Source organism: Macaca fascicularis, chromosome 20, assembly GCF_037993035.2.
Source record: "Macaca fascicularis isolate 582-1 chromosome 20, T2T-MFA8v1.1".
NCBI lineage: Eukaryota > Metazoa > Chordata > Mammalia > Primates > Cercopithecidae > Macaca > Macaca fascicularis.
In genome coordinates this window covers 84,788,456-84,926,611 of record NC_088394.1, presented here as the reverse complement: position 1 = coordinate 84,926,611, position 138,156 = coordinate 84,788,456, and the positions used below count along the sequence as shown (strand labels likewise).

The following is a 138,156-nucleotide window of genomic DNA, read 5'->3' as shown; positions in this document are numbered from 1 at the left end:
GGGAGGAGAGGGCGAAGGAGGGAGGGGAGGGAGGAGGAGATGGAAGGGAGTGGGGAGGAGATAGAGGGGGAGGGAAGAGGGGATGGAGGGGAAGGGAGGGGCGAGGGAGGAGACGGAAGGGGAGGGGGAAGTGGGGAGGAGAGGGAGGGGAGTGGGGAAGAGATGGAGGGGGAGGGAGGGGAAGTGGGGAGGAGATGGAGGGAGAGGGAGGGGAGGGGGAGGAGATGGAGGGGGAAGGAAGGGAGGGGGGAGGAGATGGAGGGGAGGGAGGGGAGTGGGGAAGAGATGGAGGGGTAGGGAGGGGAGTGAGGGAGGAGATGGAGGGGGAGGGAGAAGAGGGGAAGAGATGGAGGGGAAGGGAGGAGAGGGGGAGGAAATGGAGGGGTAGGGCCGGGAGAGGGAGGGAGGGGAGGGGGAGGAGACAGAGGGGAGGGAGGGGAAGGGGAAGGAGATGGAGAGTGGAGAGGGGAAGTGGGGAGGAGATGGAGGCAGAGGGAGGGGAGTGGGGAAGAGGTGGAGGAGGAGGGAGGGGAATGAGGAGATGGAGGGGGAGTGAGGAGAGGGGGAGGAGATGGAGGGAGAGGGAGGAGAGGGGGAGGAGATTGAAGGGGAGGGAGGGGAGGGGGAGGAGATGGAGGAGTCGGGGGGAGGAGACGGAGGGGAAGGAAGGGAGGGGGAGGAGATGGAGGCAGGGGAGGAGGTAGAGGCAGGGGACGAGATGGAGGAGGTTGGGAGGGGAGGGTGAGGAGATGGAGGGGAGGGAGGAGAGTGGGAGGAGATTGAAGGGGAGGGAGGGGAGGGGGTGTCCACCGGCCAGGCCCCACCTCTGTTTGGCTGCTGCAGCCCCAAGTCAGGGAGCATCTGTCTGATGGCTGGAGGGATCTGGCATGCACATGGCTCACTCCCAGCCCTGGGGCAGCTCTGAGCTGTGCTCCACGGTTCCCCAGAGACCCCCACCTGGAGGAGGTGCCACTCCCCTCGGCAGTGACTGGCAAGTGGCACCTGCTTCCTCGGGAATCTTGCCCTTCCATCTCACTCCCCTGCCCTGGGGGGCTTCCTGGGGTTGCCCCCAAAATGGTCCGCTTGCAGTCACTTCCTCATCTCCAGGTCGGCTTCTGCAGGAGCCCGGGCCAATGTGGCTGAGCCTGGGCTGATTCTGGGGAGTGGAGTTTGGGGTGCCATCAGCACCTCAAGGCGTGGCCCGTCCGGGAGGAGGTGGACACGCTCTGGGGTTGCTCCTGGAGCGGAGCTTCGAGGCCCCTGGTTGGCACTGGTGCTGCACTCCTGCTCTTCTTCCTCGCCCTCTCCTCAGCCACCCACGTTGGCCTTCTGCTCCTCACCCACCTAAAACCTCCACCTCAGAGCCTTTGCTCAAGCCAGCTTCTCTGCCTGGAGGTCCCTCCCCTGCACTCACCTCTGACTGGCCCAGCCCCCCATTGCCTCAGCATCCCACCTCCCAGCCCACCCCAGTGTCTAATTCCATTGCTCCTGACAGCTCTGGAGGGATGCCTGCCACGTTCCACTTGCTGTTCTCAGCCTGAGGAAGGAGTGGGGGAGGAAGTGGACGCAAATGCCTGTGTCCGTGGCTCCTGTGGCACCCGTGGCTCCTGTGGCACCCGCTCCCAAGGCATTCACTCTCCTGGCACCTGCTCCTGTGGCACCTGCTCCCATGTGTGGGCAAGGAGGCATGCAGTAAAGGGAGGGGCTGGTCACAGAGGCCTCTCTGGGGAGGTGGCAGTTGAGCAAGGCCTTGAAGGAGGTGGACAGGCTGCAAGGACATCTGGAGGACACAGGCTGCTGGGGGACTACAGCTCATGTGAGGCCCTGCGCAGAGCAAGCCCAGACCAGAAAGGAGGCCAGACCCGGTGGCCTGGGCTTCTCACGGAGGGCATTGCAGCCATGGAGGATGCAAGCAGAGCAGGATGCAAGCCTCAGCAGGAACGGCCTCCTCCTCACAGGGCCCTGAGGTGACTCCGGTACCATCTCACCTCCTTCCCCACAGGAACAAGGTTGTTTATGTGGTTGTGTGTTCAGCACTTGTCTCTGCCAGCTGGGTCGACACCTCAATGAGAGAAAACATGGAACTCGGCCGAGGCAGGAGGATCACTTGAGGTCAGGAGTTCAAAAGTAGCCTGACCAACAATGACAAAACCCCATCTCTACTAAAATACAAAAATTAGCTGGGTGTGGTGGCGTGCACCTGTAATCCTAGCTTGAACCCAGGAGGTGGAGGTTGCAGTGAGCCGAGATTGCAACACTGCACTCCAGCCTGGGTGACAGAGCAAAACTCTGTCTCAATAAAAATAAAAATAGGCCGGGCGCGGTGGCTCATGCCTGTAATTCCAGCACTTTGGGAGGCCGAGGCGGGTGGATCACGAGGTCAGGAGATCGAGACCATCCTGGCTAACACGGTGAAACCCCGTCTCTACTAAAAATACAAAAAATTAGCCGGGCGTAGTGGCGGGCGCCTGTAGTCCCACCTACTCGCGAGGCTGGGGTAGGAGAATGGCGTGAACCCGGGAGGCGGAGCTTGCAGTGAGCCCAGATCACACCACTGCACTCCAGCCTGGGCAACAGAGCGAAACTCCATCTCAAAAAAAATAAATAAATAAAAATAAAAATCAATCAATCAATAAACTCTCTGTCTGCTCCCAGCTGGGGTCTGAGACGGGGTCAGTTGCCAGAAGGTGGAGACCAGTGGGCTCTAGTCCTATCTGTGCTGTGATGAGGCGGGATCTCCCCAGGGTCTGACCCTCCTCTGCTCTGCCTGCCTCTATGCTCAGGACTGGGAGACCCCCCCACGGCAAAAGTGCAGGAGACCAAAAGAAAAAATAAAAATCAAACTCAAACCGGAAACTCAGCGCATCCAGGACTTGAAAAGGGTGAGATCTCGCCAGGCTGCGCACATGTGGTAGACTCTGCCACTGCTCGGCCTGCCTGCCTGGACCTCCAGGACTGCTCCCCGGGGCGGGTGTGACCCCATGGGTTTCCCTGCCCACCAGGTGCTTGGAGGCCCCGCCTCCTGACCCCTCCACCTGCACCCGGAAACTTCCCTTCCAACTGAAACTTGGGGCCCGGAGATGATGGCCAAGGAGAGAGGCTGAGAGGGAAGAATGTGATGAAGTACCAAGTCCCTGTCAGCTGTGCTGGTAAACTCCGTATTTCCCACGGCATTTAAATGCCTGCAGGCGGATTAATAAGGTCTGGGTAAGAGCGCGGCTGTGCGTGCTTGTTCTATCTGGAATGCCAGTTGCTCAGGCTGTCTGCATGTTGATGGCGGCCGGGATTGAGGACAGGCGCGTGCTGGCTTTATCTCGCCTGCGCAGGCTGAGGAGCCTTATCAGGCCCGCCCGGCTGTGCAGCTGCGTCCTCAAGGGCTCCCGCTGCCTCCCGCTGCCTGCTTTGTAATCAGAAGAGAAGTTGCTGCCTTGATATTTCCATTTTTATCTCTTTTATTTACTTCATTTTAATGTGTCTTTCAGGGAATATTTTCTTTGCAACAAGGCAAGGCTGTCGGTAGCTTACATCTTTCTGCGGCCCCTGCCCCTCGGCCAGGCTGAGGAAAAGGGGGTGAGGGGTGGCGGTCTGGGCTTCCCTTCTCCCCAGCACCTCCCTTGCCCACCTCAGCCTCTCCCCCTTGGTCCCGGCCTCGTCTGCTCTCTTCTCCTCTCTTCCATCTCCTGCTTTCGTTCCCATCTGCTTCCAGCCCTTCCTGGCTGCCATTGAGGGGGTGCTCCCCAGTGATTCTCCCCTCCGGATCCAGATCCAAGCCCCACAGCCTCTCTGGGAAGCTCCTGCTGCTCCCCATGCAGGTTCTCCTCACTGGTCCCCCAGGATCCCAGCCCCAGCACAGCCCCCTCTGAGGCCTCCACTCCAAATGCCAGCTGGGTGCCCCGATAGTGGGGCCCAGGCACTTGGGACCTGGGTGTGGGGCTGAGCCGGGCTCAGTCAACACAGCCCGCCCCAGTCGAGGAACGGGATGGTTTTGAGTGCGTCCACCATCTATTCTGCTGCCGCCTGATCCTGAGAAAGACGCGGTTATATTCCTCTCAGAGGAGGAAACTGAGGTTCCAAGGGGGTTCTCTGTCACAGCCACCTTGCTCCTGCCACAACTTGTGACGGAAAGCAGAAGGCAGGATGGACGTGGCGCGTGACCTGCTCAGCCTCGCTGACCTAGTGCCTGGTCCATCTGCCGCCTTGCCATGCCGCCCCTCCTGTGAGGCAAGGGTCAGAACACGCTCATGCAACAATTCCGCGAGACTGCGGCCGGCAAAGCAGGTGGGATGGGCAGGGGGCAGGAGCCCACACCCTGACCCCTGCTGAGCCCGGCTCTCTCTGTCCCCCGGCTCCTCTGTCCCCCGGTTCCTGTCCCCCCGGCTCCTCTGTCCCCCCGGCTCCTCTGTGCCCCCGGCTCCCTGTGTCCCCCGGTTCCTCTGTCCCCCTGGCTCCCTCTATCCCCCCGGCTCCCTCTGTCTCTCCGGCTCCCTCTATCCCCCCGGCTCCCTCTATCCCCCCGGCTCCCCTGTCCCCCCAGCTCCCTCTGTCCCCCGGCTCCCCTGTCCCCCCGGCTCCTCTGTCCCCCCGGCTCCCTCTATCCCCCTGGCTCCCCTGTCCCCCCGGTTCCTCTGTCCCCCCGGCTCCCTCTGTCCCCCCAGCTCCTCTGTCCCCCTGGCTCCCTCTGTCCCCCCAGCTCCTCTGTCCCCCCAGCTCCTCTGTCCCCCCAGCTCCCCAGTTTCATTTTGTTACTGGACACATCCTAAAACCCAGAGCTTGGAAATGTGACCTTATTCAGAAAAAGGGTCTTTATGGGAAACTTAAGTGAGGGATCTTGAGAGGAGGTCGTCCTGGGTAGGGTGGGCCCTAAATCCAACGGCCAGTACCCTTAGAAGAGACGAGGATGGAGCCAGACGCACAGGGAAGGCATCTGTGTGCGGACAGAGGCAGAGATGGGGGTTAGGGCCACGAGCCAGGGAGCCCCAGGGGCTGGACGAGGCAGGAAGGGCCCTGTCCCAGCACCTTCAGAGGAAGCCAGCGCTGCCCGCACCTTGATTTCAGGCTCCCATCTGCAGGCTGTGAGAGCCCCAACGTCCACTGTCACAGCCCCCAGAGTGTTGGTGCTTTGATCCTCAGCCAGAGAACACACACGGACCCCTGCCTGGCTGCGGCCCCTCTTGGGCAGATGGCAGGACCCAATCCACTCTGAGTCTGCAGCCGTGAGCCTGGAATTTCCCCCAGCGCAGGAATGAGGTGGAGCGCCAGCAGCTCAGGGGTGCCGGGAGCCGAGCACAGGAGCCTCCCGGGGTGCTGAGCCCAGGAAACCCGCAGCAGCTGGGCAGCGTGGTGCTCCGCAAGCCCACTCGGCCCCCGCATCTCCGGGCCGTGCTGTCAGCACTCCTCCTCCTCCCGGAGGTGAGAGGCTGTGGCTTCAGATCTCAGCAGCCTGGATCCCCGAGTCACCCCGGGGAGGACTTGCCCGACTCACACGGAAGCCGTGGCTGTGTCGAGTGGGGGGTCTTGCCCCCCAACAGCAATCCCAGCCCGCCTGACCCACGCATCCTCTCCCCAGTGATCCAGGCAAATGGCGTATGGAGCCCACCCCTGGGGGATGGGGAGGCCCAGTTCTCCATCTTCACAAACAGTGAGTGCTGACCAGAGGCCACACCAGGGCGGAAGGTGGACGGAGGCAGCTGAGGTGACTTTAAAAACTGGACTCTGAGTATCTGTGGGGGCTGCATTTGGTCAGGATTTGTTATTTTCCAGAATTCTCTCTGAAGAACAGGAGGTGCTGGAAGCTGGCAGGGCACCCATGTGGCTCCTGTCGTTAGAAGGAGAAAGGTCCAGGCTGGAAAGGGCCCCTCCCCACTCCCTGTAGGTGCTGAGGGTCTTGGTTGGTCCTCTGTTCCCCACAAGGAAGCAGTGGGCGTGGGGTCACCTCCGACATTGCACTGGGGCTGCGGCACCACTGGGCCACGCAGGAGGCACAGCGTGGGGCACTCAAGGCCGCTAGAGTGAGTCGGGTCTGGAGGAGGAGGGGGCACAGACAGAGGTGGGGGCAGCGGAGGAAGCCGCGGGCGTGGGAGAGGCCCCAGCCCAGGGACCGAGGTGCGTGTGAGTGCAGGGGACGTTTGCAGACTGGGCCATCTGGAGGGACGGCGGACACGTGGCAGCGAGAGAGAAGACAGCGCGGTCTGCCTGGCATCTGCTTTCTAGGTTGGTGCTGGGTGAGGTGTGCTGCTCAGATTGTTCCTAGAAGCACAGAACACCCAGATGTTCCTTCAGGGTCTGTCTCACCCTCAGAGTCACCTTTCCCACAGCCCTGTCCTTCCCGGAAAGATGGAGTCTAGTGACCGAGGAAGGCCGGACCGTGCAGGCCTCCCCACAGTGCCAGCCGAACGGGCCCCTTGCGTGCCAGATCTTCCCGCGGGTCACACGGCCCCGTGGGGCCTGCACCACACGTCAGCCCTACCCGCTTCCCTTCACACGCGCTGGTCCTAAACACCTTCACACCCGTATGCATCCGGTCCCAACTCTGCTTCCAGAGACATCTGAAGATGTGGCACCGTTTGACGAGAAACCCAAACCTCTCGCAACAGTGGGATTCCTTCCCCATCCCCACGCCTCACGCTCCTGTCCTCACGTGTTCTATGACTGAGACCCCACGAAGCTCATGGTGCTGGACACACACGCGTGCAGATTTGCCGTTTAAGAGATGACGAGGAGAGGACGGGCGCCTTGCTCACCTGCACGGTCACACGTGGGCTGTTGCCACCCTGCCCTTCCACGAGTTCCTTACCTTATGCAGATCACGCAGCTTTAGCACGTTTTGTCATGCGGCTCTTAGGACGGCAGATTTTCTCAGTTTCATTTACTTCAAAGCACTTTTATTTCACCTTCACCTTCACTCCGAGGATTTCTTGCTGGATTTGGAGTGGTGGGGCGGCTCCTTGCTTTCATTCCTCTGCCCTCCGCCCTCCGCCCTCCGCCCTCCGCCCTCTGCCCTCCGCCCTCTGCCCGCTGGTGTTTGATGAGGAGGCACCAGCATTCGGCACCTCTGGCCGCCCTTTTCTCCGGCTTCTTCCAAATTTTCTTCGGTTTTCAGCAGTTTGACTGTGCTGTGCCTACATGTGAGTTTCTGTTTATCCCGTTTGAAGTTAGCTGAACTTCTTGTGTCTATAAATTGATGCTTTTCACTACGTCCAGGGATGTTTAGGCCATTATTTCTCTAAATAATGTGTTTGTGCTCCAATCTCTCTCCTCCCATTCGGAGACTCCAGTTACACATGGAGTTGGCAATTTTACATTGTTCTGTAAATGGCTTGGCTCTGTCTCTCTCTTTTAGTGTTTTTAACATTTCTGTTATTTAGATGATTACCACTGCTCTGTCTTCAAGTTCATTAATCTTTTATTCTATAATTGCAATATGTTGTTAAGCCTATCCAGTATAATTAGTTTTATTTTGTTTTGAGACAGGGTCTCACTCTGTTGCCCAGGCTGGAGTGCGGTGGCATGGTCACGGTTTGCTAAAGCCTCATCCTCCCGGGCTCAAGTGATCCTCCCACCTCAGCCTCCAGAGTAGCTGGGACTACAGGCACCTGCTACCACACCCAGCTAATTTTAAAATTTTTGGTAGATATAAGATCTCGTTATATTGCCCAGGCTGGTCTCAAACTCCTAGGTTCAAATGATCCTCCTGCCTGGGCCTCCCAAAGTGCTGGGATTACAGGTGTGAGCCACCATGCCTGGCCCAGTGAATTTTTTATTTCGGGTATTATACTTTTTAGTTCTAGGATTTCTATTTGTTTCTTTTATTCTGTGAAGCCCTGTCTGTTCACCCATTGTGATCACATTTTTTGCTAAGCAGTTGATCACATTTCTTTTGGGGTGAGGACTGGGATTTATTTATTTATTTATTTTGATATAGGATCTTGTTCTGCTACTCAGGTTGGAGTATAATCCCATGATCACAGCTCACTGTGGCCTCGACCTTTCAGGCTCAGTCGATACTCCCACCTTCACCTTGGCCTCTCAAGTAGCTGGGACCATAGGCACATGTGCCACCACCACCACCATTGCCACCAGGCCACCACCACCACCGCCGCCACCACCACCACCATCGCCAACATCGTCACCGTCACCACCACCACCACCATCGCCAACATCGTCACCATCACCATCACCACCACCATCGCCACCACCACCACCGTCGCCACCATCGCCACCATTGCCACCATCACCACCATGTCACCATCACCACCATGCCTGGCAGTTGAGCACATTTCTTTTTTTCTTTTTTTTTTTTTTTTGGAGACAGAGTCTCGCTCTGTCACCCAGGCTGGAGTGCAGTGGTGCGATCTCAGCTCACTGCAAGCTCCGCCTCCTGGGTTCAAGCCATCCTCCTGCCTCAGCCTCCAGAGTAGCTGGGATTCCAGGTGCCCACCACCACCATGCCTGGCTAATTTTTGTGTTTTTAGTAGAGACGGGATTTCACCATGTTGGCCAGGCTGGTCTTGAACTCCTGACCTCGAGTGATCCACCCACCTCGGCCTCCCGAAGTGCTGGGATCACAGACATGAGCCACCCGCCCGGCCAGCTGAGACCATTTCTAACAGCTGCTTTAAAGTTCTTGTTTGCTAACATTGGCATCTGAGTGTCTACTACTAGTAACTGTTTTTTCTGTTGACTGTGGGCTCTGCGTTCCTGTTTTCCTGTGTGCCCAGCAGTGTGTATGTTGATTATGGGGATGATGCACTGTGGACATTTCGGATTCTTCTTCTCCCTTTGAAGAGTCTTGCTTTTTCCATCTTTTCCTGCCTTCTCTGGTGTTAACGATATAAAATGCTCAGTCCTCCTCCCCACATCAACTTCTTTTCATAATTTTCTCTTTGTCTTTGGTTCTCTGGAGTTTGAACATGATGTGCCTGGGTGTGGGTTTTCGTGGTTGCCCATACTGTTGCTGTGTTATCCTGTGTGGCATTCCCAAGCTTCCCAGATCTGTGGCTTGGTAGCTGCCCCAGGCCCAGCCTCCCACCAGCCCCTGCAGCCCTGGCCAGGCTGGGATCCAATGCCCTGGAGGGTGGTGTGTGTGGCAGCCCAGATCAGTCACCTGCAGGCACCAGCGTGGGTGGCTGAGAAGTGCTGCCTTGACTCAATCCCAAAACCCATATTATTGGCCCAATCTGGTGTGACCGGCTTCTCATCCAAGCCACCTGAGTGAGACTAATATGAATGGCTCCAGGCCAGGAGCCCAGAAGACAGGCGAAGGGGGGCAGGAGGCTTACCCACCATGGCTGGACTCACGTAGGAGGGCAGCACCTGCCAAGATCTAGAGCCCCGTCTCGAGGGTCAAATTCCTACTCCACCCTCAGTCCCCACAGGCACTGGCTCCGGGAAGCCCAGGGGATATGTCCCCACCCAAGGCTGTGGGGCCCAAGAGGTTTCCCTTACGAGTTGGATGGAGCCACCCACCAATTTACAAGTTGAAGTTCTAGCCCTCTAACAACACAGACGATGGCCTTCCTGGGAAACAGGGTCTTTGCCGATGATCAAGGTGAGATCACCAGGGTGGGCCCTCACCCCACAGGACTAGTTTCCTTCTAGAAAGGGCGGGTGTGGACACTGAGATGTGCACGCAGGGAGAACGCTGTGTGAAGATGGAGGCAGAGATCGTGGTGATGCGCCCACAAGCCTGGGCACACCAGAGACTGCCCCCATTCCCCAGAACCTGGAGAGGGGCCTGGAGCAGATGCTCCCCACCCCCACCAACAGCACCCCAGAAGGAACCGGCCCTGCAGATAGCTGGTCTCAGAGCCGTGGGAGAACAAATCCTTGCTGTTGAAGCTCCTGGTCTGTGGTGATTTCTCATGGCAGCCCCAGGAGACTCCCACACCAGCCATCAGAGCAGACTCCAGCCGTCACCAGGGGGTGGCACAGGGTCCCAGAGCCCTCCCCACCAGACCAGGGGCTGCTCCTTTTGTTGGTGGCTAAAAGAGGTGAGGGGCTGGGTGAGCAGGATGGGGCTGGGGTCCCCAGGGACCTCCAAGGCTGCAGTGTCACCCTGTGCCCGAGGGCCACCCCTCAGCCCTCCCAGTACCCGTAGGCCAGCCTTTGTCAGGCTGCGGGAGGTGGCTGGTCCCTGAGGGGGACACAAATCCATTTAGCGGATCGTGACCAGCATTTTTTTAGTGAGAGAATAAAATGGAAAGTGTAGGTGCTAAGAGGCACAGGCCCCAGGACGAGATGCCCCCTGTACCCCAGAGAGACTGTGTGTGCCTGGATGCCGGGCACTGGGTCTGGGAAGAGGGAAACAAAGTCCCTTCTCAGACAGCTGCTCACTCCGGAGCCCTGGACGTGGGGCTTTCTACACCGAGCCAGTCTCCAGCTGTCTGTGGATGACCACGGGGAGCCCTACGATTTAGCCCTGACTAAATTGAGTCACTGCAGACCCCGGGAGCCCAGGACGGTCCCGCAGCTGCCCCCACTTCAGCGCCAGTCTCGGGGTCAGGCTGCCCGTGCTTCTTACTGAGCGCTATAAACCCGGGCTCCTGAGAGCCCCGCCCCCCAGTCTGGTGTGTGCTAGGCCAGCTCACAGGACTCAGAAGCACTTACACATACGGGTTTATTATAGAGGATGTTACGAAGGACTCACAGGAAGGGGTCCGTAGGGCGGGGTCCGGAAGCTTCCGGAGCACAGGAGCCCTGTCCCCACGGAGCGGGGGTGGCCGCCCTCACGGCACTGATGCGTTTCCACCCTGGATGCTCCCAGATCCCGTCTTCTGTCTTTTAGGGATTTATTCCGAGACTTCATCACATAAGCATGACCCCGATGACCTCAACCTCCCACCCCTCTTCTTCCCAGGGGCTGGGGCTACAGTTCCAGGCTTCTAATCCTAAGGGGGGCTCATCTGGTGTGCAGCCCCCACCCAGGAGCCCTCACAGGTGCCTCAGTAGAACTAAAGGTGCTCCTGGCATCCCGGAAAGGCTGAGGGTTAGGAGCTCCATGCCAGGAACTGAGGCAGAGGCCAAATGTATGTTTCCTATGACACCGAGTTTGTGACTGTGAACATCGTACAGCGACCCGGCAGAACAGACAAACGAAGCGAGGAGACGTCTCCTCAAGCAGCGCCGTGCAGCGCGAACACAGGAGCACGAGCCTCACCCCGGCACGAAACAGAACTCAGAGGCAAGGAGGTGAAAGAGGCATCTGGTCCCGGCCACAGGCAGGCAACGCTGTGCTGAGGAAGGGACACGCGCTGAGGCCTAAAACGACGGAGAAAGCAGAGATGTGATCGCAGCGCGCGCCGGGACTGAAGCTGCCTCCTGGGGCAGCCGTGGAGGACACAGGGGCTCAGGGCATCCCACCTGCTCTGTTTCCTGCTGCCCCAAGGGTGTGTGCACTTCACAGTTAAAAGGTAAAAGAAATGCTACAAGAAATAAAATAGAAGCCACGGCACTTCTCCAAGGGGAAGGGGAAGGGTTGCTCTCCGCCACGTGTGAGTGAGAACGGATGCCACATTCATGCATGCAGAAATCACATAGACTCGGCCAGGCGCGGTGACTCACACCTGTAATCCCAGCACTTCGGGGGGCCGAGGCGGGCAGATCACAAGGTCAGGAGATGGAGACTATCCTGGCTAACACGGTGAAACCCCGTCTCTACTAAAAATACAAAAAAAATTAGCCGGGCGAGGTGGCGGGTGCCTGTAGTCGCAGCTACTCGGGAGGCTGAGGCAGGAGAATGGCGTGAACCCGGGAGGCGGAGCTTGCAGTGAGCTGAGATCCGGCCACCGCACTCCAGCCTGGGCGACAGAGTGAGACTCTGTCTCAAAAAAAAAAAAAAAGAAAAGAAAAGAAATCGCATAGAGTCTCGTGCGTCTAAGTGGCACAGGTGGGTCATTTGCAGAACAAACAGGAGGCCGGCCGCGGTGGCTCAAGCCTGTAATCCCAGCACTTTGGGAGGCCGAGACGGGCGGATCACGAGGTCGGGAGATCGAGACCATCCTGGTTAACACGGTGAAACCCCGTCTCTACTAAAAAATACAAAAAACTAGCCGGACGAGGTGGCGGGCGCCTGTAGTCCCAGCTACTCGGGAGGCTGAGGCAGGAGAATGGCGTGAACCCAGGAGGCGGAGCTTGCAGTGAGCTGAGATCCGGCCACTGCACTCCAGCCTGGGTGACAGAGCGAGACTCCGTCTCAAAAAAAAAAAAAAAAAGAAAAAAGAACAAACAGGAGCACATGAATGTTGTGAGGGAGAGAAAATGCCTTCCTCACTGTAGACTGTGCTCAGAGAGGCCGCAGACCTGGGCAGATTTCAATGCAAACACTAGGAGAACTGGTTTCTTCTGATCCCCATTTGAGGGATGGGCACACTGAGGCTTGCCAGGGGTGGGGGACAGCCAGGGATCCCCAGCCAGGCCTCAAACCTGGGTTTCTGTTGGGGGAGCCCTGGCCCCAAGCCCCTCGAAAAACCTGACTGTGGCCTTAGGGCCGCCCAGCTCGAGGCCCCGATTGCCTCAGGGAGGCCTCGTCTGGGTCCCACAGCTCAGCCCCTTGGGGGCCGGGGTCATGGGTGCCTGGCACACAGAGGGGCCCTGGGTTCCAATTCTGCTGCTGCCTTTTCCTGCCTGGGAGACCCTGGCCCTCAGTGACTTCATCCGTCCCATGGGAGAGGGGAGTGGCGCCTATGCCACCGCCCAGCCCTGGTGCCAAGGCAAAACCCCCAGGACAGGAGTTGAGGGAGGTGGGCGGTAGACAGGCCCCCTGGGCTTTGCCGGCCTGGAAGCAGGTTTCCCACCTGTCCAGCAAGGGCTGAACCTGCCTCAGTGTCAGTGCTCTCCACCCCCAGGACTCTGGACAGGCGCGGTTCCTCCTCAGCCATCAAGACTCCTGGTCCCGGGACCCTCTGGGCCGTCCCTGGAGCTGAACAGGTGCGGACCGCAGAGAAGCCTCGTGCACAGGTGCCTGGGGGGCACCCTAAGGGTCAGGGGCAGGGCCGACTGACTCCAGGGAACGTCAGTTTTCTCATCCACCAGACGGTCCTGTTGCTTCTTCCCTGGCTACAGCCAGATTCCGGCTCCTCCCAGCCACCAGCCACACCCTGTCCCCTGTCCAGCCCCAACCTCAGACTCCAAAACCACAGCCTCCTCACTGGGCCCCTGGTTCTGGCTCTCACAGAAGGGAAGGAGGAGAAAGAAAGGGAGGGAGGAGGGAGGAGAAAGAGAGGGGAAGAAGGGAGAAGGGAGGAGGGGAGAGGGAGGGTGAGAAGAAGGGGGAGGGAGGAGGGAGGGAGGAAGGAGGGAAGAGGGAAGGAGGAGGGAGGAGAAAGAGGAGAGAGGGGAGGAGGGAGGAAGGAGGGGAGGAGGTGGGGAGGAGGAAAGAAGGAGAGAGGAGGAGGGAGGGAGGATGGAGGAAGAAGGAGGAGGGAAAAGGGAGGAAGAAAGAGGAGAGAGGGAGGAGGGAGGAAGAGAGAGGGAGGAGGGAGGGGCGTCTGCTTTGTTTCCTCTCCACCCCCTCTGGAAATAAGAGCAGTAAGGACGTCTGTTACATGAAGCAGACGGAACAGGCCCTCATGTGAACCCCAAAGCAAGCTGCAAACATATCGTTTAGTCCCAGCCATGTGTTGGGAAGGAGTCCTGGGGCCCCTGCGGAGGGTGCTCCCAGCAGGGGGAAGCAGGTGCTGCGGCTGTGAGGCAGCCACCGTGATGCCAGTGTCTCCACCCAGAGTGGACCGGCTCCTGCCCAACTGCAGCCCCAGGCTGGCCTCTGAGCAGAGGCTCACGGCAAAGGGTTCCAGCTGGTGGGCCTGGCTCTTGTGGGGGCCCCAGGACACTCCTCCCGCTGGGTGGGGCAGGAGCCAGCCAGTTCCAGAGGATCTTGGGACTGGGAGGGGCTGAGGAATGAGAGGGGGACAGCGAGGCAGGCAGCAGGTGCCGCTCCTAACAGCCCTGACCGGCTGCCGGCCTCCTCTGAAACCCGGGGCGCATCTGTGCTCATCAGTTGGCCGACAGATGGGCCCCGGCTTAATATTTTTGGATTCGGTTAGATTCGGGGGCTGATGTGAACCCAGAGGGCAGGTGTGAGAGCAAAACAGCCCCGGGCGGTGGGGGTGGGGAAGCCGCAGGCAGCAGAGGGAACAAGGCTCGCACTTGAGGCCGGGAGCCCACCCAGGCAGCTGATGGGACACACTCCGGGTGCCCCTGGGGAAGGAGCACCTCGGGGTGGCTGGGGATTTGGGTAGAATCCTCTGGAAGGGGCGCCTGACACTGTGACCCCTGCCCCCGGTTCACCACGGCTGTGATAAGGAGGTAGCCTGGCTGGGCCATGGGAGATAAACTCAGAGGAAGGCCAAGCAGGCCGGGCAACTGCCTCTGTGACAGCAGGAACGCTCCCAGCCCCCTGCCCAGTATCTCTCGGGCCACCTTGGGCAGCCTGGGGAAGTTCCCAGGCACGGAGATGGGCTGCCGGATGTGGATTTGTATGCAGAACTCAGAGCCCCAACCCCACCCTGCAGAGAGGTAATGACCCCGCGGGTGGGATGCGGAGGTGGCCCAGGAAGACGGCCCCAAGGCCGCCCAGCCGTCAGCAGCAGTCCCAGCCCATCCCCTGCCCTCCCGGCCCGGGGTGCTTTCTACAGAGAACAACTGACTTTCTCTCACGATACCCCTATTATCCCTGTAGGATGGTGGGGAGACTGAGGCACAGGCGGCCAGGGAGCCCCACATCACAGACACAGTGGGCCCAGGGAGAAGCCACGCCCCCCGGGATCCATGAGGCCACCATGTGCCTCGGGACCCAGTTGTTTGGGCAGCCTGGGGGATCCCAGTCGCCAGGCTCCTGGCCGCATCGCCAGCTGTATGTTTAGCTTTGGTCACAGCCTGGAGTCTGGAGTCTTGGAAAAGCAAATTCCTGCCCTTGGGCTCCAGTCTGTCTGGAAAGAAAAGACTCACATTTACAAACAAGCAAACACATAACACGCCCCCCAACGCCCACGTGTGATCAGGCAAGTGCTGTGTGGGTCACGTCGGGCTTCCTGGGCCCATCACAGGGGGCACTGTTCACTCAGACCTTCTACAAACACGTACAAAGCACCTACCGTGTGCCTGGTACAGTTCTAGGCACTGGGGACACAAAAGAAACACAGCCCCGGCCGGGCGCGGTGGCTCACGCCTGCAATCCCAGCACTTTGGGAGGCCGAGATGGGCGGATCACGAAGTCAGGAGATCGAGACCATCCTGGCTAACACGGTGAAACCCCGTCTCTACTAAAAAATACAAAAATTAGCCAGGGGTGGTGGCAGGCACCTGTAGTCCCAGCTACTTGGGAGGCTGAGGCAGGAGAATGGCGTGAACCCGGAAGGTGGAGCTTGCAGTGAGCTGAGATCCGGCCACTGCACTCCAGCCTGGGCGACAGAGCGAACCTCCGTCTCAAAAAAAAAAAGAAACACAGACCCCAGCCCTGTGTTCAGATAAACGAGTATTTGTGGAGGAAGGAGCTGCTACAGGGACCAGGAATGCTACGTTGTATTCATTTATTTTTTGAGACAGAGTCTTACTCTGTTGCCCAGGCTAGAGTGCAGTGGCAGGATCTCAGCTCACTGCAACCTCTGCCTCCCAGGTTCAAGTGATTCTCGCACCTCAGCCTCCTGAGTAGTTGGGATTACAGGTGCGAGCCACCACGCCCAGCTAATTTTTGTATCTTTAGTAGAAACAGGGTTTTGCCACGTTGGCCAGGCTGGTCTCGAACGCCTGAACTCAGATGATCTGTCCACCTCGGCCTCCCAAAGTGCTGGGATTACAAGCGTGAGCCACCTCGCCCGGCCGCTGCTGCGTTTTAGAGCAAAAATGGAGATTTTCAGGGCAAATGTAGAAGAGAGCCTCTTCTGGACTCCTCAGAACAGCCAGGCAAGGAGCACCATGAGTTGGCCGCAGCCCCTAGGCGGGTACAGCTGAGGGTCCCCATCGTAGTGAGGGGACACAGGGCTCCCAGCCAGCTGCCGTCCCCATCCCTTGAAGCTAGGCAGGGGAGAGGGGCAGCCCCAGGTGGAGGGAAAGTGGGAAGGATCCATGCAGCTCCCCAAGGAGGCTCCTCAGAGAAGAGGTGCACCTGCGGCTCCACCCAGGAAGAGGAGGCTCCTCCGCTCTGCAGCTGGGAACTTGCCCCAGGCCTCGGTTGCAAGCTCTCCTACTTTACTGGGTCTAGCGGAGCTGCCTGAGGCCCTCCCCAGGACAAGCCCCCTCATCACCATTCTAAGCCTGCTGTCCACGCCTGGGGGGCTGGCTGTCCTGTCACCCCATCCTGAGCACCCAGAGCACAGGTACTGTCACCAAGGCACACACTCAGGGGCCCCGTCTGCCCCGCAGCCTCCCGCCGACTAGAGCTGGGCCCAGCAGCGTTCCGGCCTCACTCAGCCTAGGGGAAGCTCTGCCCTTCCTTCCATGGCCACAGCTACCTTTGTTCCCTCTGGGCCCTCGTCTTTGTCCCCCCGAAAGGGAGGGACCCCCACAGAACCTTCCCAGCTCCCTGGCAGCCAGGCACGGCCGTGAGACCCGACCTAGCCAGTCAGCTGAAAGGGGAGAACTGCATGGGGTTTCTGGAAAAGATTTTCCTCCCTGGCTCTTTCTCTTCCTTCCCTGAACACTGTGGTCGGAAGCTGTGACTCTTGGAGCTGCAGCGCCCATCTAGGAACCAGGAGGCAACAGGTCAGGCGACAGCAGGCCCGGCAGAGGCCACAACAGGGCATGAGAGGGAGCGGGCCGGGGTCGCTGATGACGTCGCTGACTCACGCACCCCGTCCAGAACCTTAGGATGGGCCCCAGGCAGTCCTGTGTTTTTCCATTTGAAGCTGGAGAGGGTTCCCCACAGTGCCCCTGTCTGCCGCTGCTGCACTGGGCCACCTCCCAGGGCGTCACAGCCCAAATCACCCACTACCATGATTGAGGAGGGGTGACTGCAGCTGGGAGTGGTGGGGTTGTGAGGGAGGGGCTTCCGTACAGAACCATCAGGAAGGCCCAGCTGTGGAGAGGGCATAGGAGGGCAGTTCGCTCAGGGCTGTGGAGAGGGCATAGGAGGGCAGCTCACTCAGGGCGGTGGAGAGGGCACAGGAGGGCAGTTCGCTCAGGGCTGTGAGGGCTGAACCTGACTTAGCCTTCAGTTGATGGGACATGGGGAGCCAGTGCTTGTTCTAGCGGGAGGAATCCCATGAGTCCAGGGCAGATCCCCAGGGCCCGAGGGGTCTCTCAGGGTCTCCGGAAGGAGCTGCCATGGGCTGGGAGAGAAGAGCCAGGAATTCTGAGGCTTCTGTGTGGCCAGGAGAGTCCCCTGCCAAGATGACCCGGTGAGCCGCTGTCTGGTTTACCATGCAGGGCCACAGGTGAGCGCCTGGCTCTGCCCCAACCAGGGATAGGGCTAACCGGGAAGAGGGTAGTTACCCGACGCTGCCAAGGCTGCAGATGCACACACCCATCGGGCTGGCACCAGGCCCAAGCCCCTCAGGTGCCCCCATGGCCTCCTTAAGGCCAGGGCAGCTGGCACGGTCTCGCCCCACCTGACAGATGGCAGGATGGGCAGCAGCCAGTGAGGGGCTGGCAGGACTCAAGTCTGACCCCCGCAGACACCCCTGGGGGCCCCACCAGGCAGCGCCCCCACTTGAAGGCAGCTCAGCCAGGAGAGGGGCCATATGGCCCCGGCTCCCAGCTCCCACGGAGGCCGCATCTCCCAGCTGCTCTGTGCTGAAAACATTTACATCCAAATACGTCCCAGCGCGCCATGTTTTTGCCTCAAGCCAGCCTGGGAGTCTGTCGTTGCCACCTGGGAGGTCCTGGTGCCCAGATAGGGAGGGCCTTGACGTCCAGGACCCTGCAACTGAATCCACAGTGGCTCCGAGACGCTGGCCGTGGCTTCGAGACGCTGGCCGGGACTCTGAGATGCTGGCCGTAGCTTCAAGTGCTGACTGGGGCCCCGGGGCAGGAGGAGCTTTGCGCCTGCGGCTGAGCCTTCGGGGAGTGCCCCTCCCAGAACTTGACGCAAGCCTGGGCAGTGAGGGCTGCCCCGTGTTGCCTCTCCCCTTGAGGCCCTCCCAACCCTGCAGTCGCGCCTCACCCCTCCTACCTGCACGGCTTCGCCCCCCCCATCTCATGGTCTGTTTTGCTGTCTGTCCCTGGTGGTGGGGTCAGACCCCCAGCCTTGTACAGGGACCAGCAGCCAGCTCCCAGCAGGCCCACAGGACACGCATGTGCCATGCATGAGACACTGAGTGGGTGGGGAGGGGATTGTGGGGAGCCAGGAGCTCCCGTTGCCCTGTGTGGAGCCGAGTGGGTGGGAAGGGGCCTCTGGGAGCTCCCGTCGCCCTGTGTGGAGCCGAGTGGGTGGGAAGGGGCCTCTGGGAGCTCCCGTCGTGGAGTGGGACCGTCACCCAGTGCTGACCCCTGGTTTCCCCTCCACAGTATGGGACCAGAGGATAAGAGCAGGCTTGTGCCCCTGTTGCCCTGCAAAGGCCTGTAGCCCAGGGCTGGCAACCACAGAAACATGTTGTCGCAGCTCCGGAGTCCATGGTCTGAATCGAGATGTCGGCAGGGCCACCCCCACTGAAGGCTCCAGGCAGGAACCTTGTGATGGGATCAATTCTGCCTCACAGATTCCTGTGGGGAGGTCCCGATGGGACCTCAGAATGTGACTGTATTTGGAATCAGGGTCTTTCAATAGAGAATTAAGTTAAACAGAGGCCGGCAGAGGGGCCTAACCCAGTCCAACAGGCGTCCCTATAAGAGGAGGAAGCTTGGACTTACAGCGGGGCACGGTGACTCACACCTGCGATCCCAGCACTGTGGGAGGCAGAGGCAGGCGGATCACCTGAGGTCAGGAGTTTGAGACCAGCCTGGCCAACATAGTGAAGCCTCGTCTCTATTGAAAGTACAAAAATTAGCTGGGCGTGGTGGCAGGCACCTATGATCCCAGCTACTCGGGAGGCTGAGGCAGGAGAATTGCTTGAACCCAGGAGGCAGAGCTTGCAGTGAGCCGAGATCATGCCACTGCACTCCAGCCTGAGTGACAGAGCGAGACTCCATCAAACACAAAAAAAAAAAAAAAAAAGAAAGAAAGAAAAAGAAAAGAGAAAATAAAATAAAAGTTGGACTTAAAGAGCCACCAAGGGCGCGTGCACATGGGCAAGGCCACCCACGGAGGCGGCTGTCGGCAAAGACAAGGACACGGACCTGGAAGAAACCAAGCTCACTAACACCTTGGTCTCGACCTCCAGCCTCCAGAACGGCGTAGAAGCCGGTTTCTGCCGCCGACGCCCCTGTGCGTGGTGTGCTGTTCCGGCCGCCCTGACTCTTACGCCCCTGGTGGCTGCTGGCAATCTTGGCATTCCTCGGCTTGGGGCAGCATCGCTCCAGCCTCTGCCTCTGTCCTCAGAAAACTTTGGCATCCATGTACCCAGGGTGTCTTGGTGGCCCCAGCCCCAGCCCAAACCCCAGACCCGCTGCCCGCCGTCCGCAGGCACCTGGGTGGGCGGGGCGGTGCCACGGGCCACCATGCTCCAGGAAAGCTTGTTACTCGCTCTCATGGCACCTGCCGACCGATACAGCTGAACCCAGGGGAAGACGAGCTGGATGCTGAGCCCCGGGCCACAGCCACGCTCCCGCCGCCCTCCCTGCTCTGTCCACACAGGCTGGGTGGCCTGGGGACGTTCCAGATACTTGCTGGGCCTCTGTTTCCTCATTTCTTAAATGAAATGTGGGATCATTTCCAAGCTCCCTTCTCTGGTGCTTTAAGAAAAATGACCATGGCCAGCTGTGGTGGCTCACACCTGTAATCCCAGCACTTTGGGAGGCCAAAGCGGTGGATCACAAGGTCAGGACTTTGAAACCAGCCTGGCCAACATGGTGAAACCCCGCCTCTACTAAAAATACAAAACTTAGCCAGGCGTGGTGGTGGGTGCCTGTAATCCCAGCTACTCGGGAGGCTGAGGCAGGGAAACTGGTTGAACCCAGGAGGCGGAGGTTGCAGTGAGCTGAGATCAGCCACTGCACTCCAGCCTGGGCAACAGAGTGAGACTCTGTCTCAAAAAAAAAAAAAAGAAAGAAAGAAAAGATAAAAAAGAAAAGAAAAAAGAAAAGAAAAGAAAAACGAATGGCCGCAAGTTCCATGTCACTCTGTCCCTGCAGTGCTGGGGCCCTGGTCCTGTCCAGACCACCACTGGTCCCTGACTATGCCTGCCTTGTCTGCCTCACTGCTTAAACACCAGCACTTGCCACTCTGAGCCATGTGGCGCGCTGGCCACCCCGAGGCTACTGTGCTGTGAGGAAGGATGGCCACAGCAGGAGGCCACAGGAGGTACTGCCTGCTGGTCTTGCCCCAGCTGTGAGTCTCCAGACACTGGAGCAGAAACAAGACACCCCAGGTTCCCTGCCAGACTCGCAACCCCCAAGTGCATGACCCTCACACACACTGGCTGCTTCACAGTTTGGGGTTTGTGATCCATTGACAGGAGACAGAACACCTGTGAACTCAGCCTTCTGTGGCTCCCTTGGGCGTGGAGAACGGGGCAGCCACCCTGGAGACCACGGAGGAAGCAAAACAGGAACTTTAAAGGAAGTTGGGCCAAGGAGAGTGATGTGGCACATTACTGGGGAGAGCTGCGTTCTCCAGGTCCACCTGCTTTCTTCGTGTATTAATTCAGGATTTGCTGAGTGTCTATTTGCTGTGTGCTGTTTGGGCTCTGGGGCTGCAGCAGGAAATACGACAGACAGAAATGCAGCTGAGCTGACAGCGTCTTACATGACAGCACCCCTTGGTATTTACCCAGACAAATTGGAAACTTGTGTTCACACAAAAACCTGCACCCTGGTGTTAAAGCAGCTTGTTCACAATTGCCGATGCCGAAACACGGAAGCAACCAAGATGCCCTTCAGTGAGTGAAAAGAAGTGAGCTGCCAGGCCCTGAAAAGACGCAAAGGGGCCAGGCACGGTGGCTCATGCCTGTAATCCCTGCACTTTGGGAGGCTGAGGCGGGTGGATCACTTGAGGTCGTGAGTTCGAGACCAGCCTGGCCAACATGGAGAAACTCCGTCTCTACTAAAGAATACAAAAATTAACTGGGCGTGGTGGCAGGCACCTGTAATCCCAGCTACTAGGGAAGCTGAGGCAGGAGAATTGCTTGAACCCAGGAGGCAGAGGTTGCAGTGAGCCGAGATCATGCCATTGCACTCCAGGGTGGGCGATAATGTGAGACACCATCTAAAAAGAAAGAAAGAAAGAAAGAAAGAAAGAAAGAAAGAAAGAAAGAAAGAAAGAAAGAAAGAAAGAAAGAAAGAAAGAAAGAAAGAAAGAAAGAAAGAAAGAAAGAAAGAAAGAAAGAAAGAAAGAAAGAAAGAAAGAAAGAAAGAAAGAAAGAAAGAAAGAAAGAAAGAAAGAAAGAAAGAAAGAAAGAAAGAAAGAAAGAAAGAAAGAAAGAAAGAGAGAGAAAAGCACGAAAAGAAAAGAAAGAAAAGACATGGGCCGGGCGCGGTGGCTCACGCCTGTAATCCCAGCACTTTGGGAGGCCGAGATGGGCGGATCACGAGGTCAGGAGATCGAGACCATCCTGGCTAACACAGTGAAACCCCATCTCTACTAAAAAAATACAAAAAAACTAGCTGGGCGAGGTGGCAAGAGCCTGTAGTCCCAGGTACTCGGGAGGCTGAGGCAGGAGAATGGCGTAAACCCGGGAAGCGGAGCTTGCAGTGAGCTGAGATCCGGCCACTGTACTCCAGCCTGGGTGACAGAGCGAGACTCCATCTCAAAAAAAAAAAAAAAAAAAAGAAAAGAAAAGACATGGAGGGACCGTAAATGCACACTGCTGAGTGAAAGCAGCCTGTCTCTAAGGACTACACGCTGTAGGGGTCCGACTCTGACATCCAGGAAAGGGCAGAACTGTGCAGACAGCACAGAGATCAGCAATGCCAGGGGCTGGGGAGAGGGAGGGACGGAGGGACGTGGAGCAGCAGCACAGGGGACCTGGGGCAGTGAAACTGCTCTGTATGATACCACAGCGGTGGGCCTACGTCAGGATACATTCCTCCAACCACAGACTGCACAGCACCAGGTGGACCCCGAGGCCGTGTGGCCTGTGGGTGATGACGCTGCGTCCAGGGGGTCGCGGCTGTAACAAACGGCCGCTCTCGTGGGGATGCTGAGCCCCGGGGTGCAGGGGAACCCTCTGTACTTTCTGCTCAATTTTGCTGTGAACCTAAAGCTGCTTTAAAAAGTAAAATCTGTTTACACTTTGGAAGGCCGAGGTGGGCGGATCACGAGGTCAGGAGACCAAGACCATCCTGGCTAACACGGTGAAACCCCGTCTCTACTAAAAAATAAAAAAAAAATTAGCCGGGCATGGTGACGGGCACCTGTAGTCCCAGCTACTCGGGAGGCTGAGGCAGGAGAATGGCGTGAACCCGGGAGGCGGAGCTTGCAGTGAGCCGAGATCGCGCCACTGCACTCCAGCCTGGGCGACAGAGCGAGACTCCGTCTCAAAAAAAAAAAATAAAATAAAAATAAAAAATAAAATAAAATAAAATCTGTTTAAAAGAAAGAAGGGAAGGAAGGAAGGAAGGAAGGAAGGAAGGAAGGAAGGAGAGAGAGAGAGAGAGAGAGAGAGAGAGAGAGAGAAAGCTCATTGCCCTGGGGCTGACCTAGTGGGAGAGACAGGCAGTAAACAACATTTAGCACATCAGAGAGTGCCACCTGCCATTCAAGAAAATCAAAGCAGGGAGGGGGCTGAAAAGCAGGGAGGGGCTGTGGGGCTCGGGGGGCAGGCAGATCTCCACAAGGGGGTCCCAGAGGCAAGGGTCTGAGAGGCCCAGGGTGAGCCGTGGGCAGAGGGTGGGAGTGGAGTGGGCTGTTCCGGGCTGTGGCTGGGGCAGAGTGGCAGGAGGACCAGGAGCAGACAAGGGCTGAGACCCTCACTCAGAGCAGACCCCACGTCATACCCCTCCTGCAGCACATGCCTGAGAGACCCCCGGGCTTGTGGGTTTTGCTGAGTCATCCACAGCCTTCCTGGGGTTTCTGGGTGCCCCGGGAGCCTCAGATGCCTTGCTATGGACCCCAAGACCCCTTCCCCAGGGCCCAGCATCCAAACCCCCTGGGGCTGGAGAGAAGGGGCTTCCGGGAGGAGCTGAGTGAGCAGAGGGAAGACAGGAAGCAGGGCTGGAGGGCTGGAGCAGGTCCCTGGACACGGCGGGGCGGCCGGAAGGTGGGTGGAGGCAGGAGCCCTGCCTGCAGGGCCAGCTTCCCTGGGTGCTGGATGATAAACCTCATACCCACCTGCTGTGACAGCAGGAGGCGGCGCAGGGGCCCGGCATGGAACCCTCTGCCTTGAGCTGCCTGATGAGGGGTTTCAGCCCGATGGTCTCCTGCCCCCACCTCTGACTGCCCGATGGGGGGTTGCAGCCTGATGGTCTTCCCTGTCCCCACTTCTCCTCCACGACCTTCGGCTTCCTCCCAAGAAGACCCTACCCTCCCGGGCCGGCCAGGTTGGACCCCCTTAGATGGGTCAAGCCTGCAGGTGACAGCCAGGAAGGGGCTGGACCCTGGACCCACCCCCACGGCAAGCACCACAGACATGTGCTCCGAGCTCAGGTGACTGGAACGGCCAGGGAGGTCCCAGAGCCTCAGGGAAGTTCCTCCACCCACCCACAGGGACAGAACCGTTGCAATGACAGGCACAGTGCCGCCTCACCCTGGCTCCAACAGACCCGAGGATGACCTGGTCCCTCCAGATCCCCTCGGGGACAGTCGGAGCAGACCCAGGACAGCCCCAGGTGCCGCACGCACAGGTCCTGGGTAGGCGAGGGTTTCTGACAAGCTCCCAGGGTTGGGGATCGCGCTCTGAGAACCCGGACTCCCCGCCCCGAGCCCTCTCACTTTCCTCGGTGTCTGGAGTCGGAACTGAACACAAGCAGAGTGGGAGGGCGTTTTAGGCCAGGGCACCCAAAGGTGCCTTAAAAGAATCTGATGTTTAAAATGCTTCCAGTTCAGTGAAGCAGATTCTGCGTGATCCTCACGCCTGTGTTATATCCTCTAAGCTTGTCTGTTTCTGAAAACAGTGTCAATAGAAACCTAACTATTAAAAAGCAATGAGGCTGGGTACAGTGGCTCATGCCTGTCATCCCAGCACTTTGGGAGGCAGAATCGCTTCAGCCATGAGTTTGAGACCAGCCTGGGCAACATAATGAGGCCCAGTCTCTACAAAACATAAAAAATTAGCCAGGCATGGTGGCGGGCGCCTCCGGTCCCAGCTATTCCAGAGGCTGAGGCAGGAGATTTGCTTGAGCTCAGCGGGTGGAGGCTGCAGTGAGCCGAGGTCGCACCACTGCACTCCAGCCTGGGTGACCGAGCAAGACCCTGCCTCAGAATAAGTCAATAAATGATGGAAACAAACACACAGTTTCTTTGTTTTGGATACAGGCCAGTTCGTCTTCCAGTTCACCTCTGAGGTACAGCGGTAGCAGGACGAGCTGCAGACAAAACTCCTTAGACACGAGTTAAAGAAGGAAGGGGTTTATTCGGCCAGAGGCATCGGCAGGACGCCCGTCTCAAGAGCCGAGTTCCCCGGTGAGCAATTCCTGTCCCTTTTAAGTGCTCACAACTCTAAGGGGGTCTGCGTGAGAGGGTCATGATCAATTGAGCAAGCAGGGGGTACGTGCCTGGGGGCTGCATGATCGGAACAGAACAGGACGGGATTTTCACAGTGCTTTTCCATACAATGTCTGTAATCTACAGGCAACATAACCGATTAGGTCGGGGTCGACCTTTAACTACTAGGCCCAGCATGTGGCGCCGGGCTGTCTGCCTGTGGATTTCATTTCTGAAATGGATTCATTTCTGCCTTTTAGTTTTTACTTTTTCTTTCTTTGGAGGCAGAAATTGGGCATAGGATGATACGAGGGTGGTCTCCTCCCTGACAGTAACAGCTCTGTGATCGTCCATCACACTCGCGTTTGCACGGGAGGCACCACGGTTAGGGTCGTGCAGCCTCTTCAGGGACGAAGTCCACGTTTGGAGCAGGTCAGGCTGCATGACTCTTAACCCAAGACTCCCAGATCCTTCCGGTTCCTTCCAGGTGCCTGGAATATCCTTGGGCCTCTTGGCCAGACCTAGCTGGGTCTTCCGTGGCCCCAGGCCCCACTGCAGCCTGGAGTAGCCACTGGTGGGAGGCAGGGGCTGGGCCCTGCTTGCGGGAGGTGTCTATGATGCAGGAGGCGGCACCCCGGCTCTGGAGGGCAGGCAGCTGCCGCTCCCTATGCACCACGCGTCACACACGGAGAACCACACACCAGCCTCTTGGTATTTTCCTCATGTTGGATGCTGCTCGATGGCCCAGGTTTACCCAGTTCCCAGGCTTCGGGCTGAGAGCAGAATATTCCAGAATGTTCTAGAACATTGGTGGGTAGGCCAGGGCCATGCTCCCTCTTAAGCTGCCGCCAACACCCAGGCAGGACTGAGGGGAGGAGAGGAAGAGCAAGAGCAAGAAAAAGCCACACCTGGGCCCAGGGCAGGGGTTCCCTCATTCATTCCTTCTGCTGCACACACACCAACCCCCACCGGCAGAGCCGTGGCCTTGCGGACTCACCGGAGATGAGATGGGGGCCGGTCACCGGAGTGGGACCCGAGGACTAGACGCGGCCCCCACACAGGGGCAGCCACCTCCGCCTGAGTCAGAGGGAAACCGGGGCGGCACCGGCACACGGCAGCCCTCACCCCGCCTGGTCTCCTTACAGGGAAAGTGGCCTCTGGGCGGGGCTTCCCCCTTTGCAGCTGGGGTGCAGCAGCCCAGGACCCCGGGACCCCCAGGGAGGTTGGGACTTTCCCCTCTGGGAGCCTCGGTTTCCTGTTCTGCAGAATGGGCAGCCCTGATAGGTCTTGGTGCCTCCCGGCGCTGGGGAGGATCAGAGACCACGGTGGGCAGAGGGCTCTGTGCCCTGGAAGCTGGGTGGGTGGAGTCACAGCAGGCTCTCCGCCTCAGGGAGAGGACTGGCTTGGACCCAGCCTGAGTCCCAAATCCCACCCCAGGGCACCGCTGGTGACCTGGGAAATTGCTCAACCTCTCCAGTCCTGTCAGATGCTGAGTAGAGGCCACCAGGTCACCAGTGGCCCCGGCAAGTCCAGGGTGCTCAGGAAGCAGGGGCTAGGCTGTCCACTGCCCTGATGCTCAAATGCCGGTCTCCGTTCAGACTCCACCCTGCTGGGCCCAGCCCCATGCACTTCAGGACGGGAGGAGGATGCCAGTCAAGGGCACAGCGGGTCCTGCGGGACTGTGGCCTCCGACTGCCGTCAGTTCTGTCCCACACCCACTGCCCTCCTGGGGTGGCTGATGAGCTGGGGAAGGCCCTCCTGTCCAGGCAAAGGCCACCAAGCCTCCCAGGCCTTGGGGGCTGCCTCAGGGTCCCAAGCCTGCCCTGGGCGGCCGGGCCTGGAGACTCAGCCCGTCCTGCTCAGCCCGGGGAGACCGGCCGTGTCCTCTCTGTTCCCTGGGATGTGTGTGGGGCAGAGTCCCAGGGGAGTCCTGAGGGCGGGAGAGGCGGAATTCAGCCCAGAGAAGTTCCTGGTGTCATGTGGGGGACCCAGAGATGGGTGTGCCAAACTCCACCAGCCAGCCATCACCCACGACGCCCTGCGCCTTGTGCTGGAAACACAGCCCTTGGAGACAGGCAAGGTCCCCGCCGGGGGCTGCTTTCCTGTGGGTCCGAGGAAACCAACCCACAGCAACTGCAACCCAAGGTGCTTATGCTGTGATGGAGGCGTGCGGGGGTGTGGAGCCCAGGACAGGACAGGGCACTTCGTGAGGGCTCTGAGGGCTGGGTAGGAGCCCACCAGGTGAGGCAAGTTTCGATGAGAGGGCTGGGGAGGCCCAGAGATGAGGAAGCACCCCGGGGAGAAGTGGCTCTGATGTGGGATTGGGGCAGAGTCTGGAGGGGCCCCCAGTCACCTTCAGGGTCTGGCCTTGATCTTGAGGGAGGTGGGCAGCCACTGAAGGTTTAAGAGGGGGGCGGGGCGGCCACATCGAAACTGAAGCGGGTCTCTTGCCATGGGGGCGGGAGGAGGCTGTGGCTGACTCCAGGAGACGGCGGTGGGGCTGGGAGAGCCCTTCTCCCTTCCAAAGCACTTTTCCGGAGAGGGGCCGCATCTGCAGGGACGCCGACCTGAGCTCAGTTTAGGAAGAACTTTCTAGCAGCAACATGCCTGCCCCGGAGGCGGGCACGGCCAGATGGCGGTGTGGGGATTCCACTCTCCCCTGGGCTGGCCCCTTCACGGCCCAGGGACCTCACTGGGGTCACAGCTGCTCTTCTGTGCTTGCCCACCTTTGCGGGCACCAAGGAGAGTCCAAACGTGGACTGTTTTATTAAATTCTCTCCACACCCCCGTTCAGCCGACTCTGTTACCTTCTTACTTTACAGTTGAGGAAATGGGTCAAGACATTTGCCCAAGTGTACCCAGCACAGACAGGAAACGCTGAGTGTGAACCAGCCTGTGACTTCGGGACCCTCATGCGGCCCCGGCTGTCCCACCGGAGACTCCCGGAAGCTGAGGTGGTGAGCCGGGACGGGGGGACACCTTCGAGATAAGCTGGAACCGAAGTTCTTTCCTCAGAATTCAGGGGATCTGTGGACTTGGATCAGTTTCATCTGGCGTTGTGTCGAGTCTCTAACCAAAATTTAGCCTTTCCTTTAACCATGACCGTGGGCACCTCCCGGGGCGTCAGCCGTGCCTGTGCCGTTGACACCGACAGAACTGCCCCAGGGCCACTTCTGTGGGCTCCAAGCAGCCATGCCTTGGGAGGGTTCGGGCACCACGAAACACCCTCCTCCCCTTCCACTCACCGCCACGTCTCAGAATGCAGTTCCCACACCTCACCACTTTAAATCACGGCTGAATGAAAAGCACAGCGCTCACTACACCAGAATGTTCTAAGAGGGTGGTAACTGTATTTTGGTAAAATGGGTTTCCTTCATAATTCTGTGAACTTATTTATTTACTAGATGCCCAAGGAGTCCACACACCAGGAAGGTGAAGACCGATTCCAGTTCCATGCTCTCACTGGGGTGTCTCCGGCCCGCGCCTCGGCTCGGACTCCCCAGGCAGACCTGCTCTCTCTGGGGGTGGCAGGTGCACCCAGTAACTGCAGTCTCAGAGCCCTGGAATCCTGCATCACTTCGTACCAGGTTTCCCCAAATCACCCCAGCCCTCCGGCCGTGGCACCTTCTCCGTGGTTCTGGGTTTGCTCAGCCGTGCCCTGAGCCGGGGAGTGGCTGGGCGTCCAGCTCCGGGCCTCTTCGCCCGCACTGTCTTGAACACCCGGGGCAGGATTTTTCCTGCCTCCGCCCCCAGCCCCCACTCCCTCTGTGGCTCACCCCAACTGTCCACACCTTATTCAGGACCAGAAAGCCGGGGCAAGGCGTGGCCAGTCAGGTTCACCCACACATGTCACTGCTCAGCCTCCTCTGGGGCCGCCTTGCGACTTCCATTCCTCTCTCCAGGCTTTGTGAGTAGGGACGGCACCCTTGTGGGCCTCCTCCTCCTCTGTAAAGTGGGCTGGCACGAGACTTCCATAAAACCATATACCACTTATTCATTGATCCACCCATCCACCCACCCACCCCTCCACCCATCCATCCACCTGTCTATCCACCCTCCCATCCCCATCCACCCACCCACCCCTCCACCCATCCATCCACCCCTCCACCCTCCCATCCCCATCCACCCACCCACCCCTCCACCCATCCATCCACCCCTCCACCCTCCCATCCCCATCCACCCACCCACTCCTCCACCCATCCCCATCCACCCACCCTCCCATCCCCATCCACCCACCCATCCACCCACTCCTCCACCCATCCATCCACCTGTCTATCCACCCATCCACCCACTCATCCATCCACCCACCCACTCCTCCACCCATCCATCCACCCCTCCACCCTCCCATCCCCATCCACCCACCCACCCCTCCACCCATCCATCCACCCCTCCACCCTCCCATCCCCATCCACCCACCCACCCCTCCACCCATCCATCCACCCCTCCACCCTCCCATCCCCATCCACCCACCCACCCCTCCACCCATCCATCCACCCCTCCACCCTCCCATCCCCATCCACCCACCCACTCCTCCACCCATCCCCATCCACCCACCCTCCCATCCCCATCCACCCACCCATCCACCCATTCCTCCACCCATCCATCCACCTGTCTATCCACCCTCCCATCCCCATCCACCCACCCACCCCTCCACCCATCCATCCACCCCTCCACCCTCCCATCCCCATCCACCCACCCACCCCTCCACCCATCCATCCACCCCTCCACCCTCCCATCCCCATCCATCCACCCATCCCCATCCACCCACTCACCTATTCACCATGTATCCACCCATCCACCTACCCACCCATTCACCCATCCATTCACCTACCTACCCATTCACCAATCCACCCATCTATCCACCCATCCACCCACCCATCCATCCACCCATCCATTCACCTACCTACCCATTCACCAATCCACCCATCCACCCACCCATCCACCCACTCATCCATCCACCCATCCATCCACCCATTCACCCATCCACCTGTCTATCCACCCATCCATCCACTCATCCATCCACCCATCCATCCACTCATCCATCCACCCATCCATCCACTCATCCATCCACCCATCCACCTACCCACCCATTCACCAATCCACCCATCTATCCACCCATCCACCCACCCATCCATCCACCCATTCACCCATCCACCTGTCTATCCACCCATCCATCCACTCATCCATCCACCCATCCATCCACTCATCCATCCACCCATCCATTCATCCATCCACCCACCCACCCATTCACCCATCTATCCATCCATCCACCCACTCACCCATCTATCCACCCACCCACTCACCCATCTATCCACCCATCCACCCACACACCCATCCAACATTCATTCACCCAGTCATCCATCCACCTACCCACCCATTCACCCACCCCACCCGTTTACCCATTTATCCACTCATCCATCCACCCATTCACCCATCTATCCATCCACCCACCCATCCACACATCTGTCCATCCACCCACACATCCACCCACTCACCCATCTATCCATCCATCCATCCACTCATTCACTCATCCACCCACCCACCCATCCACCCATCCACCTACCCATCTACCCACCCATTCACTCATCCACCCATCCATTCATTCATTGATTAATCTATTCATTCATCAATCTATTCATTCATCTATTTATCCAGCAGTGAAGGGTGTGTGTGTTGGAGGGGGGTGGCGGGTTCCTACATGCTAGAAGAGAAGGCAAACATAAGACACCCTGACTGAAGAAAGACCTCCTCACCCACCCCCACATGGCATCATCTCCCCCAATGCCCCCACACCCTCCTCCAGTTCTCTGGCCATCCTGCAGATTCACCAAAGCCTGCCTTAGGGCCCCTCTGCCTACCCAGGGGCAGTTTCCCCAACTGCCCTCCAGGCCGCACATGCCAGGCCATGTTAATGGACCGTGTCTCCTGTAGTCCCAGAGAGCAGGACCAGGGGCTGTCTTGGACACCGACAGAACCCCAGTGGGCCCTAATAGGTCTTTTAGGAAGGAAGGAAAGGCCCCTTCTGCCCCGCGAGGCTGGGTGCTGGCTGCAGACAGCAGGAGTCTCTGGGAGAAGCCGAGCCCGCTCCTGCTGCCTCCACCTCTGCAGCCACTTCCTCCCCAGCCCCTTATCTCCCAGCCGCCCAGCTCTGAAAGCCACAGCCAACGTCTGCTTCCCCACAAGCACCAACTGCCCGGCCTGGGGGAGAGGAGGCGGGTAGTGGGGAGGTGGGGAGTGGTGCCCACACCCCAGGTGGCCGCCAAAGTGGGAGGCAGCTCCTGCCCCCAACTTGTGGACAACTTTCTTCTCTTCTCTTTCCAACCCCACCTCCATCAGACCCCCTGATTAGACACCAGGCAGGACAGGGCCAGGCGGGGAGCTCAGGGCCTCATTGCGAAAGTGGAAGTGTCCCATCTGCGGGGGGCGCAGGTGCAGGCCTCGAACATCTGCCTCAGGGCTGGGGGCGGGGCAGCCTGTCTCCTACCCCCGTGAGGGGAGTTACCACCCCCACCCAGGGTGCCATCCTGCTGCCTCATGGAGTGGGGGCTGCGCCCCCTGAGACCCTCAGTTCCCCGACTCTGAGACTCCCACTGCACATAGGTGGGGAACAGGCACTGACACAGACAAACACCAGCCATGTGACCACCGTGGCCCTGGCCCATGTGGCCGCCCAGCGCCTCTGCTGTCTCCACTCCCGGAAACGCTCTAGGAGCTGAGGCCGTTAGGATCATGCACCCTGCACAGATGAGGAAACCAAGGGGGTCAGGGCCCCCAGGACCCCGACTGCTAATCTCACCCTGAGCCAGAGTGCGGGGAACAGCAGGGGACGTGGGGACCCGATGATGGCACCAGGGGACTGGCCCCGGGCTTGCAGGGAGGTCCCTTCCAGCCTGAGTCCTGGGAGCAGAGCGGCCCACCACCCAGTGCAGGGGAGGCCCCGGGCGGGCCTTGCCTCTAGGAAGTTCCCCAGCAGTAACAAACACGCTCTGACCGTAAGCTGGACACACGCGCTGGCACGCAGCTTGTTGTCACCAACTCGAGAAGGACACCCGATTACCAGGACAGGGAGACCCGGGACACCTGGGGACCCTGCGGGAAAGGAGTCGGCTTTTACCCCTGCACGGCTTGAATTATTAACCGTGTGCGGGCGTGACCTAAAAATCAAATCAAATCAAATCAAAATAGCACAGATGCCCGTGAACCGGCCTTGGGTCTGCGGGTTCCACACCTCTGGCCTGTCTGAGGCCACGAAGCCTCCAGCCACGGTATCCAAAAAGTCGCCCACCAGGGCTGCAGGGCCGAAGGGCTACTGTCACCTCCCGGGAAGCTCGTCTTTCCTCTGACAGTTGTCAGGGCACTTTAGAAAGTGACTTTTTTTCCAGCATCTGGGATGTGACTCACTCTCAGCCCAATGGCTGCTAGAAAGGGGTCCTGGGACTCTCCCTGGGGTCTGAGTGGTCCCAAGAGGGCTCTGAGGTGGCTTCTGGAATTTCTCAGACTGGAGAAGCCACCCACCCCGACCCCCGCAAACTCCGGAGGCGGCCGCTGGGGCGCGGGGTGAGGGTCCTTCCAAGGCAGCCCCGGAGAGGCCGGGAGCCCCGCTGTCTCCACAGAGGGTCAGGAGCCCTGCGCACGAGGCCAGGCAGAGAGAGACAGTTTCCCCCCCAGCGAGCGGGAGGTACTTTAAGGACAGATCAGGGGCCCAAGAACCCCCAGCAGCTGGGGGAGCCAGGGCTGAGGGGAGGCCGGTCAGAGGCCCCATCTGGCTCGAGGGCACAGTCGACAGCCACAGGAACACGAGCAGGGTGGCCCCTGGAGTGGGGGCAAACTAAAAGGGGTGTTGGGGAAAGTCCCGCTGACTGAGGGCAAGCGGAGAGGGAGGAGACCCCCAAATACCCCAGACTGAAGAAAGCGCCAAGCCCTGGTGGGAAGGTGGGTGGGCGGAGTAGGCCGAGGGCTCTGGGCCAGGATGGAGCTGCCCTTAGGCCTGCAGACCTGCCCCGGAGCAAGGAACACACGCTGTAGGGCTCAGGGTGGGTGGGACATCACCAGAGCTGCCTGGGGAGGAGGAAGTTGTTGGAAGGTCAAACCGGAATGGCCCGAGGAAAGGCCGTGAAGGGCAGGGCCCCAGATGGTTCCTGTCGGGGAAGTGGGGGGCACAGCTGCAGGCCTCCGGCCCATTATCACAGGGACACAGCTGGCTGCCTCACCCGCAGGCTGCAGGGAGACCTTCCCCAGCCTGCAGCCCCAGGCCCGCCCCGCATCACATGAGCCTCACGGCTCCCACCCCCTCCCCAGGGCTGAGGACACCCGGTTGGCAGCCAGGAGGGCCTGGGCTTTCCAGCGGCAGAGGCCCAACTCCAGGACGCCCCAGCTGGCCCAGCCCCTCCTGTTTCCCTCAAGGCTGCAGGAGGTCGGGAAAGGCATTCCCGGAAGAGGCCTGTCCTGGGCCCCAGGTTGGCCCCTGACGGTGGCCCTCCTCATGCCGGCTTCGAGACTGAGGGACAGGGCAGCCGGTTCAGCCTCGGGATCCACCCGTGGCTCCATGTCCCAGCCGCACCCTGTGCTGGAGAGCGGCTTCCCGGCATCTGCTGCCTGCTCAGCACCCCGGGGTCCCAGGAAGGGCGGCCCAGGTAAGAGGCTCGGGGGGAAGGTGGTGGGGTGGGGGCAGAGGGCGGCAGCAGGTGCCGAGGCTGTGACTCCTTCGAGCTTCGCGGGGCTTTGTTGACAGCGCCGGCATGGGCGGCCGTGTTGACTCACCTCAGATATCAACAGGGCCACCCCTCAGGCAGGTCCTGCACAGCTGGGGCAGGTGGGCTGGTGAGGGCTTGGCAGGTGCCAGCCGGGTGCCCTGGCCCCACCCAGAGGCAGATGCTGGAGGCCGGGCTGCTCAGCCCTGTCTAGGAGGGTGGGCTGTGTTCTCCTGGGGGTGGGAGAGCTGCAGTCAGGAAGTGATTGGGGGGTCCTACAAAGAGAGCCCTCCTCCTCCTGGGATGCCCTCCAGGTGCGACGCCTCACAGCAGGTTGGATGAGGAAACTGAGGCCAGAGGGGAGGGCACCGGCCCAAGACCCCAGTGAGGAGGAAATGGACCCGACCCCAGGCCCCTGTCCAAGGAACGATTCCAGGCAGGGCAGTGGGGGTTTGCGGGGAACCTGGGCCTGCCTTCCTGGGGGCTTCGGGCTCTGGGGAGCGGTCCAGCAGGACGCCAGCTATTGCTGACACCCCCCGCCCAAGCCTGCAAAGTCCCAGGACAAGGTCTCCCAGACACTGGGGGCTGCAGCTGCAGGCTGGTGTCCCCGTCTCCCGGTGGCCCTCGTGCCCACACTCCCAGCAGCTGTCAGAACCTTCCGGAACCAGCAGTCTCCTGTCTCGCAGGGCTCTCACTGCGGCCGTCAGGTCCAGGGTCTGCCTGCACCCCTGACACTAACACACAGAACCCGGGACCCGGGGTGTCCCCGTCTCTGGAGACCACATTCCCTGAGCAGGTCCTGGTGGCGGCTGCCTGAGGCTGTTCCCACCTGTAGGTGCCCGTGGGACCCCAGAGCCGCCCCCTACGAGGGCCCCAGCCGTGAGCAGGAACATCCCAGACCCAGGTGCCTGGCATGCAAAAGCCGGACCTCACCACAGCTAGTGACACTGTGGGTTTCTCCCGACGGGGTGACTCAGAGCTGCCTTCAAGGCAGCACCAGCTCACTGGCCCTGGCATCTGCCATCCCATCCTCTCCCGGGCGGCCCTGTCTGTCCCCTGGCACGGAGTGGCCTTGGGCCAGGTGCTCCCTCCTTCTGGGCCTCAGTTTCCTCATGGATCAGACCCGTCCCACCAGCTCCCTGCGTGAGTTTCTCACCTGTGGGGAGAGAGACGGGCTCTGAGGTGCATGGAGAACAGCTGCTTTGTTAGGATGGGCGTGTCTACTGTGGAAGGATGGGGGCATCTACCGTGGAAGGAGGTTAGGGCCAGGAGGTGGCCTTGTGCCTGATTCGTGCGAGGGGCTGGTGGCTAGAGGCATGAAACAGAGGGCCAGGGTGGGCCTCTGACATGGTTGGAGGTGAGGAGCAGATGGCCAGGGTGGCCTCTGACATGGCTGGAGGTGAGGAGCGGACGGCCAGGGTGGCCTCTAACACAGAGTACACAGCCACTGTGCCCATCCCCAGGGAGCCCCTGCTTAGGGGCTTCAATGTGAGGAGGGAGCAGGGTCTCACTTGGGTGCGGGGTCCTGCACCTGGCTTCTAGGGCCTTCTGTCCCTGCAACCACCCAACCCTATTCCAGGGTGCCCATGGGACAGCCTTGGCCACATCAGGCAGCAGAGATACACGTGAATACCAGGGCTTGGAGCTTCTCATCCTGCACCCCAGGGGCCCCCAGGGGACAGATGTGGGGCCCTGTGATGCCGGAAAGCCTCAGCATCAAGCATCGCCCAGCTGGAGGAGCAGGGGTCATGGGGGCTGTGGGAACTGGGGGGATCCTGGACAGACCTGAGGGCCCCTCAGCCCCACTGTGTGGATCTCAGGCACACAGGCTTCCCAAGAGTCCCTAAAACCTTTGAGGCCTGAAAACAGGCTGATTGGCTTTAAACTCTGGGGAGAACAGTAATATTTTTAAGAGCTGAAGTAGAAGAACCTTCCTGTCTTTAGAGCAAAGGCTGACTGAACAGGGCTGTGTTGCCGCGTGTTTGGTGGCAGGCGGGGAGGCATCCGTGTGCTGCGCAGCAGATGGGAGGAACTCAACCTCTCGTCTCCTCTGACAGTGTCCAGGGGGCTGAGGTGTAAGCAATCAGAAGACGGCCACAGAGCACACGCCGCCATCTGGGGGCCAGGACCCCCTTCCCTGGGCTCTTTCACCAGCCCCCGCAGGCGGAGGGTCCAGATTCTCACTGACCCCTTGGCCCAGTGGTGCAGAAGGAACCCCTTAAGACAAGCGCTTGTGGTCCTGGGTTTATGACGCGCCCGCTGTGTGTGCTCAGAGCTGTGCAGGCTCTCACCGCCTTGTCTCCACAAACCCACTTTGTGAAAAAAGAGGCTGAGGTCACAGTGGTGACCTGACTGCCCCAGGAGAGAGGGATGGGAACCAGGTCACCTAAGGAGGGTGCCGGAGACAGAGACTTTGAAATCCACCTGGCGAGTATAGGCTGAGGCAGAGAAGGCTCAGTGCCATGTGCTGGGACCTCCATGGGGGAGAAACTGAGTCAGGCGGCCTGGTGTCACCATAGAGGGATGATATGGGATCTCGGGGAGGTGGTGAGCACCATCAGTGGAGGGGTCCAGGCAAAGGCGGGCGGGTGTTATGGGGACCGGGCAAGGTGGGCAGATGCTGTGGAGGCACCATCCGTGCAGGAAGCTTAAGCCCTGGCCGGAGCCCACCTGGCACAGGGGTCATGTCCAGAGCCTATGGTCAGCCTGAGCTCCCTCCACTGACCTTGCCCTTGGGGCTGGGCTGCGCCGCCATTCACTCTCCATCCTCCATCTCCTCAAATGGCCATCTGGGCCCAGCTGCCCTCTGGATGTTGTGGGTCTGGAACGTCCTAGGTCCGGAATGTTCTGGGTCTGGAATGTTCTGGTCTGGAATGTTCTGCATCTGGAATGTTCTGGGTCCGGAATATTCTGGGTTCGGAATGTTCTGGGTCCGGAATGTTCTGGGTTTAGAATGTTCTGGGTCCGGAATGTTCTGGGTTTGGAATGTTCTGGGTCTGGAATGCCTTCCCCCAGTGTTTCTATCTCCTGGGGCTGCAGTAAGGACAGGCTGCAAGCTGGGTGGGGACCCAGAATGACAGAGGCTTCTCTCACAGCGCCGTAGGCTGGAAGTTCAAAACTAAGGCGCCAGATGGCCGTGCTCCTCCGGGTCCTGCCTCCTCCAGGTCCTGCTGGCCCCAGGTGTTCCTGGTCTCTGCCCGCCACACCACAGCCTCTACCTCTGTCTTCCCAAGGCCTTCTTCCTCCCAAATCTTCCTCTGCCTCCTTCTTCTAAGGCCCAGCCCACCCCAGGCCACAGCTCCGGCCACTCACTCTGCACTCCAGGCAGTGGGACACAGGGAGGCGCCGGAGAGGCTGCAGGCAGCCCCCATTATGGGAGGTGCCCATTGAGGGGGTGCGGTGGGAGGGGGAGTGGACATGAGCAGCCAGGTGGTCTCAGCCCAATTCTTCCTTCAGCCGCAGGCCCCGTGTTTGCCGGGCTATGGAGCTGGCGGATCATGCAGAGCTTGGCCAGGGTGTCCGTGGGCTCCAGCCAGAGGCAGGGAGGTCAGTGTGCGCGTGACAAGACGTCTGAGGCCACAGACAGACAGACAGACGGGCAGCCCCAAGGGTGCCTGCAAAGGGGCCAGATAGTGGCCGTCGGACCTGCGTCTGTGAGCAACGTGCTGTCACCGCCGTTCTCCCACCTCCTGTTCTCCCTTTTGTTGACCACATAGTGTCGGGGGGCTCCATGTTGGGGAGCCAGCCCGGGGGTGCTGCTGTTACTGCCGTCACAGAAGAAGATACTGAGGTTCTGAGAGGCACACAGCAGGCTTCACTGACCCTGTGGGGCAGAGGCAGATGGGCTGGAGATGTGAGGATCTCGCTGCTGTGAAATCACACTGACCGTGGAGTCCAGCCCCAGGCTCGGAGGGAAGCTCGCCCTGGAACCACTGCTGGGTCAGTCATGGCAGGAAGCCAGCAGCACCGCGAGGGGACGGGGTGGCCAGTGCGTGGACAGCTCCATGAGGGAGGGTTTGCGAAGGCCGGACAGAGGCGGGAGACTGCAGAGCTCTGGGGACGGAGGGTGAAGAGGAATGGATGAGCCAGGAATAGAGAGAGAGGCGCCCACAGAGGTAGGAAGTCCTCAGGAGAGTGGATGGTGGGACAAAGCCCGACCTCCCCCAACTACCTCCCCACTGGACACTCCACTGGGGCAGAGCAGGGAGCAGGGGCTCTGGGTATGTCCTCATTGCCAGGTGCAGCCAGTTCTCCGGGCCCGGTCAGTGCACCTCCCTCTCTCCCCAGTAAGCATGGCACTGCTTCCCTAAGGCCTCAGTGGTTGCCGGAATGCTCCGCTCCTTCCCCATACCAGCCCATCCCCACACACAAGCACAGCAACCAGCCACGTCCTCCTGTCCAGCAGGAAGACCTCGAATCAGCACCTAGGAAGACAGGGACGGTGCCTAGGGTCAGGGTGCAATCTAGGCCAGCTTCCTGGAGGAAGTGGCCCCATGGGGGCGGCTCTGGGAGGCCATTCTTTAGGCAAAGATGACTTTCACTTCTCACCACATGTGGACTGAGAAGCAGTGCGTCCCGTTAACCTGCCTGGGCGCTGTGCAGGGGTTTTCCGGCACTTTCACTTCCGTGACTGCAGTTGACCAGGGAGGCGTGGGCAGGAAGAGCGGCCCCAGGGAGAGGCCGATTGGTCACAGCTGAGCCAGGACTCGCCGGCCAGTGCTCCTCCGAGGAGACGTCAGCCAGGGGCAGCTGGGGAGAAACAGGGAAAAGAGAGGCTTGTCTGAGCGCCGCCCACCCACCCTTTGAAGGAACTCCAGCCAGGAGCTGTGGACGGGATCACTCAGATTGACTGTGACAAAGCCAGAGGCCGACCTGTAGCAGGAGCCAATGAAGTTCTCAGCACTAAACCCCCAAGTCCACCCCCAGGACGGCTGCTCAGAGGCCTGTCGGGCAGTTGCCAGGACACAGGTCTGCAGCGGGGACCCCACCGAGGGGCTTCCTCTCCCAGCTCTGCCCACCCCAGGCCCCAGGCAGCGCTCTCAGGTGGGCGGAGAGTGGTTGTGTCACCATGTCATTTGAAAAATCAAGGCCAGGTGCAGTGACTCACGCCTGTCATCCCAGCATTTTGGGAGGCCGAGGCGGGGGGATCACTTGAGGTCAGGAGTTTGAGACCAGCCTGGCCAACATGGCAAAACCCTGTCTACTAAATATACAAAAATTAGCTGGGTGTGGTGGTGGGTGCCTGTAATCCCAGCTACTCAGGAGGCTGAGGTAGGAGAACCGCGTGAACCCGGGAGGCAGAGGTTGCAGTGAGCCAAGATTGCGACCCTGCACTCCAGCCTGGGCGACAGAGGGAAACTCCGTCTCAAAAAAAAAAGGGAAAATTGAGTTGATTTAAAACAAGTCAGCCACGTCACACCTGCGCACACCCACGGCCCAGCCCGCCCGCCCCGACCCCACTGTGTCCGCCTCCGGCACTCACAGCCCCGGCTGCCTGGCGGCTCCACAAGCCTCCCAAGCCAGTGCCTGTGCTGTGCCCTCGCCGAGAAGCCCCCTCCCCACGGGGCTCCTGCCTGGGGTTGCTCTCAGCGTCTTCTTAGCGAGGCCTCACTGCCCTCGGCCTCCTTCTCTCGGTGCTCCTCTCCTTCAGTCTCTCACCCCATGAGACAAACCAGCCGCCCCCTCAGGTACTACTCATCCCCCGGCCCCCAGCTGGCTGCACGAGGCAGGGGCTCTGGTGCCTGCTTGCAGCAGGGCCCTCAGCAGACGGTGCTGGCCCAGGAGGGTGCTCAGCCCAGGAAGGCGTGAGTCCATCCCATCTCCAGGTGAGGCTCGGCCTCCGCGCTCCTGGTCCTTGAGTTGTTACTTGGCTGTGTGCATCCTGCTGGTGCCGAGGCAGGGACTGGCATATCTGAGCTGCTCGCTGATTCCAGAGCCACCTTCACAGCCACTGTCCCAGCAGGAGCCAAGGCCCAGAGATGGGGTGACCGGCCCGGGGCTGCACAGCAAGCAGGGCCAGGCCCAGAGATGGGCCCTCCATTGGGTCTGGGGTCCTGACTGCCTGGTCAGCCTCAGGCCAGGCTCTAGCGCCCTGGGGTCAGGCCTCGGGATGGGCCTGGAGGGGCCGGAGCCTGCAGCAGGGAGCCCCGTGCGGCTGTTAGGGTGCCAGGCATCCAAGCCTCGAGACTGCAGGATCTAGCCTGGCCTGATCAGGGGAGCACCTCACTCAGCACTGGGTCTGGGTCAATCATCCCGTGACCCTGGGAGGCCCTATCCCCTTCTTGTCTCTGCCCCTAAGGTGGTAGCAAGTGATCCGGGCAAGAGGTCTGGGTCAGAGGACAGCCTGAGATCCAGGGAGCGTGGTGGAGAGAACAGAGTGGGACACTGATGGGAGGAAGGGTGAGAGCTCTGGCCTGGGGGATCGTCGTCTTGGAAACTACAGGAGACACCAGGGCTCTGCCTCCTTCTCCCTGAGCAGAGAAATAGCCCCCTCCTCTCCTGCCCCTATCCTGGGGCCCCTGCCACTGTGCCCTACCACATGGCTGAGTGAGGCCTGGGGTCCTGCTTGCCTGCCTGGGTTGGCATCAGAGGGGACCGTGCCGAGCCCCTCCCCAGGTGCAGACACTGCTCAGGGCTACTCCAAGGCGGGAGGTATTGCTGGGGCTGAGCTGTCCCTGACGGCAGACAGGGTATGGCGTCCCCTCAGACAGCACAGTTCTCTGTCTCGGACACAGCATTGGGGGTGCATGGGGACAGACTGAGGCCCCCTTCCCGAGCCAGTGTCCCGGACACAGAGCGGGGCCCACTCTGCTTGGATCTTGGAGAGCCTGCGATTCTTCCAGACCTGGTTGGAGGATCCAGCAGCAAGGACAGAGTGCAGTCAGTCAACAAAGCAGGTGAGGACCTGCAGGCCAGGAGGCAGCTCCACAGCAGCCCGGACAGCAGCCAGGACGCAGGGCCGGGCTCCACAGTTTTCCCAGGAACTCAGGCTCTGTGGCCCCGTAGGGGAGGGGCAGACGGATACACAATCCCGTTCCCAGCTTTCACCCAGCAACACTTCAAGGGCATCGCTGACCTCAGATGAGGACACAAATCAGAAAGGTCAAGAAATCAGCCTAGCTCACACAGCAGGGCGAGGGTGGGCCACGTCCTCCCAGGCTGTGCATCCTGCCAAGGACCCTCGCAGAGGAGAGCAGCTGAGGTCACATGTCAGGAGAGGGACCCCACTGCATGCCCTGCTCTGAGACAAGAGCCACGCCCTCAGCTGAGCCCCTCAGAACCCCCATCTCCATCACCTTGCTTCACTTGAGGAAGCCCCATGCAGGTGCTGCCTGACACCATGTTGCTGACCCCTGGATCAAGCACGTCCTGACACCCAACTGATCACACAGCAAGGCTGCCGGCTTGGGGCCACCGCCGCCACCTCCTGGAGTGAAATCCTGTCTCGGCCCAGGGCAGCTGCAGAGCAGCTGTTTTACTGGCAGCTTTTGGAGAGTGGGCCAACCCCTCCCCCAGGCCTGTCCCCCACTGACGTGAATTTCCGTCAGCTTTTCCAGGCACCCCCTTTGTGGAGACAAGGGCTCCTGGGGTGAGGGCTCCAAGCGTGGCTTTCTCCCTCGGAGGAGTGGGGCCAGAAGGCATGCCCTCCTGAGAAGACCTGGCAGAAGCTGCCAACAGCCACAGCCACTGGGGCTCACTCAGGGAGGCCCCTGCAGAAGGGGATGGGGTGAACCCACAGCTTTGCAGAAGGTCGGGGGCTTTGCCAAATTGCAGCCCGGCAGGCCATGCTCGCCCTAACTGGACCAGGTTCATGGTGCCCTCTAGCAGGGCCCACCAGGAGCCCCAGCACCTGCCCCTCACACCCCGGCATTGAAGCCTGACCTGCTGCCCTGAGCCTGCAAAATGGAGCCCCACGGGCGGTGCTGAGGTCTGTGCGACTTCGGGCCGGCCTCGTCCCCCTCTCCCTCAGCTCCCTGGTCTGTGAGGGGCAGTGGTTGGACCCGACCATGGCGGGAATGGAAACTGCTGTCCACCGGCCATGCCGACCCCAGCCTGTCTCCTATTTGTAAAACGGGGTGGCGGCGAGCCCCTCCTCGAGGCTGGGGTGGGATTTGGTAAGGAAAGACCCTATTCCTGCTGCTGCCTCCAAGAGGCCCCGCTTTTGTGACCCCTGCAGCTGGCCCTGCAGACACCAGGCCTACCACCCCTGCCAAGGCCAGGAGGCACCGGCCAGGAGGGAGCCCCGTAGAGAAGGAACTGGAGAATTTGCCCCACCCTGCGGGCTCCCGGAGCTTCCTCCTGCGCTCCCGAGTCCAGGTGCATTTTGAGTGTCTGGAAAGCCCCAACTTCACGGACCTGAAGGGGACAGAGTGGGGGAGGGGACCTTGCAGCTCTCCCTCCAGCCGTGCCCGCTGCAGCCCCTCACTCCAGATGGCAGTGACCCCGGCTGCATCCAGGCCAGGCTGTAGCTGAATCCCAGAGCCGGTGGAGCCAGCCTGACCCAGCTGACTGCTCATGAGAGATGGGGGGATTCCTGAAAACAGGGAACCCAGGCCGCACGCTGGGGCTGCGGCTGCTGAGGGCTTGCTCAGGCTGGGCTCCCAGATTTAGAGAACAGATTTCAGGCTCCGGCCCCCAATCTGTGTGAGGCCTGCAGCACTGCAGACCGTGGCGCTCAGAGGGGTTGTGGCCCACGGGGGTCACATGACACGTCCGGGGCCCTGCCACCCTGTCACTGCAAGTACCCGGTCAGCCCCCACCCGCTGACCGCACACCCCTCCATGTCAGGCGCAAAAGGTGCGGACATGAAAGACGCATCCCCGCTGGAGGGGCTCGGTGCAAACTGGACCCCGAAGCTTCTTGCCACTCATTTCCAAGGGCACCTGCAGTGGCGGGTGTTGTCCTGACATCCCCAGCCCGACAGACGGAGCGACAGGTGGGGGACGTATAGCTGTCTCAGCTGCTTCTGCCCCTCCGACACGGCAGCATGTTCTAGACCAAGGGTTGGGACCACGTGTTCTAAAAGGTCACCAGCAGGTGACAGAAGATGCCAGTCAGATCTGCCCTCGGCTGCTCTCGGCCCCCAGGGGCTTCTCCCACCCCAGGTCCTCCTGAGACACAGCTGAGGCTGGGCCTGGCTCTGTCCCCGCTGCCAAGAGCCGTGAGGCTTGTCCTGTGGCCCCTCAGCTGGGGCTTCCTCGTCTGCAGTGCAAGGGACCGTCCCCACCTGGGGGGCTCTCCGGGTGGCGGGTGGGAAGGGAGACGGCAGGCGGCCGCTTCCTGGCGAAACCGAAACTGCCAGGTGCTTCCCGCCCCTCCCTGCTGAGCCTCTCCCCAGGGCCAGAGACAGCTGGGACGGGCAGGCCTGCGGCCAGAGCCCCTGTGGTCCACCCCGACTCGGCCTCTCACCAGGGTGTGCCTCTCCGGGCCTGTTTCCTCCAGGTGGGCCCCAGGCATGGCGGGCGGTGTGGGGTGGTCCTCCTCAGAGCCCTGTGGTCACATGGTCCCAACTCCGTCACAGGACCCGTCGAACATACAGCATTTCAGTCATTTCGGTCACAGTGCAAAAAGAAGGATGCAGCGTGCCTTAATAATTTGCAAACTGAATACGTGTGAAAATGGTAACATTCCAGAGGTCACCGAGCGGCCTCTCCTCTTTCCCTTCCACTTCTTACCTCTGGCTGCAAGGGAGGGTGGGTGTCTCCACACCGCTCTCACGCCGACCCCCGCTGGACGCGCTGCTCCGGAGCCCTGGACGGGAAGGGACAGTGTGAGGGCTAAGCCGCAACAAGCCCCCAAGCAGTGTGTGCCTGACCCTCACCCCTGTGCTCTGTGGCTGATCTTTAAACCCCTGCAGAGGTCGCAGGAGCCGTGCAGGCAGCACGCCGTCCCCGTCCCCAGCCTGCTCCTTCCTTCCCTCTTCTTTGTAGAAAGGAATTCCTGTAGGTTCAGTGTCCTCAGCCCCGAAGGCCACCCCACCTGGGCGCGGTGAGATGGGATCAAGGGGTTGGGGGGACCTAGCTCAGATACTCAGCCACCCGCACCCCGCCACGGCCTCCTCATCTGTAAATGGCGCAATAGCAGCCCCTGTCTCCGGCACATCCATGAAAACTGAACAGGTGGACTCGTGGCAGCACTTAGGGCGTGGAAAGCCGTCCCAAGGCGTCCTGCCCTGTCCCCATCATTTCCAGGTACAGTGTGTCTCGCCCAGTTACAGAAAAGGCACCAAATTCTCCTTTTCCTTTGCAATTTTCTCTCTGGACACCTGCGAGGCTGACTGCATTGAGCGTGGCGCTGCCTCATGTTGGGGCCGAGTGGCACCTCAGGGTTTGGTGGGGGGAGGCACACACCAGCATGCTGTTCTCGGCTTCCCTATGGAGAGAGGTTGAGTACGTCAATTTCCCTCACTACAAACAACGCTTCAATCAAGGATCCTTTCCCTCGTCCCCTGGGGCCCACATGGTTTCTCCAAAGCAAGCACAAGACACTGGCCACAGGGACAGGAGTGTGATAGGAAGTTCTCATCCTGGGCTGCCGGAGTCCAGGGTGGGTGTGGGCCCTATCCCGGCTTCCTGGGGGGAATGAGGGCCTGGTCTCTGAGGGGCAGCAGTGCGCGTGCCGCGTCGGACTTTTGTCTGGATGGCTCTGCAAGCCAGGCAGGGCCAGCGTACGGGAGTCACTGGAGACCACCCCCCAACCCACCCAGCTCGTGTTCAGAAAGGCCTATGTCCCGCGCGGGTGTTGGTGGTGGCAGGCAGTGGTTCTGGAGGCCAAGAGTGTCCGTTGCCCCTGGAGGAGTTCCTTGTTCGTGGAAACCGGGGCCCACTGGGAGGCTGGGAGGCTGGGCGCCGGGTAAGGCCTGGCACTGGGCGCTTTTACTGCTTCCACTACTGAGTTCCTGGAAGGCCAGAGGTTGATCAGGCCTGGGGGTGATCGGGCCTCGTCCTCTTCTGGACACGGGTTCGGCGGCCACCCCAGGTGGGATGAGGGTGTGACATGGGAGGAAACCCAGCCATGCTGCTCAAGTGGGAGAGGGGCCGGGAGGTCTGTGGACTCACGATCCCCCACTCTGCTCTCCTCTGTGGGCACTCACAGGGGCTGCCACCCCCGCCCCTGGCATAGGCCTCACTCCTGCCAAGGACCAGGGCAGACTGGTGGGCTTGTTAGCTGGCCGCTCTGGAGTCTGTCCCTGGAGACAGCCTAATGTGGCCGTGCTGTGACTCGGGTGGGGGAAAGTCCTGGGACTGTGCAGGCCAGTGAGCAGAGTGACCCTCAGAGCAGAGCGACCCAGACAGACCAGGAAACCCCGCTCCATCCTGTGGGGCCCCACTTTGCAGGTAGAAGAGGAGGTGCGGGCTGCTTTCCCTGGCCAAGGAGTGGCCCAGGGGAAGCTCTGTGTCCTCCCATGCTCTGTGGGGTCTCTCTGTTCCTGCTGCTGAATGGGACCCCGTCCCCTCCCCTAACATCAGCCCACAGAGGAAGAACCGGGCACAGTGGAGAGGACCTTTCGGATGCCAAGCACCAGGCCCAATTCTCAAAGCCGGTGGTTCTGTGGGCTTTTAACGCTTTTGTTTGCAAGCTCCCTAAAACTTATTTTTTGACAAGCCAAGTTCCCCTTTAAGATGAAATCGCTTAGAAAGCAGCCTCCCCTAGCTTGATCACACACAGACCTTGTGCTGCTCCATTTTTGGCAGATAATGGTGGCCCAGTAGCCACTAGAGAGGTTTTCAAACACGACAGGTATCTGTGGACAAGACGTTGTTAAAATAAATAAGGTGACAGCTGCACCTCACAACCTCACCACTAGGTCACAGAAAAACAGGTGCATAAATTATGTGAGGTGTGTGTTGACCACGGCACACATCCGTTCTGCAAACTTTCCAGCCCCCTGGGTTGCAGAAGCAGGATTCAGGGCCTTTGACTGGCACTGCACACCAAGTATCCTTCTAAACCAACGGCTGGACACAGGATCCTTGGCAATGGTGCCCCATGGGTCAATTTGCAGCCTCTAAACGTTGTTTAAACAGTCACAAAAATTGTATTTTCTAGCATACTTTATATGTTACCAGTGTTTGGCATCTAGTCTTATGAAAATCTGCAGAGTTAGCTCACTTGATTTATAGAAATGCTGCCTTAAAAACAAATGGCAGAACTGGTCCTCACTGAAAAACAATCTGCCCAGACTGATGTTTGTCAGATATTAATTCAAATAAGCATGTTATTAAATGACCCAAATGCCTCACTTTGAATTCTAATTGTGATATGGATGGATGGATGGACAGATGGACAGATGGATAGATGGGTGGGGTAGTTGGATGAATGGATAGATGGGTGGGTGGGTGGATGGATGGATGATAAATAGATGGGTGGGTGGATGGAGAGATGGGTGGATGGGTGGGTGGATGGATGGATGGTTAGATGGATAGATAGATGAGTGGATAGATGGTGGGTGGATGGATGGATGGATGGATAGATAAATAGATGGTGGGTGGGTGGATGGATGGGTGGATGGATGGATGGATAGACAGATGGATAGATGGGTGGATGGATAGATGGGTGGATGGATGGATGGGTGGATGGATGAGTGGACAGATGGTGGGTGGATGGATGGATGGATGGACAGATGGATAGATGGTGGGTGGGTGAGTGGATGGATGGGTGGGTGGATGGATAGATGGATGAATAGATGGGTGAATGGATAGATAGATGATGGATGGGGAGGTGGATGGATGGATGAGTAGGTGGATGGATAGATGGATGAATAGATGGGTGAATGGATGGATAGATGATGGATGGGGAGGTGGATGGATGGATAGGTGGATGGGTGGATGGATAGACGGGTGGGTGGATGGATGGGTGGATGGATGAGTGGATAGATGGTGAGTGGATGATGAGTGGATAGAAGGATGAGTGGATGGATGGATGGACAGATGGATAGATGGTGGGTGGGTGGATGGATGGGTGGATGGATGGATGGATAGACAGATGGATAGATGGGTGGATGGATGGATGGGTGGATGGATGAGTGGACAGATGGTGGGTGGATGGATGGATGGATGGACAGATGGATAGATGGTGGGTGGGTGAGTGGATGGATGGGTGGGTGGACAGATAGATGGATGAATAGATGGGTGAATGGATAGATAGATGATGGATGGGTAGGTGGATGGATGGATGAGTGGGTGGATGGATAGACGGGTAGGTGGATGGATGGGTGGATGGATGAGTGGATAGATGGTGAGTGGATGGATGGATGAGTGGATGGATGGATGGACAGATGGATAGATGGTGGGTAGGTGGATGGATAGATGGTGGATGGGTAGGTGGATGGATGGATGAGTGGGTGGATGGATAGATGGGTGGGTGGATGATGGGTGGTTGGATGAGTGGATAGATGGTGAGTGGATGATGAGTGGATAGATGGATGGATGGACAGATGGATAGACGGTGCGTGGGTGGATGGATAGATGGTGGATGGGTGGGTGGATGGATGGATGAGTAGGTGGATGGATGAGTAGGTGGATGGATGAGTGGGTGGATGGATAGAGGGGTGGGTGAGTGGATAGATGGATGGGAAGATAGAAAAGTAAAGAAGCAGGAAGGAAAGGTCAAGGTATATTTTTCAAAAGGTAAAAGCATAGTTCTGGCCAGGCGCAGTGGCTCAAGCCTGTAATTCCAGCACTTTGGGAGGCCGAGACGGGCGGATCACGAGGTCAGGAGATCGAGACCATCCTGGCTAACACAATGAAACCCCGTCTCTACCAAAAATACAAAAAAATTAGCTGGGTGAGGTGGCGGGCGCCTGTAGTCCCAGCTACTCGGGAGGCTGAGGCAGGAGAATGGCGTAAACCCGGGAGGCGGAGCTTGCAGTGAGCCGAGATAGCGCCACTGCACTCCAGCCTGGGCGACAGAGCGAGACTCCGTCTCAAAAAAAAAAAAAAAAAAAGCATAGTTCTTACACACACATACAGTAAGCATGTGTCAAAGGTGTGTTACTCCTCGACAAGAGAGACAGCCGGGCAGCCCAGGTGATTCAGAGGGGGACAAGGGACATTAAGGACCCCGTGAAGAAGGAAAGCCACACGAAACTCAATGAATGAGAATTAGTGAAGGGCAGTCTTTCTTCAGAACAAAAAGTAGCTTGTGACTTTTCAGTTTCCTGCACCCTAACCCTCACTGAAGCCTCATCAGCAGTAAATTAAAAGTCAAAAGAGGCCACTGGGCCCTTGGCAGCCTGGCTGACACCAGGAGGGCTGGAAGTCATTGTGCCTTTTTACACCTTTGGGTCTGTGGCTTCCAAACAGGAGGCAGGCAGGGCGTGGGGCCTGCCCTGGGATTTCACTGGTGGGTCGAAGCTCTGTAATCAGGCTCAGGCTGGAGAGAGGCAATCCATGAAGTGGGGGAAAAGCAGGTGGGAGCAGCATACAGCTGACCCCAGGCCGTGTTTGCAGAACAGTCTGGAAGCTGAAGACCCACACATGGATTCCTTTAAGCCAATTGGCCCCGGTATGCGGATGGTCTTGTGTGCATGCCCCTTTAAAGACCCCCGTAGACCGCAGAGCTGTGCCACCTGCTGCACAGGTGCAGGGCTGGGAGCCCAGAAAGCCCTCTGTCCTCTCCTCACTGCAGACAGAGCTCTACTGTTTCTCAGGATACGCTGCAAGCCAGCTGCAGGGTCCCCTGAGTCACCACGAGGAGACAGAGGCTCAGAGGGATGAGGGACCCACGGCCGCGTGGCCAGGCCAGGCCTCGCCTCCTGCCTTAGGTGTGCACGGACCCGAGCCTCTGCATTCCAGGATCTGCAGGACCCTGAGTCGCAGAACACGGCTCTCCCTGGGCCACTGCGTGCCTGGCTCACGAGGTGTCAGCTGAACAGGGAAATCCAGGCGTGATGCCTTTAAAATCTCTTCCTGAGGCACACGGCAGAGTGATGCCTCAGCTCCGAGAACATTACACTAAGTGAAAGAGCCAAGAGGCCGCATACCGTCTGGTCCCATTTTTAATTGTTTTAATTTATTTTTATTTTTTATTTTTTTGAGACGGAGTCTCACTCTGTCGCCCAGGCTGGAGTGCAGTGGCACAATCTCGGCTTACTGCAAGCTCCACCTCCCGGGTTCACGCCATTCTCCTGCCTCAGCCTCCTGAGTAGCTGGGACCATGGGCACCCACCACCACACTTGGCTAAGTTTTTGTATTTTTAGCAGAGATGGGGTTTCACCATGTTAGCCAGGATAGTCTCAATCTCCTGACCTCGTGATCCGCCCGCCTCAGCCTCCCAAAGTGCTGGGATTACAGGCATGAGCCACCGCGCCTGGCTAGTCTGGTCCCATTTTATGAAATGTCCAGGATAACAAATCCATAGAGACAGAATGGATTTGGGGTCACTGTGGGGAGGGTGTGGAGAAGACAGTGACAGCTCCTGGGGCCAAGATTCACTGCGGGGGTGATGGCGTGTCTGGAGTTAGGCAGAGGCGCTGGTTGCAGAACATTGTCAGTGTACTAAATACCACTGAATTGTGCACTTTAAAATGGCAAAAAATAGTAAATTTTATGCTCTGTTTATCACAAATTTTTTAAAGATCTTAACGTTCTTTTGGAAAAAAAAAAAAGAAGAATAAGCCTGCAGAAGATGAGCGCCCGCCCCTGGCCTTCCCCCATGGCCCCTGGACTTTGGTAGAAACTCCTTACAGCCTCTGTCCAAGCCCTAACTTCTCTCCCCCTGGCCCTGCGTCTGTGTCTGCTTCTTCCGGTTCCCCCTCCGGATTTGAAGAAGCACCCCCAGCATCCTGCCAGGCCCAGCTACACATCTGCCCGGGGCCCCGGCACTGACTCTGTACCCCCAGCTCAGGTGCTGGGGATGTGGCTCTGGACCCAACCTCCGTTATCTCCCCTCTGCAAACCACAGAGCGGGGTGGCGTGCCCTGTGCCCTCCTGGAGGCCCTGTGAAAATCAAGCCAATGAAAGTTCTCGGACACGCGGGGTGGGGGTGCCCAGCTCCCTTCTGAGTGGACCTGGGTATTCCCGTTGGTGCTCAGAAGCTGTGCAGAGTCAGCCCCCACCCTCATCTCCGGGGTTTGGAGACAGACTAGAAAGCAGCAGCAAGCTTTGCTTTCCGTGTTTTCACACAGGCAACATGTAACAACACCCATGTTTGTGGCTGTGCCGAGCACCACGAGGGCCACAGGAGGTGCTGGGTGGGAGGGCACTGGCTCCAGCTGCGTGGCTGTCTCCCCCCGAAACATGGTCCAGGGAACTTGGCATCTGTGTTCAGTCCTCCCAAATGCACCCTTTGGAGATCCAACCCCACCATGTGCCCTTGGGGTGCAGGGTGGCCTGGGCCCTGGGCTGCTTCTTCCGGACTCATGACAGGCATGGCTGATGAATCACAGTGCTTTTTCTGCCGCCCACAGAAGAAGTCTCAGCATCCCCCACAGGACAGTGACCCCAGCAGCCGCAGCAGACACAGTGGACGCAGCAGCCTGGGAAGTGAATTCACCTTCGAGGCTGGGTCAGGGCGTCTCACATTATTTGTGGAAAATAAATATCCATTGGCAACTGATGCTTTTGTAAAAGTAAAAAAGTACAAGTATGCAGTGGAATTCTCTAGTGCTGAGTGTCAGTCACTACGGAGTGAGGATGTGCAGTGCTGAGTGTCGGTCACTATGGAGGGGGGGTGTCCAGGCTGAGTGTCGGTCACTATGGAGTGGGAGTGTCCAGGCTGAGTGTCGGTCACTACGGAGGGTGAGTGTCCAGTTCTGAGTGTCGGTCACTATGGAGGGGGAGTGTCCAGTTCTGAGTGTCGGTCACTATGGAGGGGGAGTGTCCAGGCTGAGTGTCGGTCACTATGGAGGGGGAGTGTCCAGGCTGAGTGTCAGTCACTATGGAAGGGAGTGTCCAGTTCTGAGTGTCGGTCACTATGGAGTGGGAGTGTCCAGGCTGAGTGTCGGGGTCACTATGGAGTGGGAGTGTCCAGGCTGAGTGTCGGTCACTATGGAGGGGAGTGTCCAGTTCTGAGTGTCGGTCACTATGGAGTGGGAGTGTCCAGGCTGAGTGTCGGTCACTATGGAGGGGGAGTGTCCAGGCTGAGTGTCGGTCACTATGGAGGGGGAGTGTCCAGGCTGAGTGTCGATCACTATGGAGGGGGAGTGTCCAGGCTGAGTGTCGGTCACTATGGAGGGGGAGTGTCCAGGCTGAGTGTCGGTCACTATGGAGGGGAAGTGTCCAGTTCTGAGTGTCGGTCACTATGGAGGGGGAGTGTCCAGGCTGAGTGTCGGTCACTATGGAGGGGGAGTGTCCAGGCTGAGTGTCGGTCACTATGGAGGGGGAGTGTCCAGGCTCAGTGTCGGTCACTATGGAGGGGGAGTGTCCAGTTCTGAGTGTCGGTCACTATGGAGGGGGAGTGTCCAGGCTGTCAGTCACTATGGAGTGGGAGTGTCCAGGCTGTCAGTCACTATGGAAGGGGAGTGTCCAGGCTCAGTGTCGGTCACTATGGAGGGGGAGTGTCCAGGCTGAGTGTCGGTCACTATGGAGGGGGAGTGTCCAGGCTCAGTGTCGTTTACTATCCAGTGGAAATCTCTAGTGCCGTGTGTCAGTTCCTACAGAAGGTTCCGTCACTCCCCATGCATCTCCCGTCTGGGAACCATCTCTCACGGACTCTCGCGGCATTCACAGGCCCCCTTCTTTACACATCTGTTACAGCAGGTTTCAGAAAGCTCTAGAGACAACAGATCGGGACGAAAACAAGGGGAGGCCGGGGAATACAGAAGGCAGAGCCCCACCCACCACCTGCCCACAGCAAGGCCTCAGACAGGTCTCACAGTGTCTGGATTCTGTGACTTCAGCCGTGAATAGCGTTGCAGTCATAGTCAAATTTCAGATAAACAAATTCTTAAAGTACAAGCATATCTCAAATATTGCCTGGGACATACACTGAAAATCAGTTACTGTTTATCTGACATTCACATTTAACCAGGCATCTAACCAGGCATTCTGGATTTGTCATCTCCAAAATCTGGCAGCTCTCCCTTGCAGGATTTGATTCCTGTAGCCAGTAGCATTGTGTTCAGCTGCAAATCACAGGAAACCTAATGGGAGTGTAAACAAGGTTTGTTTCTACATCACCAAAGCCCAGAGGCAGGTGGCTCCGGCCACCGCAGTGACACTGTCTGGTACCCAGCATTTCTACTCTTTCAACTTCACTATCCTCTTGCTTATGGTTTCCTGGCTGCAAAGTGGCTGCCCCCGCTCCAGGCATCATGTCTGCATTCCAGGCAGGAAGAAGGAAGAAGGGGCAGAGGACAAAGACCAGGCCGGCCTCTTTTCATAAGGAAAATTGAGACTCTTGTGGAGGCCTCACTCGGCTGACTTCTCTTTATGCTCCGCGACAAATGGATTCGTTCCAATAGGTTCCAGTCCACAAATCCACAGTGCTCAAACGCGACACTGCTGAGGCCCTTCTCACACCAGGATTTTCAAGCTTCTCTCTTCACATCTTCTCTGCTATCTTCAAACAGCCTCCGCACCCATGACCCCGTCGACCTGGCACCTGGCCCCATGAGTTCAGCAGAGCAGGTGACACGGTCCCATTTCACGGATGCTGTCCACATTGAACTTAGAGCTTCAGGCAGACGAGTGCCCTGCCCTTCCAGCCCAGCAGGTGCAGGCCTGAATCATTCAGTATCACTCACGTCTCCTAGGCTGTCCTGGGAGGGCAGACAGACCTGGGAATCAAGGACCTTGTCTTATCTCTGCCTGTTTTCTACTGAAAATCATCGGAGGGAAATGGACTCGTCCTCCTTGGAACCTTATTTATTTATTTATTATTTTAATTTATTATTATTATTTTTTGGACAATTTGGCTCTGTCGCCCAGGCTGGAGTGCAGTGGTGCGGTCTTGGCTCACTGCAGCCTCCATCTCCCGTGTTCAAGTGATTCTCAGGCCTCAGCCTCCCGCCAAATAGCTGGGATTACAGACGCCCGTCACCGCACCTGGCTAATTTTTGTATTTTTAGTAGAGATGGAGTTTCACCACGTTGGCTAGGCTGGTCTCGATCTCCTGACCTTGGGTGATCTGCCCACCTCGGCCTCCCAAAGTGCTGGGATGACAGGTTTAATGATCTTGTTAAACAATGAGCCACGTTTCCTCCAGTGATCCCAGACACCATCTCTGCCCTGCTCCCATTTTCTCTCCATCACCTTTCCCAGCAGCTGGGAGGAAGGAGGAGGAAAAGGAGGGTTCTCCTGGGACCCTCCCTCTCCTGCACCTGGATTCCTTCTCAGGCAATCACAGCATCACATTTATTTCTAGAACATTCTCTACTGCGCATGGGTTTTACAGGTGGTATGACCCATGCCACCTCCTGCCTGTGCCAGCACCTCTGTCCAAGACCTGCAGGCTCTGTAAGCGCTGGGTGCTGCCCCAGTGCCCGGGCCTCCTCGCAGACCCTGAACACCTACATGCCTCCAGCCCCAGGTGTGCCCACAAGTTCTCTCCGTCCTTGGCTGTGCACAGGTGTTCTCTCTGCGTCTCCTGGGAGCCCATCGTCATCACCAGGACTACTTCAACTCTCTTCTGCAAGGAGGCCCCTCTGCTCCCCGACAGCGTCATGCCCCGTCCCCACCGCCCGTCCATGGCCGCAGCAGCTGCTCGTGTGACTGTCCGTGTAGCGTGTATCAGACCAGGACACGGCGGGCCCAGGCCAGGCCTGAACCTCTGGCACATGCGGCGTGCCTGCCAGTAAGGGCGTCGGCACATGACTCAGCCCGTCAATCAACAGGGGCGTTGTCCGTCCAGCTGCTGGGACCTTGGCATCGCGAGGACGGGGCTTTCTCTCTGTTCCCCTCCGAATCCTGGCCCTGGGTTGGGGTGGCACAGCCCAGGCATGCAGCACTCATCTGTTGGGTGAATGAGCAGCTGACAGGGCTGCCAGGGGTCGGGGCACAGAGGAATCAGCCCTCTGGGAACTCAGGCCTGCTCCATGGAGGCAACGGGAAAAGGGAGGCCAAGGCGGTACAGGGTCCCACTCTGACCATCCCCTGAGGGAGCCAGGTCTGCAGCATGAGAGAGGCCTGCAGAGGACCCACAGCCTGCAGTGGGAAGAGCAGAGCCGGCGCAGACCTGGGCCATGAGCAAGTTCATCTCCTTCCGAAGGCCACACCCAGGCCCCCAGCCCCCGGCCCTGGGGGAGCGAGTTTGTCTCCCTCCAAAGGTAGTGCTGGGCTGCTGGGTGGCGACTGTGCTTCTCCACCTGCCCCCACCCAGGCCTCAGTCTCCCCATCTGAGAATGGGGAGGACGCCTCTCCACCAGCCGGCTTCTGCTCCAGACGACACGTGGGTGATGTCCGGGGACGTGGGGCACTCACGAGCTCTGCACCAGGACCTGGCATTACTCTGACGCCCCCGCCCCACATAAAACTTCTCCTTTCCTTCTTGGAGGAGTTCCCCATTCGAAGTGACCACATCAACCTCAACTTCTCCCCGGGAGCTTTGGGCTATTTTAGGCCTCTTCGCCCACAGCGTGCATCCAGGGCCCTTTCCTCTCAGGATAGGCTTGTGCCATCTGAGGCTCTGACAGCCTGACCAGGCTTCCTATGGCTTCGTGGGCATGCACGGCCTTGACACCCATCCTGCTAGTGCCCGGTGCGCCGACAAAGTTCCGTGGCCTCTCTGTGAGCGAGGGAGTGCGAGCGACTCACAGGAGCTTTGGTTCCAGGTCTACTGTGACTTTCAAGCAGCCTTGTTGAGGTTTAACCCACACATCTTACTACTCACCCATCTCAAGTACACAAGTCAGTGGCATTTAACAGAGTCACAGGGGTGTGCAACCATCACTGCTAACAAGTTTTAGAGCATTTTCCCCCAAAAGAAATCCCATGCCTGTGGGCAGTCAGGCCCGTTTCCTCCCTCAGCCCTGCCCACCACTCATCTGCTTCCTGCGTCTGTGGATTTGTCTTTTCCGGCGTTGTGTGTAAGTGGGATCCTGTGTCCAGCTCTTCCACTCACCCGTGTTTTCTGGGTCCATCCCGCTAGAGGGTGTGTCGGACCTGCCTTTCTTCTTATGTCTGAATAGTATTCCACTGCGTGCATCTGCTTTTGAGTTTATCTGTGCTCGGCTGACAGTCTGTTGAGAACCTTGTCTCATCACAGCTGTGTGTCTCAGGTGAGCCACCGACCTTCTCTGGGCCTCCTAGATGTACAGTGAGGACAGGTGTGGAGGTCAGCAGGGTGACGTGCCTGGGGGTGGAGGGACTGGCTGTCACCTCCGTTTCACCCTCCCCGGGCTGAGGGGTGCCGTGGTCTCTGAGCAAGCTCCGACCCCGTTTGTGCTGTGTGAGCAGCACTGTTGTCCCGGGTCAGGTGGGAGCCCCCCAGAGAGAGCTCTGCCATGTCTACTGCTAGCCCTGAAAGACAGTGGCATCCGTCCTGGGCGCCCTGGTGTGGGGTGCGGGTGTCCTGAGGGCAGGGAAAGGCAGCACTTCTGACCGGGAACCTCTGGGGCCATCAGCTGGCTGTCCAGACTGTGAGGTTAGAGCCACCTGGAGCATTTGGTGAGAGGGAAGATTCTGGAGAGTGGGTCGATGGGGGAGGAGCCAGCAACCAGTCCCGCGCGACGGTGATTCTGCTGGGCAGCTGCCCGTGGGCACAGCCTCTGGAGCCTGAAGCCCAAGGGCGGCTTTGTTCGGGGGGAGAGCGGGACGAAGACGTAGAGGGCCCCGACTTCAGGCTGCTGCAGTCTCTGGGTGAGCCACTCCGTCTGTGGTTCAGCCTCTGCATTTAAGAGGCCCTGGCAAAGTACGGTGTGGACAAGAGGGTGCCGGGCAGCCAAGAACCCTGGGGGCCGGGCTCGGTGCAGCTGCTGCAGGCCCTTGTGACGCTACCTGGAGCAGGCATGGAGGGAGGGCAGGGTCACGCAGTCCAGTTCAAAACTCAGTCAGGGAGGCAGCCGAGGAGCAGACGCCAGTCCCCCCGCCGTCCCCCCGCCGGCCACGCCTGGAACGCCTTTCTCCCAGGGCACCACCAGCAGGTCCTCCAGGAACAGACACCAGGCCAGGTGGGGCAGCTGCAGGTTGGGGTGATGGAGACAGAGCCTGTGGGTCCCAGCCTCGCCTCCCTCTGCCATGGGATTGTGTGACTCCAGACAAATGCCTTCTGGGCCTCCATGTCCCCTCCTGGGAAGCCCCAACCCATGGAACTGAAATGGGCCATGCCTGTGAGGCCTGTAGAAGCTCTGCATTCCTCCACCCTCCACCCTCCAGGAGCTGCTGGGCTCTGAGTCTGGGGGAGCAGGGTCGTCCCTGGGCTCAGTCAAAGAGCAGAGAACCCTGAGAGCCCCGGGGACAAGCAGGCGGACACGCTGTGTCCCGGGGACCCGGTGGGTGGGTGAAGGTCTCCCGCCCACCCTGGGACAGGCCGTGAGCTCCGTGTGCATGGGATTCTCCCGTGAAGCGGGTCTTCGCCCTCCGTCACACGTGTGGTAAACAGGGCTCCGACCCAGGTTTCCTGGCCATTCCGTCTGGAAGCTCTACACGGCCTCTGGGGCTGGGGCCAGGCAGCCGCCCTCCAGGGCTCTCCTACAGACAGCTAACTCCAGGCTCTCTTTCCCAAAGCCTCAGGGAGCAGGAACTCAGTAGGCCTGGGGGTTAGGAGCCCTGGGCGGGGCCAGGAGCCTTGGACAGGGCTGTCGCGGCAGGGGGCTGTCAGAGTAGATGGGTGGCCGGCCTATCATGGTGGACAGGGTGCCTTTGTGGTCAGGGGACTTTCCATAGCAGCTGGGGTACCATCGTGGTGGCTGGGGGCGCCCACTGTGGCCAGGGGGCTGTCTTGGTCAGTGGTGGGATTTGAAGTCTTCAGAGGAGGAATGGGAGCTCCTGGGCAGCTCTCTGACTGGCAGCTGTAGAGGGGCCATGACCACACCCAGGCATGGCCACGGTACATTCACGCCTGAGTCCAGAAGCACCAGGACTCCAGAGGAAAGGGCCTCCGGCTCGGTGGCCATTGTCCTGACATGGTGTCAGCTGTAATCGCCCAGGGCAGGAGCAGAGCCCACATGCTCTGTGGACATCTCTGTTGCTCACAACACAGGTGACAAGGCCCACGGCAGCCACAAAGTCATCTGAAGTGGAGCCATCCCCCTTAAGAGAAACCCAGAAAACACATATGATGAAGATTCAGGGGATGCAGTCGCAGCAAAATAAACCCAAATGTGTATTTTCCCGGGAGTAAACTGTGCCTTCAAAAGACAGGCATAAGGGTCTCAGGGTGCCAAATACAGCAAAAGGCGCTTTGGCATCCAAGCCACACACAGCCTGGGAGCAGACACCTCGCCTCGCCATCGTCCCGGCCACCCCTGCTGGCGCTATCCCGAGCCGGAAGCCCCCACGTCCCGTACATTCCGATCCTCCCAGATCCCTGATACCCGCTGCTCGACCCCAATCTCCTAGACTCAGGGTCCCGAGAGTGGGCGGGAGCTGCGGGGACCTTTTGGATGGCTTCACCGGGAGCTGTGGGGACTATTTTGAGGACTCTGCCAGCCTCTGGCCACAGCGTTTCTAGGACAGGGCCCCGGGTGGACGTGGGGAGCCTGGCCGGCTCTCCCCACACTCACTCCTTCCTTCCCTCTTCCATCAACCCTCACCACTCACCACTGGCTGTCAGCCCCGCAGGGCCTGTGAGAAAGGGATGCAAAGGCAGAAATAAGAGTCCCTCGGCCTTTCCACCGGGAGCAGGTCTGGCTGAGTGTGACAAGCCCAGCCGAGGGACAGAGGCGATGGCTCCGCCCAGGCACGGCGCTCCTTGTTCCTCCTCCTCTGTCATTGCTGGGGACAGCGAGACTGGGGGCCGATCTATTGGGCAGATGGAGACCAGGTTGCGTTTTTTGTCGTGGGTGAGGATGGTCACTCATTAGATCATCTGCTCATTCAGCAGCAAACCCGATGACACCGCTCGACACAGGCCCTGTGTGGGGTCCTGGACATTCCGTCCCCAGGGTGCCGGGGCGGGGGCAGGAAGCCTCGGGCTGTGGCTCCAGGGGGTCCGCCAAATACTTGTTCAAGGAGAACACAGAGACCTGTGAACAATTGTGAAGGGGCTATCCTGGGGGGACGGTAGGCGTCTGTCCCGGACTCAGGAAGGGCAGATCAGGGAATTCCTGCCTCCCAGCAGGAATGGCCACTCAGCGGGACCTGAGGCTGAGAGGAGTCTGTGGGCAGAAGGTTCCGGGCAGATGGGCGGCGTGTGCCTGTGAGGCCGGAGCTCAGAGAGGCGGTGGGGGTGAGCAGCAGCATCCCATGCGCGGGAGCTGAGACTCTCTCTCGGGCAGGGAGTGGCACAGCCGGATTTGTCTTGCTGAAAGCCGTCTCAGTGCCCCGCAGGAAAAGGATTGGAGGGAGGCAGCTCCCTCACCCCGTGGCCTGGCAGAGCCTCCCTGGGTGCCCTCGCTCCAGTGATGATAGACGGCTTTGTCAGTGCCGGGGATGCGTGCGGTTTGGAGACTGTCCACCCTGGGGCCTGGCCAGGTCTCTGGCTGATAAAAATGAGTTGCTCTGCCTTTGCACAGCAGCAGGCCTGTTCCCATCACTCAGGCTCTCAGCACTCAGGTGCCCAGAGCAGCTTCCGGCTTAGATCTCACAGCCTCCTGGGGCTGCTGGGGCTGGGGAGACCCAAACCCACCTCTGCCAAGGGTCTGTGCCAGAATGCTGCAGCCGCAAGTGACAGAAACCCAGCTCGAAGGCATCAGGGAGACCTGGGACTGTGCTGGCTCAAGCACCCAACTACAGGAAGGGCAGGGGCACCGGCTTCAGGCCCCACAGACCCAACCATTAGCACGCCCTCGGCCGCTCTGCCCACCCTCTCTTCCCAGCAGCCGTCCAGGCCACTCTGGGCTTGCCTCCCACGCAGACCAAAGAAGTTCTTCCTCTCCTGTTCCAGTTCAAAAACTCCCAGGGGAAGGATTGTGACTGGCCACGTGTGGTCACCTGCCCTCCTCCTGGACCAATCGCTGGGGCCGCGGCTGCCTGCGTGACTGTCCTCTGAGCTCTGAGCCCTGTGCCCACCCTGGGGCCATGGCAGCAGGTCTGACCCGAGCTGGGGCTGAGAAGCCACAGACCCAAGGGGAGGGAATGGCAACAAACCCAGCAGCCACGCCGATTTTGTACTGCAGGTGCAATTTTAAAACTGATTTTTTAATTGAAAAAAGCAAAGATAAAACAAAAATACTTACAGAAAAATTCAAACATATAGGTAACAGAAAAGAAGGTGAAAATAAAATAAAATGCGGATAATGATACCTCTTGAAGAACTGTGTGATGAGGAAATGAGAACAAACAGTCACTCAACAAACAAAGGGAGGGATGGAGACCCGGAAGACAGGTGCTAAAACTCCTGACCCTCTGTGCCGGTGCCGGTCCAGGCGAGGAGTGAACGGACCAATGTAGTTCCTGCCCTGGAGAACAGGGGAATGCAGAACAAGCGCAAACAGATCCAGAAAAAGAGACGGGAAGAGAGACGGGAGAGGAGGAGAGGGGGCCAGGCATGAGGAAGAGAAGCAGGGAAGCCGTGTGACTTCAACAGTGGCGGGGGCTATCGTTCCTTTGTTTTCTTTTTATTTTTTTAGACAGAGTCTCGCTCTGTCACCCAGGCTGGAGTGCAGTAGTGCAATCTCGGCTCACTGCAACCTCTGCCTCCCGGGTTCAAGCGATTCTCCTGCCTCAGCCTCCAGAGTAGCTGGGATTACAGGCACGCGCCACCACGCCCGGCTAATTTTTGTATTTTAGTAGAGATGGGGTTTCGCCATGTTGGCCAGGCTGGCCTTGAACTCCTGACCTTAAGTGATCCGCCTGCCTCAGCCTCCCAAAGTGCTAGGATTACAGACGTGAGCCACCGTGCCTGGCAACTTTTGTTTTCTTCTTGTGGGATTTGCCTTCTCATGAACTTCGTTGAGCGTTATTTTGAGTGCTTGTACTGTTCTTCTCTCTAGCAATGTTTGTGTGCTGGGGCCACTGTCGTTTGTCCCCACACCCACTCCCAGCCCATCTTTTTTTTTTTTTTTTTTTTTGAGATGGAGTCTCGCTCTGTCACCCAGGCTGGAGTGCAGGTGACTTGATCTCAGCTCACTGGAACCTCTGCCCCCTGGGTTCAAGCAATTCTCCTGCTTCAGCCTCCCGAATAGCTGGGACTACAGGCGCACACCATCACACCTGGCTAATTTTTGTATTTTGGTAGAGATAGGGTTTCGCCATGTTGGCCAGGCTGGTTTTGAACTGCTGACCTCCAGTGATCCGCCCGCCTCGGCCTCCCAAAGTGCTGGGATTACAGACGTGAGCCACCACGCCCGGCTCCCAGCCTGTCTCTCATCAGGGTGGCCTGTCTCTTTCGGGACATGGAAGTTGCTCGTGCCTACATGGCCAAACCTCTCCAGCTTCTTAAAATTTTGTCAGAGTTTCTCGGCTGCCTTAATTTTAAACTAGTATTATACAAATGCTCGTTTCTTTCTCTTAATCCTTTCACTGTTTTAGTTTTTCATATTTTATTCTTTAACCCAAGTGGAGTTTATTTTTCCAAGTAAAGTAAGGAGTATATAATGTATTTTTCCCACATGGGGCAGTTGTCCTGACCCCATTTACTGGGGAGTTCGTCCTTCTCCAGGGATTTTAAACACCACCTCAATCCCATCCAATTCCCTTTTACACACGTGCACCGGCTGGTTTTCCCACGGGACGCTTCCGATTTCCAGCTGTTTGTGCCTGGCCTGGTTCTCGTGTGAAGTTCAACAAAGACAAGAGAGAACTCTGAACTTGTCTTTGGGCCACATTGCAAATGCCTAGGACAGCCAGCACTTAGCACCATTTTACAGGAAAAACTGAGGTTTGGCAAAGCGTCCGTAACTTACCTTCCATTGGATATGGAGAGTGAAGGAAAAAAGAAATGAGTAAGTAAATGAAGCCACTTTACAATTAGGAAAGCTCATTCTGCAAAAGCAGCGATGCCGATGTTAGCCAGGGGCGAGAGCCAAGAGGCACTCTCTGAGGCAAGGAACCTTCCTGGCCGGATCCCGGACTCCCTCAGCTTTAGGGTTCTTCCCTGCCTCCCGGGAGGGTCTCCTTGACCTCGTGGGCAACGTAAAGCCGGGTTATCCAGTGCCCACACCACATGGCCAAGGCTGATGGCCAAGGCTGATGGCCAAGGCAGAATCTGCTTGGGCCAGTGTGGGTCCTTTTCCAGCTACCCCTGCACAGTCACCCTCTCCCAGTTCCCCAAGAAAGGCCAATATCTCCCTGCCTGGGGCCAGCCTGGTGCCCCCAGCTCCCCACTCGCCCTGAACGTGTCTCTGCTGCAACCTGCTGGTTTCTGGTCTTTGCATGAAACAGAACTGAGGGGGGACAGAACCGATTTGTCAGCTGACAGCTATTCAAAACGACTTTGACCACTCCCCACGTGGCTTGTGGCATCTGACTCTCAGAAGGAGGTCACAGCGAGATTGTTAGGACACAGCTCCCGTTCCGATCGAGTTATTTATGGGACTGAAGCTTCTCTGGCTTTCACATTAAACACCCACCACGGGAATGGAATTAATGTCAAACCCTGCCTTTCTCTGGCAGTATTATTCATGCACGAACACACAAACTGCTACCAAAAAGTGCCCCTCCCTCCTTTTAGGAACTGCCTTCCAACAAAAATTTACTTTCTATCTTTATTTTTATTTTCGAGACAGGGTCTCGCTCCATCACCCAGGCTGGAGTGCAGTAGCGTGATCACAGCTCCCTGAAGCCTCAACCTCTGGGGCTCGAGCAATTCCCTGCCTCAGCCTCCTGAGTAGCTGGGACTACAGGTGCACGCACCGCCACACCTGGCTAACTTTTTAGTTATTTGTAGAGAGGAGGTCTTGCTATGTTGCCCAGGCTAGTCTTGAACTCCTGGGCTCAAGCAATCCTACTTCCTTGGCCTCCCAAAACACTGGGATTACAGGTGTGAGCCACCAAGCCCAGCCTACTTTGCATCCTTATTAGTTCTCAAAATGTATAATACATTCACATTCTTTGTATCGGTTATATACTACCAATAATTATCATGATAATCCAGCCCAGGAAATACATGTTAACGCAGGAAAATGCTTAAATCTTGACATTCCAATTATGTACATAGTTTTGTATGACAGGGGAATCAGAAGACTTTCAAACATGAAAATATATTAGGATAAAATCGGCTGGGTGGAATGGAGGGAGGCATTAAGGGAGAGAGGGGTGGTGTAGAGATTCAGACGCTGAAGAGGAGTCGATTTGTGTCTGTCTTTTAAACGGCTCATGAAATGTTATTGATACCCTCATTTTTGTCTGCTGAATTTTTTAAGTTAATAGATTTTATTTTTTAGCGTGATTCTGGGTTTATAGGACAACTGGGCGGAAAGCACCCAGTTCTCATTACTCTTTCGGGCTCGTTCCCTGGGGGGCCCGGGGGAGGGTCTCTGCGTTGCACCTGGCACTGATGTGATACCTTTGTTACAACCAATGAACCAACACTGACAAATCCACAGTTTACACTGGGCTTCTCTCTTGGTGTTACATTCTGTGTGTCTAGACAGCATATGACTTGTGTCTACCATTAGAGTGTCATACAGAACAGTGTCACTGCCCTAAAAATCCTCCGTGCAGTCTGGGCAACACAGCAAAACCCTGTCTCTACAAAAAAATAAATAAAATTAGCTTGGACTGAGACGGGAGGATCGCTTGAGCCTGGGAGGTCAAAGGATGCAGTGAGCTGTGATCACACTACTGCACTCCAGCCTGGGCGACAGAGTGAAACCCTGTCTAAAAACAAACAAATAAACAAACAAAAACTCAGCTGGACGCATTGGCTCATGTCTGTAATCCCAGCACTTCGGGAGGCTCAGGTGGGCGGATCATGAGGTCAGGAGTTCGAGACCAATCTGGCCAACTCGGTGAAACCCCATCTCTACTAAAAATACAAAAATTAGCCAGGTGTGGTGGCGGGTGCCTGTAATCCCAGCTACTCAGGAGGCTGAGGCAGGAGAATCACTTGAACCCAGGAGGCAGAGGTTGCAGTGAGCCGAGATCGTGCCACTGCACTCCAGCCTGGGCGACAGAGCAACACTCCGTCTCAACAAACAAACAAACCCCTGTGCTTTCCCTACTCAACCTTCCCTATTCTATAGCCGCCTGAAAACCACGGATCTTTTTACTATTTCCATTATTTTACATTTTCCTGAATGCTGTTGAGTTGGAATCACACAGTACGTAGCCTTTTCGGACTGACTTCTTAGCAAAATTCATTTTTTTTTTTTCTTTTTGAGATGGAGTCTTGCTCTGTCGCCCAGGATGGAGTACAGTGGCGCAATCTCGGCTCACTGCCACTGCAACCTCTGCCTCCTGGGTTCAAGTGATTTTCTTTTTTTTTTTTTTTTTTTTTTTTTTTTTTTTTTTTGAGACGGAGTCTCGCGCTGTCACCCAGGCTGGAGTGCAGTGGCCGGATCTCAGCTCACTGCAAGCTCCGCCTCCCGGGTTCACGCCATTCTCCTGCCTCCGCCTCCTGAGTAGCTGGGACTACAGGCGTCCGCCACCTCGGCCGGCTAGTTTTTTGTATTTTTTTTAGTAGAGACGGGGTTTCACCGTGTTAACCAGGATGGTCTCGATCTCCTGACCTCGTGATCCGCCCGTCTCGGCCTCCCAAAGTGCTGGGATTACAGGCTTGAGCCACCGCGCCCGGCCGGTTCAAGTGATTTTATTGTCTCAGCCTCCCAAGTAGCTGGGATTACAGGTGCTGCCACCATGCCCAGCTAAGTTTTGTATTTTTAGTAGAGATGGGGTTTTGCCATGTTGGCCAGGCTGGTCTCGAACTCCTGACCTCAGGTGATTCACCCCTGAACTCCTGACCTCAGGTCATTCACCTCCCTTGGCCTCCCAAAGTGCTGGGATTACAGGTGTGAGCCACCACACCCGGTCATCAGTGTTCACTTTCCATAGCTTGACAGCTCACTACTTTTTGTCATGGATAATATTCTATTGTCTGCGTATGCCACAGTATTTTATCTCTTCACCTATTGAAGGCTGTCTCAGTGGCTTCTAAGTTTTGGCAAATACGAATGAAACTTCTATAAACACTGATATGCAGGATTTTGTGGGGACATAAGTTTTTAACTCATTTGGGTAAATACCAAGAAACGCGAATGCTGGGTCGCATGGTAAGAGTGTGTAGTTTCATAAGAAACGGTCAAACTGTCTTCCAAAGGGCTGTACCATTGTGCATTCCCGTCGGCAATGAATGACAGTTCCCGTTGCTCCACATCCTCATCCTCACCGGCATCTGGGGTTGTCGGTGTGTTGAGTTTTAGTTATTCTAATAGGCGAGTCGTGGCCTCTTGTGGCTTTGCTGACACACTCCCTAGTGGCAAGGCCGCTGGGCATCATTTCATATGCTTATTTGCCAGATCTTCTTCTCTGATGTCTATTCAGATCTTTTGCTCATTTTTAATTGGGCTGTTTGTTTTCTTATGGTTGGTTTTAAGAGTTCTTTGTATATTTTAGATAATGGTCGTTTATCAGATATGTGTTGCACAAATATTTTGTCCCAGTGTCTGGCTTGTCTTTCCATTCTCTTCATAGTGTCTTTTGCCGAAGTATTAAATTTTAATGAAATCCAACTTACCAAATTTTTATTTTATACATCATACTTTTGGTGTTATATTTAAAAGCTCACTGTTTTAGGTAGGGAGCTGAGAGAAAATGCAGGTGTTTAAGAAAGTTTAGGCCGGGCGCGGTGGCTCACACCTGTAATCCCAGCACTTTGGGAGGCCGAGATGGGTGGATCACGAGGTCAGGAGATCGAGACCATCCAGGCCAACATGGTGAAACCCCGTCTCTACTAAAAATACAAAAAAAAAATTAGCCGGGCGTAGTGGCGGGCGCCTGTAGTCCCAGCTACTTGGGAGGCTGAGGCAGAAGAATGGCGAGAACTCAGGAGGCGGAGCTTGCAGTGAGCCGAGATCGCGCCACTGCACTCCAGCCTGGGCGACTGAGCGAGACTCTGTCTCAAAAAAAAAAAAAAAAAGAAAGTTTATTCAGACATTTTTGATGAACAACAGTGGCTATCAAATTGCTATGGTATCTAGAATCCATTAGCCACCCAGTGATTTTAAAATATCTATACCTATAGCACATCAGACTTTCTATTCTTGGCAGCTATCTAAACTTTTGTTGCAGATTTTTAGTTATAACAGAAAATGTTTGAGGGAGTCTACAGCGCTCAGAACTATTTTCTGAAGGTCAGCAACGGTGATGGCCTGGCCTCCCCCGGACCATGCTGGCCTGGCAGGACCCCAGCTCTGCCAAAGAACAGCCTGTGACCTGCGATTACCCAAGCTTTCTGGGTCCCGGTGTTCTCCTCCAGCAAATAAGGCTGGTGGCAGGACCTACCTCCCAGGGCCACGGAGGGTACATGAGAGGGCCTAGCGCCTGCCCCTTGGCCAGGGCCCCTCAGACAGCGAGTCTTACCTGGTGTCAGAAGGGGCCATGACTGCGGGGAAGTGACATACCGCAGGGATGCCTGTGGCAAGTATTTATAAACTGCGTCTTTATCCAAATCTTGAGCTGGGCACTGTTGAGCGGTTGAGAGGGACATCAGATGTGGGTGCTGCCCTTTGGGGAGGGGGATCAGGATGGCCAGAAGTGCAGTTGGCAGGACAGAAGGTTGGGGTTTTTTTCTGAGAGCAGCAGGGTGGGGCCTCAGAGGCGCACCCAGCACAGGTCAGCAAAGCTGGGGCTGCCCCGCTGTGCGCCGCGGGCCCTAGAGCCAGGCATGGTCTTCCCGGAGTTTCCATGGGTGTGTGATTGGGGTACTAGATGGTGGTGGGGAGTCAACTTTACTCGGAAAGGCTGTCATGCCATGAGGAGGGGAAGCGGTTTCTTTTTTTTTTTTTTTGAGACGGAGTCTCACTCTGCTGCCCAGGCTGGAGTGCAGTGGCCGGATCTCAGCTCACTGCAAGCTCCGCCTTCTGGGTTTACGCCATTCTCCTGCTTCAGCCTCCTGAGTAGCTGGGACTACAGGTACCCGCCACGTCGCCCAGCTAGTTTTTTATTTCTTTTTTTAGTAGAGACGGGGTTTCACCGTGTTAGCCAGGATGGTCTCGATCTCCTGACCTCGTGATCCGCCCGTCTGGGCCTCCCAAAGTGCTGGGATTATAGGCTTGAGCCACTGCGCCCGGCCGAAGCGGTTTCTTTTAAGTGAAGTGAGCTCTTGCCTCTATAGACAGTGACAGACTGGGGCTCCGTGGGAGCACCCTCGAGTTCCCTCCTCCAGTGCTCTGCCTCCTCCCGAACCCTGAGTGTGGCCCTCTAAGGTCCTGTTCACCCGTGGTCTACCTCCCGCACAGGTGACGCTGGCCTTGTCGGACAGACTGCAGACATCTTTCACACAGGGCTGGGAGTCTCCTCCTTCAATGTCCCCTCGAAATGCCCAGGAGCTGTGACTTGGCCGCATCCAGGGCAAGAAACCAGTCCTGGGATAAGGCAGCAGGAGGTCCGTGTGGCTGAGAGGCTCAGCCTCTCCACCTGTAAAATGGGTGTTCCGGAAGCATCCGTGCAGCACAGGGGGAAATGCAGAGACGGTGCCCAGCTCTGTGCCGGCTACTGCCAAGAGCATCTGACCACCCTGTGACCGCTGGGCTAGGCATCGGGCAGGCCCACTCACAGCACAGAAGGAAGCCCTCCTGCCTGTGACATCCCTCTCTTCTCTACCACGCCACCGCGGCTCTCCTGAGTGGGGAGCAGGGGCTGTGGTGGGGCGGGAGCAGCACCTGGGTTGTGGTGTCTGATGGCTGCAGTGGTATCTTCGGTGCCTTCAGATCTGTCACTCCTCAAATGGTTGTGAGCACCCTGTGTAAGTCACAGACACCTCAACTGGTCACTTAACACCCAAAGCCTGCAGTCCAGAGAACTGAGACCACAGACGTGCTGCTGGTGCTGGGTGAGGGTTTCCGGCCCAGGTCCAGGCCGGCTTCTGCTCCCAGGCCCTGTGGGAAGCTGGAGCTGCTGCAGGCATTGTTGAGCTCCCAGCCCCACTGACTTCTGGGTGGTTCGCTGCTGAATTCTCCCACATGCCCCCACTGCCACGTTTATGTTGCTTTGTAACATCTCTGAAACCTGGGGGCGTTTTAGGATTAGTATGGGCAGCATGTTTTCCTTTCTTTTTTTTTTTTTTTGAGACGGAGTCTTGCTCTGTTGCCCAGGCTGGACTGCAGTGGCCGGATCTCAGCTCACTGCAAGCTCCGCCTCCCGGGTTTATGCCATTCTCCTGCCTCAGCCTCCCGAGCAGCTGGGACTACAGGCGCCCGCCACCTCGCCCAGCTAGATTTTTGTATTTTTTAGTAGAGACGGGGTTTCACCGTGTTAGCCAGGATGGTCTCGATCTCCTGACCTCGTGATCCGCCCGTCTCGGCCTCCCAAAGTGCTGGGATTACAGGCTTGAGCCACCGCGCCCGGCCTTTCCTTTCTTAGTGGCACATAAAATAATTGTGCATCTTAAAATCCACTGTGCCTCAGAGTCCATGAAGCCAGGGAGCCAGGATGGATAAATTTCTAGCATAAAATCAGTAACCTCAGGCAACACACCCAATGCATGAGGACTTACACTGTTCTGTGGGGTGGGCTCAGGACCTCGCCGCCCTCCACAAGGGCTGGGCTGAGCCACATGGGCAAGCACCATGTTAGAGCACAGTCTGAAAAGCAGGAGAATGTAGGTGCCCGGTGTTTGTGTCACAATTTTCACGGAGTCTGGCGGGCTTCAGACAGCACTCCCCACAGTGAGGAGCTGGAGGAACTGGCTGGGCCACACTGTGGTTAGTGACCCAGCTGACCAGACCACTACCCAAGGGCTTCAGGAGGCGGGGGTGCTGTCCTCCCCTTCACAGAGGCCCCGTTCTGGGTTTCTGTCTCCTTCCTCTGCCAGCTCAGGTGGGTAGAGCCAAGTCCACGAGAGGGACGAGGGGTGGGGGAAAAAGGCCCGCGGCACAAAGCTGGAACGGGCCATGTTTCGCACGTTGCTGTACTTTTATACTAGGGGACTGGGGACTTCGGACCTTCACATGCAAAATTTATGCGAAATGAGAGGCAAACCAAGGCTCTGCTGCTCTGAAGTTCTGGCTTCTTCTGTCTCCTAATGGTGACCTCTGGGCCCCACCCCCCGCTTGTATCTAAGAAATAAGAGCACGTGTGAGTTAGGGCAGGAAACAGGGAAAAGGCGCCAATTTTAGTAAAATGTACTAAGCGGGCAAATGCACCAGATACGCGCCACAAAGTACTTTAGGGAAAAGCAAAGTGGTCGGGCGAGGGGGCCCGCCGGCAAAGTGCGGAGAGGCCAGGGCAGCGGCTCGGGCCGTTTCTGCAGGTGGACATGAAACGCACAATATGCAAACGAATGCAAAGCGTATGCAAATGACCTGGCCCCGGGGCCAGCGGGGGGCGAGGGCTTCACAGCGGACCCGCCCGGGAGGCTGAGCGGGGGGAGCGCGACCCCTGCCGGCCGCGCGCGGAGGTGGCCCCGGCCGGGACGGGCGCCGCGCGGGGGGCGAGCGCGGGGTGGGGGGCGAGCGCGGGGCGGGAGGCGGCGTCCGGAGGAGAGACTTTCCCCTCCAGCTCCCCCCTCAACCCTCACCCCCACCCCCACCGCCCCCCCCACCGACCCCCGTTCAGCCTCCCGCGCGGCCGCCAGAAGCCGCGGCTCTAAAGCTGCGAGACCCGCGGCCACCGACTGCTGCGAGGTGGGTGTGTGCGGCCTGCGGAGGGGGAGAGGGTGGGCGCAGGCGGGGGCCGCCCCCCAGAGCCGCGCCCCCTCCACGGCGCCCGCGCCCCGCAACCTCTCCGCGTGCCCCCGCCTGCGCCCCCCCGGGCCGCCCCCCGCAGGAGGCCGCGCGCCCCTCACCCCCCTCCCCGCGCCCCCTCCCCCTCCCCGCGCCCCCACCCCCTCCCCGCGCCCGGTGCTCCGCACAGCCCTGGCCCCCACGGCCAGTTCTTAGGGCGCGCCCCGGTGGCGGAGGCGTTGGGGGCGGCTCTCGGCAGCGGGGAGCCCCTCTCCAGGCCGGCGCCCCGGGGCGGAGCTGAGCGCGATGGGCGCCGGGCGGGAGGCAGGTGGCGCAGCGGCGGCGGCGGGGGGCAGGAGGCGGAGGCGGAGCGCGCGGGGCGGGGGCCGCGGGGCCCCGTGAGACTCTCGGGCGAGCGCGCGGCGTTGGAGCCACAGGCGCGGCGGCTGGACCCGGCGCGGGCCGCGGAGGCCGGAGACCGCCCGGCGCGGGGTGCGCGCTTTGTTCCCGCGCGGGGTGGCCGGAGCCGAGTCCCCGGCATGGCCCAGGCGGCCGCCCCGCGCGCCCCAGCCCCGCCGCGCGCCTGAGCCCGGTGCGGCGCCAGAAGACGGCGCGCAGCCGCCCCCGAGTCGCGGAGGTGGGGACCGAGCTGGAAGGAGCAGCTACTCCCGGACCGGGTCACGAGTGTGCGCCGTCCGCCGCCCCCCGGAACCCCCGGACCCCCGACCGTAAGTGCCGCGTCCGCCCCGCGCGCCGCCGCCGCTCTCCCCCGACTCCGCCCGCGGCTGCCGTTCCCGGATCTGCGCCGCAGCCGAGTGGAGCGCACGGGCCGTTTTCAAAGTTGGTGCCCACGGCAGGGTGGAGCCAGCCCGCCCAGCGCCCACCCATCCGGGCTGAGCGCAGCCCCCTGTGAGCGGAGCCTGACCTGCGGGGGCTGCGGTGAAACTTCAGGGGGAAACGACGCGCCCGGGCGCTGGAAGTCCCGCGGGCTCCCCTGGGGCCGCCCGGTTTTCCTAACAAAGGCCCCGCGGCCCGCGTGACGGGGACTCGGGAGTGGGGAGGCCGAGGGCGGCCCTGGGAGAGGCCGAGGTGCCGGCGGCCGGGCTGGGAAGGAGGGTCCAGAGCTCCCTCCAGCCCCTCCCTCTCCCGCCCGGGTCCCCGGCGCTGCCCGGCGGGCTCAGGGTGGTCCGCGCTGGGGGGCCTGGACCCTGCCTGGCGCGCCGTCTCTGGGGTCCTGACGGCCGCAGGCCTCGGCACAGCCCGGTGGCAGCGATGGCGCGCACAGCCTTTGGGAAGCGTCCATCTGTGTTGGGCAGGCCCGGAGCCAGGCTGTGGGAACAGCGGGGAGGGAGGTGTGAGCCTCTGTGGAGGGACAGATGGCTGGAAACGCAGCCCTAGACGGCTGACTTCACTTACGTGGAGCAGAAGGCGGCCAGGCTGGTGGCGGCGACTCAGAGCCGCTGGGCTCCGAACACACTGCGGGGCTGGCGCACCCCGCCCCTGCTCCCGCCCTGTGTGTGCTGGGGCCGCGGCCGGGCTGTGCCCACCCCTTCACCCTGTGGGCTGAGGCCGGCTGACTTAGGCCCATTCCAGGGCCCAGGAAGAAAAACGTTTCCTTTGAAAAGAGCACGTCGCGTGCTCCCGTGGGTGGGGGCTGGTTGGTAGCTGTCAGGCTTGTGGCTCCGGCCAGGGTGCGGCTTCTGTGCGTCCGGCCCGGGTGTGCGTTTCCTCTCCTGGACCAGGAACAGGAGGTTCCCAGGGCAGCCACCTCGGAGGACGGGTCGGCCGGGGATAAGGGGCGGGGGCCAGTTATTCGGTGCGTGGCATTGCTCAAGTTGCTGCGAGGTTGGGGAAACTTCTTGAGACTGGGACTCCACTGTGTCCCCCAGACCTGAAGGGGTGAGGGCTGGGCCTGAGCGTGTCCGACCCTCACCTGCCCCTGGCATCGCATTCCCGGCAGGGGAGGAGGCAGGAAGGCCCAGCCCACAGTTCCTGGGCACGCTCATCCGTGGAGGGCTGGCTCTGTGTGCCTCTGGGGTTGGGCTGCGTCCTTTGCCCCGGCTCCAGTCTGGGCGTTGGGAGTCAGAAACTTCCACGGGGGCCAGACAGGCGGATGCTGTGCACGCTGGAGCTGCGGGGAGGGTCCTGTTCAGTGTGCCGACAGCACCGTGCCTGGAAAAGCCATGCTGTTTGGGACTGTCCTGCTGGGCAAGTGGTCACTTCCACACTGGAAGGGAAACAGAAAGGAAGAAGCGCCCAGAGCAGGAGGAACAGATGTGGCCTCCACCCGAGATTGGGGCTCCAGGGAGGGCAGAGAGTATGGCATGAGGATCAGTCTTCCGGCAGGCTCCATCTCTCCTGGGATGTGCTGGGATCCTCTAGCGACAGGGGAGAAGGGAAGTTCACATGAGTGGTTCGTGGTGCTGGGGCCACGCTGTCGCCACCTGTGAAGCCAGGGCCGGTGAGCGGGAGGGCTTTCCCCAGACATCTCCTTCCAGAACCCTCCGGGGCTGCGCACACGCCAGCCGCCCGAGCCCCCCTGTGCTCTTCCCCTGCCGCCCTCTATCCGTGTAATTCAGTTACCACCTCCAGGAAATCTCTCTGGTTTGGCTCCACGTATTTTCATTTCTGCATGACTGGAAGAAATTAATTTTTCTCCCTACGTGAGGATCTGGAGACGCTGCGGGCAGGCCGGGTCACTAATCCCCAAGATCCCAGCCCTCAGGGCTGCACCAGGGAGGGCTAGGCCTCGCTGCTGCCACGTCTGGGGTGGTGGGGAGGGTGTGAGATGGGTGAGGCATTTTCCTGCTAGCTTCTGGAACCATCTTGGGGCTCTCTGCTGGCCTCCCCCTCCCCTGCTGCACCGTTCGCAGGTTGACTTTGGGGTTTTCTGATTCATCCTCAGCCTCCCACAGTGCCAGGGTGGAAGGATGGTGGTTGAATTAAGTGGATCTGATTTCCTTCCCAGGCAGGGAGGGAGCAGGAACAACTTCAGCGTGCCCCAGTGCTGTGTGTGCCCCGCGGGTGTTCGGACCCAGCATGGAGGGAGCAGCAGGACCTTGTTAGTAGTGCCACAGGTGAAGGCATCGGCGTCTCCGTGGGGCTGCTCTCCCGGCCGGCACTTGCTGCACTGCCTGCCTGTGGCCCGTCTCTCCTCTCAGAGGGTCACGGAATCGTTCTTACAGCCTATGACAGCGCTGGGGATTACACGCACTGTTGTGTCCCTATAACACCCACGAGGGCTGTGTAGCGTTCCCCATCTCCAGTGCCGGGAGAGGTACAGTCACTCCACAGGTCATGCAGGGAGCCAGTCTGATGGTGAACTGCATCGAGTGTCTCCAGGCCCCTGTGTCTCCAGGCCCCTGTCCAGCCCCGCCCAGCCCCTGTCTAGCCCTGCCTGGGCGTTCCTTTGCCTGTGCCGTCGGTCCCCGTCCCCAGCCTGCCAGGCCACATTCTTAGAGCACCTGAGCACCCCCAAGGGGCTGGGGGATCTGGTGGCTGAGAGCTCGGTCATGACTCGGGGTTAGCACTGTAGGTGCAAAAGCCCTCCTGGACACAGGCCCTGGGGTCCATCTGGGGTCAGGGCACAGGTGGGAGAACTTGACCTCTGCCCTGCCTGGGTCACAGAGCCCCAGAGCCAACCTCATCTCAGCTGCTCTAGTCCTGCACCTCTGGCCAGCCTCACCTCTGCCTCCCACGCTGTGTGCAGAGGAGGGGGGTCGTTGTTGCTAAAGACCCTCCGGAAGCCACTGGAACGTTGCCTGGCTGTTACCGCAGACAACATCCACTGTTCGTAGAAATCCACGTCCAGGCGACAGATGTCACCTCCCAGGCTGGCCCCAGGCCCCTGGGGACGGTAGGGACCCAAACTCTACAATTCGTCAATGCCAGACGGTGACTTTGCCACCACTTCACTTACAGGACAAAAAGTGCCCGTCCTCTGGTGCCCATTCCCTGGGCAGGTATTGATGGAACACCTTACTCCATACCAGGCGGGGGCAGAATCACATGCAGTGAGAGGCACCCAGGCCCTGCACTAGATCCTCACGGCAGCCCTGAAGGCACCGCTGCTGCCCCACTTTCCAGACCGGGAAGCCGAGGCCCACAGAGGTTCCCAGCTCGCAGCACAGGAGCCGGACACGGGTGGGCGCCACAGGGCTCTGCCTCTGACACATCCGGGGTGGTCAGGCGCCTGGAACTTCCCACTGAGTTCTGACGTGGGAAGGCCAGCGTGGGGACGGCAGGGAGGGCGCCGGGCCCCTGTAGAGTCCAGTGCACACAGTGGGCTGGGACCCGCTGCCTCGCAGGGACAGGAGGGGGTGGAAACACAGCTGCCGGGGTACTGGCTAGGGGGCTGCAGACCACTTGAGGGCAGCTCAGAGGGAGGCTCACGACAGCGTCACCATCCTCGGTGTCAGGGTCTGGGCCAGGTTGGGTGGACACCATGCTGTTCATCCACCTCGTGGCTCAGTCTCCCTGGGAATGCCTGTGTCAGTGAACCACACCCCAGATCACTTCCTGGGGGGTTTATTCTCCACCCCCTGACTTTCCTGGGCAGAGTGAGAAGGCCTGGTTCTGCTTCTGCAGTTCCCCGGGCCGGGACTGTCCTTTCAGCGGAGCCCGGGCTGTGCTGCAGGGAACAGCTCACCCCGAAGGCTTGGGAAGGGCCGCCTTAGCCAAGAGCAAATGCAGGCAAGGGCTTTGCTTGTCTGGAAAAAAATTCCTGGAGTGGAAACCGCCCTTGTAGCATCAGTGGAAAAGACTCAGGCGGAGACCTGGCACTTGGGCTGGAAACTGATGATGAGGACTGAGAGAAATTACCGCTTCCCAGTCCCCACTTCTGAGCTCGCAGCTGCCCCGAGGGTGGGAGCTGGGGTCTGAGCTCGCAGCTGGCCCCGAGGGTGGGAGCTGGGGACTCAGGACCCGCTGAGATCGGGCTTTCCGCCTGTGCTGTGGCAGTGAGTTTCCTGTGGCAATAAAACAGAAGTTCAGACTTCTGCTTTTTGTAATTCGTGGGACCTCACTGAGAGCCAGATGTCACTGGGAAGGAAAACAAAGATGAATTTGGCCGTAATAAGGAAGATGTCTCCCGGAGCTGAGGCGCCAGCAGCCCAGCCGGCAGCTCACCCTACACTGTTCCCGGCCGCCTGCCTCTGCGTTTCCCACCCGCTCAGCCTCCCAGGGCCAGTTCTGCCCCGTGTCGGGTCTGGGCAGCACAGAGCCTCCTCGGCTGCCCCTGAGGCTGGGGTCATGGTGGATGTGGCAGGAGGAGGTTTGGGGAGGAAGTCCGGGCACCGACGCGGTCTTTTGTTTACTTGGCAGAGAAAAGTCCACACCGGTGAGGCAGCAGGTGGGACCTGCTGGTGACCAGGATGGGAGATGCCCGGGAGACGCCCAGGAAACGCCCGGGGCAGTCAGGAGGGCTCCTGCGCACCCTGGTGGCCCCAGGCCACAGATGGAACTCACGAGGAAGTCCCCACCCAGTGTACCCAACCTCCTTGAGTACCCAGGAAAGCCAGGGTGCAGTCAATCCAGCAAGGGAAGCAGCACCCGTTGCAGTGAGGCCCTCTTACAGGTGGGGAGGGGCTCCCCACCAGGGCCAGGGGTGACTGCATCCCCCTGCCCTGTTCTCAGAGGCAGCGGGGAGGGGGTGGGCAGCCGCTCAGCTTCTTGGAGCCCCCATCTGGATTCGACTCCCCTCCCGGCAGCTGCGTGACCTACAGCAGATATTCCCTTCTGTCCCTCGGGTTTCAGACGCAACATGCGGTCACAAAGGCCGTGATGAGCTGGGAAAGGCCTGTGTGTGTCTGGGCTGGGACTGTCAGCCTCGTCCCCTTTCTGGGGGGACACCCAGTGGTGTCCTGCGACTCAGTGGTGGATGAGGCATGAAGGCAGCTCTGCACCCAGGCCCCCTTCTCTGCAGACCCCCAAACAGAAGCTCACTTTCTGCACCTTTGCACAATGGGGTGGTCCAGGGAGACCACCTCAATGGTCAGACCCCTGCACAGACCACAGACCCCAGGCCCTGTGCCTGCTCCACCCATGCAGGGACAGCCTGCAAGGTTGGGGCCAAGCCCTGGGGCCCTGCCTGCACCATGCCACCTGCAGACCGTTTACAGAGGGGAAACTGAGGGTGGGATGAGTTGCACCCTCTAGTTACTCCCTGTCAGAGGCAGAATTCCCACTTGGGAGCTGAGGCCACCTGACTTGGGCCATCCTGAGCCTAGGTATTTCTGCCTAGGGCATTCTCAGGCCCTTCCCCTTGCCTTGGCCACCACCCTGGGGCTCCGCAGCCTAATCCAGCCCAGCCTGTACTCAGAGCACAGTGGACCTGGGGTCCTTCCACGCGGCTTCTCCTGCGCCAGAGACATCAGAACCCAGGACTGCCCCTGACCGGGGGCAGCGTTGGGTCTCTGGGCCATGGCTGTGCCTGAGTGGACAGAACACGGGCCTTGGGTGCTGGACTCCACGTATCCCTGTGCCCGATGGCGGCTTGCAGCTCCGCCACGTGGCCTTCAGTTCCCTTAAAGAATGTGTCCTTCTGAACTTCGGGGTGGAAGAGGGCAGGGCACAGCCCTTCATGCCTCTTTCGCGGCACCTCTGCCTCCCCTACCAGGCCCTGCCAACAGCAAGAACAGGCAGCAAGGCCAGACTTATCTCCACTCCTCTGGGCCTCCGTGTCCTCACCTGTCCCTTGGGAGGGTTGGTCAGCACTGCAGTACCGTGCACTGCGCACAGGCAATACGGAGCCTCGCCTGCCGCTCCCCGATGGTGCAGCCCAGGCGTGTGGCTGAGACCCTCTCTGTGTGGCCCTGCTGGCTGCCGTGTCCCCACTGTGCCTCTGCGGCCGAGCTGCTCCTTCAGGGTCCAGCACTGTTCATGCCCAGAAGCCCAGACCATCCAACAGGGGACCTGGGAGCAGAGTGTTCGGGAACATGCACGGAGCCTCCCCTTTGGGTCCGAGTCAGCTTCTCCTGTGACCTGAGCAGCCACCGTGTGGCAGCCCTTGTCACCCGTGCCTATGTGTGCCTGGGGCAGCCTCTCCCCAGGGAGCTTCAGCATGCCAGGGAAGGGGCGTGGATCATTTCAGACTGTCTCGTGGCCACGTTGAAAAAGGGAAGAAGAGGCCGGGCGCGGTGGCTCAAGCCTGTAATCCCAGCACTTTGGGAGGCCGAGACGGGCGGATCACGAGGTCAGGAGATCGAGACCATCCTGGCTAACACGGTGAAACCCCGTCTCTACTAAAAAAATACAAAAAAATAGCCGGGCGAGGTGGCGGCGCCTGTAGTCCCAGCTACTCGGGAGGCTGAGGCAGGAGAATGGCCTGAACCCGGGAGGCGGAGCTTGCAGTGAGCTGAGATCCGGCCACTGCACTCCAGCCTGGGCGACAGAGCGAGACTCCGTCTCAAAAAAAAAAAAAGAAAAAGAAAAAGGGAAGAAGAGACTGGGCAAAATTAATGCTTATAATATATAATCTTACTTAACTCAGTGTGTCCAAAACTCATTATTTTCGACATGCACTGATTTTTTAAGTGACTGAGGTATTTTATTTAAGCTCTCGCAGGGGCGGTGTGCACCTTGAACTCACTGGGGTCTCGCCTCCGCCCTCCTCATGCCGGTTCTGTGCTTGCGGCCGTTGCACTGCACAGAGCATGGGACAAGGGATTTCACCAAGTGACACACGCATGGCATGAAGTGGCCACTATGGCTGTGGGGATGCAGGCGTGTGGCACTGTGAGGCGTGCGGAGGCGTGTGAGGTGTGTAGAGGTATGTGAAGTGTGCAGAAGCATGCAGACGTGGCACTGTGAGGCGTGCAGTCTGGGTCCCTGCCCTGGGGGAGCGCAAAGCAGCCCCCAGGAGTTGACCAGTGAGGCAAATGGGAGGTGCACCAGGCAGGGCCGGGGCCACAGGGCAAAGCCTGTCTGGAGAGAAGGCTGGTGGCTTGCACACTGAGGGCCTGACCTGTCTCTGGGCATGCAGGCTTCCAGCAGAAGTGACATCTCCAGGTCCTGGCTCCATGCCATCACCTCCCTCAAGCTCCCAGGACCTGGCCCAAGAGGCCATTTTCTTTTCTTTCTTTCTTTTTTTCCCCCAGACAGAGTCTCACTCTGCCACCCAGGCTGGAGTGCAATGGTGCAATCTCGGCTCACAGCAACCTCCATCTCCCAGCTTCAAGTGATTCTCCTGCCTCAGCCTCCCGAATAGCTGGGATGACAGCCACACGTGTGCACCCGGCTTGGTGTGTGTGTGTGTTTAGTAGAGACATGGGTTTGCCATGTTGGCCAGGCTGCTCTCGAACTCCTGACCTCAGGTGATCCACCCGCCTCAGCCTCCCAAAGTGCTGGGATGACAGGCGTGAGCACCGCACCGGCCTCTTTTTTCCCTTTCTTTAGAGTGGGGGTCCTCCTCTATCGCTCAGGCTGGAGTGCAGTGGTGTGATCATGGCTCACTGCTGCCTTAACCTCCTGGGCTCAAGCGATCCTCCTGCTTCAGCCTACAGAGTAGCTGGGACTACAGGTGTTCACCACCATGCCCAGCTAATGGTTTTTTTAATTTTTAATTTTTTTGGTAGAGATGGAGGCTCGCTACATGGCCCAGGCTGTCTCAAGCTCCTGGGCTCAAGTGATCCTCCTGCCTCAGCCTCCCGGAGTGCTGGGATTGTAGGTGTGAGCCACTGCCCAGCTTAAGAGGCTGTTCTACGGTCATTGAGTCCAGTGCCAGGGTGTTTCTTTCCTGGAAGCGTGCTCTGCCCGTTTGCCGGGATGAGGAAGCGTGGGCTGTGTGAGGGGCCACCTGGCAGCCTGTCTGGGCGACAACGCCAGCCCTGAGGTCACTGTATCGGGTGCCGTTACCAGGGGCGCACATGCAGGTGCGTGCGTGTAAAGTCTGAGTGTGGATGACGTGCACACGTGTGCATGTGTGTGGCATACCACGGCGTGAAAACCAGGCCGGGAGGAAGCATGACCTATGACCTGGCTGTCCAGACTCACAGGGGATCCCCACAGCCAGCCTCACAGAATGTTCTGCGCATGAAAAGTGTGTCGGCGAAGTGCTTACCCTCCCCAAACCCTCCTTCCCGTCCCCTCTGCACTGTGACCCCATGAGAGCTTTTATAAAGCATGAGTCGTGACCCCAGGGCTCACCGGGGGCCACAGCACCTGCGTCCAACCAAACCTGCCCAGACCCAGGGACCGTGCTGCCCCGGGACTGGGGTGACCGGAGGGACAAGCAGAGGCCTGAGCTGCAGGCCAGTGCCCCCAGCACCTGCTCACTCTGCACCACGGGGCCAGCCCACGGCCCTTCTCCACCTCTGGCTCATCCTTGGCATGTGGAGGGGCTTCTGCCCAGGAGACCTTCGGGCTGGAAAGGTCGCTTGCCACAGACTGGTCCTTGTGGGCCCCTCCCACCCCTAAGGGTGTGCTTGTGTCTCTGGAAGGGGGGTGTTTGCAGCAAGAAGGTCGCTCAGCTCCCACTCACTCCAGCCACCAGCCTTCTGGGCCCTGGCCTCCACCCTCCTGGTTACCAGCACAGCCAGGCCCACAGAACCAGGGCTGGGGTCACAGCAGTGTCTCCCGCTACCTGCCTGCAGGTGGGCCCCAGTAGACAGGAGCAGAGCCCCTGGGAGGGAGGCTGAGCCCCTCTCACATTTGCCCCCGCATCTCCTCACTCCTCCACACCTAGCTCCCAGTCTGCCCCCGCCCCATCTCCTCACTCCTCCACCCCCAGCCCCCGGTCAGCGTCCCTCACCCATCTCTGTGAACTTGCCTGTTCTGGACGCCTCAGATGAGGGGGACGGGGCCACAGGTGGCTGTTGCATCTGGCTCTGTCACTCAGCACGGGGCCTTCATGGCTCCCCACACTGGAGCCTAGTGGAGAGCGTCCTTCCCTGTGGCTGAGTTGCACAGCACTGTGTGGAAAGACCGTGTTTTGTGTGTCTGTTGATGGACCCGTGGGTTGTTGCCCCCATTGTGGTTACGGTGGACCACGCAGCCGTGGGTATTGGTAGTTTTTGCGTGGATGACACAGCCGTGGGTATCAGTAGTTTCTGCGTGGATGACACAGCTGTGGGTATTGGTAGTTTTTGCGTGGATGATGCAGCCGTGGGTATTGGTAGTTTTGCGTGGACCACGCAGCCGTGGGTATCGGCAGTTTTTGCGTGGACGACACAGCCGTGGGTATCGGCAGTTTTTTTTTTTTTTTTTTTTTTGAGACAGAGTCTTGCTCTGTCGCCCAGGCTGGGGTGCAGTGGCCGGATCTCAGCTCACTGCAAGCCCCACCTCCCGGGTTTAGACCATTCTCCTGCCTCAGCCTCCCGAGTAGCTGGGACTACAGGCGCCCGCCACCTCGCCCGGCTAGTTTTTTGTATTTTTTAGTAGAGACGGGGTTTCACCGTGTTAGCCAGGATGGTCTCAATCTCCTGACCTCGTGATCCGCCCGTCTCGTATCGGCAGTTTTTGCGTGGACCACGCAGCCGTGGGTATCGGCAGTTTTTGCGTGGACCACGCAGCCGTGGGTATCGGCAGTTTTTGCGTGGACCACGCAGCCGTGGGTATTGGTAGTTTTGCGTGGACCACGCAGCCGTGGCTATTGGTAGCTTTTGCGTGGACCACGCAGCCGTGGCTATTGGTAGCTATTGCAGGGATGAATGTCTTCATTTCTCTTGGTTGGATTCCTAGGAGTAGAATCCCTGGCTCACCTGGGGACTCTGGGTTTCATTGTCCACAGGGTTTCAGGGGATAAATTATCAAGAAAAGCTGCTGTCCTGGTGGGCAGGGGGCTTGGCCTTGCTGTCACCGCGTCCTCCCGCAGGCACGGGAGAGCAGCCGTCTCCACACCTCTCACGGGCGATGGTGCACTGGCCCCGGGGATGGATGCGGTTGCCTGAGGTCACCGGCTGGTTCAGGGACGCTCTGGGTTGTTTGCACAGCGGCGGCCAGGCTGCCTGCAAGCTGCTGTCCTATTTGATTCCACAAACAGTTATGGGATCTCTCCAGCACCTGCTTTCTGACCGCGTGACTCGTGCCAGATTCTGTACCTGGTTTCTTTGCTTCTACCCCAGCGCCCCATCCCAGGTCCATTTTGCACTTGGCAGACAGATGGGTCCCATTAAAGGCCAGTCACAGCTCTTCAGGGATGGAGCCGAGGTCCTTGTGGGGCCAAGACCACACAAACTCCTCTCCCTTCCATCACCCACCATCACCCACTCTGCTCCGCCTTGCTGCTGCCCACCACGCCTGGCTGGCTGCAGTTCAGGGCCTTTGCGCTACTGGCCCCCATGCCCGGAATGCTCTCCCCCGACGCCTGCATGGCTCCCAGCTTCCCTTCCTCAGGTCTTGCTCAGACGTCACCTTTTCAGTGGCCACCCACTCACCCACCCCGTGCCTCTCCCGACCACCACACCTCCGAGCCTCGGCCGAGGGTCTTGTACATTTGCACAGTGTTCCTGGGCTCCCATCCGAGATCAGCTCCGTGGGGCAGGACTTTTGTCTGTCTGCCCCCCGCACCTGACACGGGAGGTGCTCAGGACACAGGCACCCTGTCTTGCCTGAGGGATGGTCCCCAACACCCCACCTGGCGGGTGACAGGGCCCGGGGTCGCCGGCTGCTTCAGGGCCGCCCTCACTGGGTGCTGGAAGAGGGTTGTTTGCACAACGGCTGGGCTGCCTGCAAGCTGCCGTCATATTTGATTCCACAAACAAATACATCCCGTGTCTGCTTTCCAGCCCTGGGGCTTGATCCTGGGTCTCGCCTGTGTGGGGGCAGCTGGACGTTGTGACCACAGAGGCAGCTGGGAGTGGCCTAGCGTTGTGACTCCCTCACAGACGTGGCCTTGGGCCTGCTCCGCCTGGTCATCGGCCCCCGAGGCCGGGGAGTGAGGGAGCGTCCCCTAAACCACAGGATCCCAGAAATGCCCCCTCCAAGCACAGCTGTGCCAGAACCGGGCAAGAAGCCGCTCGGGCCCCAGTGCTGCCGAACAAAACACCCCGAACTCAGAGGCGTGAGGCAGCCCTGGCGGTGCTCAGAGACCCTTGGGCCGGGAGATGGAACAGAGCCCCGTGGCCCCGTGATGGCCCCATGGTGGCCAGGGTCTCGGCCGGGTGGTCTTCCCTGCTGGGGTTCAAAGGCTCAGCTTGGGGATGCCAGGGGCTCGGTCAGCAGCAGTGGGTGCCGCCCTCCATGTGGCTCCCACTTCAGAGAACACCCCATGCTGGGCAGGCTTCACCAGGTCGGCATCTACGGCTTTTCGGAGCTGACTGCAGAGTGTCACGAGGCGCCTCTCCGTTGTGGCCCGTGTAGGCCAGCGGGAGGAGATCAGATCCCACCTCCTGAGGGAGCAGGTGGGTCAGTGTTGGCTCGCCGCCTGTCAGTAGGGCTTGGCTCCTTGGGTAGGGGGATGGGCTAGCTGGGCCTCTGGGGCCTGGGGAGGAGGAGGCAGGAGGGGGATCATCCCAGGCAGTGCTGGCTTCCCAGGCTCCCTCTGTGACAGCTGAACCCCCTACAGCTGCCGCCCAGCCCCGGAGCAGCCTGGAGATTATCACCCACAGGCTCCATGCCAGGCTGGTACCTGGCTGGCATGGCCCCCGTGGCCAAGGCTGCTGTCTCCCTGGGTGCCCAGCTCTGACCTCATGAAGGGTTGCAGGGAGGTCCCTGGAGAACAGGTGGACCCGCCTCTTCCCTAGCCCCTCCTCCACCCCGGCAGGATTCGGACACCCAGATAACAGGCTGGCTTTGGGGTCAGGATCTGGCCCCAGGAGGAGCTGGGGCCCCCAGTTTCCAGCTGCCTCTCCCCGTGGATGGGGCCCAGCAGCCTCACCTCAGCGGGGGTGTCAGTGCTGCCTGGGGAAGTCCATGCACCTGAGGGCAGGGCGGGACCCGGCTTGTCACATTGACCTGGTCTTCATGCTGACATCTCTGGGCCACGCTTCCATCTGACCTAGCTCCTTAGGTGGTGCCCATTCATTCCTTCGACAAATAGTGATTGGTGCCTGCCGTACGCCTGAGGCTTCGGCTCCGTCTGGGAGAGACAGAAGTGAAGGAGGGGAGCCGCCATGTGTCGCCCCCCAGGGCCGTGGGGGTTGACGCTGGCTTCTCTGGTAAAGGGACATGGAGCTTACCTGCGGGAGGAGGGAAGGGCCACGCATGCCAGGCCCGAGGCAGGAGTGTGCCACCACCTCCAGGACCAGCGAGGAGCCTTGTCTCAGAGAAAGGAGATGAGGGCAGGGAGGCGGCGGGGGCTGGGCGGGGCCAGACTGGCTGCCCCGCCACTACAAGGACCTCGTTCTGAGGTGGGGCACAAGTGACAGGCAGGGAAGGCCGCATGAGCTCCTGGGAGCCTACGGTGCACCGAGGCATCAGCCGGATCCGGAGGAGGAATTCCCAGCAATCCCCGCTGTAAATGCCTTCATCCCGTCTTACAGCCAAGGAAACTGAGGCTCAGCAGGCCCCACCCTGCATCTAGCTTGTCCCTCGGGAAGATCTTGCCCTCGGGCCTCCGTGCAGCCATGCGGTGCACCCACGCTCTCCTGAAACAAAGCCCGTTGGCTGACCCAGGGCCAGCTGGTCTGGTGCGACATGTGACAAACTGTGTCAGAGCTCTGAGACTCGGCCTGCTGACCGACCCCGAGCAGGAGAGATGGAAGGAGGTCGCTCCACCTCGATGCATGAAAACCGCAGCACAGGGCAGTGGAGACGCCGACATTTTGGAGATGAAGCTGGGACAGACGCCTCCCAGCCCACAGCACGCTGGGTCCCTCGGAGCACTTGGGGGGCCTTCAGTGGTGGGTCGAGGAGGTTTGTCCGGTTGGACATTGGAGGATGAATTTGTCACACCTTTTACATGCTGGAACTCCCCTGCATGGAGCCCAGATTCACTCCTCGCCTCTGGGAGAAAGGCTGGGCTCTTGGAGGCAGCAGCCCGGCCCCAGAAGCCAGTTGTACCCCGGCTGCGGCTCTGCTCGGACCTCCTGGGAATTCGCTCACTGGCCCCACCGCAGTGGGACTGACCCCCTTTCACAGGTGAGGAAAGTGAGTCAGCCCAGCGCCCACCAAGTGCTCCCTGCAGAATTCACGGGGGCCTCCCCCGCCTCACGGAGCTGACTTCCAGGGGGCCGAAGAGATGGTGCCAGCTCGAGGCTGCTGCCCGTGGGAGGCAGGACAACCTTGTCTTTCTAGTCCTGGTGCTTCTGTCTCTCTTTAAAAAATCATCGTGAAAACGTTCACACGGCCTCTGGTGAAGAGAGGATGGCACCGACTCCAGAGTGCCGCCCATGTCCTTGGTGACCGGGGCTCCCCATGCTACAGCCTGGAAAAGCCCATCGCGGGGAAGCTGGGAGTCCAGGGTGCAGGGGCAGCTCTGAGCCCCCAGGAAGGCACATTCCCAGACTCCGCACACGCAGGGGCTCCTGGTGGGCAGTCGGGCAGACAGTGAAAGCTGAGGGACGGTCCCTGAAGAAACGAGAAGCCTCCGGTTCCCGTGTTGCCCTGGAGGGAGGAGCAGCATATTCAGAGCCATCCAGGTGGTCTCAGGCAAGTCTTGAGTCCCTCGGAGCCTGTCTCTCCCACTGCACAGTGACCGCTCGCCCCACCTGCCACCCTCAGAGTTGTCCTCCTGCTGGGATGAGAGTAGCACGGGGCACTCGGAGCAGGTCTCTGGCTGCCTGGCACAGGAAGGGCCTCTCTTCTCTGCAGAATATTCCCTGGGGGCTGCTTTGACTCAGCAGCACCGTCCCCCCGCCCGGCCCCCTGCAGATCTCCTGGAGGCTGCATGAGAGCGCTCGGTGGATGAGTCAGGGTACCCAGAAGGCTCCGCTCAGGAGGGAGCAGCAGAGCCAGCCCCTCGTGGGTCTCCCCCAAGCAGCTGCCACCACGGCTGCGGCTGCACCGTGCCCGAGCCCGGCCCATCTGCCTGCCTGGCACCTTCCCAAGGCCGGGGGCTGGGAGAGGACCAATCAGGGCAGGGCTGGAACCCGGTCCTCTGCCCACTGCGGACATGGCCCGCTGCCCCAGGGTCAGGGAGCACGGTGTCCAGGACGAGGCCCTTGCTGTGTGACTCCAGGCAGGCCCCTGTCTCCTCTGCTGCCTCCCCCTTGGGCTGGTGCAGAGCTGAGACCCCTCACAGACACAGCAAGCCCTGGGCTTGGCCACAGTGACCGGTGGCTTCTAGTTTCTTCGGGGGCCGTCCCTCAGTTTTCACTGTCTACCCGACTGCCCCGTTGTCACCCACACGTGGTCAGGGGTGTGTGGCTCTGTGGCCTTGGCGGAGAAAGCACTCAGTGAGGTGGGAGGTGGTGGCAGTGGCCTCCATCAGCCCGAAGCTGTGGGCAGGACTCGTCGTCATGGCCCCTGGTTGGGTCTAAATTCAGCAGGTGGTTTCCTGCACCTGCTTGGCCCCCAGTGCCTGGCTGTTCCCACCGTGTCCGGCCAGCTGGGGCAATGGGTGAGACCAGCTGCATCTGGGCAGCAGAGGCTGTTTGACAAGAGTGACCTCATGCTCCCGGCCATGGGGCCTCTGCCTCTGGGGAGCCACAAAGCTTGTCCTGAGCCGCCTTGCAGGGACCACTCCCTGCATCCAGTTGCTTCGAGGCCCCACGGCACAGCACTGAGAGCTGCCCCGGTTGCCCCCGCAGCCACCACTGGGCCCTCCGCCTGCCCTCCTCCCCGTGGCCTGTGTCTGCGCTGGCCAGGTCTGCCCATTGCTGGACCCTTTTCCAAGGCCATCCCGGCCATCACCCCTGAGAGCTTCGTTCTCTGCCGCCTTCCTGGACCCCAGGCCGCTCTCCTTTGGTCTCAGCAGAGTCAAGTCTCCTCGTGGTCGGTGGCCCCAGGGAGGCAGGGCAAGGGCGGGGCTTGTGCAGGGCCACTCTGGCGGTCCTCAAGGTACACAGCACACTCCACATCAGCACAGCCCTTGCAGCTCCCAGCGAATAGCGTGGAAGGCGGGGCCCGGAGAGGGCAGATCTTCACCCAGGCTCACTAGGACTCAGCCCAGCAGGTGCGGCCCCTCCAGGGTAGACATGACCACCACCTGCCCTGCCCCCACCCCATGGGGCTCCTTGCTTTAGCCCTGGCTGGGTTGCTGTGACCTTGCCTGACCACGCCCCCACCTCCACCCGGGTCCTTGCTGTAACCCTGGCTGGATCGCCGTGCACCCTCAGCATCAGATCCCAGGGTCCTGAGGGCCTTCCTGGTCCTTAAACTGTGGTGATCTGTGCTTCCAAAGTCCTGGCCAGTGAGCCTGGGCTCCTCCCCTGGCCCCACCTTTGAGACAGGACCATCCTCGGGGCTGGATTCGGCATTCTGGTCTTTCCCCAGAGCCTCCCCAACCTAGAAGGTGCAGGCATCCAGCCCAGGAGCCCAGCGCCTGTGTTCCAAAGCCGACCTCCATGTCAGGGCCTTCCCACCCTGACAGCAGGAGCAACAGATGTGTGAGCCGGGTTGCAGAGGACGTGCGGCTTGGCCTCCCTCCGGAGCCGTGCTGCGCCCCGGGACTGGGCTGTGCGGAGCCTGAAGCCCCTTCACGACTCAGCTGCTCCTCGGCTCACACAGCAGGAAGTGCATTTGTTGCTCATGTTGACTCCCAAAGGCCTCAAACAAACAGCCCTTCTGGTGGCAGTGGATGTGGCAGGTAACGTGGGCAGCCAAAGGTCTGAGAGGCCCCCACTCGGGCTGAGGTCTCTGTGCAAGTCCCTGGCGGCTCAGGAAACCTCGAGGCAGCAAGCAGGAGCTCAGCCTGGTGGCCTGCCTGGAAGAGGAGGCAGGCAGGGGGCACTGGGCGGAAGCGCCAAATCCTCACCTCCTCTGTGCGATGAGGAGGGGGTGCAGGTCCCCCCGTTTCACAGGGAGAACGCTGAGGCCCAGCAAGGCCAGGGGACTCACCCACACCAGTGGACGCTGACTTCAAACCCGAAAGTGGTGCCCCCAGCTCGCCAACCTGCTGTGCGGTCTCAGCACATCACAAACTGCTCCACGTCTCTCCCTCCACCTTTGGCAAATCGGGGAGATGTGGGGTATTTGGAGGGACCCGGTGGGAGCCAGGCAGCTGTGCCGGTGAAGGCACTGGGGGCCTGTAGAGCCGGCTGTCAGGGTCAGGTCCCAGCGCTGTCCGTCCTTCTGTGCACCTTGAGCAGTTCCTTCCTCTCTGGGCCACTGCTGCCCCATCTGTACAGTGGAAAGAGTGAGAGGTTTATGTTTTCATCATGATTATATAACAGAACAGCCTCCTGGGGCAGGGGGACTGCCAAGGTTAAACGAGTTAGTATTTTGTTGGCCACGTGCAACCACACAGGGGCAAAGCCTGTGCTACGGGAACATTGGTGTCGCTGTCTCCCAGGTTGGCATGGGATTCCAGGAAGGGGCCGTCCGCCACCCTCCGGCGGCGGCTGCAAGCTGGGACCCAGCCTGTAGGAGGGATTTGCCAGGGAACAGGCGTGGGTTGGCAGCTCTCCAGGGCGTGGGTGCATTCTTGACCCCGCCCTCGGGAAGGCCTCAAGCACAGCCCTGGCGTGAGGTAGGAAAGGCACAGTGCTTGCAGAATGTCTGCCCCGGGCACTGGCATGGCCAGGCCCTGGCACTCAGGTCCTCTCTTCTCTGTGCAGCAAAGGGCGGACAGGATTTAATGCTCCAGTCCATAGAGCCCCTTCCCACTGTGCCCATGCTGGTGCCCGAGGCAGACATGGTGAGTGCACCGCAGCACTCGGCCCTCTCAATCCTGCTAAGGCAGCGGCAGCCTTCCCACGGAGGGCCCTAGGCCCTGCTGCTGGACAGGACTTTTACTCTGGCTAGACGGGCTCTGAGAGCCCAGCCAGCTCCGGCCACCTCCACATCCTTAGACTGCAGAAACCTCGGGTAAGAACAGGGTCAGTTTCTGTGGGGGCTGATTTCCAGGGAGGCCTGGGGTACCCTCTTGGGTGAAGACCCTCAAGATGCCCTTAGACCGGGAGCACCCCCACCCACCGTGTGGCACAGCCCGGCTTCAGCCCCTGAACCCGGCTCCCGGGACGTCCTGGCCGTGACGCGTTTGGTGGCATCGACACCAGCCCTGAAACCAGAGTCCTGGGCTCACGGCTCACCCTGGCCTGTCCCGGTGATTTAACCTCGGGCAGGCAGTTGCCTGTGTGGGCCTCAGCTTTGACGTGTGTGAACTGGAAGTCAAAATGTACCGCCCAGAGAGGTCTGGGTGAGACGGGGTGAGGCGTCCCTATTCCCCGGGTGAACATTTACTGAAGCAAGCGAATGAATAACTGTGTCATTACCACGAAGGCTGTGGTGCATGTGGGTGCGTCCCAGGTGCCCCCGAGGAAGCAACTTAAATGAGGGCGCTGCAGCCACGAGGCCCCCAGCACCTCGATGTACGGCTCAGGAAATGGCAGCTGATAGGATCCTAATTCCCAGGGGTCCCATTTAGGGTGATTCTTATCCTCCTGCCGCCCCAGCCTTAAGGCAGAGCTTTCTGGACAAAATCCAGGCCTCCTGACTGCCCCTCCCTCGCTCCCTCAACAAAATGTGGCCCAAGAAGTAAGCAGGGGGCTGCAGACAGAGAGGGAGGGCAGGAGAGGGGCAGGGGCCGGACCCCCACCCAGGGAGATCCCAGGAATAGGGGCCCACGCGCCGCCCTGGATCGGGAAATCCCGGCTGGCAGGGTGCCACCACCTCCCTGCCACCCCATCCGTCACCAGCCAGACACATTTTCGGTCCTGCCAAGCTGGGGTGGGGCAGTGTGGCACAGAGGATCGGCTCAGCTTCCCTGCTCCCCCACCATCCTTTCTGCTGCCTGTGTGTAATTAACAGAGTAATTAAAAACAGGATGAGTTAATTGGTATTCATTTATGTGGCAGATGTTTTTAATTGAGGCAGGAAACAATTTACCTGTTTACATCAACAATGGCAAAAGCAGGCTTGTAAAACACATTTAAAAAAATATTTTCCTCTCCCTTCCTAAAAAGAATTGAAATCTCTTGGTCTCCCCTGCCCCAGGCCTCTGCCCTGTGAGAGATGGGCAGGCCCTGCCTGGGGGAAGGCCCAGGGTGGGGGCGGAGCAGGGAGGTCCCGCCAAGAGGAAACATCTGTTTAAAAGGTTTGCCTCCAGAGCAGCCTGTTTTCCTTAAATTCAGAGAAAGGATGTGTTGTTCCAGGTTGTGGAGACACCGGCCTCCACAGCCTGGAGGCTGCTCTCCAAGACACCTCCCCAGTGAGTCTGGCCCTGCTGTTTAATGTAGCCCCCTGGCAAGGGGCTTGGCCCTCCAGGAGGGCGGGAGGCAGCCTCAGGTGGGCCTGGCTGGAGGAAGACCACCCAGCTGGGGCTGGCAATCAGGCAGGGCAGGGAGGGGCTGGGGACCCAGTCCTCCTGGCAGAATCCGGGAGCAGGCAGGTGTGGCTGCCCCCCAAGGGAAGGCAGAGGCCGCCCTCATCCACCTGCGTTTTTGGTGCCTTTGGCATTGTGTGGTGGGGCCTCCTGCCACTCCGTCACCACACACCACCTGTGGCCATTGGAATTTAAATTAATTAAGATGAAATATTCCTGGCCAGGAGCAGTGGTTCACGCCTGTAATCCCAGCACTTTGAGAAGCCGAGGTGGGCGGATCACTTGAGGTCAGGAGTTAGAGACCAGCCTGGCCAAATTGGTGAAATCCAGTCTCTACTTAAAAAGAAAATTGGCTGGGCGTGGTGGCGGCGCCTGTAACCCCAGCTGCTCGGGAGGCTGAGGCATGAGAATCGCTTGAATCTGAGAGGTGGAGGCTGCAGCGAGCCAAGATCATACCTCTGCATTTCAGCCTGGGCGACGGAGCGAGATTCCATCTCAAAAAAAAAAAAAAAAAGGTAAAATAAAATGTAAAATTCAGTTTTCCCCTCACAGGGCTTCCTTTCGAGTACTGGGCAGCCAGGTGGGGCTCCGGCGACTGTCAGTGCATGGGCCTAGAACATTCCACTGTTGCAGAAGCTTTATTGTTCAGCCGACTTACATGTCCCTGGTTTGGGAGGACGACAGGCCTCAGGTGCACACCGCCTGACCCCTTCACCATCTGGGGAAGGAGGGAGGCAGGAACGCCCACCCCAAGGAGAGTCATGAATACTTGAGCGGTCAGGAAGCTGCTGGTTTACAGACTGGCACTAATTGAGCACTTGCTGTATACCTGCGCTTGTAAATCGATTTAATTCTCATTCTCATGCTGCTTCCCAAGGTAACTCTGCAGGGAGAAGTTATCATTGGCCTCTTTGTGCAGATGAGGGAACCGAGGCCCAGGAATTGCAGTGTGAGGCAGGGTCTGACGTGGCCTCCAGACCTGCATTGAAACGGCCTCCACGGATTAAGTGGAGCAACGCTGACTTTCCAGCAGTTCAACTTGTAGGCACCATCCTTGCCTTTGTTTTTAGAGTAAACATGCACCAGACTGCACCTGCTCAGAAGTAACTGGGTTCCTGCCTGGGGACTCCGCGGAGAGGCTGCTCTGGGTGGGAGGGAACACCTGCGCCTCGCCCTGCACCATGCATGCAGTTTGGAGAATTCGAGGAGCGGGCTTTGCCCTTGTGATCATGGCCGTGGGCACTGGGCTTCTTACCTGTAAGGCTGAGTGAATACCGCCTGTGGGGACAGCGCCTGAGGCAATGCTGCTGTTAGAAATGTTTCTTTAGAAATAGAATGCTTGTTCCCTGGTGCTGCAAAGAAATAACACTTGAACATAAACTTAATTCTCTCGGCAAGGCCATTTTGACTTTCTGCAGAAAGGGTCCACTCATCAGCAGTTTTGCCACGAGAGTGCAATGAACAAAGGAGACCAGGGTCATTTATAACCTGACGCGTCCACCCTGTTCTACTGCTATGTCCGGTTTCCATTGGCTGGAACAGCACCTCACATTCTGTATTTGTCCCAATTGGCTATAGAAGTTTTTAAAAGAGGCAAAGGCAGAGGAGAATAAAGGAAGGAGGAAGTAACTTGCGGAATGCTGAGAAAGATAAAAACACCTTCAAATAAGGAAGAGGAACAGGTTATGACCTAATGTTTGCTTGGACCAGTATAAGCACGCCAGGGCAAATATTTAGGCTAAGTTGCGGGAGCTAAGAACATAAAGTATATTGATTTCTGGGCCGGGCGCGGTGGCTCACGCCTGTAATCCCAGCACTTTGGGAGGCCGAGGCGGGCGGATCACGAGGTCAGGAGATCGAGACCATCCTGGCTAACACGGTGAAACTCCGTCTCTACTAAAAAGTACAAAAAACTAGCCGGGCGAGGTGGCGGGCGCCTGTAGTCCCAGCTACTCGGGAGGCTGAGGCCGGAGAATGGCGTAAACCCGGGAGGCGGAGCTTGCAGTGAGCTGAGATCCGGCCACTGCACTCCAGCCTTGGTGACAGAGCGAGACTCCGTCTCAAAAAAAAAAAAAAAAAAAAAAAAAAAAAAAAAAAAGTATATTGATTTCTTTTTTTTTTTTTTTTGAGACGGAGTCTTGCTCTGTCGCCCGGGCTGGAGTGCAGTGGCCGGATCTCAGCTCAATGCAAGCTCCGCCTCCCGGGTTCACGCCATTCTCCTGCCTCAGCCTCCCGAGTAGCTGGGACTACAGGCGCCCGCCACCTCGCCCGGCTAGTTTTTTGTATTTTTTTAGTAGAGACGGGGTTTCACCGTGTTAGCCAGGATGGTCTCGATCTCCTGACCTCGTGATCCGCCCGTCTCGGCCTCCCAAAGTGCTGGGATTACACACTTGAGCCACCGCGCCCGGCCAAGTACGTTGATTTTTTTATTACTGCTAGCAGATATTTAAGAATGTTAGCACAGGTCTTTTTTTTTTTTTTTTTTTTTTTTGAGACGGAGTCTCGCTCTGTCGCCGGGGCTGGAGCGCAGTGGCCGGATCTCAGCTCACTGCAAGCTCCGCCTCCCGGGTTTACGCCGTTCTCCTGCCTTAGCCTCCTGTGTAGCTGGGACTACAGGCGCCCGCCACCTCGCCCGGCTAGTTTTTTGTATTTTTTTAGTAGAGACGGGGTTTCACCGTGTTCGCCAGGATGGTCTCGATCTCCTGACCTCGTGATCCGCCCGTCTCGGCCTCCCAAAGTGCTGGGATTACAGGCTTGAGCCACCGCGCCCGGCCAGCACAGGTCTTTGAATAAATTATGCTTCTAAGAGAAGTTACTATTTATTCCTAATTAGACGAGGAGGAAAGTATTTGAAGAGGAACCTCTGCTGCTTTACGCTGATGAGCCGGCGAGCCTGCAGCTCCGACCTGTCTCTGCACCGACCCTGAAGGCCGTGTGGCCCCGAGGTTCTCGGCACCCCCTGCTGTGGGAGGCCGGGCTGGGCCATGTGGGTGACCTGCCATGGAACTTCTGGGACATTTTGAGAGTTCTTAGGGCAAGAAGACAGAATGTTCTAGACTGAGGGCTCTGGCCTGGGCATAGCTCTGCTCTGCCCTCCCTCCTGGAGGCCACCCAGCCTCCTGTGTGGGGCTCACAACATAAAACCAGCAACAGCCACAAATTTTCAGGCGGTCGGCGGGCCACGCGCTTGGAGCTCAAGGCTTATGCCAGTAGCTGTGTGGCCTCTGGAGGGGCGGGAGCCCCACCCTGTCCAGGAGGTGAGAGTGGTGAAGGCCTCCCCGTGGCTGTGGACGGGGACCTCGATGTCATGCAGCTGGTTCCAGGGGCAGTCCCAGCCCACACTGCGAAGGCAGGGGGACCAGGGCCCCTTCTGATGCCAGGGCAAGAGGACGGGGCCCAGGCCATGGTGGGGCCTTCTCCGGGACCTCCCTTCACCCCCGGCCTGCAGCGGTCATTGAGGCACCAGGTCGGTGCCTCAGTGTCAAAAAACTGAGAAGCAAAAGGGGCGTTTGTGTGCGCGTTTGCATTTGGGTGGGGGTGAGAGAGAAAAGCCACAGGCATCCCCAGCCCAGGGTCCTGGGGTCCCAGGGGCTCTCTGCAGTCAGCACCAGGGAGGCCACGCTGTCTCTCCACGTGGGTCACTTCCTGCACAGCCTGGCCACGCCAGCTCACAGGAAGTGGGGGGAAGCGCCAGGGCGAAGCCAGCCCAGGCCGTCCACTCCAGGGAGGCCACCTCTAAAGTCCTGTTTGGGCTGCTAGGGCTTGTGGGTTTCATGTGCGCCATCTCCTGGGGTCCCTCTATGCACACGGGAGGGACCAAGGGGATTGCGGCCCCACACTCCTGTCTGCACGCACACTTGTGTGCACCCACACTCTCGTGTGCACCTACAGTCTCATCTGCATGTGTGTCATACGTGCGGACATCACATGTCACACTCATGAGGCTGCGGGGAGAACGTTCTGGCAGTTCAGGGAAAACATTCTTGACTTGACGCAGGGGCACCATGAGCCACCAGACCCTGATTGTTCCTCAGCGTCCACACGGGCAGAGGCGTGACTTTAAACTTGGCAGCCGCCCTCTGCAGAGTTCAAGGTGATTTGCAGTCAATTTGTACATTTTTTTAAACAGCGACGATACTTTGGGAAGCGGTTTAGCCTCCCCTGGCGCCCCATTGGCGGAAAATCCTAACAGAGGGCCTCAGGTTTCCAGGGGTTTCCAGACCTTCCACAGACAGCTGAGCCTTCCCTGCAGGCCCTGCACGTGGGAGTGTCTTGTTCCCAGGGCTGTGCGACCTGCCTGTCCCCGGCATCCCAGCCTCTGTGCCCTCCCTGGGGCAGGCCCTCCCCTCTACCCTTCTCCCCTGTTGTCCCCGGCACCCCAGTCTCTGTGCCCTCCCTGGGGCAGGCCCTCCCCTCCGCCTTTCTTCCCCCGTGTCCCCGGCATCCCAGCCTCTGTGCCCTCCCCTCTGCCTTTCTCCCACGGTGCCAGTTCCTCAGCCTTCAGAACCAGGTGCAGCATCGCCTCTTCCTGGAAGGTTCTCTGGCACTTGCCTGTGTCTGGGGCTGTCTGTGGGACTTTCTGCTCCACACCTAAGTCCAGGCACGTGGCTGTGCAGAGGGCAGGGCCAGGTAACTCACACCTGCAGCCCAGGCCTGGGGTCAGCCGACAGCTGATGATCTCAGATTCCACCAGTTCTCCAGTTCTCTTCCTTTTTCTTTTTTCTTTCTTTTTTTTTGCCGGGGGGGATGGAGTCTTGCTCTGTCACCTGGGCTGGAGTGCTGTGGCGCGATCTTGGCTTACTGCAACCCCTGGTTCAAGCGAATCTCCTGCCTCAGCCTCCCAAGCAGTTCTCCTTTCCTAAAAGAGTCTGTGTTGCCGCGCCTATCTAGTAACCCATATGACGTTGGCGACCCTGCCCTCCCCTCTGCCGGCCCCTCCACCTAGCAGTCAGGTCTTCACCCCCAGGAGCTGCAGCAAGGAGGGGCCTGTACCAGGGGCCAAGAGGCATTTTTAAAAATAAAACGAGGATGTGGCATAAAACAAAGGGCTGGGAGGCAAGGAGGGAAGGCAGAGAAGCCCCCCTTCATCCACCTTCCCTGCCAGCCCACCCACCTCTCCCCAAGGGCCACCCTTGTTCCCTCCAGAAAAGCTGTCTGCAGATCAGGCCACCTCTCAGGCAGGGACGTTCTGAAGCCATCCCTGAGGTCACACGGCCCTTACTAGACAACATGCACACACGAACACCCACCCCACGAATACGCACAGGAATACACATGTACACATACACCCACACGTACACGATGAGTGCACACACACGGACACACCCATGCACACGCATGAATACACACACGTGCACATACACCCACATGTACACATGAGTGCACACACACACACGGACACACCCATGCACACTCATGAATACACACGTGCACATACACCCACATGTACACGAGTGCGCACACATACACGGACACACACCCATGCACATGCATGAATACACACGCATACACACGGACACACCCATGCACACATGAATACACACATGCATGAATACACATGTATACACCCACACGTACACGTGAGTGCACACACATAGTCATGGACACACCCATGCACATACATGAATGCACACAAGCATTAATACACATGCACACATATACCTACATGTACATGTGAGTGCACACATGCACACATGGATACACACCCATGCACACATGAATACACAGATACGAATACACACATACACCCACATGTACACGTGAGTGGACACACATACACGGATATGCACCCATGCACACACATGAATACACACCCATGCACCACGTACACACATGCATGAATACACATGCACACATATACCCACATATACACGTGAATGCACACATACACACGGATACACACCCATGCACACGTGCGCCCATGCACGTGCATGAATACCCATGCACCACGTACACACATGCATGAATACACACCCATGCACCACGTACACACATGCATGCACACTCACATGCACCACGTACACACGTGCATGAATACACACCCACGCATCACGTACACACGTGCACGCACACACCCATGCACCACGTACACACGTGCATGAATACACACCCACGCACCACGTACACGTGCACGCACACTCACATGCACCACGTACACACGTGCACGCACACACCCACGCACCACGTACACACGTGCACACACACTCGCATGCACCACGTACACACGTGCACGCACACATGCACACACCTGATGGATAGAGAACACCGTGACACTCCTGAGAGGCGAAGGTGGCAGGGAGTGGCCCAGGGAGGGCGAGGTTCTGACCCAGCTGACCAGCCACACAGACCACCAGGGCCCCCACCCACCCTGTGTCCAGCCCACGTGTCTGTTCATTCTCTGTGCTTCCCCCTCAGTGCCCCCACCTCCACACTGCCCCCTCCACGCTCCCCCCTCCATGCTGCCTGCGGGGCTCCTGAAGGAGCTGTCCGTCCTCTGAGTTGAGGTCAGACTGGTGAACTCCTCAGATAGGCAGACCCAGGGCAGGAGGCCACCACCCACCAGTTCCCCCAGCCCCATCTTCTCCCCACCCCACACCCACGCCTCCTCCTGACAGCACCCCCAGCACACGGATCCTCATGCGGAAGTTTGCTTGTCTGCAGGTCGGCTGCCTCCCTTGGTGGCTTGCGGGCACGGGGACAAGAGAAGGGATCGGCCACCCCCAGGACTCCCAGGGTGCCAGGGCCAGTGCTGGGTGAGGACACCGCCCCTTCCTCCCTCCGCCCCTTCCCCGGGCTGGCAGCCACACCCCCACCCCCACCCCATCCCGGCAGGCAGCGGGCGGCCCAGATGGCGGGGCCGCCTCCCCCAGGGCGCTCGGGGAGTTGCTGTTGGCAGCTTAGCTCCAGCAGCTGGGCGAGGAATGTGTTTCCTTTGTGTGCGGCCACGGGGTGAGCAGGCCCGGACATCTGGGTCCTATTTGCGGCCCTTTGGGGCGCAGGGAAGATTTTTCACTCCAGCCTCTGAGCTCACAGCTCTCCCCTAGCCTCTCCAGGCTTTGCTCGACACCCAGGGTGCTGTAGAAGCCCAAGCCCTGGGCGCTGTCCGCAGGGTGCAGGGCAGAGGGTTGGGGCACCTTTGATGGCAACTTTGATGGCCAAGGGCTGTGGGGTTAAGCCAGAGGTCAGGCCCAGAGTCACCCCCGTCGCTTTAAAAACACATCAAGAGGCTGGGCGCGGTGGCTCACACCTGTAATCCCAGCACTTTGGGAGGCCCCAGTGGGTGGATGACGAGGTCTGGAGATCGAGACCATCCTGGCTAACAGGGTGAAACCCCGTCTCTACTAAAAATACAAAAAATTAGCCGGACGTGGTGGTGGGCGTCTCTGAGGAGTCATCATATTTATTCTATTTGTCGTTCTCATAAACGATGCTGTGATGAACATCCCTGTAGATCACTGTTTGTGCATATTTCCTGAGAATGCATTCCTGAGGGTGGAATGGCTGGTCCCAGTTGAGACCCCACCATGGAGGAATGAGGTGCGGAGTAGCGGAGGGCAAGCGCAGCATTGGCATCTGAGGCCTGGTTTGGCTAGAGATGAGATGGGTCACTTCTCTTCTCCAGCTTCCCAGCGTCCCCATCACCATCTGTGAAATTTCAGTGTTGGTCTCTCAGGTGCTTTGCAGCTCTGATATGTTGAGATTCTAAGTACTTATGTGTATCAGTCAGCTATCGCCGTGTAACAAGCTACCCTCAAAGCAACCACCATTCTTTGGCTCACAGTTCTTTAGGTTGGCAGTTTTGGCAAGCCCAGTGGGGTGGTGCTTCTTGGCATGGCTGGGTTTGCTGTTGGCTGTTCTGTGATCAGCCATGGGTCAGTCCAGCTCCACCAAGTAGCTGGGCCAACCTTGTCCTGCGTGTGTCTCATCCTGAGCATGTTCACATGGGGGCTCCACAGAGGGCTAGTGGGGCTGCCCGCCACTGACATCCAGGCTCAGGGTATCTGACATCCCTTGTGCCACATCCTGCCCCCAGCCAAAGCAAGTCCCCCAGCCAGCCCACATCCAGGGGGCAGGGAAGTGGACCCCGCCTCTCCACAGGAAGAGCTGCAATCACATCGAAAGGACAGGGGTTTGGCAGGGTGGGAAATCAAGGCTGTTAGCAGGAAACCCGCCTTGTGGAGAGGGCCCTGAATAGCCATGACCAGCATTCCCTGAGCTCCTGCTGCAGAACAGACTCAAGTAGCTCCTTAGTCCTCAGACACCCCCCCGGGAGGGGTGCTCCCCCCACTTAATGGATGAGGGGAGCTGCCTGCTGGGCTCACACGGCGGAGGGGGCAGGCCTCGATTCAAGCCCAGCCCAGGCTCTGTCCTGCAGCAGCGAGCCACCCTGTTGAACCTGCAGAGGACGGGGCTGCCAGGGGAGGCACATGGGGGCTTTGTCCTTATGGGCCAGTCAGCAAACCTTTACGGGGCCCTGCCATGTGCCAGGTGCTGTTCAGGGCCCTGCCCTGGGGGAGACGGGCGTAAACATGAGGACCAACACAGATGGAGGCTTCAGACACTGATGAGTGGCTGGAGAAGAAAAATGGGTGATGTGGCAGAGAGTGCGGGGGCGGGATGTGGGGGCGGTCAGGGAAGGCTTCTCTGAGGAAGGACATTTGCGCCAGGACCTGAATGATGAGGAGACGGCTATGCAGAGATTGGGGAAGAATTCCAGCCAAAGTCAAGGCCCTGAGGCCAGCGGGAGGGACGGAAGCGCAGATGGCATGGCTGGCCAAGACTGGCGGAGAGACCCCCAGCCCACCTGTCCCCATCTGGCCCCAGGACACTCAGCACACTTTGTCCCACCTTCTGCATTTCTTTGGCGAACCCTGGGTTCACTTGCAGCGTGCGGCTATCCAGAGAGGCTCCTTGGTCCTCAAAAACCCATGAGGGAGGCTTCTTCTCTCCTTGGGAAAGGAAGAAGCAAGGCCAGGTCCACCTGGAGCCACATAGAGGGTGCAGAAGGGGTGGGTGGGCCCAGCCTGCAGACAGAGGCCAGCCTGTGTCCTCCCTTTCAACGGAGAGCCCTGGGCTGGGGTCCGGAGGGGAGTTTCAGTGAGATTTTTGTCTGATACGGTTTAGCAGCACATCTGTGACAGAAGGGACCTCTGCACCCAGGCCGGCCGTTCATGGTGGTGATGGCAGCCGGCAGGCAGTCCGGGCGCTGCCAGCCAACTCTGGGCAACAAAGCTTCCCCCACACGGCTGGGAGGGGGGAGGGGGTCTTCACTGTGCCCCAGAGCCTCTCTGGTTGGTCCCCTTCCCCAGCACTGATGCTCACTGTCACCCAGGCCAGCTCTGGGCACAGTGCCAAAGGCGAGCCCCACCTGGGCCAGCTCCACGCAGCCATTGTGGCCTGGACAGACGGCCTGAAGCATGACAGCTGGGTGGCTGGGACGAGTGGCAGGCACTCTGTTCTAGACGCTTTTCATGAGCTCATGCACTTCGTCCCTCCGTGATTCTGCGGGGTGAATTCCATCCCTATTCCCATTTTACAGATGAGAAAACTGAGGCCAGATCAGGAGAGGGAAAAGCCAGCTCCGTTCCTGCAGGGAAAAGGCACCTGAAGTTCCCTTTCCCTCCCTGCCCCAACTTTCAGATCGCGAGAAATGACGTCCGCGTGGCAGGGCCACGGAGGGCTTTTGAGTTTACGAAAGCCTTTTTTTTTTTTTTGAGACGGAGTCTCGCTCTGTTGCCCAGGCTGGAGTGCAGTGGCCGGATCTCGGCTCACTGCAAGCTCCACCTCCCGGGTTTACGCCATTCTCTTGCTTCAGCCTCCCAAATAGCTGGGACTACAGGCGCCCGCCACCGCGCTCGGCTAGTTTTTTGCATTTTTCAGTACAGACGGGGTTTCACTGTGTTAGCCGGGATGGTCTCGATCTCCTGACCTCGTGGTCCGCCCCTCTCGGCCTCCCAAAGTGCTGGGATTACAGGCGTGAGCCACCGCGCCCGGCCACAAAAGCCTTTTTGTTCACTGTCTCAAATCACCCCACCCAAAGACGCAGCCCGTCTTACCTGAGGGGAGCCAGAGACACACGTTTGGGGATGGCACCGACCCTGAGTTCACACAGTCGGTTCACACAGCGGCACGGGAGGCAAACTGAATTTCCTGCCACCCCGCCCACTCTGTTGCCATGGCAACCCTGTGACCTCCGTCATCATCACCCACAGGCCCTGGGGTCAGGGTCCCTTGTTCCTGTCCGCCGCGGGAAGGGCAGCAGGGGTGAGTTAGTGGGGCCAGAGGGAGGGTCCACCCTGGGTTAGGCCCACGAGGACCCGGAAAGGCCTGGGAGAGAAATGGGACTTGGCCCCTTGTCCCTGCGGGGGCGGGAGGGTCCACGTAGACCGATGGCAGAGAAGGCACTGCTCCCCTGTGTTTATATGGCTGCTTATTTGCCAGGCAGGAAGGCCGGATACAAGCCAGATGTGGAGGCAGCCACAGGGCAGCGCCTGAGGCTCTCGGACCGCCTCTGCCCACCCCAGATCCCCACACTCGGCACAGCCCTAGAGGCCGGGGGCAGGGGACGGGGGGCGGGGGAGGGAGCCGCCTCCCGGTCACCTGGATACAGGGTGGGGGTGGATGGGGGCACCCGCTGTCCTGGGGCCTGCCCACAAGGAGCCCCACGTCTCTTCACTTTGCCTCTGTCTTGGCCTGGGAGCCCCGGGTCTGATGCTGGTCAAAGACCTTCTCAGGGCCCTTCCCAGAGTCAGCACCAGGTTCTCCTCGTTTCATATGCCCCTCAGGGGGTACACAGAGACCCCGCTGCAAGGGCCGCCCTGCACTGCTCACGCCATCCACAGCTCACCCCACAGCTGTTCCTGAGGTGGGAGGGCATTGCCCGTCCCCAGGCCTTTGGATAACGGCGGCTCCGGAGGACACTGAGGCTGGGACTGTCCGGTCCTCAGTGGGCTGTGCCTTTCCGGGTTTTCTCGGTCACCACGCAGCAAGTGTTTGCGGAGTGCCTGCAGTGTGACACTGGTGTAGGCTGTGACCGATGCCGAGGAAGCTCTGCCCTCCTGGAGCTCACCGGGAGCATCCACAAGAGAAAAAAAGGAGCAGGACGGGCAGGTGGGCTCACCGGGAAAGATGGTGACAGGAGGGGATCCAGGGCAAGGACTGCGTGGGCTGCAGCATCACCGGGAAGCAGGCAGCCCGGGGCAAAGGCGTGAGGATAAGAGGCAGACTTGCGGGGACCTGGGGGAAGTGCATTCCCTGCAGAGACACCGCCATGCAAAGGCCCTGGGGCAGGTGCAGCCAGTGACCCAGGCCCAGCACAGGTGGACGTGGGGGTAGTGCGGGTGGTGAGGCCAGAGGGGACAGCTGGTGAGGCCGGAGGGGACAGCCAGGCACCAAGCGAGGAACAGCCGGGCCACTCTGGCACTGGCCAAGGGGCCGGGGGGCCACCGTGTACTGCTCTTGGGAAACGTGTGGCGGAGGGTGGCTCGCCCCTCTGGCTCTCCAGAAAGCCAAGTGTACGGGTTTACCTTGGCCTGGGCTCACTGCACTGGATGGCTGCCCGGCCAAGTAGAGGCTGGAATTCAGAGGCTGGGGCTCCATTCCCGGCCCTGCCTCTCACTAGCTGCATGGCCGTGGCCAGTGACCTCAGATGACCTCACCTCTCAGGGACAGCATGGGTGCGGGGTCGTCCGTCTCCAGGACCGTGAGGAGGTCGGAGGGCGGCCGTGGACGGATGACTCTCAGGGTCTCCTCTTTGCACATCTGTGCTTTTCCCAGAGGAAGCTGTGGGACCCATGTGATTCTGAAGGAAAATAAGCAGCTGTTTAAAGCAGTGGCCGCCGTCGGGGTCGCCCGGGATGCCGTGGCATCCGCCGTCCCAGCCACCGTTGGGGTCACCCGGGATGCCGTGGCGTCCTCCGTCCCAGCCACCGTTGGGGTCACCCGGGATGCCGTGGCGTCCGCCGTCCCAGCCGCCGTTGGGGTCACCCGGGATGCCGTGGCGTCCGCCGTCCCAGCCACCGTTGGGGTCACCCGGGTTACCGTGGTGTCCTCCGTCCCAGCCGCCGCTGGGGTCGCCCGGGATTTGGCAGTGACTGTCGCGCGTGCATATTCACGTCACCCCCCACCCCCATTGCGCAGATGTGGACAGGGCTGCCCACCCAGGTTGCAGTGCCCGGAGCATGAGCTCAGCCCCTTAATTCTACACTTTTTTGGAGGGGCCAACTGAGGCACAGCACTGTTCTGGGAACAGGGCCCATCCTGGACCTGTCCTGAGCGCCTCCAATCCCTCCCTGCACCACAGCACCAGGAAAGGCTTTGTGAGAGGCCTTGCTGGGCCTCTGAGGCTGGACTTTGGGGCATCCTGGGATGAGGGGTCAGCTGGGCTAACAGGAGGAGAGGCCTGGAGCTCCCGGGTTGGTTGCAGGCCATGCCCTCCTCCTCCCCTGCCTGCCTGTGGTCAGCTCCAGCAAGGGCAGAACCGGTGCCCCCCACTCCCCGGGAGCATGTCCCAAACTCACGGAGAGGATGGGCTCTAGAACCAGGCACCCTGGGCCCATGCCTCAGTTTCCCCACCTGACAGCCTCTAGACCTTTGGGGGCACGAAATGAGGTGATTTGCACAAAATGCTCAGGTCAAGCCTGGCACGCAGTGGGACGTCATCGCCGTGGCTGTGTCACCTGTGCAAAGCCCTCAAGGCAGGTCACCTGCCTTACCTGCCCAGCGTCCTACGCCCCAAGGCTTTTATGAGGGTCAAAGGACATTACAGCAGAAGCAGGGCCTGTTACTCCAGAGCTGACGAAGGTGCAAGGTGGGGAAGGCTGGGAAGATGAGTTCTTGCACTGGTGGCCACGGGTCCTCCTCCCATGGAAGGTTCTGGAACCCCCGGACTGGGATGCCTGGGCTGTGGCCGTTTCCCAGCTGGGCAGGGCGGGCTGCGTGCCCCAGGCAGACAGGGGAAGTGATGGATGAGTGGCTGGCCGCGGCACATTCCAGGCTGCTTCCCACCCGCTCCGCCCAGCCTGGAAAGCGGCTTGCTCTCCCGGCCCGTTAGAGACGTTTCGCTGGGAACTGGATGCGCCGTCTGGGAAAGACACGGCCTCTCGCATGGGCCCTGGGGAGCGGCCTCCAGGGTCTGGGAATTTTCTTTTTTTCTTTTTTTGAAACAGAGTCTCACTCTGTTGTCCAGGCTAGAGTGCAGTGGCACAAATTCAGCTCATGGCAACCTCTGCCTCCCAGGCTAAAGCAATTCTCGGGCCTCAGTCTCCTCTAAGTAGCTGGGATTATAGGCACGCACCGCCATGCTCGGCTAAGTTTTGTATTTTTAGTAGATGAAGTTTCGCTACGTTGGCCAGGCTGACCCCAAACTCCTGACCTCAAGTGGTCCGCCCACCTCGGCCTCCCCGAGTGCTGGGATGACAGGTGTGAGTCACCACGTCCAGCAGGTCTGGGAATTTTCTCGATGAGTGGGAGCTTGGGAGGCAGATGAGGCTGCAGCCAGGGCTGGGGGAGGAGCCGGCACCCTCTCCCTGTCTTCTTCCTTTAGACATCTTTGACCGGCTCCTGCATGCCCAGACCCTTTGGGGAAACCACACAGAGGGAAACCCAACCTCAGGGCAGACTCAGGTGTGCCCAGAGAGGGGCGCATTGCACCCAGAGCCAGTGCCTGAGCCATCGAGGGAGGCAAAGCCCCTGCTCTGGGGTGGGGGGGACAGACAACTAGAAGATGCCACCATCAGCCATGGGCAGGGAGAGTGTGAAGGACACTTGGCAGAGGCCCAAGCCACAGAGGGAGGCCAGGAGGGCAGGTGCCTCCCCTCGGGGTTCCCAGGCTGCAGGTGCCCTCTGTGGCCAGTGGGGAAGGGGCAGCTGGGCCAGGTCACCCGGATCCACACCTGGCTCTGCCCCTCCTCAGCCTCTCTTTGCCTCTGTTTCCCCACTCGTAAGATGGAGAAGCGCAGGCTGTCCCTCAGGGCCGCGGAAGAATCCGTGAGGACAGGGTTGGTGCTCTGTGTGAGATCCTTCCCCTCTGGGCATCAGAGCCCTCCTCATCAGACTCCGCACCCACTGCCCACCTGCCTCTGAGCCAGTGCCATAGGGAAGGGCTGGGACCCAGATTGACCCCACCAGCCCCAGCAAGAGGACCTCAGTGCTGTTCTGAGCCAGGGAGGGATTAGGACACTTGTGTAGGCCCCGGGAGGACAGCCAGGGTGGGGACAGCAGGTGCCCCGGAGACCCCCTTGTGCTGGGCGGCCAGGCCTCGGGACCCCTCCCCAGATTCCATGCTTTCTTCTGCACACGCAGCGCTGGGCCTCGGGGGCTGTTAGAAAATACATGGGGGTGTCATTGGGGACTGGGGTCCCCTTGCAGCTGACGTAGGGTTCGGGGATGCTGGAGGCCTTGTTTCTGTTTCATGGGTGCTTCGAGCTTTGGAAAGAAAACCCCTTGGGGTTTGAAAGACGGTCCTTAAGCTCACGCCTCAGAGCCGGCCACCCCAGGCGCTACCCCAGATTCCGTATGGCGACAGGCCACCCACCCCAGCCTCAAGTACGAGTCAGTGTCCCTTCGGCCCACATGACACCCACAGGGCCGCACGTCCCAGCATGGGGCTGGATGCCTGGGCTGTCCCCGTGAGGCTGAGTCAGGGTCCAGGCTGGCTGGCATCGGGACCATTTCATCTCCTGATGGCTGCCATGTGCAGCCTAAGAGTGGCCGATGGGGGCTCCAGGCACAGGCCCTGGTGCTTCTGGGCTCTGAGACCCAGAACAAGTCACTCGCCCTCTCTGGGCCTCAGTTCCCCATCTAGAAAGTGGGTGTAGTGACGGGGCCCGCCTCATGGGGCAGCAGGTAGACGATGCTGAGAACAGACCGAGGGTGCCAGGTTCCTCCGTGATGGTAGCCCTTCCTGCCACTTCTGTATTCTGCCTTGAGATACAAGCCCCTTCAGACAGAGACGGCCCCTTTCCTGGTGCTGCTGAGCCCCCGCGGTTGCCTGAGGGCCATTGCACCAGGACACTGGGGTCTACTAGGAAGCACGAGGGGCTCTGTGTGGTTTTATTTTTCCAAGTGGTTTGATGACTTCATTCACCTGTGTGTGTCTGGACGGGGCCTTCTTGCAGATGGAGCGGGGAGCGGGGAGCAGCAAGTGGTCTTGTGTCGAGGGGATGCGGCTAGGCCTCTTCCTGTGTGGTTCGCAGCCACGGGCTGGTAGCCCACGGGGCCTCCAAGCCTCGAAGTGGGTCTGTAGAAATGGCCCTTGGCCGAGGTGCAGGGCCTCAAAGGGGAATGAGGTGGGAAGCCAGGCACCCAGGAAGGACGAGGCCACCCCTGTCTAGCGGTGCCTTAGCCTGGAGAGGAGCCTGCAGTTGGCCTTGGTGGAGCTGTGGGCCAGTGGGAGGCTCCAGAGACTCCCCACACTGCTTGCATGTGCAGGGATGGAGGAGGATAATAATTAATAACGATCGCAGAGTGCTGGACACCCCTGCTGCGCACGGCTTCATCTCCATCCCCTTTGAAGAGGCAAGGAAATGGGCAGAGAAGCTGTGGGTTGTCCGAGGAAGCCAGGCCGGCAGGACTCAGCCTCCCTCTGTGACTGTGGGGTGGACCCACCATGCCTCCCTGCCCCCCTGCCCAGCCAGCGCCAAGGAGATGGGTATCCAGGGCAGCCATGGGTCCCCTGCCCTGAGCAGCCAGCCCCCAATGTCTGCAGAAAGCGCCTGTCCTGTGACTGGACAGCCCAGCCCCTCGCACCTGCTGCTGACCAGCTCTCAGCCCCACCTGCCCTCAGCCCCGCCCCTTCAGCCCCGCCCCCTCAGCCCCACCTGCCCTCAGCCCCGCCCCCCTCAGCCCCGCCTTCCTTCAGCCCCGCCTCCCCTCAGCCCCGCCCCTGAGCATGGCGCTCCACTCACCCCACGTCCCTCTCTGCTCCACTCCAGCCCCTAAGCGGGGGGGGGGACCCCAAAGAGGCATTTCCCTTGAGGGACTTCCTTTGGAGGCTACCCTGGGCGAGCTGCGTCCTGGGGGACCCAGTCAAGCACAGAGACCCTGCAAACAGGTCGAACAAGAGGCAGGACCACCCAGAGTGGGGTGACATCCTGGGGACTGAACGGGGAAGGGTGAAAGAGCTTCGCGGGGGGCGGGGCAGCCTCTCCTGGGGAAGTGAGGTTGAAGCTGAATCCCAAAGGGAACAAGGGGCGGTCGAGGATCATGCATGGCCCTGAGCTGGGCACGGTGGTGGGGCGAGCAGGGAGATGGGTGTCATGGAGCGGGTGTGGGCTGGTGAAGCCCCATCTACAGCGGAAGCTACTAAAGAGTCTTAAGCAGGAGAGAGACGATGTGCCCCCCAGAGATGGCCCTGGCTGCTGCTGTGCAGACCTCCCAACTCCCTGCTGCCTGCATCCCCACCCCCCTCCTTCCCAGGTCCCTCCCGCACCTCCACCCCCCTCCTTCCCAGGTCCCTCCCGCACCACCACCCCCCTCCTTCCCAGGTCCCTCCCGCACCCCCACCCCCCTCCTTCCCAGGTCCCTCATGCACCCCCACCGCCTTTCCTTCCCAAGTCCCTCCACAGGTCCTGGTCAACTCCCAGGCTGTTCTCTTGGTCACAAATGCTGTTCCTCTATCTCTCCCCACTCACCCCTCATCTTCTCTGAGGGTCCTTGTCACTTCCTGCTTTCTCTGGTGGAGTCTGCGCCAGGGCAGCTCCAGGAGCAGGTCCCGGCCACAAGTTGCTCCATGAGCCGTGGCCTGATTTTCTTGAGTGCCAGGCAGGGCGTGGGGACCTCCCCTTCCTCATCTGTCACCTGGCTTCCTCCACATGTACAGAGGAGGAGAGTGAGGCTCAGAGAGGGGAAGAGGCTCTCCCTAGGCCACACGGCCAGGAGCACTCAAACAGGATTCAACAGACACCCGTGAGGTCCCATCACCTGCACAGCTGCCCCTGCATAACCCGGGGTGGAGCCTGGAGAACGGAGGGGAGGACACCACCAGCTCCCCAGCGTGTTCCTCAGGCACGGGGCCTCCTGCCCCTGCAGCCTCCGTTCGACCTCAGGTTTGAATCCCAGACCTGCTGCCTGTTTTCAGTACCCCGGGCCCTAAAAGGAGGCGAGCATGTTGATGACAAGCAGGAACTTTGGAGTCCTGCAGAGCCCTGGCCCTGTGGGGGCAACACCAGGTCGTGGCTCAGATCCCGGCACGCGGCACACTCGCTGTGTGACCTTGGGTAGATGACTTCACCTCTCCGAGCCTGGTCCCTCCTGGTAAAATGGGCTGATGGTAGCATCGGCCGCAGAGGGTCTCCGTGAGGATGAATGACTCATCAGTATCTGTAGAGCACTGAGAAGAGGCTCCCTGCAGTGAGTCGCTATCCAAGTCTCTGAAGTAAAAGGACAGGCCCCTGTTCTGCCCAAAGGGAACCACAGGAAGTCCCCAACTGCTCCGGGCGCCGGCAGGGCACTGTCTGTTCTGGCTTCAGGATCCAGAGTGTCGCGAGCACACAGGTGGTGGCCATAAGCCCTTGTTAGATGATGGCTGTGGCAACTCCTTGCACCGTGGCATGATGGCCCAGAGGTCTCCTGGCCACCCTCTCCACCTTAGGAAATGTGGCATGTCCGTCCATCGTATGAGCGCCCGTCCAGCGCCCGGCGCCAGCTCCTCAGTGGGGCTCTCTGCATCCATTTCTGTTTTATTTGAGTATCGTGGCTCAAATGTAGCCGCCTCCGTGGGAGGGCTTTGGAAAGTCCAGACAGGGCGTCCCCAGTGTCCTGGACCCGTGTCCCCAGAGCCAGCCTGGCGTTTGAAGCTCTCGGCCCCATCCCTGCCTGCTCCCTTCTGGGTGTGCCCAACCCACGCTGGCCCAAGGGCAGCCTGGTCTGGATGGGCTGCACCCCACAGGACGCCCCGCCACGTTCGCCTTCTTTGGATGTCACCAGGGACTGGCCACCGGCCCTGCAGCCAGGCGGTGTTGACGGCCCCCACAGCTGTGGCCGCACGTGTGCCCAGCCATCAGCCTCCTGACAGGCGGGTGGCCAGGAGGGGCAGGGCGCCCTCCGGGAGGGAGGCCAGCGGCTGTGCGGAGGGGACAGCAGGTGCCGCGAGGCCTGGGTGGCTGTTTACTGGCTGCTTCCTCCCCCACCATTCCCCACAGCAGACAGGGGGCTGCTCCACTCCTGCCTGGAGCACCGGGGGCTGGTTAGAGCCCAGGCGCCGCGGCCCTGAGATGTTGGGCAGGACCTCAGCACCTCTGAACTTCTCTGCTCTTCTGTGAAAGGGGCAGGCGGCAAGAGGATCAGGCGAGGTTGGCACTGTATTTGGCACGTGATAGCTGCAGAAGTCATTTATCCGTCATCTTCCAGAGGCCGGCTGGCCCTGGCCCCGGCTGGATCTCTCCGTCTGACAGTGGGGCTGAGACCCCGGGAATGGGGAACGGGCAGAAGCAGGGGTAGCGCCCACGGTTCACTAATAAAATGACAGACACCAGCCCCCAACTGTGGCCTCACCTGCTTCATGCCCCGGGCCGTGGGCAAGACCCACAAGTGTTAGCAGGAGGAGGCTGCAGGGCAGTCCAGGTTTTAGCAGGTAGAGGATGCCCTCCTTGCTGCTCTAAGCCGCTGAGGCCCCCGAAGTCTCAGCCACGGATCCCAGGTCTTTCTGCCTTGCCTTGGCACTGGCTGACCTTGACTTAAGATGAATGGGGAGGCCCAGGGGCTTACATCCGCACCCCCTGCAGAAAATGCTGCAGACAGGGTGCTGGCTTGGCCTCCTGGTGTCTCGGGCAGGTCTGTGCTGCAGGCCCTTCAGTTAACCTGGAAGCGTTGTCTGCAGGCCCTGCTCTCTGGATGGTGCAGAGGGGGCTCAGTGACCACCAGTCCTGCCCACCAGCGCCTTGAGCATTTTCCCACCCTCCCTGTACACAGCTGGCCCTGGGCAGAGCTGCTCAGACTTCAGGGAGCCTCAGACCATGAGAGAAGCTTGTTCAGCTGCAGGTTCTGATTAATCAAGTGTCCTGGCATTACCACCTGCCAGTGGGCGGCGCTCAGCGTGCCCAGGCCTCGGCCATCCCGAAATCAACGCTTCCTCTGCCTGCTGGTGGCCGTGCTCAGCGTGGCCAGGCCTCAGCCATCCTGAAGTCAACGCCACCTCTGTCTTGGCTGTCCTATGAATCACCGGGGCAGAAGATGGTGAAAATGGAGGTTTTGCCGCCCTAGGTGGTCTGCCTGCCGGGCTCTCCCTGGGCATACACTGCCCGCCCTCCTGCCCCAGCCCAGGGAAGCCTGTTAGCATCGGAAAGTGGAAGAGACTCCTAGAACTATGGCGTCTGGGGCCCGGACCAGCAGCAGCCCCACCTGGGAACATGTTGGCAATGCAGGTTCTGGGTCGCAGCCTGACCTGCTGAATCAGAACTGGGGGGAGAGGCTGCGGTCTGTCTGAACACCCCCTGGGGGATGCTCATGGAGGCGGGAGCATGGCACCACTGCCTCAGGGCACTGCCCCCTCCTGGTCTGTAGAAGCCTCAAACCTGGCGTGGGGTGTGGCTCTCCCAGGGCCACCACACACCGAGGGCCCCAGCTCCAGTGTGGCTGGCCACCTGAGATGAGCTGGCCCAAGCCTCTCCTCCGGCCTGGTTCCGCCCCCGAGATCACCTGCAGGTGGGACGTCAGCCACCTGTCAGGGCACCTGGGGCAGGCTGCCCCAGCGCTGGGCAGCCACTTGGTGGGGCCTTGGCTGGGAACCGTGGGGCTGTGGGCACCGGCCTCTGTACTTAGCCCGCTTCACCCACTCTCTCTTTCTCCTTTGGTTGCAGCCCCTGCGGACAGGAAGGCTAAGGCCTCAGCAATGCCGGACTCCCCAGCGGAGGTGAAGACGCAGCCCCGGTCCACACCCCCCAGCATGCCGCCCCCACCACCTGCCACGTCCCAGGGGGCCACACGCACCCCCTCCTTCACGCCACACACACGTAAGTAGCCCCCACCTGGCAGCCGAGGGCCAGGTGTTTCAGGGGAGCCCCTCATGTTGTGTGAAATTCCGAGCTTCCTGCCCAGAGCCGGTGGGCACCTGCTGTGAGCCCTGAGTGTGAGGAGCTCACGTGGCATGGCCCAGAGTCCAAGCTTGGCGGGTTCAAATCCCTGCTTCCCACTGTGTAGCTCTGGGCCAGGTCCTTGCCCTCCGGGGGCTTGGGCTTCTTCTTCTGCAGTGCAAGGTCCTCCCAGGGCTGTGGTGGGGCCAGGTGAGTCCACACAGGCCTTCACCAGGGCCAGCCGTGGGCCTTGGGTCAAAGCCGGCCGCTGTGCCTCAGGCTTCCTGCCTCATCTGGCAGGCCCAGGGATGCCAGGCTCATCCAGAGGGAATGTGGAACTCGGATGGAGTCAGGGGCTTCCCCAGGGTCACACAGCAGGTCACCTGTGTACAGGCCCCCTGGAGGGACCGCAGGAGCGGCTCTGGCCTCGGAGGGGCTCGGCAGGAGCTCGGCAGCCCGGCTGAGCACGGGGGCGGGGTGGGGGCCTCAGCACAGGAGGCCAGAAGGGCGGGACCTCGAGAAGCTCCCAGGCCTTATCTTGCTGGCCCTGGGCAAGGGGTTGGCCATGCTTGGCGCACAGAGCCGCTGAGGGTGGGCCCTGGGGGGCTGTGGGGCAGCGAGCAGCCAGTTCTCATCGCATCAACCCCGAGGCTTGGCTTTGAGGACAGAATTGGTGCTCTGTGGCCCAGTTGCTGGGCCGGCGGGGTGGGCAGCGTCCCTGCCCCTCAAGGCCAGGGACTCAGGAATGCATCTCGGTGTCTGCAGGGGTGGAGACTCCATGTACCCACGTCACGTTCAGAGGCCGGAAAGCTCTGAAACTCAAATGAAGCCCCTCTCTGTGGGAGGAGCCTGAGACTTCTGTCGCGCTGGCCCCGGGTCCCCCACAGGCCAGGAAGAGCTGCTTCCTCAGTCCCTTTGTGTCACGACTGTCCACAGAGCACCAGGCGGCTATGGGCCAGGCCTGGCTCCCTCCCTGACTCTGCCCCGAGGCTGGGGGTCTGCTCCGCCGAGGGCTTTGGCCGTCATCTCCCCTGCATCTGGAAAGAGCACTGGCTGTGGGCTCAGGCAGCAGACTTGCGGCCCTGTTTGTGGGATGCTGGCTCCGAGTCAGCCTCCTGACTTGGTTGGGGAATGGGGTGACCCAGCAATGGGGTGCCCCCAGGTGTGCCGCCCAGAGGCAGGTACAGCTGGAAATGTGCCCAGCACTCAGTAGGAGCCAAACAGCCTAACACCTATTTCCTGCACCCACGGGGCCTCCACGTGTCATGGAGCCCATACTGGGGGCCAGCCCTGCCTCCGACAGTCGGGATGCCACACTCACGATTCTGCAGGTCCTGGAGGATGGCAGGCCCAGCATGCAGGTCTTGGCTCTGCGGAGCTGGCCACAGTTTCCAGTGAGAGGTTGGCTGGGCTTTTTCTCACATGTGCTTGTCACACGGCGATGTGGCTGGGCTGGGATCACCCTTCCCTCTCTTCCGGAAGAGCCCTCCCGTCTGGTACGAACCACAGGTCGTCTCTTTCCACCAGGCCGCTTGCGACCACACCGAGCCCGCATAGGTAGAGAGGGGAGACCACTGGTGTGTTGAATTCGCAGCGCACCCCAGCCCGGGGGGAGGAAATGCTCAGGATGGACCACAGGAGACCCGGCCATGGGTGCAGTGCCTAAAACGCCCAGTCCACAACCCTCAGGCCCCAGTGTCAGGGACAAACGCTGTGGGCTGAGCCTGGTTCCCCAGACCCTCAAGGGTGCGTCTCCCTGACCTGCTCCTCCCCGGGCACCAGCAGCCTCTGCTTCGAAGGTGCTGGTCTGGGGACCCGATGCTCCCGGCTAGGGGTGGGGTGGGATCAGCGGAGCCTCAGGCTCTGCTTCCGGAGACCTGGGAACACTTGTGAGGGCAGCCGGCATGCCTGGGGCGGGGTCCTTCCCACCCCCTCCGCTCTCAGCACACCTTGGGGTCAGGTTTCTGGGGTGAGGTCCCAGCTGGTTTAAGGAGCGTGAAGGTTATGCAAGAGAGAAGCAGGTGCTTTTTCTTTTCTAAGCCGATGCTTCAGTCCCACCGGGCTGTCAGGAGCATCAGTCTGAGCCTCTGGCTGCCCCTGAGGTGGCCTCAGATTCATCCCCTAATCCACACAATTCCCTGAGAGCCAGGTGGTTGGCTGCACCCCTGCCCCTGGCTGGTGGGTGTCCTTGAGGGGCCACAGCTCGGCAGCAGAGCCCTGCCGGGAGGCTCCTCCCCGGGGACTGGCCTCTGAGCCAAGCTGATGGGAGACTGAGCTTGAACGGAGACTTGAGGGCTGAAGTTTTTCTTGCCCAGTGACTGCCCTGGGCACAAATTCATCTTGGAGTTGAAGCTGCAGTGCTGCTGCGGGGGTGGGGGTGGAGGGGAGAGGACTATAACGAGCAGGGACCCAGACCAAGCTCCTCTAAAGCTGGGAAGACCCTTAAAGGGCTAAGGCTTTACCCTGCCCTTGATTACCCCCATGACAGAGAACTCACTACCTGTTTACAGAGCTCCAGCCTGTCTTCCTGTGGGCTTCGCCGCTAACTTCAGCTCGGACAAATTCAATTTTTCTTCATTTATATAGCAGAGATGGGGACTCCCTACGTCACCCAGGCTGGTCTTGACCTCCTGGGCTCAAGCTCTCCTCCCACCCCAGCCTCCCGAAGTGCTGGGATTACAGGCGTGAGCCACCGCACCCGGCCAAATCTTTCTTCCTGTTTGGTGCTTCCTCCTCCAGCGCTGACCCAGGGCTTTGTTTGAGACTCCAAGTCTCAGATCACTTTTAGGACACGCAGCTTCGGCCCAGGCCCCTGAGGATGGTGCTGATGGGGTCACAGGTGCCTTCTGGGAAGAGGATGTTGAAAACGAGGGACCCTGCCCCTGCTCAAAGAGAAGCCTTGGTTCTTGTAGACTCTGGAACGGCCCTGTCAAAAATGGCCCTTAGGGATCGTCCACTCTCAGAGAAGGAAACTGAGGCCCAGAGAGCGGAGCGGCCTGGCCCCCGGTGGTGACGAGCCCCACTGAAAATCGCTCTGTGAAGCAGGAAAAGGCGGCTGCGGGCGCCCCTGAGGGCAGAGTCTCCTGCCCACGCCCTCACAGAAAATCGCTCTGAGAAGTAGGAAAAGGCGGCCCCGGGCGCCCCTGAGGGCGGAGTCTCCTGCCACGCCCCTCCTGACAGCGTGTTCTTCTTATTTTGCTTACAGATGGAGAGGACGGGCCTGCGACGCTGCCCCACGGCCGTTTTCATGGCTGCTTAAAATGGTCTATGGTCTGTCTCTGTAAGTAAAATAACAAAAACCGCAGGCCTCCCGGGAGGTCTTCACCGCAGCACCCTCTGTGGGCCCAGCGCTGCTGCCCTGGGGGTGCTCGGCACTCCTCCGCGGCCTCCACACCCTCAGCATTGCCTCTGTCGTGTTGGTCCTGCCTCCTTCGGGAGAAGAGGGCGCAGGAGGGCAGAGCCGCAGGGTCCCTGCATCCCACAGACCCTCCGCTCCAAGCTGTGGGGCTTCAGGCAGGAGCAGGGCCTCTCTGAGCTTTCCTCCCCAGCAGCAAAACGTGGCCAGTGGGACTGACTGTGAGTGCCCAGGGAAGGGGCGTGGCACTGTCCCTGGCAGGCCTGGAGCTCAGCCACGTCTGCTAGGGCAGACCCCACCTACCTGGAGTCCCAGCTGCACCTCTTCCTGCCAGGGTGACCTTGACCAGGTGCCACACCCCGTGCCTCAGTTTCTCCACCTGTAAAATGGAAGTCATCATGGGCCCTGGTGCCAGGGGTGGTCTCCAGGAGCCGTGAGATGGTGGGGCCGGGCACGCGCTGGGCGCTCAGCAGACTTGATTCTCCAGCAGACGTTTGCGTCGACGGGCGTGGCCCATGGCAGGCGTTCAGGGAGCACGGGCTCTTACCAGGCGGTGTTTAGAGTTTCTCTCAGCCGGTGAGCGCAGCCATGCTTGAGCCCATCAGACAGACTCCGGTCCCTCACTACCAGCCAGCCTGGCAGTACGGCCCAGGTGTGGCTGCCGCGTCACTCCCAGCTCTAAGAATGAGGGTGGCAGAACAACTGTGCGTTGTTTCTGTTGCACGGGGCTGTCCTTGTCACAGCCGTTATTCTGTGATGGGCCGGGCCATGCACCCGCGCCTGGCATGCAGCTCCGGGACAGTGGCTGTTGTCACCCACTGTGTGATCTTATGGATGGCAAAGATGGTGAATCCCAGCCCTGGAGCCCCCACAACAAGGAGCAGGGGTGGCAGGAGGGGCTGCCTTAGGGCGCCTCTGTCCCATCTGACCCCCCCACCAAGGCTCTGAGGCTGGGGGAGCCGCAGGGGTGCTTGTGTGTGCCCCCAAACCTCAGCTGGGGACACGTGTGCAGTCTAACTTAGTAACACACCTGTTGCGGGAATGAAAGCACTTGTGCCGGGGTTATTTTCGGCGTCTCTTTAGCTGCTGAGACTGCCCGGCAGCGCGGGAGGGAGTGCGCGGGCAGGCGAGGGCGAGCAGGCCACTGGAAGGACCGGGCACCCAGGGCAAGGCTGGTAAGCGCACCTAAGGGAGGGCCAGGCCCAAGCCGGCCGGGGCGGTGGGCAGGGGCCCTGGTGTGCACCGTGGCAGTCTGAGAAGCCACTGGAAGGTCCACAGTCCTGGTGACAGTCCTGTGTGTCCTGGAGAAACCAGCCTCCCACTGTGGTGAGGTCTCCCATGGTGACGGGCCATCTCCTGGCCTGGCTGGGTGACCGCAAGTGGCTGTCTTCAGTCTTGACGGGGTGTGTGTGTGTCAGAGTCCACCGTGTGGCCAGTTGGAGCTCACCAGTGAGAGGGAAACTCAGCAGCATGGTGGGGTCCTCCGGACAGAACCTCAGAGAGCGAGAGACCAGGGGCTCAGTGCATCCTGCCTCAGTGTCCACTGTCCCCCCGGAGGAGGGAAAGCCCCAGAACACGGTGCCATTATCGGTGCCACGCACTCCGGAGGGCCAGTGCATCCATCCTGAGCCCAGGAAGGCACTGCTGAGATCATTCAAGCCATGGGCACAGACAGGCTACCCCCTACACAGGCCGCTGGTTGAGGGGAGCGCCGCTCAGAACGCCGTGTGGAGGTTCACGGCCCCAGCAGCAGAGGTGTCTCAGTTCTGCAGCCAGCCCATCGGAACGGCCGAGGCCACGTGTGCACTCCAGGTTTTGTGCCATGTCTGACCTTCAGTTAGCGGTTTCCAGTAGGTGTGGGGACCATTTACTGCCAACGGCCTCACACAACACCCAAACCATAAAGCCAGTCAGGATGGAGCCACCCCGGGGGGCTGACCTGGGCAGCGAAGGAGAGGCCAGGGAAGCCCGGGTCTGGCCTGAGTGACTCCAGCTGGGGACACATGGTACAAAGGAGGTCACTGCCACGCTGTCCCTTGGTCCCTGGAGCCCCACTTGGAACTCCAGGATGGGCTGGGAGCCATTTGCAAATGAAGAAACTGAGGCTAGGCACCGAGTCTGACTCACAGGGCATGTCTGGGCCTGGCGGCCGGGTCCTCGCTCCTAACCAGGGCAGCTTCCCCCAGCCCTTGAAGGCAGGGCTGTGTCTGTCTGGACGTCCTTACCACGCTGGTGTGTCTGAGGGCCTCTGTGGCGCCCCCCGCCCTTCTGGCCTCCTCCCGCAGACCCTGCAGTGGGTATCTGTGAGGCCCAGGCTGGAGCGAGAGCAGAGTGAGCACTGGGCCCCAGGGAAGGCCGTCATTGTGGGCACATCTGTTCCGCCTTCTCCACCAAGAACATCTTGAGAACAGGGCCGGCATCACCCCGTCCCGCTGTGCCCAGCGCTGGCTGCTCGGTGTGTGGGACCTGCCGGGGACGCGAGGCGGTCTCGGGGAGCCGCGCTGCCCCGCTGAGTGTCTTCGGTGCCTCGGCGCCCATCTGCCACGTGGAATGTGTGTGATGACCGTGCAGCCTGTGTGTGCGCAGATGCAGAGCCCAGCCCGGGCCGCAGCACAGCTCCCTGACCCGGGAGGCGCCTCGCAGGTGCCACTAGGCCGCGGTCGGGAAGGTGAGAGCCTCAGGCGGCTTCTGGGAAGGTGGAGTGGAGGAAGCTGATGGCGGCCACCTAAGGGTTACTGGAGGGACACTTAGAGAGGGTCTGACCCCTCAGAAGGGCCTCGGTGGAGGTACGGGCTGGTCAGTCAACCTCGGGAGGGTGTGGCCAGGCCCAGCCGGGGCCACAGCTGTGGGGACGCAGCCCAGGAAGGGGGGCCGGCATGTGGGCCCCCACGTCCCATGTTCCCTCCCGTCCAGGCAGAGTCCACAGCACTCAGCAGGGTCACCTCCCAGGGCCAGGTTAGGATGGGCAGGGCTGGCCTGATCTGAGGGGTACACCAAGACCCCCCACTATCCAGGGCACATGAAGTAAACAGCAGGTGCCTACCGGCTTCCCAGGAGGAGCCGCTGCACCAGCCCAGCCCAGGGGCGTCTCCATCCTGGAGAAGGTTTTCCTCTCCTCCTCAGCACACACAGGCCCGCCAGGCCTCAGCCACAGGCGTGAACACACGGCTGGAGCCTCGGAGGAATTCGGCCCTGAGGGAGCAGGTGGCTCTGAGCTGCCCCCACCCCCAGACCCACACTCTCAGCAAGGGTGAGGGGTGGGCTCCCTGGAGAGGGGCACTCGGGGCCACAGTGGAGCAAGAGAGACGTGCGTGAACGTCATAGCCGTGCGTGCGTGTGTGCATGTGTGTGTGTGCATGTGCATACATGTGTGCACATGTGTACGTGTGTGTGCATGCGTGTAAGGGCAGTGGGGGGTGAGTGGAGGCAGGGAAATGGAGGAGTTGGTACCCTGTGTAGGGAGCGTGTCCTTGTGCAGGAGGCGGGAGCCAGCCGTGAGTGTGTGCGGGGTTTCAGTCCTCCTGACAGCAGGAGCTGGCCAGGACTTCAGGCCTCCCAGAGGCATCCAGTCCCCCTCCCGTCAGCAAGGGACTCGGGAGCCCTGTGACCTCTGACCTGTCTGCAGAGCCTGGAGGTCGCCCCTCAGGCTCCTGAGGCCAAGGGCACAGGGTGCAGGTGTCCCGGGCACAGGAGGGCCACCCTGGCCTCCTTGCAAGAGGCTTGGCCTTAGCTCTGTCACCTGAGAAAAGGGGTGAGGCCCAGCCCTGGGACTTTCCATAGCAGCCCCATGTCTGCCAGGCCCCTGGAACGCTGACCCCAATAGGAGGGCCAGCCAGGCAGTCACGTCTCAGTGGCCAACAGGCAGCCCTGCAGCGCACTCATCAGCTGTTCCTTATGTCACCTGCTTGTCCTCAACATGCGCTGGTCTGTGTGCACATGCATCTGTGTGTCCAGCCACCAGAGGCAGGAACCCACCCAGTGTGTCCTTGGGTGTCCCAGCTCCTCTGCGCCCTGGAACCCCATTAGCCCAGGTGTTGGGGCAAATGAAGGTATCGCTCACAGCTGGGAGTCACCTGTCTGGAACATGGCTCGGGGCTGGGAGACACATGTAGGAGGGACATTGCTCAGGGCGGGAAAGCACCTGCAGAGCTGGGAGGCACCTGTGTGTGTGTGTGTGTGTGTGGGTGGGTGGGGCACATTGTTCGGGGCTGGGAGGCACCTGCAGGGCACATTGCTCGGGGCTGGGAGGCATCTGTGGGGGGCATTGCTCGGGGCTGGGAGGCACTTGTTTTGGGGACGTTGCTCAGGGCTGGGAGGCATCTGTGGGGGAAATTGCTTAGGGCTGGGAGGTGCCTGATTGGGTGTAGGGGTATTGCTTGGGAACGTCATGCCAGAGGTGATGGTAGCTGGTCTTTCAGGGGGATGAGCGACTTCTCATTTTCCAAGTCTCCTGTGCCTCCAGAAAGTGGGAACTGAGCCATCAAGCCCCCGTTGTGTGGAGAAGCCCCTCGCTCCCTGTTCGCAGTGAAAACCTGAGCCAGCCTGGTGGGTCGGTGTCTTCCAGGCCAGGTGTAGGGGCCACACCCCTCCTGGGTGTGAAGGGCCTGACTTCAACCCCAGAGCAAGTCCCAAGGGTGGTGCCAGGCAGGGGAAGCCACACTCAGAACACAGTCACTCCACAGCCACCGCCATTGTGGGTGCCGTCCCAGCCCTTACCCACTGGGGACCTGGGGCAAAGAGGCTTCACCTCCCTGGGTATCCATTTCCACGTCTGTAAGGGGTTGTGTGTGACTTCTCAGAGCAGGGCCGGAAGGACAGACGGTCAGCACGCAAAGGTCTGGCTCAGCTGCCCTGGGCGGGCCCAGGGCTCCTGCTGTCATCCTCAGCACTGCTGTCCTTGTGTCCCATTATTGTTGCCGTTGCTGTGGACATTGTCACCTTGGTTGCTGCTGCCCTCACTGTCGCCGCCGTCTGGGCTGTGTTGTCACCGTCACCTTTGCGTCCTCGTGTCCCTCACCCTCACACCCGCTTCCCTCCTGCAGTGATGAACGGCAGCAGCCACTCGCCGACAGCCATCAGCGGCGCACCGTCCACACCCAACGGCTTCAGCAATGGCCCGGCCACCTCGTCCACGGCCTCCCTGTCCACACAGCACCTGCCCCCGGCCTGCGGGGCCCGGCAGCTCAGCAAACTCAAGCGCTTCCTCACCGCCCTGCAGCAGTTTGGCAGCGACATCTCCCCAGAGATCGGGGAGCGCGTGCGCACGCTGGTGCTGGGCCTGGTGGTGAGTCGGGCAGGGGCAGCCAGGGCCTTGGGACGTGCGTATTCCCTCTGTTGAATGAGGATGCAGCCACGGCCACCCCGCACGTGGGCTCCATGCTGACGACTAGGCGTGGACCCGCTCCCACGATGCCGCCTGCACCCTCCCAGGCCGTGCCCAGCTCCTGGGCTGCCTGCCCGCTTCCAACATGGAGCCGCCTCCTCAGGCATGGGCGGGCCAGCGCTGGCTCATGTGCCGAGCAGTGCCGGTGTGAGGTGGGTTTTCTCCCCTGCAGAACTCGACGCTGACGATCGAGGAGTTTCATTCCAAGCTTCAGGAGGCCACCAACTTCCCTCTGCGGCCGTTTGTCATTCCCTTCCTGAAGGTAATGGCAAACCCATCCCCTTTCCTGCGGGGGCCTCCTTAGAAGGCCCCTAATCGCATTCCTTGCCAGTGTGGACAGCGGTGTACAGGCGGGAAGGGGCTGATGTGGCCGGATAGACTGGTGGGTGAAGAACTGTCGGGCGTCGATCTTGGCCAGCCTAGGACCTGTGGTGCCCTAGGGGAGCACTGCTGACTAGTTGACTAGTCAGGGTTGATTCCTACGAGTTAAGGCCTGAAAACTGGTTCCCAGACCGGAGGATTAGTCAGCCACTGAATCCAGTGCAGGACAGAGCTGTGTCCGCTTTGGCTCTGGTTGCCACTCGCCGAACGTGCTCGCTCACTCCACAGGTGATTTTTGGCACTGATGATGTGCCAGCGTGGGGCGAGGCTCAGGGACAGGGCCCAGGACATGCAGCAGGTCCCTCCTGGAGCCAGCACCCTGGGGTGGGAAGGCGTTCGGTCCACAGCCACTGTCAAATCTGCAGCTGTATGTGGTGGAGAAATATTCCGAAAGTCTCTTGCCTGGAGGCGTGTTGGTGAGGACTAAGGATGAGGGCGGAGCTGGGTGCGGAGCCAGCCCAGGGCTTTCCAGACAGCAGGAGCTGCACGTGCAGAGGCCCCAAGGCGCGCAGGGCATTGGGTGCGGAGAGACGCCCGAGGCGCAGGGCGTTGGGTGCGGAGAGACCCCCGAGGCGCAGGGCACCGGATGCGGAGAGGCCCCTGAGGCGTGGGGCGCCAGGTGCGGAGGCCCCCTGAGGTGTGGGGCGCCGGGTGCGGAGGCCCCCAAGGCGTGGGGCGCCCACTGTGCTTGAGGAGCAGCAGAGGGGTCAGTGCGACTGGAACGGAATACGTGGGTTGGAGAGAGCAGAGGTGAGGGCAGGAGGCGTGGACAGGCAGGAAGGGTTTTATGTGGCCACGTAGGCAGGTGGATGAAGACGTGTCAGGTGAAAGCAGGTCAGATGGTCACACCCAGATCAACCGTGGACCAGGGCGGCAGCACGCGGGGCTTGTCAGCTATGCAGGCTCTCGGCCCGGCCGAAACCTCCTGAATCAGAGCCTGCATTTTTACAGATGCCAGTCTGAGGAGCGGGGATTGCTTGAGGCCAGGAGTTCCAAAACAGCCTGGGCAACACAGCTAGACCCCGTCTCTACAAAAAATTTAAAAATTAGCTGGGCACTGTATGCACCCATGGTCCCAGCTTCCGGGGAGGCTGAGGTGGGAAGATCGCTTGAACCCAGGAGGTCGAGACTGCAGTGAGCGGCGATCATGCCACTGCACTCCAGGCTGGGTGACAGAGCAAGACCCTGTCTCTGAACTAATGAATGAATGAATGAATGAAGCCAGTGATTCCCATGGGAGAGTGATTCCCACACACAGGCAAATGGGACGGGCGCGGAAGTGCCGTGGAGTCAGACTGCCATCTCTGCGGGTCTCCGCTTCCCCAAGACAGCCGCACATCTCGCAGGAGCTGAGGAAAGGTTCCCCAAATGGATCTGACCCTGTGACCCTCTCTTCTGAGCACGTGTTGGGGTCAGGGTTCCACGGAGCTTAATTGGGAGCTGCCAGTCTGGCCGCACCTTCGGGCCCACCTGAGCGCTGCCTGCCCTGCTGTGGGCTCCGTCTCTGCTGGGCCAGGCCTCCCCTCGGGGGTCCGGAGGACAGACCAGATCAGACCCTCCCTGGCTTGAGCCCGACCCTGCCAAGTGGCAGCTGTTGGCCCCTGGGCTAGGCCAGTTCCTCTGTGCCCCGGTTTCTGCGTCTGCAAAATGGAATCATCCTCAGGCTGTTGGGGAGACAGCATGGAGGGACTCATGGAAGGAACGGGGCCTCACTCCCGGGCTCGGGGGAATCTTCCACCTCAGCCTCCCAGATCTCAGGGACTGCAGGGAGGTGAGGCACGTTCTAGATTCACGCGGGGCATCGTGCAGGGATTTGAAATGTCCCTCAGTGGAGGAGGAATTGCTTCATGCTGATCTCTCACAGCCCTGTTGACTCCTGTCAAGGTGTAGCATAGGCACTGCCATGTTCCTGATTAACAGGTGGGGAAACTGAGGCTCTGGGATCCCCCCAGGTGGTGGAGAGTTGGAGCCAGGGCTCAAACTGAGATCTGTCAAACTCCAAATGCCATGGTCGTTACAGGGCACACCCAGGGCCAGACCCTGATCCCCTTCAGTCCCTCACCAAGGGGACCCCACATCACACTCACCTCTGCGGCCACCCTTCCTCGCTGCCTCCCTCCCTCCTGCCCCCCTCCCTCCTGCCCTGGCTCCTCCACTCCTTCCTGCCCTCCTTCCCTCCTGCCCTCCCTCTTCTACTCCCTCCCTCCCTCCCTCCCACCCTGTCTCCTCTGCTTCTTCTTGCCCTGCCTCCCTCCGCCGCCCCCTTCCTCCCTGCACCCCCTCCCTTCCTCCTGCCCTCCCTCCACCACTCCCTCCCTCCTGCCCTGGCTCCTCCGCTCCTTCCTGCCCTCCTTCCCTCCTGCCCTCCTTCCTCTACTCCCTCTCTCCCTCCTGCCCTCCCTCCCTCTACTCCCTCCCTCCCTCCTGCCCTCCCTCCTCTACTCCCTCTCTCCCTCCCACCCTGCCTCCTCTGCTTCTTCCTGCCCTCCCTCCCTCCACCGCCCCCTCCCTCCCTCCACCCCCTTCTTCCCTCCCTCCACCCTCTCCCTTTCTCCTGCCCTCCCTCCCTCCTTCTGCCCTCCTCCGCCCCCTCCCAGCTGTGCTTATGCTCCCAGCTGGTGACAAAAGAGAAGCTTCTGGAGTGTCAGGAGCCTGGGCCCATCTGGCGTCGTTTGCAGTTCGTTAGCGGTCCTTCCCTTCCCTTCCCTTCTTTTAACTTGCTACAGCCCCCACCCCTCCCAGTCTTTGGGGACACAGTGCATGCACCGGCTTATTAGCAGCAGATGCCCCCAGCCTCAGCCACCCTTGTTTACCAGAGAGATGCCACAGCATCCCCACCCCTGCTCCCCAGGCCTATGACCCCTGTCCATGATGCCTAGTCAGGCCCTGGTGTCCCCCGGCCACACCCCAGCACAGCGCTGCCCACAGCACTGCTCTCGTGAGGGCCCCGTCCGCCTCAGTCTCCCCTCGGTACACAGGGGCTCCCACAGCCTGTGCAGCTGGAGCTCAGGGCCAGCCCACCTCATGCCCCCACCCGGGGCCCAGGGCCAGCGGGACATGAAGTCCAGTCACTTCTCTGACATGGAGCTTCTGGGGGGAGGCCAGGAGGCTTCAAAAATAAAAGCTAAAGATCCTGCGGCCAGTCCTGCTTCCAGGGCTTGTTGCTCAGATACCGGCCAGAACCCTGGCCCGGCTGTCCCACCCAGGGAGTAGCCCTCACCCCAGCCACACCCCACCCACACCCCTCCCATGCCCACCCACACCCCACCCACCCATCCCCCACCCCACCGACACCCCTACAGGGCAGCAGCCCCTTCAGACACAGAGTGTAGAGGGGGAACCCGACCTTCCCAGGCCAGATAGGAGGTGCCTAGTGGGAGTGACCCCCAGCCAGCCCCCTTGGACCTCGGTGTTCCCAACTGTAGCCTGGGCTAGGGGAGGGGTAGCACCTTCCCGAGACATCCACAGCCCCCAGGCCCAGTGTGGGGCACCCTCACGCAGCCCTTGGAGACATCATCCTAGAAACGGCAGGACTGGTGACTAAGGGGCCGGAGAGGGTGGGGGCCTGCCTGGCTGGAACCCCAGCCCTGGCTTGCGTCGTCTCTCTCGTGGCTGGGGTGGTGAACCCCCCGCACAGGGCAGTGGGAAAGGACGGAGCTAATTTACCCGGAGCTCGCCGGAGCCCGTCTCGGCCGGAGTCTCCACGGTGCCAGTTTGAGGATACCGCAAGGGTCAGAGAGGTTAAGCGACCAGCCCAAGGCCACAGCCTCTCTGTGGCAGAGCCCACGGTCAGGGAGGCTTTAGCTGGGCGCTTGGCAGAGCAGCGGAGTCTGCGAAAGCCCTTGTAGCTCAGCTAGTGCCTCAACCACCGCTGCCATCGCTGCGAACATCAGTTCCCCAGCCTGAGTTCGCATCTGTGCAGAGGGCAGCTTTGGGCATTCTGCAGTCAGAGCCTCCACTGGGCGGTGGGGTTGGGGCATTTTTGACCAGCTCAGTTTGTGTAGCATTTTAGTGGTGACACCTCCCCGGGTGCCCTGGACTCCTGGGGACGGAATGGGTACACTGCCTCGAAGGAGGCTTTGCAGGAGGCTCCCACAGGCCCCACCCCATTCTGCAGGCCCGGGGGAGCCATTCCCTGCTGGCCGGGGGCTGCGATGCATCCGGCGCACACGCTGGTGTTGCCCAGTCCTGGGTCCCCTGCACTCTTCTGAGCCTGCCCCACACGCGGCCCAACGGTCAGGCTTTCCAGAAGCCGGGGGATGCAACCCCACCCACCGCCCCGGCTCCCAGCTGGCCCCAGGTGGCCCCAGCCAGCCAGCGATCCAGATGTTCCCCCTGCCCTAACCGCGACCAGCCGGTTCCCGAACGGGCCAAGGGGAGGCCCCTGGGGAGGGGCTGACGAGGGAGGGAGGATGTTTGGCTTCTCAGACCTCCCGGGACCTCGTTTCCCAGCTCATGCTCCTAATGTGCTCGACAGATGGCTGGTTGGCCCCTGTTCAGCTATCCAAAGAGAAAAACAGGCCCGCAGCCGGCGCTGCTCGAGGGCCTGGTGGAAGCACTCGTGGGGAAGGGGGAGGCGCTGGCGGGAGAAGGCAGCGTGGCAGCTTTGAAACGCATGAGAAAGTTGGAGAATTGTATTTATTTACAAATGCTTAGAACCGCTGGCCCTCCCAAGTGGCCTGCTGCTGGGCCCTGGTCCAGCACGCTCAGGGTCCAGCCTGTCTGCCCTCCCGTGGCAGCTCTGGGAAGACTTTGGGGAAGGCACCGGAGAGCACAGCTTGCGGCCCAGCGGTGCCAGCCTGGAGCCAGGGAGGAGGCGGTGGGCACCGCAAGTCCTCACAGGCGCCAAAGGCAGGGTCTGCGCACGAATCCTGTACACTGGGCCGTCCTTCGGCCGCACGCTGCGGAGTCCTTACCCGCAAACATGGAGCCCGGTCTTGAGGCTGTCCTCACCGGGGCTGGAGGATCACTGAGCACCACGTGCTCAGAGCAGCACAGCCACAGAACACGGGTGTTCACCTCCCAAGTCCACACTCCGTTGAGGCCAAGGCTGGAAACCAGCGGGAAGGGAAGGGGAAGCTGCCTCTGAGGGGTTTCCCACAGGGCTGGAGCAGACATACTGCCCATAATCTCGGCCGGGTTTCACTCCCAGCTCCCTGGTGTGAGGGCCTGCAGACCCAGGGCCGCCTCCCCTCTCTGAGCCTGCATTTCCCCAGCTGTGCCTGGTCATGTGGTGCCTGCTCGGCGGGGCGGGTGCAGGCGGGAAGACCAGCCATGATCTGCTGCACCGTCTTCTCCAGATGGCGCCATGGAGGGAGCTGGGTGCAGTGGAAAAGCCCCAGCCTGGGAGTCCAGGATCTGGGCTCAAGCCCCACACGCCCCACATCGCTGTGTGGCCCTGGTGAGGCACTCCTGCGAGCCTCTGTGCCCAGTCTCCCACGGCACCCTCCCATGGCACTGCTAGGAAGGAACTTGAGGCCCACAGAGGTCAAGCACCTAATCTTTGAGGCCCGAGGTCAAGTTGAGCTTTTGGCCACCCAACCCAGGCCCCCTCTGCTCGGCCCTGCACGCCCCCCAGGCCCTCCTTCCCCACACCACAGGCAAACCTGCCCTTGCTGCAGCGGGAGCTCCTGCACTGTGCACGCCTGGCCAAGCAGACGCCCGCCCAGTACCTGGCCCAGCATGAGCAGCTCCTGCTGGACGCCAGCGCCTCCTCCCCCATCGACTCCTCAGAGCTGCTGCTGGAAGTCAATGAGAACGGCAAGAGGAGGACGCCCGACAGGTACCTGTGGGCTCCGGGCATCTGGGCTGGGGGCACCGTGGACACGCGGCTCACGCTGCTCCCCTCTCGGTAAGAGAGGGAACCTCCTCTGGGGCTGCAAGCCCGGCCAGCCCACTCGGGCTAAGGGAGCGTGGTGAAGCATCCTAGGGCCAGCAGGCTTGGCGGCTGCACGAGCAGACACCCCAGTGGGCTGCAGACTCAGATGCTCCGGGGAGCCTAAGAGGACAGGGAGGAGGCTGGTGGGAGGATGGCTCTCCCCTGTGTGCTGGGTGTGGACTCCGAGCGTCCGGGGTCCAGGGTCCCCAGGTGCCTGGGCTGGGCCCACTCTGCTGCCCCAGATGCTCTTGTGCTGCTGCTGCCCAAGGGGCGGGTGGTCTCCAGTTACGGGAGGCTGGTGTATCCCTCGCCTCATTCCCAGAGCAACGAGTCCAGCTCTTTGACCACCAGGCCTCAGGATCTCATGCAGCTCGAGCAGGGGTTGAGGCTGGCATAGTCCCCGGCAGAGGGGTGGCGAGTGGGGGTGCTGGGCTGGGCTCCCCAAGACTGGTGTTTTGCTCCGTGTCTCTGTCTCGCCCTTACGTGTCCTCTTTCTCTCTGCCCACACCTGTCTGCCTCTCACCCCACCTGCACCTCTGTCCCTGGCTCATGCTCTATCCACTGCCCCCACCCCGCCTGCACCTCTGTCCCTGGCTCTGTTCTATCCACTGCCCCCACCCCGCCTGCACCTCTGTCCCTGGCTCTGTTCTATCCACTGCCCCCACCCCGCCTGCACCTCTGTCCCTGGCTCTGTTCTATCCACTGCCCCCACCCCGCCTGCACCTCTGTCCCTGGCTCTGCTCTATCCACTGCCCCCACCCCGCCTGCTCTTGGGCTAGGACCAAAGAGAACGGGTTGGACCGTGACCCGCTGCACCCCGAGCACCTCAGCAAACGGCCATGCACCCTGAACCCTGCCCAGCGCTATAGCCCCAGCAACGGGCCCCCACAGCCCACACCACCACACTACCGCCTGGAGGACATCGCCATGGCCCACCACTTCCGAGACGCCTACCGCCATGCGGACCCCCGGGAGCTGCGAGAGCGCCATCGGCCGCTTGGTGAGCAGCGTGGTGGGGCGGAAGCGTGGATGCGTGTTACAGGAGCACACGTGTGCCCACGTGTGTGCACCTGAGCATGTGGGCGCAAGGCACCATGGGCAGCTGTGTGCACCTGAGCTCAGGAGACCCCGTCCCCCCTGCCTGGCACCATTCGGGGCCAGGAGGGTCCTGTCCCTCCCGGGGCAGGGTGGTGGCTGCAGAGGGGCCTGTCCTGGGCCCTAAGCCCACCTCTCCCCCTGGGGTGTGCAGCCTCGGGCCTGGAGCTGCCCACGTGGTGCTCATCTGAGTTTGGCGATTCCCACAGTGCACCTGCAGGCGGGTCACATGGCTCTGCATCTCAGTTTCCTCCTCTGTCAGCTGGGTCAGACGAGAGTCCCACCTCTCAGAGTCCAAGGCCCAGGGGAGTTAATGCAGGGTCTAGCAAGGGCTGCCGTGAGGCCTGGCTGGTATCTAGAGCAGGAGGAGGGCATGGAGACTCAGAGTGAGGCCTGGCTGGTGTAGGTAACAGAGAGGTGGGCACGGAGTCTTGGCGTGAGGCCTGACGGGCATGGATACCAGAGAAGTGGGCACGGAGTCTCGGTGCATTTTACCCTTCACTCGTTCCTCAGCCTGTCAGCAGGGTAGCGTCAGCACCCCCATACCACAGATGAGGAGACTGGAGCCCGAGAGCACACATCATGCACCCACAGTCTCATAGCCCAGCCTGCCTGACTTTTGGACGGCCTCTGTGCTGAGGACCCAGAGATGGTTAGGCCCAGCCCCACCCCAGGAGCCCCCCAGGACAGGCTGCAGGGAGGCCTCCAGTCTGCCATGCTGAGACAGAGGCCCAGGGCACGGTGGGGGCCCAGCAGCCGGGTCAGCAGAGGCCTTGCCCTGCACAAGGCCATCTCCCAGCCCCCACCTTGCGGAAGGTTCCAGGGCCTGGGCCCAGGCAGCAGGTGACGGTGTCTGGCATGCTGCAGCCGGGCCGGGCAGGTGCTGACTCCCACCCGCTTCTGTTAATACAAAAATAAACGCCAGCTGTCGGGCACGTCTCAGCCACTATTTTGGTTGGGGTGTTGGTGCCGGCTGCAGCTTCACAGGCGGCAGAGCAGGGTGGTGACTTTGAGCTGTGGCTGCCGCCTCCTCACCTCCTCTGCAATTTGGGGGAGCCATTTCAGGTTCAGGGGCTGGGATATCTTTAGGGGCTGAAAAGGGTGCAAAGAGGGAGACCTCAGCCCCAGGAAGCATGGGCCATGGCTGAATGCAGGAAACAGTGGGGTCTGGAAGCGTCTGATGTCTCCAGAAGCCGTGGGCGCAGCCACCACGAAAGAGTTGGCCACTGCCAGCATCACTCACGTCTCCCGTGGGCCCAGCCACCACGAGTCATCCACTGCCAGGGGTCACTCACGTCTCCCGTGGGCACAGCCACCACGAGTCATCCACTGCCAGGCGTCACTCACGTCTCCCGTGGGCACAGCCACCACGAGTCATCCACTGCCAGGGGTCACTCACGTCTCCCGTGGGCACAGCCACCACGAGTCATCCACTGCCAGGGGTCACTCATGTCTCCCGTGGGCCCGGCCACCACGAAAGAGCCATCCACTGCCAGGCGTCACTCACGTCTCCCGTGGGCGCAGCCACCACGAGTCATCCACTGCCAGGGGTCACTCACGTCTCCCGTGGGCACAGCCACCACGAGTCATCCACTGCCAGGGGTCACTCACGTCTCCCGTGGGCCCGGCCACCACGAAAGAGCCATCCACTGCCAGGGGTCACTCACGTCTCCCGTGGGCACAGCCACCACGAGTCATCCACTGCCAGGGGTCACTCACGTCTCCCGTGGGCCCAGCCACCATGAAAGGGCCATCCACTGCCAGGCGTCACTCACGTCTCCCGTGGGCGCAGCCACCACGAGTCATCCACTGCCAGGGGTCACTCACGTCTCCCGTGGGCCCAGCCACCATGAAAGGGCCATCCACTGCCAGGCGTCACTCACGTCTCCCGTGGGCGCAGCCACCACGAGTCATCCACTGCCAGGGGTCACTCACGTCTCCCGTGGGCCCAGCCACCATGAAAGGGTCAGCCACTGCTGCGCGTCACTCACATCTTAGTTTCTGGTGACCTGTGGGAGTGGCCCCTGCAGCTTCAGTCCTGGAGCCTGTCAAAAGGGAAAACCTTAGACATGCTGCATCGAACAGAGTTTAACTAAGCGAAGAACAACCCCCGAATAGGACAGGCCTCAGAGCCAGCGCGCTCCGAGAGCCCTGGCCTGGGCACGGCTGGTGGTGTTCACAGGCAGAGACGGGAGGCGGGTGCCGAGGCGGCGTGGTTGCATGTTGCTTGGCGTGGCCTCATCTGAGTTGTGGGCGCCTGTGGGTGACCGCAGAGGGCTGCTGTGAATGACTCAGACCAGCTCCTCCCAGCGAGGTTACCCGTTGGTTCACGGGCTAAGGCAGGTCCAGGTCATGGTGTGACTTGGCACTGAGACATCCTCAGGCCACGCTTAGTCTAACAAGGCCTTCCCAGACAGTGGCTGAGGACAGCGCTCCAGCTCCAGCCAGCCTCGGTCCACACCCCACCTCCACCGCTGTTAACCAGGCTTAGTTTCCTCAGGTGCAGAACCGGACTGAGACTGGACCCTCCCTTGGAGGCGTGTGCCGGGTTACAGGGGAAGGCAGTTGGCCCAGAGGCCCAGGCAGCTCAGTAACCCAGGCATCCTCCACGTTCACCAAGTCAACCAGCCCTTCCGTTACCCTGTCCATAGTCCCCAGTGGGCACAGCCCATGGGTGGGGCCTGGGAGCAGAGGGCAGGGTCTGGGAGAATAGGGCGGAGCCTGGCTGTGGGCAGGACCTAAGCATGCACCTCCCCCATCCACAGTGGTGCCTGGGTCCCGGCAGGAAGAAGTGATCGACCACAAGCTCACAGAGCGTGAGTGGGCAGAAGAGTGGAAGCACCTCAACAACGTGAGTGTCCACAGCCACGCCCACATAGCCACGCCCATGCACACAGCCATGCCCGCACACAGCCATGCCCACACAACCATGCACAGCCACGCCCACACAACCACAGCCACACAGCCACAGCCACACCCACGTGCACGGCCACACACATGCACACAAATACAGCCACACACATGCACACCACACCCATGCTGCCACACCCAACCACACAGCCACACTCATGCAAACAGCCACACCCACACACAGCCACGCCCACACACAGCCATGCCCATGCACACAGCCACACCCATGTACAGAGCCACACCCACACGCACAGCCACACCCACCCACACAGCCACACTCATGCACACAGCCACACCCACACACAACCACACCCACATACACAGCCACACCCATGCACACAGCCACACCCACACACTGCCACACACCCCCACAGCCATGCCCACAACCACGCCCATGCACACAGCCACACCCACACACAGCCACGCCCATGCACACAGCCACACCCACACACAGCCACACCCAGGCAAGCCACACACAGCCACGCCCATGCAGAGCCACACCCCAAAGCCATGCCCACCCACACAGCCACACCCACAGATAGCCACACCCATGCACACAGCCACACCCACACAGAGCCACACACACAACCACACCCACATACAGTCACAACCACGCACACAACCACATGCATACATAGCTACACCCACACACAGCCATACCTGCATGGCTACACCCATATATAAACATGGCCATGGCTCTGCCCCATGGGGCCTGGGGCTGCTAGAGACAGCGGGACTGTGTGGGTGCCCCTGAGCTCAGTGCCTGCCTGTGTGGCCTGCCCCGTCCCTGCCCAGCTGCTGTGTCCTTCACCTGAGCCCCCCTCCCCCACTGTTGGCGCAGGCTGGTGCAAGGCATCACGAGAGGCACGGGGAGGAGGATTCCTAAAACCATCATGGCGGGCCTTGCCTTCCCTCCACTTGCTTTCTGCTCACTGGCTTGTCCCAGAGTCTATCCTGAGTCTTACAAGAAGTGTGGGGGGAAAGCAGTGCTGAGGCCTCTTTGAGGGAGGACGTGTCTGGGGACGGTCCTGGAACTGGGCTCGTGAGAACCCACCCCCACATCCCACAGCACGTCCAAGGAGGGGTCGCCGGGCGCGGGGCCACAACCCCTCCCAGCACTGTTGTCAGCCTCATCCCTCACCCTCGTCCTTTTTGGAAGGAGAGTCCAGGCAGAAAGCCAGGTCCCTGAGGCAGAGCCGCCCGAGTGGGTTAAAAAGGAGAATCGTAAACTCCTGTGTGCGTCTAAGCATGTGTCCTGTGCAGGCGCCCCGCAGTCCCAGGCGAGGGACCCATTGTTCCGAGCGGTAGAGGTGGGCCCTCCCTCACCCCCTTGCCCTCGTGGGCGGTGGGCTGGTCGGGCACCCATCCTGTCCAGGGCTCTGGCCGAGTGGGCAGCACAGGGAGTGTCCAGTGCGCCCGGGTCCCTCCGAGGTGCTGATGCGCCCCGCCCCACCCATCCACCCGCCCTCAGCTCCTGAACTGCATCATGGACATGGTGGAGAAGACACGGCGCTCGCTCACGGTGCTGCGCAGGTGCCAGGAGGCCGACCGCGAGGAGCTCAACCACTGGGCACGGCGCTGCAGCGACACGGAGGACACAAAGAAGGGCCCCAGTCCCGCCACGGCCCGGCCCCGCAGCAGCTCCGCCGGCCCTGAAGGGTCTCAGCCAGGTGTGCGGCGGGTGGGTGGGGAGGGGGCAGACACCGGGGAGCTGTCAGGCAGGCAGTGCAATGAAACGCCAGGCAAACAGTTTCACTTGAGAGGGAGGCACCTTTTTCACTTTGTACACAAACACTGCCTGGTGTCCCAGGAGCCTGGAGCGCAGGGCGTCCGGGGGGCCGGAGGCTGAGCTGGGAGGCCCTGAGGGTCTCTGCTCCTCCACCTCGGTGATGAATACTGAAACCAGGAGAGGCCCAGGACGCTCACAGCTCCCAGCCGAGTCCAAGGTCCACAGCTCCAGTGCCCCCCATGCCCGGGCACTGCCCTGGGTGCCTGGCGACTGAGCCAGAGCTTGTCCAGGGGTACCTGGGCCCTCCCCCAGGGACGCGCACACTCGTGCCCTGTGCTCAGGGCCCAGCCAGGGTGGGGAGAGGCAGCCGTGTGGCCCATCCTGTGTGACACTGGCCCCCGTTTCAGACGTGCCCCGGGAGTTCCTGCCAAGGACCCTCACCGGCTACATGCCCGAGGACATCTGGAGGAAGGCTGGTGAGTGGGGGCCGCCCGGCGAGCGGTGCTGTGGAAGGCCAGGGCCCCAGATGCCCCTCAGCAGCTCAGCTATGAGGAGCTTCTGTCTCCATCTGGGGGCTCAAGTTGTGGGGCTTTATGCATTCCGCTGTGTGGCTCACAGAGGGGCCAGAGTAGATTTACACTCAGGGCAGGACAGCTGCTACCTGCGCCTACCAGGAAACGGACCGGTGGCCGCCCAGCAGAATAAAGTGGGTGCCAGCCCTGCATACCCAGGAGGGCACGCAAAAGCGCACACTCGGAGCCTGGGCACGTCAGGCACGCGGGGCCAGAGTCTGGGCAGAACAGACTCAGAACATGGGCAGACGTGGAGCTGGGCGCTGGGCAAGGCTGTGGGGACATTTGCTTATGCTGTGGGGACCAGACTTGGGGGAGGGGCTGGGGCAGAGCTAGATCTGTGGGTAGCGAGAGGGGTTAGGGTTGGGGTTGGGGCTGGGGTTGGGGTTGGGGTTGGGGTTAGGCAGTGGTACCAGGGTCTCCAGCTGGTCTTAGGGTCTCTTTCAGTGGTGGAGTTGAAACCTGGCCTGTCCAGCTGGGCGGGCGGTTCTCCCTGGAGCTGCTCTGAGCCTGCCCCAGCTTAGCACAGATCAGGATCAAACAATGGGGTCAGGGAGCGTGGTCTTCCGAGGCCAGCTAGGTTAAAGGATGGCAAGTGCAGTGAGGATAACAGAGCAGGGTCTGGGGTGACAGCACAGAGCCCTGGAGGAGGGGGCTTCCTGGGCTGCGTCTGGTGGGGCCAGAGGTGAAGGCGGAACGACACAGTTGTCCGAGTGCCTCAGGTACGGTTCCTGGAGCAGCAGCAGCAGCTCCCCCGGCACGCATTAGGAATGCAGGTTCCGGGTGCGCCCCTGGCTGACCAGACCCTGGGGTGGGCCTCGCCATTGCCCTGCAGGGGTGCAGCGCCTGGGGAGCAAGCTTTGAAAAGCTCCCCATGTGCTGGCCGCATGACCCAGCTTTGCACACACATGCCTGGGATACCTGCGTTTATTTGCATGCACTTGTCTGCACAGGCGTGAGGGCCATCAACGTGTGCCTGTGTGTGCACAGATGCTACGTGTGTTCAGCTGCACACAGCCCTTGTCCCCAGGTTGTGGGCATAGGAAGTCCAGAGACCCGTCTGGGATGGCCCGTGTGACCGCCAGCCCTGCCCGTGTCCTTTGCAGAAGAGGCCGTGAACGAGGTGAAGCGGCAGGCCATGTCGGAGCTACAGAAAGCCGTGTCGGACGCGGAGCGCAAAGCGCACGAGCTCATCTCCACGGAGCGTGCCAAGATGGAGCGGGCCCTGGCCGAGGCGAAGCGGCAGGCCTCCGAGGACGCCCTGACGGTCGTCAACCAGCAGGAGGACTCCAGCGAGGTAGGGCCACCCGGCCACGCTGATGCCCTTCCCCTGCCTCGGCTCCCGCGTGGTCCCACGCCACCCGCGTGAGGATTCTGAGCCTCCACATGGCATCAGCACAGTTATCACGGGCGTCCTGCAGCAGGCACACCGTCCCTGACCACGCTGTGCTTATCAACACACAGATTCCACATGGTTTGGTGAGACGTCCTATGGGTGTCCCCGTTCTGTCGATCCAGAAACTGAGGGCTCAAGAAGTTTGGCAGCTTGTCTGAGGTCACGGCCTTGGGAAGTGGTGGGGCCAGGACTCATGCCCAGGTTGGCTGATGCTGAGTTGGAGTTTCACTCTTGTTGCCCAGGCTGGAGTGCAGTGGCGCGATCTTGGCTCATTACAACCTCCGCCTCCCGGATTCAAGCGATTCTCCTGCCTCAGCCTCCTGAGTAGCTGGGATTACAGGCGCTCACCACCACACCTGGCTAATTTTTGTATTTTTAGTAGAGACAGGGTTTTGCCATGTTGGCCAGGCTGGTCTTGAACTCCTGACCTCAGATGATCCACCCGCCTCGGCCTCCCAAAGTGCTGGGATGACAGGTGTAAGCCACCGTGCCTGGCCTGAAACCCCTGTTCTTTAGCCTGTGAGAGCAGGAGGATCCAGGAGAGCTGCGAGGGCCCCAGGTGGTGTCCGAGGTGCCCAGCTCCCTCCTGGTGCACGGGGCAGGCCTGAGAGTTACCCTGCTTGTGCCTGTGCACCTGGGAGGCAGGTGGGGGCAGGGACCCTCTGCGACCCTTTTCTGCCTTGTCCACAAAGAGGGGACAGGGAGAGACCCTTCCCAGGGGAGCCCCAGGACTGTCCCTTGAGACAGGGCAGATCTCTGTCCAAAGCCCCTGTGTGCATCTGTGCCTGGGCCAGCCCCGGGGCGGGAGAAGATGGAGCCCCATCGATGCAGGGGTCTCTGCACCAGCCCTTTCTACACATGCTCTCGGCTGGGGAGAAGCTAGAACACCACGGGCAAAACTCTCACAGAGCGCAAAACTCTCACAGAGCTGGCACTTGAGTGGGCACAGAGAAGGAAACACCAAAAGCAGAAGCGAGGAATGTGGGCAGAAGTGAGGCGGGCAGGCCGTTTCGGGGGGCGGAAGTGTGTGGGGAGTGGGGCCGTGGAGGCCTCATGGCAGGTGACACCTGAGCAGAGGCCGGGAGGGATTAAGCTGGCCACCAGGCATCGGGGGCGCAGGCCCAGCGGAGGGACCGGCAGGGGCCAGGGTCTGGAGTGGGGACCGTTCCTGGCAGTGCCCAGTCCGCAGGAAGGGCTGCTGCTGCTGTGGCAGTGAGGGGAGGTGGGGTAGGAGGTGGGGTGGGAGGTGGCACCAGAGGCTTTGGAGGCCAAAGAGGGACCTGGGCTTCTCCCCTGGGGCAGGTTGGGCTTCCCACCCCACAGCTCAGCTGTCTCTGTGAGAGATCCAGCCCAGCCCCAAGAAGAAACATGCTTAGGCTTTGTGTGGCATCCGTGACCCCCTCTGCCCACAGGGATGCCTGGGGCACAACTCACCCTACAGGAAGGGAGCAGAACCCACCACAGGGTGGGGGCAGAGGTCGGGGGGTGCAGCAGAGGCGGGGGATGGGGCAGAGGTGGGGAGGGAGACGGGTGGAGGGATGCAGCAGAGGCGGGGGATGGGGCAGAGGTGGGGTGGGAGACGGGTGGGGGGGATGCAGCAGAGGCAGATGGTGAGATCTCAGTGGCCTCAATTATGCTGGGGCCATGCCCTTCGGTTTTGGAGCCTGGTGAGCTCAGGAGGGCTTCCCGGGGAGGAGGCAGGGGGCATCGTTCAGTTAGCACAGCACAAACCTGTCTGGGTGAGCTGGAGTGTGAGGCACAGTAGTAGGACGCTGTCCCCCAAAATGGCCCAGTGAGCGGCTGTATCTGGGGAACGGCCCGAGGGCTGTGGGGCTTTAGAGTTTCTCTCTTCTCACCTGTTGATGACGTGCTGGGTCTGAGTGGCTTGGCTGGAGCATGTGTTGGGGATTCGGGTGACCGGACCCAGCCCTGACTGGCCCCTCTGCCCCCACCCAGAGCTGCTGGAACTGTGGACGGAAAGCCAGTGAAACGTGCAGCGGCTGCAACGCGGCACGCTACTGCGGGTCCTTCTGCCAGCATCGGGACTGGGAGAAGCACCACCACGTGTGTGGCCAGAGCCTGCAGGGCCCTGTGGCCGTGGTGGCCGACCCGGTGCCTGGACCGCCCGAAGCCACCCACGGCCTGGGCCCCTCCCTGCCTGTGGGTGCTGCCAGCCCCAGCGAAGCCGGCTCTGCGGGGCCTTCTCGCCCCGGCTCCCCCAGCCCGCCTGGCCCGCTGGACGCCGTGCCCCGCTGACCCCACCAGCCCCCGGCCTGCTGGATACAGCACCGTGCCAACCCCACCCAGCTCCAGGCCCGCCGGATGCTGTGGCCTCTGACGCCCGGCCGGCCAGACGCTGTGCCCCGCCTGGCCTGGGGAAGCCGACCAATTAGAGTCACTGCTGCTACTGCCCCTCTCCAAAAGAAGACACAGAACCAACAAAACCGCATTCAATGCACCTGCCTCAGCTACCTAATGATTCTGCGCGGAGACCTCTTGACAACCTCTCTTCAAGCATCCTCAGAAGCCTCAATGAGCTTTAGACAGCAGAGCGGATGCCGCGGGCGCGGCACCTCTGCCCACCTCTCTCTCTTTTCCTCCCTCTCTGTCTCTCCCTCTCTGTCTTCTCTATCCTCTCTCTCTCTCTATGACTATCACACACTTTCTCTTCAATGAAAAAATCTAATTGGTGGCTTATATTTTCAGCAAAGAATTTTGGGGGGTTTTGTTTGTTGGCAAAAGAGCTACTCAGAAATGGACAAAGAAAACTCTGGGGGTTCTCCCCCTCCTGATTAAAAAGGGAGAAAGAAAACTGTGATTTTATAGCCGGAGATCTGAACCCAGCTGTGCCCCTCCCCCAGGGGCGTGAGGCTGATTGGTGAAGACGGGAGGAAGGATTTCAATTTCTGACTCAAGAAGCATTTTTGGTTTCAGATTTTTTTTTTTCCTGTAATGTTAAACTCTTTGGCTTTAAGTAAAAATCCAAAAAGTTTTTTTAAAAAAGCAAAGGAAGCATACTTGTGAACTACCTTGCTAGCTAGCCAGCCAAGGATACCGGACACACCTCTGCTCCAAAGGAAATCCAAAAAAGCAAACACAAGAAATCAAAATCCAAAATTTGTCACTGCCAAAGTATGTTTTTCACTGTTTTACTTGCCCTTGGGTTTGTTTGGATGTGGGTCTTTTTCTCTTCTGTCCTGGTTTTGTTTGTGGGTGTTGGGATATTGGGGTGCAGAGGGTTGGTGCCCAGTGGGTCTTTTTCTCTTCTGTCCTGGTTTTGTTTGTGGGTGTCGGGATATTAGGGTGCAGAGGGTTGGTGCCCGGTGGGTCTTTTTCTCTTCTGTCCTGGTTTTGTTTGTGGGTGTCGGGATATTGGGGTGCAGAGGGTTGGTGCCCAGTGAGAAACGAGTTTTGTTCCCTTCCGCGTAGGCGTTGGTGCGTCCGCCGCGTGTGCGCGGTCTGTGTGCCGTCGCCGCGGCCTGCGTCTCCATGTGTGTAGGGAAGGACACGCCGTCTGTCCTCACGCCCCCTGTGACTTTTCATACTTTGTTTTTCCACTTGTGGAAAAAAGTGCTAAAGTTTTCTTCCCAGCAAGAGCATAATTCCGAAACAAAACTGTGACAATCTTTTGGGTTGATTCTCGACTGCTTTTCAAGCACGCGGAGCCAGCAGGGCTCCCTGAAACACGGCTTCTCAGCCAGCCCGTCCTCCTCTACCTCTCTCCTCTCCACGCCCTCCAACCTCTCTCGGCCCCATCGCCCCAACCCCAGCGTCTCACTGCAGCTACTCCCCTTTCTTCCAAACTTTTGCAGAAAAACAAAGCAAAAAAACTACAAACAAAAGCAGCCCTTTGCGTCCTCCCCAGGAAAGACCCTGACCATGTACATAACCCTGGTGCTCCTGCCCTGCCACCCCTCAGATGCGTTTGCCTCTGGCCCTGGGGTGTGTCTCGGTGACATTTTCTATCAGATATGCTCCCTCCCACCTTCCAGCCCTGCCCATCCTCCCTCCATTCCTCTCAGCTCCCTCCGCGATTTCAAGAAGGAAATAAAGGGATAAAGAAATTCATGCTTGCACTGAGTGCAAGGACAGACAACAGCAGGCGCGGCCCACGGCCTGGCATCTGTGTGCGTGGCTATCAGGAGTTCCAGGAACTCAGTGCAATACCGGAGTGACCCAGCTACTGAAGCGGCCGTGAACGGCCCACGAGAGGCCCGAAGCCGAGAGTGTACGTTAATGTGAATGTATATAGTCTTTGCAGAGGTCCAAATAATATTCATGATGGTAATAAAGAAGAGATGTTTGCCAAATAAAAAAGAAAAAGTTAAGAGAAACGTGGGAGTTTGCGAAGTGTAGGAAACAGATTTTCAAAGGAGTCTGAACTGTGGCCCTGAGGGGAGGAGCGGTTTACCTGCTGGTGGTTCCTCACGGTGGTAAAAGTTCCTTCTCTGAGCATCGTCAGGATGGATCCCATCGGGTCACCCCAGCCAGGTCCTGTCTGGAACCAAGCCTGGCAACAGAAACCTCGTTCTGAAAGTCGAGATAGATCGAGTGTGTCCTCCAGACAGTGCCCTGGCCCGAGCACCACCTGCACTCCTCAGTGACAGGCCCAGCAAACTCCCTGAGGTTTGCTTTCGTGGGTTTCAGAGAAGCAAGGACCAGTCTGGGATTTGGGCTCTGTGTTAAAGGGGCAGAAGCCTGGCTTTCCTTCCAGGGCTGCGGTTCTCCAGCTCCGAACCCACACAGCGGCCGTGGCAGTGGACACGCCCGTGCCCTCAAAGGGGACCTGCCTCCCCCGGAGATAGGCGTCCTGGGACTCTTCTCATCTCTCTCCCACTGGGGATCCATCTTGTCCCCACCCACACTGCAGTGCCCTTCCACGTGGGCAGGGCAGTTGGCTGTGGTGATCAAAGGCTCTAGGGAACAGGAAACGGGCACGGGGCTGTGGGGTAAATTGAGTCAGGCCCTCCAAGGCTGTGTGGTCTAAGGCTGTGTGGGTGAACCGGTGGCAAGGGGACCCATGGGCAGCTTCCCTGGCACTGAGCCCCGGGGCAAGGGGACCCATGGGCAGCTTCCCTGGCACCGAGCCCCGGGGCAAGGGGACCCATGAGCAGCTTCCCTGGCACCGAGCCCTGGGGCAAGGGCAAGGGGACCCATGGGCAGCTTCCCTGGCACCGAGCCCTGGGGCAAGGGCAAGAGGACTCATGGGCAGCTTCTCTGGCACTGAGCCCCGGGGCAAGGGGACCCATGGGCAGCTTCCCTGGTTACTCAGGTCCCTGGGGTCAGGACTGGTGGGGAGCGTGAAGGAGACACTAGTTTACTTTGTGGGCGAAAGCCTCCTTTCTTTCCCTCACCTCCCTCAATCCTTCTTTGGGGACACACAGGGACAGCAGCACACTCACCAGCTGGCTGCATCAGTCTGGCCAGCAGCCGCCAGGGGCCAGACTACAAGGCTCAGGGTGGGACAGGCCCTCCCACCCCAGCTCTCAGGACGGGGTCAGCCCTCGAGCCAAGGATGAATGCCATCTGCCCCGCATAGCCCCCCACCATGCACCAAGCCACCCCCGGCACAAGTGCACAAGCTGGCGTGAGGACCTGGCCAGAGATCAGGCAGATGGAGCCCCACGGCCGACAGCCCCATGGAATCAGGACGGCTGGGAAAACTGAGGCCCGGAGACAAGAGGGGGATGTCCTGGGTGCACTGTGTCAGGGACCCCTGGGCAGGTGTTGGCTGAGTCACATGAAGTAAGGCGGCTCCTGCCCAGGGAGGCTCTGGGGCCCACTCCGATGCTTCAGGGGCCCGTCTTTCTGGAGCTCATACGCCCAGGCCCTGGTGGCCAAAGACCTCACGGCAAACCAAGTGGAACCCATAGCTCTGGGGTGGGGACAGGGACAAGTGGCATTTTATGTTGCCCCTTGGTGGCCATGAACACCCGTGCCCATGGTTCCGACCTGCAGTCTGCACCTGCAGGCATCTGCCTCTCTTCTGCCAGGCAGAGGGTGGTCTGGACACAGGGTCTGGGCAGGGGCCACACCTGGACTGGGGAGATTGCCCTGTCTCTGCCCTGTCTCTGCCCCCTGCCCGGCTGCCACCTCCACAAGTTCACAGATCACTGGCCAGAGATGCAGCCTGCCAAGCTGTCCTCCCCCCAGCCACCGTCAAGACAGGACCATGGCACGCCAGACGCTCTTCAGAGCCTCTTCCCCAAACCCCAGACCACCCCCACACACCCCACACGCCCCCCTTGCGTGTCCTGTGGCCACCCACACAGCCGTCCCTCCATCCCACCCCACCCTCTCCACCCACGGACCCAAGGGCACCAGCTGCCCCCTGCTGTGTGCCAGTGACCTCAACTGCTGCCCTAAGGGAACCTGTTGGTGGGCGGCAGCCCCTCCCGTACCCAGCCCAGTCCAGGACTGCTGGAGACACTTCCAGGGGCAGATAAAATTCCGCTACAGGTGCTGTGAGCAGATGGGACCAGCATCTTGCAACAGCTCTGGCCAGTCAGGGCCACCTGGAGCTTGAGGTGGGTGGCCGGGGGCCAGGAGCACACACTGGGTGGCGGCCCGTACACGTGCCTAGGGTCCCCGACCAGGGCGCCAGGGTGAGCACGTTCCCTGGCAGAGCCGCGACGCTGGGGGGTGGGCTGCCCTCTCCCACTCCTTGTTTCCAGGGGTCAGTGCCTGGAGGGGGTGTCCTTAGGAGAGGAGGGTGGCCCCATGCAGCCTCCCCAAGCTCCCAGCACTCTTGGAGCCCCACTCCTCGGGGGGTACTCACAGGTGCCAGGCTCCCATCCCATTTCCTGGCTAAGAGTTGAGTCCTTACCGCCTGAGACTGGGGACTTCTGGGAACAGAACTGCCTGGATGAATTCTGCCAGGAGTGGTGGGTGCTCCCCAGGATCCTCTGCAGTCTCCCTGCCCTGCATCCCCGAGCCCCAGGGGCCCATTTCCTCCTTCACTGCCCTGCAAGCTCCCACACTGAGGGGGCACTCTCTAAAATGGGGCTGGGGCCACAGCCCTGGATGATGAGCGTGCTGGCTGGAGAGGAAGACAGTGAGGAGAGGGGGGAGTCCATGGGGCTGGTCTCTCACAGGTCCACTGGCGCCCGTGCACACTTCAGAGAGAAGGCGAGCGTGCTGCTGACAACCCCTGCTCTGTTTTCCCAAAGTTCTAGGAAACTCCATCTTGGACACTTTCTGTTCTTTATGTTTCAATCCAGCCAAGCCCCGAGTAGCTTCCCAAAGACCCCGAGGAACGGAAAGTCAGTGTCAGTAGCCAGAGTGAAGCCTGCTTTTGAAATACATGAGGCCGGGCGCGGTGGCTCCTGCCTGTAATCCCAGCACTTTGGGAGGCCACGGTGGGCGGATCACAAGGTCAGGAGATTGAGACCATCCTGGCTAACACGGTGAAATCCCGTCTCTACTAAAAATACAAAAATGAGCTGGGCGTGGTGGCGGGTGTCTGTAGTCCCAGCTACTCGGGAGGCTGAGGCAGGAGAATGGTGTGAACCCGGGAGGCGGAGCTTGCAGTGAGTGGAGATCGCGCCACTGCACTCCAGCCTGGGCAACAGAGCGAGACTCTGCCTCAAAAAAAAAAAAAGAAGAAATACATGAATGAGGGCAACAGGCCTCCCTTGTCCCCACCTGGACGGGGCGGGGAGCCCGGCCAGGCCATCTGTCACCTCCCCAACCCCATCTGCCAGGGCCAAGGGGGTCGGGCCAGTGAGGACTGGGCCGGGGCACAGGCACGTGCAGCCTGGTGGGGAGGGGACTCACTCTCTACTTCCTTCTCCTCTTTTTTTGACTCCCCCAAAGGAGCTGGACTGAGTGTTGGGTTGTTTTCCTGTAGTTGTGAGCCCATGCCCTGGGTCTGCAGCCTGTGCAGGGCTGCGAGGTGACCCCCGCCGCCCCGTCTGATTTACTGTGGGTTTGGCCTGTGGACACTGTGAGACGCAGTGGTCCGGTTAGCGCCGTGTCCATGTAATAAAGCGAACGTTCACTGTTGCCTGGCTGTTAGTCTCTGTGGATCCCAGGAGGCTTCGGCTGAGC

At 60.1% G+C, this 138,156-nt stretch overlaps 3 protein-coding genes and 4 long non-coding RNA genes across 21 annotated transcripts; 3 read left to right on the top strand and 4 right to left on the bottom strand.

Moving 5' to 3' along the window:
* Nucleotides 1–3,058: 3,058 nt before the first annotated feature.
* On the top strand, nucleotides 3,059–7,369 carry LOC135968720 (uncharacterized). Of its 5 annotated transcripts, none has more exons than XR_010583673.2 (3): nucleotides 3,059–3,149; nucleotides 4,093–4,278; nucleotides 5,056–7,369. It is a non-coding gene; the product is annotated as an uncharacterized lncRNA (long non-coding RNA). The 5 variants fall into 5 exon arrangements; XR_010583672.2 differs by having other exon boundaries at nucleotides 3,059–3,201; XR_010583671.2 differs by having other exon boundaries at nucleotides 3,059–4,278; nucleotides 5,056–5,409; nucleotides 5,567–7,369.
* Nucleotides 7,370–24,281: 16,912 nt separating this feature from the next.
* Nucleotides 24,282–28,142, top strand: LOC123570536 (uncharacterized). The gene is made up of 3 exons (XR_006694795.2): nucleotides 24,282–24,586; nucleotides 27,430–27,564; nucleotides 28,012–28,142. It is a non-coding gene; the product is annotated as an uncharacterized lncRNA (long non-coding RNA).
* A 4,761-nt stretch (nucleotides 28,143–32,903) lies between these two features.
* On the top strand, nucleotides 32,904–134,441 carry CBFA2T3 (CBFA2/RUNX1 partner transcriptional co-repressor 3). Of its 11 annotated transcripts, none has more exons than XR_012428732.1 (12): nucleotides 32,904–33,240; nucleotides 107,196–107,348; nucleotides 110,614–110,688; nucleotides 115,806–116,047; nucleotides 116,319–116,408; nucleotides 122,128–122,309; nucleotides 123,193–123,405; nucleotides 126,266–126,351; nucleotides 127,882–128,080; nucleotides 128,547–128,615; nucleotides 129,818–130,008; nucleotides 132,064–134,441. XR_012428732.1 is itself a non-coding variant. In XM_045382606.3 (12 exons), the coding sequence occupies exons 1-12, from the start codon at nucleotides 33,090–33,092 to the stop codon at nucleotides 132,361–132,363; spliced, it is 1,959 nt and encodes a 652-aa protein (XP_045238541.2). In that variant the 5' UTR covers nucleotides 32,904–33,089; the 3' UTR covers nucleotides 132,364–134,441. The 11 variants fall into 11 exon arrangements, 10 of the variants coding, with proteins under 10 accessions (XP_045238541.2, XP_073882901.1, XP_045238542.2 ...); XM_045382606.3 differs by having other exon boundaries at nucleotides 123,185–123,405; XM_074026801.1 differs by lacking the exon at nucleotides 32,904–33,240 and adding an exon at nucleotides 68,500–68,827.
* Nucleotides 35,174–43,047, bottom strand: LOC141409249 (uncharacterized). The gene is made up of 2 exons (XR_012428733.1): nucleotides 42,706–43,047; nucleotides 35,174–38,046 (listed from the first exon to the last, which is right to left on the bottom strand). It is a non-coding gene; the product is annotated as an uncharacterized lncRNA (long non-coding RNA).
* Nucleotides 53,109–71,613, bottom strand: LOC123570635 (uncharacterized). Its single transcript, XM_045382956.3, has 6 exons — nucleotides 71,564–71,613; nucleotides 69,516–69,648; nucleotides 68,827–69,428; nucleotides 68,303–68,761; nucleotides 67,983–68,075; nucleotides 53,109–58,855 (listed from the first exon to the last, which is right to left on the bottom strand). The coding sequence occupies exons 1-6, from the start codon at nucleotides 71,611–71,613 to the stop codon at nucleotides 58,477–58,479; spliced, it is 1,716 nt and encodes a 571-aa protein (XP_045238891.2). The 3' UTR covers nucleotides 53,109–58,476.
* LOC107128382 (uncharacterized) lies at nucleotides 77,838–78,815 on the bottom strand. Its single transcript, XM_065536997.1, is given in 4 exon segments — nucleotides 77,838–78,214; nucleotides 78,217–78,284; nucleotides 78,515–78,659; nucleotides 78,662–78,815. Coding segments are annotated over 4 exon segments (555 nt in total). The 5' UTR covers nucleotides 78,756–78,815; the 3' UTR covers nucleotides 77,838–77,966.
* LOC135968812 (uncharacterized) lies at nucleotides 94,925–96,897 on the bottom strand. Its single transcript, XR_012428734.1, has 3 exons — nucleotides 96,767–96,897; nucleotides 96,247–96,347; nucleotides 94,925–95,043 (listed from the first exon to the last, which is right to left on the bottom strand). It is a non-coding gene; the product is annotated as an uncharacterized lncRNA (long non-coding RNA).
* Nucleotides 134,442–138,156: the final 3,715 nt, after the last annotated feature.

Bases quoted from the DNA above. Each gene is read 5' to 3' on its own strand.
- LOC123570635 (XM_045382956.3), bottom strand. From the start codon at position 71,613: ATGACCGAGCTCTCAGCCACCAGATCCCCCAGCCCCTTGGGGGTGCTC. The intron at 69,649-71,563 runs GTGCTCTAAGAA...CACAGGGTGAAG, and splicing joins AGCCCCTTGGGGGTGCTCAG to GGGTGGGCACAGCCCGGCCG. The intron at 68,076-68,302 runs GTGGGGGCCAGG...CCCCCTCCGCAG, and splicing joins GCGCGCCCTAAGAACTGGCC to GCCGCACACACCCACCTCGC.
- CBFA2T3 (XM_045382606.3), top strand. From the start codon at position 33,090: ATGCCGGCTTCGAGACTGAGGGACAGGGCAGCCGGTTCAGCCTCGGGA. The intron at 116,409-122,127 runs GTAATGGCAAAC...CCCACACCACAG, and splicing joins TTGTCATTCCCTTCCTGAAG to GCAAACCTGCCCTTGCTGCA. The intron at 126,352-127,881 runs GTGAGTGTCCAC...ACCCGCCCTCAG, and splicing joins AGTGGAAGCACCTCAACAAC to CTCCTGAACTGCATCATGGA.